General features: G+C 39.6%; 1 protein-coding gene and 1 pseudogene across 1 annotated transcript; one reads left to right on the top strand and one right to left on the bottom strand.

Moving 5' to 3' along the window:
* Nucleotides 1-2,076: 2,076 nt before the first annotated feature.
* RRAS2 (RAS related 2) lies at nucleotides 2,077-100,446 on the bottom strand. Its single transcript, XM_036764825.1, has 6 exons — nucleotides 100,311-100,446; nucleotides 12,729-12,816; nucleotides 11,330-11,432; nucleotides 11,009-11,117; nucleotides 5,045-5,163; nucleotides 2,077-3,760 (listed from the first exon to the last, which is right to left on the bottom strand). The coding sequence occupies exons 1-6, from the start codon at nucleotides 100,416-100,418 to the stop codon at nucleotides 3,673-3,675; spliced, it is 615 nt and encodes a 204-aa protein (XP_036620720.1). The 5' UTR covers nucleotides 100,419-100,446; the 3' UTR covers nucleotides 2,077-3,672.
* On the top strand, nucleotides 86,645-87,383 carry LOC118854465 (annotated as a pseudogene).
* Nucleotides 100,447-121,896: the final 21,450 nt, after the last annotated feature.

Here is a 121,896-nt window from a genome sequence, read left to right as displayed (position 1 = left end):
ACAAATTAAAATTTAGGACCTTTTCTTCCTCCTCCTGCCTGGTCTGTCTGCTCATTAGTAGCAGTTTTCCTATTTGCAAAATGAAGGGGTCGGAGCAGATGACCCCTAAGGGGTTGAATTGGCTGCAGAATGTTCCTTTCAACCCATACCCCAAAATGAATTCCTGATGTAACATACCCAGCAAATGGCCATAGGACCCCTCTGCTTGGCAGGCTACACTTTAAGGAAAGGCAGTTTTCACCTTATGGTTCCAATGATTAGGTTTGTCCTAATATTAAGCCTAAATTTTGCCCTGTAACTTCTGCCTGGTTCTGCCTTCTGAGGGACAAACCAATCAAAACCTTTCTCTTCCACATGACATCTCTTCAAATACTTGAAGAGACTGATCATAACCCTCCCTAGCCTTTTTTTGAAGATAAACATTCCCATTTCCTCCAACCAATCCTCATACTGCATTGACTTGGAATTAAAACAGGTTTACCGACCTGTTTTGACTAACATTGGATTAAACAAAGACTGCTGGAAAAGGCTGAAGCTATATAAGCTTAGAAAACCTTGAATCACAGAATTTCAAACTCACCAAACTGATAAAATCCAAAAACTTTCATAGACTTGAAGTTCCAAAGTTAAGGAATCTTCAAGCAGGAATACATCCTTTTTCACTACAGCTTTATTTATACTGTAAATACTTGGAAGAGTAATGGGGAAAGGAGCATTTCTGGAATGAAAGTCTCTGAATTTGGAGTCAGAGAATCCTCTAGCTGGAAACTCCTAAAGATGAAAAAAAGTGAGGGGAATTCCAAAGTATATGACGTAATCCAATGGTGAAAGATGCTGGGAAGGGTCAACTATAGGATGTGGATGTGTTCTGGGAATGGCCCACTAAAACTCTCTTTCATGCAGCACTTTCAACTGCCTACAATTGGGCAATGTTTTACATTGGAAAGCCCTCGATTATATAATGAAGCCCACGGAAATACTGGACCTGTTTTACATTTCCCTTTGCTAGCACCTATCACCTATTCTGTAAAACAAGAGATTTCTTTCTAAATTGGCTAAGTCAGTTTTTGATTATCAAATGCTCTGACTTAAGATACCTCTGTGAAAGTTCTCCACTATTTCAACAAGTGGAAGGATCTAGGGTCCTTGAATGGTCCTCCTATGCCTAAAAGATTCTACCAAGTATGAAAAGGCTCACTATTTTCAAAGGGGCCCATATATGATTCCTTGGCCATATCAATCCATGAAATAGGTAAGAATCTACCCAGGAGGCATTTAAAGGCTTAAAGGAAGAATTCTAGAATGTTAGATAGACGATGTATAGAAGCATGAGAATATATGGATGGCCAGTGATCTGCATTACTGGAGGTGTTATCATTATCAATTAGAACACAGATTCCACAAAGTCCTGAAGTTAGCATGGCCAGTGAAGAAGTGGGCAGGAGAACTTGTGTAAAGGGATTTCATCAACCTTCTGACCAAAGAAAGGGCTGGTTATTAGTCTCTGCACAATGTTAAGTGACCTAAAGGCAGACATGGGGGGGGGGTGAATAAAGGTCCTGCAGAGAATTTATGAGAGGGTATGTATAAGTTATACACAAGATTGGGTGGAGATGTGTATCACTGCAGGAAGTATTCCCATCAATAAGATCATGGCTCCATGTTGATTTTCTATGTGGCAACAAGAAACCAAAATTTTAAATGACCTTAAAAAACAACCATTTTGACCTAAAAAACACAAAAACAAAGTAGCTGTTTTCTACAGTTTACAACAGTACTGAAAAAAGAAAGAGTAACTGATTGAATAACTAAATGTATAAGACCTCTCTCACTGCCAACCTCAGATGTTCTAAGGAACTTCTAGCTCTGACAACTGATGAATGCCTATGCCTATGCTTATGCCTATGCCTGAAGGATTTTTTTTTTTAAACAGCACTTTTTGGTAGTCAAGTGGAGAAAGCTTTTGGCTTCTTTAATGTGTGGCCACAATTCAGTAAATGAATTTAGGATGACTATTGCTCCATCCTTTGCATCCACCCTGCTCCCCAACCTCCAAATAAGATGGCGGCACAGCAGTCACCTTGTAATAACAGATTCTCTTTAATTCTAGCACCCAAAGCTATACAAGGGCATAGACTTTATCAACTTTGTGGGGCTGTTGTACACATTCGGTAGAGTGGTGATTGTGCAATACCACCACTTAGCATCTCAAAATCAGGGAGCATAGTCTTGAATTGTTTAAACACAATCCACAAAACTAAAAGAAAAATCAGAAGCCATCCACAGTTAAACAAAGAGTCAGTTAAAGAGTTGTACAGTTTAATACTTCATGTAAATGGTCAATCTCCAGTAAGGGCTACCGAAAGTGATTTTGAGATCCACATCCTGGGAGTTGTACCTGTGACAGTATCTTGGGCAGGGATGTGACTGGCCAAAAGTGGGGCCTGCAAAAGCCCAGAAAAATAAAGAGAAGTTTTACCACAGTTTCTGCAGCTTCTACATCTGCTTTTCTTTGTCAGTTAGAAGTGAACTGTGAGAATTAAATACTCATCTTTACATATACACAAGTTATGCTGTGAAAGCATATTGGCTTACAAACATATAAAAATACTTGTTAACTAGTCTGATAAGAAAATAATGTATAAAAGTATATAGCAAAAACATTAGTCATCTCTGACCCTGGAAAGATCAATTCCATTTTTTTTATATTACATCAAAACAAAAACAACTACAGTTTGTTTTCTTGAATCCCTTATCCAGAAATACTCAAAAAGGAAGATAGACACAAATGACTGTTTGACCCCTTCCCCCCTTCAAATAAATGGCTGAGAAAGATACCTAAGAAACTGAAATGCTTATGTCCAGAATGAGCCCAGGTATTTGGCCACAGAGAACACCACCATCATTAGCTGTACAGCAACAACAACGGCAGGAGGAGTAAAAGCCCTATAGCTGTTCTGGACACATAGAAAAAAATACAGTAGATGGGCGGGTGTTTCTGGCCACTGGAAACCAGAAGGTACGGCGATCCGTGAGGTCCGAAACACCTTGTTTTTGTTGACTCATTTCAGTGGGTTTAAGGCTAACTGAAGTTGAAATCAAATTTTATTCTCTTGGGCAAAAAAGACTAATTCACATTTTCTCCCAAAACAAAACAAACAAAAACCCACAACAAAAACTCCCTCGGTTTTGATTTAGGATGACAGTAGGCAATGTGATCTCAGAAGTTAAAAATGAATCATTTTGCACACAATGATTACAGCTTGGAAAACAACAGGGGGACTCAAGGCTAATTCATCCCCACTATAAGTGTAAGCCCTTAAAGAATCACTTTAATTGTGTGTGTGTGTGTGTGTGTGTGTGTGTGTGTGTGTGTACACATACAGATGTCTACCTTTATAAAAAAAAAAAGTAATTGGATGGTCTTAAAGAAGCAGCCTTAGTGTTTTCTTTAAGTCTGTCCTGATATGACCAATAAAATCATCAGCATCATCACCATCATCTTCCAGGCCAGGATTTAGCCGGCTTCTTGGACTAAGGCTAACATGGTGGCCATTTCAAGGACATGCTTGCATAAGGCTAAAGAGGTACCCAACAGGATGTAAACTGGAGGGAAGAAAGGAGCAGATGAGGGCTTTTTCTGGCAGTCGGCAGCTAAGATTCAGGGGATTCTTAAAAAATGACACAATGGCAGCCTTTCTTGTCTTTCTCTTTCCTTGCTGGTTCTGGGGAAGGAGGACACTCTTGCTCTTGAAATTTCCTGTAAGATAAAAAAAGGTTGTTTTTTTTTAAAATTTAGGGTTTTCAAATGTGTGATATTTTGGCACAAGTCAAAACAGGAAAGAAAGGACACTGGACACCAGAAACTTTGAGAGTGGCAAACCAAAGAAGCATAACCCCCAGACAGAACAAAAGGCCTGATCTTCATACTTCTAGAGAGACTCACAGTGGTCAGCTTCTGAGGTGGTGGGTAAGATGAAGTATCCAGAAGGCAGCATAGAACCAGGGTATTCTAGCTGGAAATCACTTGTAGCGATCATTTAGACCCACCCTCTGTGGCATGTCTAGACTAGTACCCAGGTCTTCTGTAACCTCTATGTGAAGACAGTAAATTTAAAATGGCCGAAGGTCTTCTAATAGTGGTGAAAATTAACTAAGCAAAATGTATTATTTCTTTCCAAATATAAGGATTGACAGAGACCTCAGGTGTCTAGAGGAACTGACAAGTTGAGACAAAGTCATTCTCAAACCTTTAACAACTTTCCCATGTCTTATCCAACCCAATTCCTTCAAAATTCCCTGAAATATATATTGACAGAACTTCTTTTAATATGTTCCTTTTAAAAGAAAAGTAGACTAACAATAGGAAAAAAAATACAATGATAACTGTTACCATTTCTCAAAGCCCTGCAATCTTCACTAGCTTGATTTTAGTACTTTCTGGGACGGTATATACAGGACTGACCATTTCATCTACTAGGTAAATAGACACACATCTCTGTACTCTCTGAATCACATACAGACCCAGTATGTCAGACCCTGAGAGAAAATAACATTAAAGCAAAAATTTCTGGTGTCTGACTTGCAATCATGCCCACCCAACAAATTCCCAGAGATCTGCATCACCTTTACAGTGTACCTGGGAGCCAAGAAACCTGGCTCCTAACTGGCTAATCTAATAATCAGCATCCTTGATCTAAGGGCCAATCATTTCCCCTCTGTAGGCCTTAGTTTCTTCATTTATAAAATGATGTGACTGGAATTAAATGATCCCAAAGTTTTTTTCCAGGTCTAACATTCTGTTTCTCTGGGTTCTAGTCATCCCCTACAATCCAAAGCTTAACCTGCATAATTACAAGAAGTATTAAAAATGGCAAATCTGAATTCTGTTTATTAGGAATATTTACTGCTCAGCAAAAGGATGCTGGGTACAAACTACTCTTACTTTCTTTTGGTAATAAGTAATCATCTTTTCAACTAAAAAAACCATAAAACAGAAATATGATTCAAGTAGCAAAGCCCTATGAAAAGGCTCTGGACTGACCTGATAACCCGGACAAGTTCATGGAAAGCCTGATCTACATTCATTCTAATTTTTGCAGAGGCCTCCATATATGTCACCTTGAGCTGTCGTGCAAGTTGCTGTCCTTCTTCTTGCGTTACCTGAAATGAGGAGTGACGTTCAGAGGGATGTTTGAGGAAAAGTACAAACTTTAAGTTTTGCTTTATTCCAGCCCATTGACCATAGGCTGTTAGGCACAAGTCAGAGGAGACAGTAATGCTCAGATCCATCTCACAACTGGAAACCCCTTTAGAATCCATTCCTAGGGAGGAAATTACCCATTTTTCATTACAAGAGAGAAGGAAAAGTCTAGGTGGGATGTTTTCACTGAGAAGGAGAATACCAGATTACCAATGTGTAATCACAGACTTTAGAGCTAGGTTCAACCTCAGAAACCATCTAATTTAATCTAACCCTCTTATTTCACAGATTAAGGAAAATGAAGCCCAAATAAGGTAAAGACTGGCTCAGATTAGCAAGTACAGCACCACTGTTGCTCATATTGGTCTGTTAATTGAAGTTCTGGGTTTATGAACCAGGAAATATGTAGATAATTATAGAATCACAGATTTAGAAGGACCTCAAAGGTTATCTGGTCTACTCTTATTTTGCACATCAAGAAAATCATGATAATAAATGACAGAACTATGATTTTAACCCAGTTCCCCTAGGTTTTAAACATATCTTGCCTTAAAATACAACTTAAAAGCAAACAAAAAAAAAAACCTTAGGTGCCAAACTATACCCTAATAAGACATTGAAGGAAGAACACATCAATACAAAAGTAATAACTGTTCATTCTAATTTCACCCCAATTTTATTTTGTTCCATCTCTAGGGCAAAGGATTTTAAGCCTCCAAGTACCATATTGTTTGGCTTTTGTGGTTTTGTTCCTTTGTCTGTGCTTGTGTGAAAGTTGGAGAAAAGGAAAACGGAAGAGTTCAAATCTGACCTTTCCTGTAGAAAAGCAGGGGGAAAAAATACAATTGCTTCTGACCCACAGTTCTGGTTGACAAAGCACCTATTAATCCACAGGGGCAAAAGTTTATCACTAGCTGTTTCAATCATACAATTGGAAGAGGCACATTAATAGATCTTTCCCCTAGCCACACACTTGATTTCTTGCTGATATGGCTAACCCTAAAGTATATTACTGCTTAGCTATTCTGTTCTGACCAAACACAACTGAAACCAATGACCAAATATGGTAAGCAAAAAGCACCATCTGTATCAGAAAATGTCAAGTGGCATGGAGAGACAAGTAGCTGGATAGAATGTTTGGAGCTTTCTGGATATAGCTGAGAATCTCTTATATTTTTAACCCTAAATTAGAATTCTGATGGTTAGAGGCAGATGGATTTTTTCTATTAATAAACAGAATGATGAACTAGAAAGCAACCTGAAATTACATAAAGAAATGACTTAAAATATTTACATCTTTGGGCCCACTGCCAGAAATATACCTCCAGGGTATCAATGATAACAAGAAAGGCCCAATAAACATCAAAATATCTATACCAGCACTTTTTATAATAGTAAAGAATTTTTAATGAAGCAGATGCCCATCCACACGTCATGGTACATGACAGAATATTACTGTGCCATAAGAAGTGGTGAACATTATGAACACAGAGAACCATAAAAACTTACATGAATTAGTGCAGAATGGGGTAAACAGAAACAGGAGAGTGACATACTATAATGACTGCAACAATCACAACAAAGCCAACTGGAAGTGAATGCAAAATTATAGTAGCCAAGCTTGGTCCAAATAAAAAATACAGAAGTCACCCCCCCTTCTTCTTTGCAGAAGTAGGGGACTATGGGTATAGAACACTGGATAATGTCAGACTTGTTCTATATGTTGGCTAGTTTTGCTGAATTTTTTTTTCTTTTTTATTCCTTGGCTATACAAGGTATCCCAAAATTCTTACTGTAGTTTTAAGCTTCATTTACTTCATAAATGCCACAAACTCACAATAAAAATTCATTATATTTTAATTATTTCAAATTATTTTACATTTACTTAGTTTTCAAAATTCTGAACAATGATTTTTTAACTTTGATAAGACAAGGCACCCTATCAGCATGAATTGCATATGCAAAGGTTTTTGGATGACATTTTCTCAAACCTATTGGTTAGTAGATATTCATGGAGGATCTCGTGTGCCCACCTCAATCACTTGGTCTATTTTCATTAGATGTTTCCTTGTGAGGTTACACCAAAACCTCAGTCTTTGGAATGAGGCTTAGGATTAAAAATGCAAGGTTAGGATTACAAATGAAATCGTTTTTGTTTTTTAAACAAAGTTCAAAATTTGACTAGAGTGATATATAGCAGAAAGTAGTTACATACTGAATTTTTAATAAGAAACATCAATATTAAATTAACCTTTTAAAAGTTTTTAATAAGTTCCTATTTGTTCTAATTGTTCATCTTAAGTTATTAAAGCTTAAAACCACACTGAGACTTTTCAGACACTATATAAGGGATGGTTCCATGGCAAAGGGAACAGAAAGGATACACTGGGGATGTAGGTAATGTGAAAACATAAGCTATTAAACAACAATGCAACTGTAAAAAAAAAGACAACAGCAACAAAAAACCATTTTGAAAGGCTTAAGAACTATAATCAGCATAATGACCAGCCACAACCTGAGAGGACAGAGCACACTCCCCAGTTCCTGACAGAGGTTGAGAGACCAAAATGCCAAGAAACATAACTTTCAGACATGATCAACATGTGGCCTCTGGTTATGTGTCATAAAGGCTTTTTTCTTCTTTTCAATACGGAAAGGTATTTAAGGAGGAGAGATAACTAGGAGTGATAGTGCCAAAAAGAAAAAAAGAGACGCCACTGGAGCATTTAAAAGAAAATGGAAAATAGAAAAATTAATGAAGTTCAGAAGGGGATAAGGACAACAGTTTTGGAAGCAATATGCTGAATACACACACACACACACACACACACAAAATTGTTTTTTAGGAAAGCAAGCTAAATGTAATAAATTTCTATATTCGTATAGTTATCTTTTATGGGCTACTATGTGTGAAATTTTTTTTTGTTGTTAAATGAATAAATTTTTTAAACAATAATAACAAAAAAACCCCACAATAAAAATTTTAATTGGATGATGAAATCACAATCTCCAAAAGAAAAAAAAAGAATATCAGCAGTGGAATTTAGTCCTGATCAAAGATTCAAGGGAACTTAAAAGTTATATAATCTAATCTTTTCATTTTGTAGATGAGGAAATTGAGGACGAGAGAAGGAAGGTGACTTGCTTAAAGTTACACAGCTGGTAAATGACCGAGTTCAACCCTGCCATTAATCTTAAGAGTCAAAAGACCCAAGTTCAAATTTCAACTTGAACACTTACTAGATATGTGATTCCTGCGCAAGTCACTCACCCTTTCTGAGACTTGTTTCTCATCTGTAAAACAGGACACTCATCGCTCCTCACACAGGTCTCAGATTCTCTCTCAGCATCAGAGACCTCTGAGGCTAGTAAGCAGAGCTACATTAAGGACTCTACAATTAACAACTTAAGTCTACACACATTACCTTGCTTTGATGGCTACATTATTTTCTGAGCCTGGTTACTGCTTCCACCCATGCAGAATCTAACCCTTCCACAAGCTTCTTATTCATCCTAATTCTTGCTTGCGTATTCCCATAAAAATTCAGTGGACTTTATATCTGCTGTCTCTCCCTGTCCTTACATGACAGCATCTCCATCTTTTCTGCTCATACATAATATCTCTCATGACATTTTTTTGCATGAGCTGCTGTTCTATAGATTGTTTACATCTAACTATGCTTCCTTCCATTGTCCTCTGGGTTATTTGTCAGGTTTAACTATGAACTTATAGTGTTGCATGACTGATAGGAACAGTGCCTCACTGAGAATACTGATACTAAAGAGACGAGCTTTTCCAGTGCCAGGCAGTTTGGCATCATTGAAAGCCCTGTGCTGTCTTTTTCCTCCTCCTCCATTCTGGGCCCAGCTCATTCATTATGCATCTGTAGAACCTGTCCAAAATACACATATGGAAAGACTAATTCAATGGGCTGCCATCCAAGAGCAGACCATCATCTGGGCAATATGCATTTTTATTCACTTTGTTTTTCCGGTGTAAATGATTAAACCAATATCTTTCACATTACTGCAGATTTCGTTGAAGGAAGCTTTGTGGTGCTCCAGAGCTTGATGAAATAAATATCACAACACCTGCAAATAAGAGAATTTGGAGAACTACGGCATCAATGGGAAATCTTAATGTGGGTTTAAACAGGATGCCTAGGAGGAAGCCCAGTCAGTGGGAAAAGTGTGACTCTGGAACTAGAGGTCCTGATGACTCTGGGCAAATCACTTGACTTTCTTAGGCCTCAGTGTCCTGACTGTAACATTAAGGGGCTTAGGGCTCCTTTCCTTGTTTTCACAAAGAATATCCCTGATACTCACAGAGACTACTAGCATAACGATTTATAGGAGGTAAGAATTAAATCTGCATGGGAATGTCATCTTGGTTCTCCTTCTGTTAACTGTCTGACCTGTTTCGTTCTTTGAAAGTTCTTAAGAAGGCAGGATGCATCTATACGTTTTTATGTTAAGTGCGTATGAAGACTAGCTGTCTGTTCTGACTTCACCTTCTATCACCTCAAAGGATGCACTGAAAAAGGGAGTTGCAGAGTGTAATGGTTCCTTTTTTATTGCCAATGAGAGTGAACCAATAGAAGGGAGATTGGCAGATTTGTTCCATTTTGCATGTCTGCTGTGCTCCTTTTGATTTTTAGCTATAAATGATGCTGGGATCATCAAGCTCACATTTATATCACTGTCCTAGTAACAACCCCCTAAAGTAGCAGTACCAGTATTACCACCCCCAATTTACAGATGAGGAATTAAAGCCTCAAAGAAGCTGAGTAACCAGGGCTTCAGGAAAGCTCCTATGTGTGGGTTGGGATTTGAACCCAGGTCTCTCCTCACTTCATTTCAGATGTTTTCTACCACACTGCGCTGCTTCCTCTGGTAGCTTCATGGCAAGTTTATCCATCTATACCAGGGGTTCATGATCTTTTTTGTATCACAGTCTCCTTTGACAGGATCCTCAGAATCATGTTTATAATGCATACAATTACAAAGGAATCCAATTATATTGAAATACAGTTATTAAAAAATATTTTTAAAACACTAAACAAGTTCACAGACCCAAGTTCAGAATCCCTGCTTCATCCTCCTCGTAAAGCCTGAGCAGGGAGTTGGCCCAGTGTTCAGATGCGCTATGAAAGCAACTATTTCCTTTCCTCTATTCTCCTGTCTCAGGCTGGAGAGCCTACAAACCATCTTTTCCATCTAAAATGAATCTTCTGGTGACATCTCTATGAGAAAGTCACTACAATAATAATCAAAGTTCATACTGATTTACAAAGATTTTCAATAGGATTTTCACTATATGTTGCTTAGATGTGTAGCTCCCTAAGCTATAGGCCTAAAAGGAATCAACACACACAAAATCAGAGAACAACCATTTTTAACAAAACCCACAAAGGCAGAAACTGCAATTAAGTCAATCCTGCTGTAGTGGGCAAAGGACTGGACTCCCAATGAGAGAGTACTGCCTCGCTTCTCAGGGCCTCAGTGACCAGGAGGCGGGATTATGATTGTAGGGGAAAGAAAAACAAGATGACAGGAAGTAGCACAACTCCTCATTCAGTCAATGTTCCAACTGTATGCTACAATTTAATGAAATGAATGACAATGAAAGATGATAAATTTTCTGAAAGTCGGTTTTCTTTTTCTCATTTGATGTATATATCTTTTATGAGGTTATCAAACTCAGTATTTTCAAAATGTGTAGTACAAACCTTTGAAATACACATACCTGAGTTTATCTTCACTATTACATGACATGGAATAGTAATTAATAGTCATGAAACTTACCTGTCTTTGATGGTCAAGATCTGCTTTGTTACCAACTAAAATCATTGGAAATTCATCGCGGTCCTTTACTCTGAGAATCTGTCTTTGAAATTTATAGATTTCTTCAAAGCTAAAACCAAAAATACAAATGAAACTGTTGGGTAACTCGTCATCAGATCATATGTTAAACAATATCATTCATAGTAATTCATAAATTCCATTTTCATGCTCAAAATTATCCTTCATTCTTTAAAAAAAAAAGAAACAGAAAATACAAATATGATTCAAAAGAGGAGGTTTGGACCCATCTTGTTGGTCTAACACTATAACACTTATACATACCTTCCTCTATCAGTGACTGAAAAAACCAGCAAAAAGCCCTCTCCAGTCCTCATATATTGTTCTCTCATTGCCCCAAACTCTTCTTGACCTGCAGTGTCGAGAACTAGACAGAAATAAAATGGAGACACAGTTGTATATGCACTTTTAAAGATGATTCCCCCACCCACCCACCCCAGCCTTACCAAAGGCTTCCCAATTAAAAAGACATTACAACTAAATCACTGTAATACATATAAACAGTGATTTCAGGTTTACAAAGTGCTTTCTTCACAACTCCAAACTACGTGATGCAGTATTTTATAGATTTTACAGATGAAAACTGAGGCCTGGAGAAGAAGCAATATATTCATGGTCATAAAGCCAATAAGGATTATAGTCATTCAATCAGCTTTTATTACATGTCTATGTTCCAAGCACTGTGCAAAGCCCTGGGGATACAAAGAAGTACAAAAACAGACCCTGGCCTTAAGGAGCTCACACTCTAAAGAGGAGGGCAACATGTCAGGATGTCATCACAGGTCTCCTGGCTCCAAGTCCATCTCTTTTTCACTAAGCCACGGTGCTTCTTTATGAAACTAGATCTGACAGAGCTTAATAAGTCACAAAAGTACTGGTACAATAGAGCCTGAGCACTAGAAATTCTAATCCACTGTAACATATAAAATTAATGTTCTAATCATATAGAGTTCATTTCAGCTTTTAAGGTTGAGAACAGTTTTTAAAAGTGAGTTATAATCATGCATTCCCTCACCCCATGGGGGAAAAAAACTTCACTTTAATGACAGAAAGAGCTTTTTTAGAACCTAGAATCAATGGTACAATTATTATGTTTGGTATTGAGGATCATATTACACTTCAGACAGAGATCATGATGTTGAAGCTAGTTAAGACACAGGGAGGGAGTAGCAGAGCCAAGACAGGTTATAGAAAGGTAGCTGTCTTGAAATATTTAAGGAGTTATCACGCAGGATAAGTAGATTTGTTCTAACAGAACTATTCAAAAAAGAAATTCATTGCCTTGAGAAGTACTGAGTTTCCTATTTTCAAGCAGGAACTGGGTAGATGACCACTGGTCAGTGGCAGTCATGATTTGGGCAGGAGCTGGACCTTTCCAACTCTGTAACTGATTCCTTAATCTAAACTACGACAGTTCAGAATTTCAAGAGTACCACCAAAATGGACCACAGCCCTCCTATAGTCTGCATGCCATGGTGGCTGAGTCTCTCCGAATTTAGCTAAGATGGTTCTTGGTCAAAAGATGCAGTCTGTCGTCGAGTCCTTTCAAGCCCTTCTAGAGCTTAGAGTCACCTTCATACCATGAGAAAAAATACTGCAAGAAGGCTGTAGGAGAAGCTTTTATATACTTGAATGGAATGAAAAGTGACATGGAATGACTTACTGTCCAGGCGCGCTGCTCTGTCATCTATCACGCACTGTTTAGTATATGAATCTTCAATTGTTGGATCATAATCGGTAACAAAATAGGACTGAAAAAAAAAATCAATTTAGAATTAATTTTTTTGTTATACATACATAGGCACTAGGCATCACTCAAGTACAGTACAATTTTGTTTAACAACTCCTATCCAACATCCCACATGTCATAAAATCCATCTGTCTCCTGTTCCTGTGAAAAGGAGATTTTTCTATCTTTTCCATTTTGGGAAAATGATTATCACCTTGTATATATGAACGAGAACACCCACTGTTTCAATTTACAGAACAACATGTCTACCCAGCCTTCGTGTTCCTGCTGTGTATGTATATGTGTACACACACACACACACACACACACACACACACCATCCCAAAGACATCTCAAGGTAAACATGTCCCAAATGAAAGTTATCATCCTTCCCCTGAAACCTGCCCCTCTTCCTCTTCCCTATTTCTGTTCAAAGCTCTCCCATACACCCTCCTAGTCACCAGTTTGAGCCAGTTGCACAACACCTACTACACACCTACCCATCTCACCTCTCGCCTGGACTTGCTATCATCTACTCGTGTGTCTCCTTCCCCCCAGTTATTCTCCCCTCCTATCCATTCTCCACAGATGCCAAATTCACCTTCCTAAAACACATCTCACCATGTCATTCTTCCCTCCTCAAACTCCTCAAGCCTTCAGTGGCTCCCAATAACCCCTAGGATAAAAGGCAAATTCTTCAGCCTGACATTTAGGGCCCCCCAAAATCTAACTTCAACCTTCTTTTCCCACCTTTTATTCCCTCCTCCTTCCAGCCAAACTGGACTATTAGATATATTCCTGGAACTCTGGGGGAAGTTAATATATGAAGGGGCAAACCCATGGAGAAGGGATGAAGAACACAAGTAGAGAAGATGGTGTCGGTAAGGATAAGGGCCACAAATAGCAAACACTGAGCCTGGAGCAAATAGGGGAGAGAACTCTGAGCTGATGTGAATTGTGAGCTTCACCCCAAGAACAAATTATGAAGAATGAGTGTCTATACATGGTTTATTACTGTAATCAACTTATAAATGTTAATTTGACATGTTTAATAATATGCATAATTAGTACTGTATTGCACAATTCATTATAAATGATAAGTGATTTACGTAAATGACTATCATTAATGTTACTTTTATGGAGTCAAACCAAATTCTTAGTTTTTCTCCTCTTGTTCTGTTCATTCCTAGCAGTGATGATAAATAACAACATCAATAACTTTTCCTGATCTCCAATATACAGGCATTAAAAGACAATAGTCTTGAATTAAGCTCCCCCACAGCTGGAAAGCATTGGGAACACGTGGGAGAAGTAAGGCAGAGGTTAGGGTGGGCACTCCTGCAGAAGCAAGCAACTGGACTTCCCTGAAGACAGAAGCAGCACAGCATCTGGCAACAGAGGGCTCAGGGGTGGATTTTATCTCCATCTTCCTGGTTGCGTCCCTTAACTTTCCCAGAGCCCCTTTCCTTCAACGGAAAATGGGCTCTTACTCTCCCAGTGTTGTAAGATTCAAGGGCTAATGCACAGAGTATGCTTTGTAAATCATAAAGCACTATCAGTTAGCATTAGCATCCATTTTTTCTGCTACTTATTAGCTATGTGACCTAAGGCCAGACCTTCTTTTCAGAAGCCTCAGGTCCCTCATCTGTAAAATGAGTCAACTGACTAGATGATCTCTAAGATCCTTTCTGAGCTCTGAATCTTAGGAACAGGCAGTTTTCTAAGGCAGAAATCCAAGCTATCAAGCTATGTACTAAAAAAAAGCTCAAATCATTAATAATTAGAGAAGTGCAAAATGATCTAACTCTGATGTTCCCCCTCATACCTAGGAGACAGGCAAAGCAGACAAAAGAGGGAAATGAAAAATGGTGGAGGGGCTGAGGGAAAACAGAGCTGTGAAACTGGTACCTGTAATGTATCAAACATCCTTCCTATAATACAACGGTACGTACACACCACCCTTAGATACACCCTAACATGTAGTGTCCTCATCTAAGCACAAAGGTGAGGAGTTTTCTAAGGCTATGTAGTTTGGTAGGTGCTACCACAGGCTGGAAAGACATCAAAGATACGGGCTTGGCACTAATATGTACGTCTGCTTAGTTAACTCTGGTAAGCTTGGAGGCAGCTATGCGGCTCAGTGGATTGAACACCAAGACTGGAGTCAGGAAAACCTGAGTTTAAATCCAGCCTCAGATACTTACCAGCTGTATGACCCTGGGCAAGTCACTTAACCTGTTTGCTACAATCCACTGGAGTAGGAAAAGGTAAACCACTCCAGTATCTTTGCCAAGAAAACCTCACAGACAGTATTAGCGTGCTATCGACCACGGGGTCACAAAGAGTCAGACAGCCGGAACAACAACAAAAGCTCATCACAAGAAGGTTAACTACCAGGGAATGAAATTTTTTCTTCCACGAAACTATTATTAGCAATCTCTAAAGTATTTAAATATGTAACTATACATATAATTATATAGTATATTATTATATAAGTAACCAATTCAAAACTAGTTTCACAGAATTTAAGGGCAACCCAGTGGGAAAATCCACATCCTAGTCCTGGTTTTACCTCTTGCTGGTCCTATGACCCAGAGCTGCTGACTTATTCCAGGGTTCTTTATTAAATAAATAGGAAGTCCCTTGCAATTTTGTCAGGAAAGAGAAATAGTTTTTCCCAAAGGCTAAAAGAGTTGTGGAGCACAGGAAAAAAAAAAAAAGGCCACACGGCAGTGGGGAGCATGGAGAGAATGTGGGCGGCGCTGCTCCCTTAAGAGCAGGGAAAGAAGGAAAACAGATGCTTCCTGTACAATGGAGAACGCCCTGCTCTGACACAGGACAATGCTGCAAGAGCCAACGTCCTTTACAGCCTAATTTTACACAGACAGGGAAATTTAAAACCGAGAAGCCATGTGAAGCAGTGAGGAGAGCGCTGCCTTTGGAATGAGAGGGCCTGGGTTCAAATGGCAGGTCCACTGTTTTCTAACTGCTTCTAAGTAAGTCACTTCTGCACTACAGACCTCAGTTTCCTTATCTGTAAAAGCACAGGGGTGGACAAGACTGTCTCTAAGATACCTTCCAACTACAAACCCTATGGCTAAGGTGATGAGACTAAGTGTAAAATGAGAGGGGTTACTCAGGGGTATTTCCCTTTAGTGACTGCCCTGGGAATACTTACTGGCTCTCTATTAAGACATTCTCAGCTCACCAAGTCCAGAGTTTACCAGGGAAATCCCTTAGGAGAGATGCCAGCTCAGTATACTTCTATTCTAGGAGACTTTGCCAATGGGAAGAAGGTGATGTTACTTCTGCATTCCTGGGTGTTGAGCAGAGCCACCATTTCCCCACCCTGCCGCACAACCACTGACTTCCCCCATCCAAGAGGAGAGGTGCAGTAACTAGGCATGGCCACAAGATGGTGCAATGACTACACATTACCTATCATTTGTGAGAAACTATCTTTAGGGAGTCTGTGGGAGATTTGGGTTGAATAAGGAGGTGAAGATGGAAGAGCCTTCTCAGAGGTCATTTAACCCAATCCTATCATTTTAGAGAGGAATGCTTAGGGAGCTAGGCTTTGTGATTTGGCCTACCACAGCTAGTAAGCAATAGAGCCAGCACTTCTGACTCCAAGTCTCCTTTACCGTGCTGCCCAAAATTGAAGGATGGTAGGAAAGAGATGGGGGTGGCAAAGATGCTATTTAAGCCAGGGGTCTATGAACTTTTAAAAATCGATGATAACCACATTTTAATATAATTGGTTTCCTTTGTACTGCCATATATTTTATTTAATGCATTTAAAAACATGATTCTGAGAAGAGCTCACTGGCTTTCAACAGACGGTCAGGAGTCCAGGACACAAAAAAGGTTTAGAACCGCTGGATTGAAGTTATTCCAAGACTAGTAGTTTCCCCTTTCTGAGCTGGATTACAAATCTTAGAAGAAAAACTTCAGCTGTGAAGAATACTGGTATATGACACTGAAAAACCCAAGGAAAACCAAGAAAAGTTCATGATTCTGGACTTTTACTCCAACAGCCTACTTTCAGGCTGGATGAACTTAAAGCCTAGAAACATTTCCTAGTCTAACAAAATGTTTCCCAGGCCTACTGTATATAATTTAAGTCAGATGTGACCACCTAGAAAACAGACTTTTGCTACATAATTAAGCAGAGAAATCCCCAAATAATGGTAAACTTAATTTCTACAATCAAAATGATTCTATGACTCACTATATCAAACTTACTTATAACTTCTTAGTAAAACATCCCTGAGTTGCAGTCAGAGATCATTAGTGCTGGAAGGAACCCTAGAGATTATTCAGTTCAATATCCTGATTTTACAAGTAGGGAAACTAAGACCTCTAGGATGCGTATTAGAATAAGGAGTCTTCCATTTCCAAAAAGAAGTGTCCAACCCAACACTGTTTGGGCAAGTTGGATGGTACAAATGCTCATGAACTGTCATGTTCTGATCATTTTTGTCCTTTAATTTTAGTAACCCTAGGGGAAAATAAACCACAGATCACCCACCTCATCCACTCCTCAACCACCACCTCGAAACACAAGAACCAGAGTCATGGGACCTCAGAGGCTGGCTGGTTCACGGCTAGTACCCTTTCTCCTCACTATACCATTCTCAAATCTATGCTAAAAAAAAAAAAGTGGGCAATAGCATACAAAGAATGAGAGCACAAGTAGAGCCCATAACCCTATTTCATTGCTAAATTCAAATCAGACAAAAAATACAAACAGGTACTGTGAAAACATTGCCAAGCAGATGCTAGGGTCATTCATCACCATTCAATGATGCACTGATGAACGGTAATATTAAGGATTCAGAATGACTGGATTGTGGCACAGTGGACAGAAACCTGGCCCTGGAGACAGGCAGAAGAGTTGGGGTCATGCTGCACCTCAGCCATCTGTGGCTGTGATCTGAGACTAGTCACTTAACTTCTCAGTGTCTCAGGCAGTTCTCTAAGACTCTGAGCTGCTGAAGAGGTGCCAACCTGAGCTCCCTACACCAATGAAATCATAGGTCCAGTAACAAAATAAAATAAAATAAACTGTGACAGGAACACTGATCAACTCAACAAATTCAGACACTATATATACAACTAGGAATGTATGATAAGTTCTCCTAATGTCCTTCTGACATGCATCCCTGAGTATTTTTTAAAAGTTTGAGACAGACAAAGGGTTAAGTCAGCTCTTAAGAGTTCAGCCTATCAGAGTGGTGCCAGAGGTGTGCCAGAGTGTCGGGTCACAGCAACAAAGGTGTGCAAACTTCTCGCTAAGCTAGATAGCAAAACTGACTTTCTACGAAGAATGGCTGGCAACTCCACAAGGCCAGTGGATAAACATTTGTAGCACCTTTACTTCTACCAAGCCCTCATCATAGCCGATCGGAGGTTCAAGGGACTAAGACAACTAGAACAATCTAGACCTAGAGAGGAATACCCCTCTAAATATTCCAAACAAGTGGTCATCCAGCCTCCACTTGAAGATCTCCAGAAACAAGTAAAGTCACTATAACCATACCAATAGTGATCATTCATCTAATGATTTAAAGTTTTCAAAATCTATGCTGTCTCATTTAACCCTCGCAACAACTCTATAAAGGCCAGTGCCATGCTTACCTATGTTGCCATTTCAGAGATGAGAAAACAAAGGGTCATTACTACCTCCAGAGGCAGTATACTCCACTTCTGGAAAGCTCTAAATTGTCAAGTAATTTTCTGTACTTCATGCTTAAATTTGTCTCCTAATAACTTTGATCCATTGCTCTTAAGTTTTTGACCCGCCGAGGTCAAGTGGAATCCATTTAATCTCTCCACATAGCAGATAATTCCAATACTCAGCAACCACATCCTCCTCAAGTCTCATCTTCTCCAAGCTAAACAAACTCAGCACTTTGAATTGATCCTCACAGAACAGCGTCCCCAGTACACTTCACCATTCCAATCACCTCCTTCTGTGTGTTTGTCAATATACTTTCTAAAATAAATGTAGCAGCCAAGACAGGCTCCAAACTAGCAGTCCGAACCAGTTGGGTTTTAATTGTTTCTGCTGGACAATCACCATGTGACTAGACCTATTACAGTGACTCCAGCTAACTCTCTTAACATTAGAAGACAAGAAATTACACAGCAAGTGCTGACCTGCAGGAAAGGGCTTTCCTTCACCAGGAGTTCTCTACTCCAATGAAATCCTAAGTCCAGTCCAAATGAAAATAAGATAGAGTACCTAGACTTGGACACTGTTTCTTCCACATGGACTTTGACCAGAACAGCTCAGTATTATCCTGTCTCCTGCCTCTATTTCCATTCATGTGAACTCCACCATCTCAATGTCTAAAACAAAATGCACTATCTCCCCCTCCAAGTGGCTCTTGCTTCTCAGCTTCCTAATTTTAGTTATCCAATTCTCCCTGTCACCCAGGCTTGAAACCTCAATCATATTATCTCTTATTCCCCGAACCCAGGGCCTAAGTACTGCTGATTCAATCCAATTGAACAAATGATTCACTTAGCACCTATGTGCAAACTGTACTCCTTCGAAAGGTTTCCAGTACATTCCTTATTTTCTATTTCCACCATCCTAAAGCAGTGGCTCATTAGCTCACCCCTGGACCATCATAAAAGACCCAGAAGGAACCTCAAAAGTCATCTAGTCTAACTCTTCATTTTATAGATGGAGAAATGAAGAGAGGCATATAGCTCTAATGACTTGCTAACTGGTAAGAGTGCTGGGCCTAGTGTCCAAAATTCCTCATTCCCAGATGTACCATCCTGCCTTCAAAATAAAGTATGGCCTTCTGGACCTTAAACACTTTGGCCCCAATCATTTACGATTACTACTACCCTTCTACTTCTCTCCTTTGATGGAAGCCATCTGCTCCACCCAAAAGGGTCCATTTCCAGTCCCCAATAGGCCTTGAACACCTTTGCCTATATGATCTTCTCTCTCTGGGATGGTTTCTACTTCCCTCTTATCTAGATAACCCAATTCTTCCCACCCTTCAAGATATGGCCCAAATAATACCTTTTTTGGGAAGCTTCCTTGTCCAATTCAACCTGAAGTGAATCTCTCCCTGCTCTGAGCTCCTAAAGCCCTTATCCCACTCATTTCTCATTTGTCTTTGTCCTTGTCACTTAGCTCCTCTGAGCCTCAAGTTTCCTCTAAAATGAGGAGCTGGAATGCATAATCTGGAGTGTCCAGGCCAGCTCCATACCCATCATCAGAGCTTTCCTCTCTAAATAAATTGTAAAATCCTAGGCTTTCACCCATATTCACTGCTCACCAGCCTAGCTTACACAGCACAATAACCTGCAAAGAGCACAAAGGCCTAGGCTCAAGTCTTATTTCTGCAACTTACTAGCAACATACCTTGGACAAGTCAAATCATCTCATAGTCCCCAAGCATCAGTTTCATCATCTGTAAAATGGGAATAAAAACCTATTTACAAGACTAGGGTCTCTAAGGGCTGAAGCACTCTTGTTTATTTTTGTATCTCTCTCACATCATCACAAGAGGCAGTGCAGCACAGCATAAGAGACCCGGGACCATGGCCCTTATTGGCCATGTGACTTTGGAAAAATCTGAAGCCTCTCTTTCTTGATTTGTAAAAAGGGTGGTGGAGGCGAGATAGAAGAGGAGGCGAATTAGATGTTTCCCCTTCTACCTCTTATCTTCTATGATTCTATGAAATACTTAAATTAACTGTGTGCTAGAAGACCATTCATTGCACCAGAAATCATGGCAAATTCCTCTCCTGGCAGCTGTGCAGCAACTAAAGTCAGGCTCCTCCTTATGTCACTTTTGAAAAGCAGCTGCCAGGTCACAGAGACCCTTTGTTCCCTACAATCTCATATCAAATGTTTGCTAGCCAAACTAAGATTCTTGGGGTTTCACATTCTAACAGACTGGTAGAGCTGCTTGAATTATGCCTTGGCAGTGTTTTCTTTTCATGCACAGAAAAGAATGAAAGGCAGGGACTTACAAACCTTCCTTCTTTAGTCTCCCTCTCTGCTGAAACACCAAAAAGGTCCAAAAGGATGCAGGCCACCGGGGATACATCTGAAGACAACTTGTGTCTCATGAACTCTGCACAATTTAAACTAGACTGACACACCTGAGGAACTACATTTGAGACCACCGTAGCACACTGATATATAGGGTGTCCCAAAAATCTTTTTTTCCCTCATCTTTTTATTTTTTATTTTTAGTTTACAACACACGGTTCTACATAATTTTGAGTTCCAGATTTTCTTCCCTCCCTCCCCCGCCTCTCCCCAAGACGGCATGGAATCCCATATAACTTCCATGTATAACTTCGAATTGAATTAATTTACACACTAGTCAAGTTGTGGAGAAGAATTATGACCAATAGAATGAATCATGAGAAAGAAGAAACAGAACAAAAAAAAAAAAAAACAACCCAAAACAAAAACAAAAGAGAGAAAAAAAAACGGGGGAAAAATGGCAAACATGAAGTGTGCCTCAATCTGCATTCATACTTCATAGTTCTTTCTCTGGATGTAGATAGCATTCTCCATCGTGAGTCCTTTGGAGTTGTCTTTGCACATTGTGTTGCTGAGAAGAGCGAAGTCTGTCAGGGTTAGTCCTCACAGAATCCATATATCTGTGGTTGTGTATAATGTTCTCCTGGCTCTGCTCCGCTCACTCAGCATTATGTCGTGTAGGTTTTTCCAGGTTGTTACGAAGTCTGTATCATCCCTATTTCTTATAGCACAATAGTATTCCATTACCTTTAAATACCACAGCTTGTTCAACCAACTGATGGGCATCCCCTTGATTTCCAATTCTTTGCTACCACAAAGAGAGCCGCTATAAATACTTTTGTACATATGGGTCCTTTTCCCACTTGTGTGATCTCTTTGGGATACAACCCCAGAAGTGGTACTGCTGGGTCAAAGGGTATGAACATTTTTATAGCCCTTTGGGCATAGTTCCAAATTGTTCTCCAGAATGGCTGGATCAGTTCACAACTCCACCAGCAATGTAACAATGTTCCAATTTTCCCACATCCTCTCCAGCATTTATCATTTTCCTGTTTTGTTATTTTAGCCAATCTGACAGGAGAGATGTGGTATCTAAGAGTTGTTTTGATTTGCATTTCTCTAATCAGTAGTGATTTCAAGCATTTTTTCACATGCCTATAGATATCTTTAATTTCTTCCTCTGAAAACTGTCTGTTCATATCGTTTGACCATTTCTCAATTGGGGAATGACTTGTATTCCTATATATTTGGCTCAGTTCCCTGTATATTTTAGAAATGAGGCCTTTATCAGTGACACTAGCTGTAAAGATTTTCTCCCAATTTTCTGCTTCCCTCCTAATCTTTGTTGCATTGGCTTTTTTTGTACAAAAACATTTCAATTTAACATAATCAAAATTATCCATTTTGCATTTTGTAATGCTCTCTCTCTCTTGTTGGGTCATGAATGTGTTTCTTTTTCATAAATCTGATAGGTTAACTATTCTTTGCTCTCCCAGACTGCTTATAGTTTCAGCCTTTATTCCTAAATCATGAACCCATTTTGACTTTATTTTGGTATATGGTGTAAGATATTGGTCTATGCCCACTTTCTGCCCTACCTTTTTCCAATTTTCCCAACAGTTTTTGTGAAATAGTGAATTCTTAGCCCAGAAGCTGGGACTCTTTGGGTTTATCAAAGAGTAGATTGCTATAGTCGTTGACTTCTCCATCTTGTGTAGCTATTCTATTCCACTGATCCACAACTCTTGTTTCTTAGCCAGTACCAGGTAGTTTTGATGACTGCTGCTCTATAGTACAGTTTAATATCTGGTATGGCTAGGCCACCTTCTCTAGCATTTCTTTTCATTAATACCCTAGATATTCTAGACCTCTTGTTTTTCCAGATGAATTTTGTTACTATTTTATCCAGCTCTGTAAAATAATTTTTGGTAGTTCAATTGGTATAGCACTGAACAGATAGATTAATCTAGGTAAAATTGTCATTTTTATTATATTAGCTCAGCCTAACCATGAGCAACTGATATTTTTCCATTTATTTAGATCTGACTTTATTCGCATGAAAAGTGTTTCATAATTATGTTCATACAGGCCCTGGGTTTGTCTTGGCAGGTAGACTCCCAAATATTTTATAGTGTCTACAGTAACTTTGAATGGAATTTCTTTCTTTCTCTCGCTGTTGGGCTTTGTTAGAAATGTATAGGAATGCAGAGGATTTATGTGGGTTTATTTTATATCCTGCAACTTTGCTAAAGTTGTTTATTATTTCAAGCAGTTTTTTACTTGATTCTCTAGGATTCTCTAAGTAAACCATCATATCATCTGCAAAAAGTGCTAACTTAGCTTCTTCTTTGCCTATTCTAATTCCTTCAATTTCTTTTTCTTCTCTTATTGCTACAGCTAACATTTCTAGTACCAAACTGAATAATAGGGGTGATAATGGACATCCTTGTTTCACCCCTGATCTTACTGGGAATGCATCTAGCTTATCCCCATTACAAATAATGCTCGTTGATGGTTTTAGGTAGATGCTATTTATAATTTTAAGGAAGGCTCCGTTTATTCCTATGCTTTCTAGTGTTTTTAATAGGAATGGGTGTTGTATTTTGTCAAAGGCTTTTTCTGCATCTATTGAGATGATCATATGGTTTCTGCTAGTTTTGTTGTTCATATGGTCAATTATGCTAATCATTTTCCTAATATTGAACCAGCCCCACATTCCTGGAATACATCCTACCTGGTCATAGTGTATTATTCTGGTGATAAGTTGCTGCAGTCTTTTTGCTAATATTTTATTTAAAATTTTTGCAACAATATTCATTAGGGAAATTGGTCTATAATTTTCTTTCTCTGTTTTGACTCTACCTGGTTTGGGTATTAGTACCATATTTGTGTCATAAAAAGAATTTGGTAGGACTCCTTCTTCACCTATTTTCCCAAATAGTCTACAAAGTATAGGAGTTAATTGTTCTTTAAATGTTTGATAGAATTCACATGTAAAACCATCTGGCTCTGGAGATTTTTTCCTAGGGAGTTCACTGATGGCTTGCTCAATTTCTTTTTCTGAGATGGGATTATTTAGAAATTTTACTTCCTTTTCTGTTAACCTGGGCAGTTTATGTTTTTGTAGATATTCATCCATATCGCTAAGGTTGTCAAATTTATGGGCATACAACTGGGCAAAATAATTCCTAATTATTGTTTTGATTTCCTCTTCATTAGAGGTGAACTCACTCTTTTCATTTTTGATACTGGTAATTTGATTTTCTTCTTTTTTTAAATCAAATTGACCAAAGGTTTATCAATTTTATTGGTTTTTTTTTTTCATAAAACCAGCTCTTTGTTTTATTTATTAATTCAATAGTTTTCTTGGTTTCAATTTTATTAATCTCTCCTTTGATTTTCAGTATTTCTAATTTGGTATTTAATTGGGGATTTTCAATTTGTTCTTTTTCTAGCTTTTTCAGCTGTGTGCCCAAATCATTGATCTCCTTTTTCTCTATTTTATTCATGTAAGCATTTAGAGATATAAAACTTCCCCTACGAACTGCTTTTGCTGTATCCCATAAATTTTGGTATGTTGTCTCATTACTGTCATTCTCTTGAATGAAGTTTTTAATTGTTTCTCTGATTTGTTCTTTGGCCCACTCATTCGTTAGAATTAGATTATTTAGTTTCCAGTTAATTTTTAGCTTATTTTTCCATGGTTCTTTGTTACAAATAATTTTTACTGCATGATGATCTGAAAAGTATGCTTTGACTACTTCTGCCTTTCTGCACTGCATTGTGAGGTTTTTATTCCTTAGTACATGGTCAACTTTTGAGTATGTGCCATGTACCACTGAGAAGAAAGTATATTCCTTTTTATCCCCATTCAGTTTTCTCCAGAGGTCTACCATATCTGCCTTTTCTAAAATTCTGTTCACTTCCTAAACTTTTTTCTTATTTATTTTGAGGTTAGATTTATCAAGTTCAGAAAGGGGAAGGTTGAAGTCTCCCAATGTTACAGTTTTGCTGTCTATTTCTTCCTGTAACTCCCTTAACCTCTCCTCTAAGAATCTGTATGCCATACCCTTGGTGCATATATGTTAAACAAAGATATTGCTTCATTGTTTATGGTGCCTTTTAGCAGAATGTAGTGTCCTTCCTTATCTCTTAATTAAATCTACCTTTACTTCTGCTTTGTCTGAGATTAGGATTGCCAGACCTACTTTTTTTACTTTAGCTGAGGCACAATATATTTTACTCCAGCCTTTTATCTTTACCCTGTGTGTATCCCCCTGTTTCAAATGTGTTTCCTGTAAACAGCATATTGAAGGATTATGGTTTTTAATCCATTCTCCTATCTGCTTCCGTTTTATGGGAGAGTTCATCCCATTTACATTCACAGTTATGATTTCTATCTATGTCTTTTTCTCCATCCTATTCCCCATCCCTTCTGACCACTCCCCTCCCTTTTTCCCCCTTTCCCCTCCTACTTCCTGTAGGACGAGTTAGATTTCTATACTTATCAGGGTATGTTATGCCCTTCTTGAACCAGATCAGATGACAGTAAAGATCAAATACTGCTCTTCTCCTGACCTTCTTTCCCTCTACTAAAATGTGTTTTTGTGCCTTCTCATTTGGTGTAATTTACCCTTTTCTACTACCTCCTTACCTCTTCTCTCAAAGCCCTCCCTTTACATCTCTTAATTATATTTTTTATCCTTATATCAGTTATTTTATACAGACATTCACAGTCTATGTGTATCCCTTTCAATTGTCATAATACCTGTACTATTCTCAAGGTTGACATATATATGTATATATATATAAAACATACATAAGACAATATAATTCTATATAAAGATGCAAATGATTTGCCCTTATTGATTAGTAAGGCTTGTGGGGGGTTTTCCCCTTGTTTACCTTTTTATGTCTCTCTTGAGTTTTGTATTTGGAGATCAAATTTTCCATTGAGTTCTGGCCTTTTCATCAGGAAGGTCTGGAATTCCCTTATTTCGTTGAATATCCGTCTCCTTGCCTGAAAAATTATGCTTAATTTTGCTGGATAGTTGATCCTTGGTTGTAGGCCCAGCTCCTTTGCCCTTTGGAATATCATATTCCAATTTCTCCTGTCTTTTAATGCAGACGCTGAGAGATCCTGCGTCATCCTGACTGTAGTTCCACGATATTTGAATTGTTTCTTTTTGGCTGCTTGCAGCATTTTCTCCTCTTCTGAAATTTTGTTATAATATTTCTTGGTGTTTTCAGTTTGGGATCTCTTTCAGGGGGTGATTGGTGAATTCTTTCAATAACTATTTTGCCCTCTGGTTCTAGGACCTCTGGGCAGTTATCTTTGATAATTTCTTCAAAGATACTGTCAAGGCTCTTCTTTTCATCGTGGATTTCTGGTAGACCAATAACTCTTAAATTGTCTCTCCTGGATCTATTTTCCAGGTCAGTTGTTTTCCCAATCAGATATTTCACATTTTTTACTATTTTTTCATTCTTTACGTTTTGTTTTACTACTTCTTGATGCCTCATGGAGTCTTTAGCTTCCACTTGCTCTACTCCAATTTTTAATGAGTTACTGTCTTCATTTTGCTTTTGAGACTCCTTTTCCAATTGGTTGATTTTACCTCTCAGGGTGTCATTTTCTCTATTTAGATTCTGAATCTCCGTAGCCATTTTGCCAATCTTATTCTTTAGGGACTTGATTTCGTCAGTGGATTTTTTTCCCCATTTTTTCCATTTTTTTTTCCATTTTTTCTTTAACCTCTCTAATTTGGTTTTTAAAATCCTCCTTTAGCTCTTCCAGTAATGCTTTTTGGCCTTGAGACCAGTTCACACTACCTTTTGAGGTATCAGATGTGGGTATAGTGTCATTGCTATCTTCTTCCAAGTTGGTATTTTGATCACGCCTATCTCCATAAAAAGAATCAATGGTCCTCAGTTTTTTTGTGTTCTTCATGCTGGTTAGCCTTTTCCTGGCTTTACAATAAATTTCTGCTTTTGGGGCTCAGGGCTCTCTGTCCCAGCTTTCTTATTCTGGGGATTGTGAGTCTAGTTGTTGGCTTTGTGAATTATAGCCTTCAGTATCCTCAGGTGTGGGGGAGGGGTCTGGCTGCCTGAGGTGTCTTCCCCAGGGGTTGTTCTCCAGCACTGTTGCTCTTCAGCAATGGTCTCAGCTCTTTGTTGTTTGAGCTGGTGTCTGGCACTTCCCCTGGGGGAGCAAGAGAATATCTGGATTCCTGGTGTTGACCCATGCTGGCTCTGCCCCTCTGGGACTCAGGAACTCCCTGTACTCGGCCACTGAAGCCCCACTTCTGTCTCTTCTATTTCAGCATTTTTTTCCCGAGGAATTCTCTGGGTGGGGAGGGGAGGGATTAGAGCTGTTTACCTGGCCATTATGTCTACGGGAAATTCAAGAAGCCGCATTTCATACCTTTGGGCTGCAAGCCTCAGGACTTGATGTCTTGCAGCAGGTGGCTTTGCGCTGCCTCTCCTCGCTTCCATAGACTTCCTGTGTTGGGAGGCCTAGGGATCTCCACCGGTTTCGGGCGCCCAGCTTCCTCCCAGCCTGTCTCCCACGTGGGTTTTCCTGGCCGCTTCCACTTTGGTGCTCTCTGGAGCAGCTCTGCACGCAGAGCACTCTCCAAGCCTACAGATTCGTTCCTTCGGCCTTTCAGACTCTCCTGGCTTGGAAATTTGCCCCACTCAAGACTGCTTGCAGTTTCTAACTCTCTCAAATCTGCTCAAATTCAGTTTTTTATAGGAATCTGACAGAACTTGTGAGCGAGCTCCGGTAAGAAGCTGTTTTCATGTGGCTATCTTGGCTCCACCCCTGTCCCAAAAATCTTAATGCAGCTTTTAATAAGTTCAAACTACGCTGAGACTTTAGGGACAAATGATGCTTTTCAGAATTACAAAATCTGAGTCAAAAGGGACTGCAACAACTATCTAGTCCAACCCACAAAAACCTATTTGTACAGGTAATTATTAAACACAGACACTTATTAAGCACTGACTATGAACAAATTCAGTCAGTAAAAGCAAAGTATAAAGAATACAGGCACCTCTCAATTTATTCAATTCATAAATTTACTCTTATTCCAAAAGTCTGTGATCTTGCTAGAGCTGGGAATTTATTCCCTCATAGAAAAACTGAAATTAACAGTAGTTAATTTCCCAGACCTTCCCACAAAAATCTATTTAACATATAAATGAAGCTAAACTGTATAGTACTAGTAGTATTAAGCTAGTTTGAGGGGCCCTGGGGACAGGACCAGTTGAATGAGGTCTTATCTACTTTACTACTGAGCAGAATTCAATATTAGGGTAAGTAATGGACTTCATTATAAGACACCTTGTAGCACGGACCCCAGGAGCGGCAGTATTACAAGACTTTAATATTTCAGTAGATAGTGATTAAGCAAGTATTTACTATGTTCTAATCACTGAAATCAGAGATCAAGTCCAGCCCATTCATATTATAGTTGAAACAAGCACCTAAGACCACCCCCCGCCCCAAGTGAAATGATTTGTCCAAGCTCACCTACACAGTCTCTAGGTTCAAGTCCTATTTCTGCAACTTACTAGTAACATAACCCTGGACAAGTCAAATCATCTCACAGTCCCTGAGTATCAGTTTCATCATCTGTAAAATGGGAATAAAAATCTATTTACAAGACTAGGGTCTTGTAATTAGTCTAGCAGGATCCCAATTTATAATAACTACATAATTATTGCTAATGTAGAAGAGAATAGCCTAACAGAGATATATAAAGTGCTATGCTATATAATGTCTAAGGAAAGATTTCCAACTTTAGGGAGTGGAGGAGAAATCACATAAAGTTTCATGGAACGGCTAGCATCTGGGCTAGGTCTTGAAAAATGATTAATATTTCAAAGATGATTAATTCTCCACATAGTTAATTCCAATCTATTTGTGCTAATAAAGAAAGGGGAGCAACAGAGATAACTGAAATTCATTGGTAATTCAAATTCCCAAAACTTGATCATAGCTGATATGAGAAGGAAAAGTGATTAATTTGGCTTTGTATCCTTTCCCCAACTCCTGTCATCCTCCCCCCACTGCACCATGGTACAAAGTTTAATGAAATAGAGCAAAGGCTTAACCATCAACAAAGAGGAAAGATAATCAATTACCCTGAATAGCCAAGTAGCAATCAAGAAAACATTTATCCACCATCACTCTTCTCCTTACTTTTTGAATGGCTTAACTGATAATAGTACCCTAAATTTTTTCCTCCACCTATATCTTAAACATAGAAATGTGAATTGCACAAATGAATTTGGGTAACTTGGCAACTAATGAATATTCATACTTTCCAATTAAAATGACTCATTTTTATCCTATTTATATACATTTAAATCTGTCATATTAATAAGCATCTAGAACAATGAATGTGCTTCAGCAATTGAATGCATGTAATTCTTCACTACAAATTAGTCATCTGTCTTCACAAACTAAAAACTGCCCCATCCAAATTGAATTAATGAATAAAGTAAGTCAGACTACAGTGATAGATTCATAACTTCATCTCTGAAGAGAAACTAAATGAGTCTTCCTGGTCCACCACTCTACAGCAACCACCTAGCTGCCCCATCAAGGCTGATTCATAGAAAACAGACGCAGTCCACTGCCAGGCTTCACAGGTTTTTGTTGCTTGGAAGAAGCTGGCAGAGCCTGCACTAAACTGGCATAGACCTTGAGGACCTGGAGTTATCTCCAACACAAGATGAAGTATTAAGAGGGGCCTTTACTGGATAATCAATGATATTCATAATGACAGGGGCACTCCAAGACCTAGGCAGAAATTTATTAACAATATTCTTTATTTACTAAAAAACAGAAAAGGTGGGCAAAACATGCTAAAAAGTTTTAACAGAGTTCAAACAAGGCTTTGTGGATCTTAGGGATTCAATTACCCAGGAGAATCCATTTACCAAAACATTCTATTCCAAAGACAATACCATAAATCTCACAGTTACCATATTTGACTCTTCTTGTTAAAGGGGTGACGGTATATACCCAGCTAGTAATCACCTTGTGGTTTTCTACTTTAAAAAAAGAGAAACCAAAAAAGCCCACACACTGCATGTGAAAGATTACAACTATCATGTGTAATATAACTATACTCCAAAAGGTTGATTGAGCTTTTTTTTACCTTTTAATTAGGAGAACCTAATTAGAACCTAAGCAACTTTTCTGCCCTCCTTCCCCTCCCAACTCAAAGCGATTTCTCTGAAGGTATTATTCATTAAAACTGAAACACGAAGAAGGACCTATGAGGCATACAAAATAAATTAGGTTAAAAAAATTTTGACATAATACTTAGAATATTTAAAGAAAGAAGCTAAGAACTTATTTTCTTTATGCTATTGATTTTGTTCAGTTACTTTCATCTCCAACAATAAGGGTGAAATATCAACATACGAGGGATCATTTGTGATTAGTCCTGTCTAGTTTTACTTTTCAATAATTACCCAATCCCCTTTTCATGAATGGATTTTCTTCCACTAAAGATACCCAAGAAGCCTCACAACCCCTTGTACAATGCAGAAAATGACAGATGCTCACTAGCAAATTCATTCACAAAATACAAGTTCAACATGTGGGTTGGATTAAATGCTCTCTAAGATCCCTTGCAACTCAAATTCTCTAAGACACTGATGGCCAACATTCAAATGTCTCTCATGGCCTGCTACATGCAAGGTACCATCCTTAGGAAAATGAGATAAATATGAAACAGTCCCTGTTCTCAAAGAGTTTTACAGCCTGTTACTTTTGAGAGAAATAGTATGATTGAAAAAAAAAAGCAAGGGGGCATTTCATAGAATAGAGGAGCATGAATAGATGTGTAAGATTAGAGAATCAGGGAGGGTCATAAAAAAGGAAAATAAAAACATTCCATCACAATTATCCAAGTTTAGCTTTAGACACTATGAGTTCGAAGAGTTGGGAAACATCTAAGTGGAGATGAAAATCTCAAATTTTGACCATAGTAGAAGATCTAGACTTGGGAACTTATCTATGTAGACATAATAGCTGAAACTAAAGGACTGAATGACATGGTCAAGAGAGAGTAGAAAGGAAGACTGAGACGAGAGTGCTAAACAGCAGCTTAAGGTGTTGGGAAGAGGAAGAAGAAACAGAAAAGGAACACAGTTAAGAGCAAGACAAGGAGAGAGTGACATTTCAGAAATTAAGGAAGGGAAGGATCAAATATACAGAAGGCCAGGCTAGATAGGTTTTGTTTTGTTTTGTTTTGAAGGCCATTCGATTTGACACTGAGAAGGTCATTATTGAAAGAAAGTTTTGAAAAATTATTAGTGTGTTCTTAGAATGGCAATGCCACACTTACTAATGACAAAAAAATTCTATCAATAAACTCCTTGTATTAGCCAATACAGTAGTATTATCCAATTTTATCACTTTTTGAGAGCCAGGTAATATACTATACATGACGGAAGAAATTTCCACCACTGAATGAATGAAACTAGGTCTCTAAGGAGGTGTTTCTTTTAGTCTAAAGGGGACTTTTCACTATCCTAAACTTAAAAAAATTTAAAAGGTACATTATAACACAAAAACTCAAATATTCTCTTGCCACACGGGAATACTCCTTGTCCCCAATTCCAAACACATCATTTTTAAAATGCAGAAGCTAACTGTAATTGAATATATTTGCACAAACCTAGTTTTCTGACTAGGTATGATAAGTAGGTATATGCCTCAATTCTCTATATCAAGTGTGGTTGAATAATACAATGTTCTGATTAATCTCCATGACAATTTGTCAGGAATGTTGCAGAGACTGATACTTTCAGGATGGGCTGGATCAGATCACCTCTAAATTTCCATGTCTGTGATCAAAATGATTCTGTGATCAAATATTCTGGCTAATAAAGCAGCCATACCCAAATTCAGGCAGACACACACAATTCATAGTGAGACAATATGGTCTATAGTGCGCAGAGTCCTGGACTTAGAGCCAGGAAGACCTGTTCAAATCTTTTCTCTCATCTTTGCAAGCCACTTGACCTCTCTAAGGGAATAATACTGTAATGCCCACTTCACAGGATTGTTATGAGATTCAAATGAGATGATGATGATAACATTATTTATTTAGCATTTTGAAGTTTGCAAGGCAATTAACAACTATTCACTTATTGTATGCATACAACACCATTTTACAGAAGAGGAAACTGGAGCTGATAGAAGTTATGTGACTTGTCCAGAGTCACACAGTTAGTGTCTGAGGCTGGACTGAACTCAGATCTTCTTGACTCCAGGTCCATACTTTTATTCACCATAAGTCTATAAACTACCACCCACCAACCAAATCCAACTCACTGCCTGTTTTTGTATGGGCTGTGAGCGAAGGACAGTTTTTAGATTTTTTAAAATAAAGTTTTATTTGTATTTTAAAATGTCAAAACCTTTCTTAGCTTGCCAAATGCCAGAACGGAACCCCTACACTAAAATCAACTAGCTAACCAAATGCATGGGAAAGCATCTTCGAAACCTCCCGGTGCTTGTGTCGGGGAATTATTATAGGGGAAAATCAATCTTCAGAGATTTAGGCTAAGGTTCTATGCAATATCACTTGACCTCTTATGATTCACAGGGTTTTGAAATGTTTGAACTGGCTCACAGATGTCATCACTCTAAGAGGATCGCAGAATTTGGGAGCTGGAAGTGACCACAGAAATTATCTGGCCACATTCTGATGTAGTAGGAAAAGCACTAGCTAGATGGAGTTCAAAGAGCTGGGATCCAATTCTGGCTCTGCCGCTCACTGCTTGTGTGACCATTAGAGAATCACTTAACCCCTCTGGGTTCCATTTTCTCATTTGTAAAATGACAAGTTGGACCAGATGTTTTCTAAAGCCTCATTCAGGAAAGTGAGAACCCGAGTTTTAAATGACTTGTCCAAGGCCACACAAGTGATAAGAACAATGCCAGGATTGTGAGAACTCTCTCCAGGCCCAGTGCCCTTTCTACTCCCAATACAGAGCACCTAATAATAATTCCTATTATGCTTAAAAGTTTACTAAGCACTTTAAATACACTTTAAATTTCAACTGGTAAGGCAGAGCTAGCAATACTCTATGTAGAAAGCTTAACTAGAAATTACTATATATTTACTTGAAGAGGACGAGTAATTTCAGGGATTCGTGCCAAGATCGGGTTCCCTCCAATGAGTTTTAAGAATCCTTTTTGAGGACTATTTACCCAGTCAGTCTTCATGGTCCTGAGGAACAGAATGCCACTATTCAGTTTAAGAATCATTTTCTGCCTATAAAAACATGCTTCAACCTCGTCCCACCCCCATCCAGTGGTTTCTCTAATACCCTCCTCTGCTACACATACAACTCCCTTCCACCAATCCCTACATACACCTTCTAAAGATTGGGTCAGTGGATAAATTTAAACTTCATAAGTAGAGAGTGACATGCTTAGCATCAAAGGCACCATACCCATATACTCATTTCAACCCAACACCCAAAAATGTAGGTTAAGGAATGAAGTTAAAAAGCATCTGTGTTTTCAATATTTAAAGTCTTGCTCACACCATTTCAATCCTCAAATTATAGGCTATCATTATATGAGTAAGTCTAACTGCACAGTAAATGAATTGCCACATCAATTGTAAGCCACATAAAGAAAAAAGCAAACATACAACTAAATTACATATATATATAGATGTATATCTATATCTATATTTAAACACATGCTTATTTTATGCATATAACATAATAGCCTACAAACTAAAACTAAGGTATTTGGCTTAGCAAAATACTGCTTCATTTGGTAAATGTGAATTCATTCAAAGCACCAAATATGCATTCAGAAAGCTTACTCTCCTAAAAAATCTGGTTCCTGGTTCTGTTGTAAGACAGGGAAAATGGGGTACCTTGAGCCATCAAGGCATAGGTGGGAGCAGGTAGTGCTTCACACAAAGTAGAAAAGGTCACCACCATAGACTGCAAGATAATTAGGGGATTATAGGATAATTATGGAAGGCAGATAGTGGGAATGTTATTGTACTAGAAAGAGCACTAGATCGGGAGTTATGTGTGAGCCTGGACAAGGTTAGCTCACTCTGGTGGGCTATATTTCCTCACTTGCAAAAACATAGATATTGAAGTAGCTGATATCTAAGGTACTTTTCCTTTGAATTCATTATGATCCCCTGAGGTGGAGCTGATCTTATGAACTAATCCAACGGGTATTTAGTCATAGCGGTGAGAATAGATCAGTGGCATGAATGAAAGAAGAGAATCCAACTGTATCCACCAGTTTTGGAGGCTGAGTCTATTTCATGTAGCAAGCATGATGTGAGCAAATTTCTTAACTGGTTAAGCATTAAGCTCATACTGTTCCAAAGTCTTATACATATCCTGCATCACAAATGGAAGAATAAGCAATGATGAAGCTATATTTTACATACAGCCTACTACAGTTATCTCAATTCTCTGGAGATTTGTTACTTCCTGATAGACTAATCTTAGATCCTTGCTTTATCCATGCAGTTATAAACTCAGAAAGTAGAGGTTAAGGAACCTGGTAGCAGGAATTGTTTAACTCTGCACTCTCACAACTCAAATGAAGTCATTTATCCAGTACGGATGTCTAGCCCATTTGCTTATTTATTAGCCTTTAAGAAGAACTTGCTTCTACCAGCCCTCCTCCAACCTACCATTATGACACAAAAGTGGCCAGAGGTTCTCAAATGGCATGCAACAAAGCACATGGTCTGGCAGGTCCTACACCAAGCTGAAAAAATTGAAGTACATCCTGTACTTGAAGAACTGTCTGTCTATTGGTGGAAGACCAGCCTTAAGCTAAGTTCAAGTTTAGAGAGCACACTGGCAAGAGAAGGATAAATTTTTTTGGTGACAGCAACAGATGAAGACTATATACTAAGGAACAGGGCTTTCATCCATACTGACAGTAGAAATAATCATTAATAATAACAATAACAACAATAGCTAGCATTCTATAGGGCTTTAAGGTTTGCAAAGTGCTTTACATATGGTAAATCATTTGATCTTCACAACAACCCTGTAAGGGAGGTGCTATTATTATCCCCATTTTACAGATGAGGAAATGGTCACAAAGCTTGTATTTGAGGTATCTGAAGTCAGTATTTGAACACAAGACTTCCTGACTCCAAATCTATGCTCTATCCACTGCATCACACACAAAACATGTGAGAATAGCCTAAATGTTCTAAAAATATCTGAAAAAACTGAACATTAAAGCATACTCTTTATAAAAGTTAGTCTTCCTAACTAAAAGCTGCTGTTACACTTTTTATAAAATCGAGAAAATGTTCTACACTTATCTGGTTCAACAGAAATCACTGTTTGTTTGTTTATTTGTTTAATAGGTATGTTGTTTACAGTCAGGTTGTCTATCTACCAAAAAAAGGGTTTACAATGGAAACTGTGATCTAATTTTAGCATGAGCCACATCATTGAAATATACAAATGGGAAATACAGGGAGAGGTTGATTGTCATGGGGGTTTCCAACAAGGTGCTTTCCCCTGATCATTTTTGGGTCCTAATCTGTTCTGGTCTCTAACCATAATTTACATACCAACTGAGGTCCCAAATTTAGAAGAAAGATTTTAAAACAAAGAAATGTAACAGACCAAGATCTTAATGTTTTTACTCAGGGATATGTATACAATGTTGATGGGCAGAGAGGACTCTCAGACTAACAAATTTTCCTCATTCATACTTTGTTATAGCATACACACACACACACACACACACACACTCTCTCTAGAAGACTAGCAAGCACAAAAAAGAACCCCAGCAACTGAGACAAATGAAATTCCTAATCTCTAACAACCTCCAAACATAAGCCTTTCTGGAACTCCTCTCCCCCACCAAAATGCCCCCACTTTCTCTCACTAAGTAGCTGGCTCCCTCCACAAATTATTAAGCAGTCGCTTAGATGTTTCCCTGTTCCCTTAAAGGCAAAACTATTTCTCCTTCAGCTTCTGTCTGGTCCAACACCTAAGCAAGCACCTTGCACACACTGCACGTTTTGTTTGGGATCGAATCCAACTCCCTCTTTTAAAGAGCAGGACCCTGAAGCCAGGCTAGGACTCCTGGGCCTTGGCCCAGGGCCCTCCTCCTTCCACCAGGTTTGTGGCCAGTGGACAAGTCAATCTTTTAAACCTAGCACAAGTTTTCACCTCTGACTTGCCACAACTTGGGGACTTGGGGAAAACCTTTTCAAGAGACAAAAACCTACCCCCTAGCATTCAGGGGAGTAGCTTAACTCCAGTAACTTTACTCACACAGCCTTCTTTAGAGCTCCAGTGATACCTCAATGCCCTCAGGCCCTCACTGCAGTTTAAGACTACAAATTACAGATTCTACACTGGCAAAGTGTTTCCTTTAGAAAAAGCTGTCAACAACAACAACAAAAAAAAAAACAGTTGTCTACACCTATGAAGTTAGAGGTCTAGAAATAAAAATGCAACAAAACTTCATCTTAAAAACCTAGTAAGTGTCACTATTCTCTGGGGGGCTGTATGGTTATGAACTACAGAACACCATGATTGGTGTGGTCCAGTAAAAGGTGCTGAATTTGGAGTCACAGGCTCTGGGGTCCACTTCTGACTCTCCCACTTCACTACCTCAATATCTTTGGGCTTCAAGTTTCCTTATGGTTAAAATGAGAGTTTGGGAAAATCTGAAGATCCCCACTCTGATCCGTGCAAGCTCCTTTACCTTTCTGACATTCAGTTTTCTCCCTTGTAAAACGGGGCTCATAATACCATGTACCACAGGACTATGAGGATCAAATGAGATAACGCAGGTCAAGTATTTAGTAGCTTCTATTATTGCAATCTACCTCTAAGCAAAGTTAGAAAAGTAAACATCTCCATCATCACTATTATTACTACAAGCAAGAGAAAAGGGGCTGAGAGATCAAGAAGAAGAAAAGACTTGGTCAGTCAGTTGCTGAAGAGTTAACACTAAAGCCCCCCCTATTCTAGCTTTTCCAAGTACTGAGGAAGGACAGAGGAATCATCGTGTTGCAATGCATTTGCAAGGCAGGTTAAAGGTCACTGCAAAGCATATTTCAATTTGTTTAATTGGGTGTAGCATCTGCTTACTAAAAAACTCATTTGAGGTTATATTTTACTTTCTGCCATTTCCTCCTTGGTAAGTTTGCAAAGTTCTGATGCAAACTGAAAGCATTCATCGAACAGAAAGCAACTGAGAGAAACACACAAACAACCAAATCTGCCCGCACCCTACAAAACCACACGAGACCACATTCATCTCTTCCCCTCATGTCCAAAGAAAAACATTTTATACAAATCTTTCAAATGCTCTATGCCCTAAGCTTGCCTGCCTGGCGAGAGTGAGTGAACTGTGCCCCACCTAAAGGCTCAGCCTGACTTGACAAGGCAGCTGAAAACAAATCTCAGCAGCAAGATTTCAAATAAGCAACTCCTATTTATCTTTTGTCTGATTTTGCCAACTTCGTTCTAGAAACAAAATAAACAGGCTACAGCCCCATAGCTTTTCTATGGGAATTCCCTGAGACTTAAAGTTTAGTTAACCAAACAAAATTGCTTCAACCAAATTCCTAATGCTTTCAGAAAATGTGAAAACTTCCACAGGCTTAACATCTGCATAAAAAAGTTTCTTAAGTGTGTCCATATTTCAATGGGGTTCAATATTCCATAGAGGTAAATATTAAGTAAATGTCATTTTATTAAAAATAGCCTGGAGTCTGAACTGGTTCCAAACCTCCTATTCTGTTCTTAGAGGCCAAGTGGAAAACTAACTGCTGTGATTCCAGAACCCAAGGTATAAGGACCTCCTCCAGCAAGAACTTTCAGCAGGGGACTAGGTTAGATGACCTTTAAGGTTACTCCCAACTCTAATATTCTAAGATTTAACTAAAATATCAGTAAAATCCAATTCAATCTGTTCAGTCATGTCTGACTCTTCGTGACCGCATTTGGGGTTTTCATGGTAAAGATACCTAGTGGTTTGCCATTTCCTTCTCTAGTTCATTTTACATATGAAGAAACTGAGGCAAACAGGGTAAAATGACTTACCCAGAGTCACACAGTTAAGTGTCTGAGCCTGGATTTGAACTCAGGAAGATGAATCTTCCTAACTACAGGTCCAGGGCTCCATCCTCTGTTGACCTCTCCTCTACTCCCCCTTGGGAGGCTCCTACAATTTATCTGCTCCTTTGCCACTTAAGGATGATGGGGGCCACTACCAATTTAAGCTTTTAGAGGGGCTTTCACTCCTTCTGAGCAATCCTTTAAAGTGATGTGAGAACTCCTTCCAACAAGTCTACAGGATTTATGCCTCACTCCAGGAGGTCAGCACAAGATTGAATAGCTAGCTGGTAAACGTCAGATATATTCAACATACTGCCTGCCTCCTTTTACTCATCTCCTAGTCTCACATTTCCCAAACCTTCCCTCTTTTCTCCTTGATTTGAGCCCATCCCTCTTCCCTTACTCTTGGCAAATACACCACTTTAATCTTGTGACCAAGGACATCTAAAGCTATCCTATATGATCTCTCCCAATTCTTATCTTTTAAGACTTGAGGGAAAGGACGTAGCTTCCCTTCTCAAATGCAGTTTGGTAAACTGAGGCAGGGTTAGAATAGATAGCCTCCATGTTCTTTTCTAGCTCTAGATCTATAGTTACACTCTTGATCTAGCACCTTTCTGTAGCCTCTGGAATCTCGATCATTAGTAATATCCTCTCCCACACAACTCATTTCAGTGAAATGCACATGCTTTTAACACATGAGCTCCCATCTGTTTTATGCATGGCAGCAGAAAGGGCAACTGAGCAATGAAGTATAATGAAAGGGACCACCACTAGAAGATCTGAGGAGCTCTGGTCTGGGCTCTGCCACTATCTCATTATGGAAGTTTGGGTAAGTCACTTCCCCTTTGGGGGCATCAGTTTCCTTACCTGTAAAATGAGTGGACTAGAACAAAGAGTCTACTTTTGATGTACTAATGAAAGCAGTGTGACAGTATAAGGAATATTGCAGCTGGAGTCAAATGACCTAGGTTTGAATCTCACCTTCAGAGGCTTATTACTACAAGTAGGGTCAAGTCCATTAATTTTTCTGATCCTCAGTTTCCTGATCTGTAAAATGGGGAACTGCCACATATAGATTTACACCACCACAGGGCTGCAGTGAAGAAAGTGCTATATAAATGCTGACTTATTCTTACAACACACAAGAAAGTGAGATGTCCACAATGTGTGCTCTAGTGGCAGTAATCGGTCCTCCTAAGCTGGTGCATGAATTTCACAACTGCTTTAGTATGACTTACATATCACAACCAGGAATTTTCCAATACCTCCCACCATGCTGGATACATGCTTACTAAGTATCTGTTGGATCATTCTAGCTTTTGAATAAAATTTAGTCATGGTTTGACATGAAAGAAAAAAAGCATACAACTCTAAACTTTATATTAAGTTTAATTTAAGTGATCAGAATGATAAAGTTAATAATTAAGTAAAATAACTGTTGGAGGGGCTGCAAAAAAAAAAAAAAACAACAACAGAAACCCAGGCACACTGTTGGTAGAGCTGTGAATGAGGAAGAGTTGCTAAGCCCACTGAAGGCCAACACCTTTGAATATCTGAGAAGCATTTTGTCACGGGTAAGGGTAAAAATGTTCCTTAAGACCTTCTATTTATGACACGTCAAGTGTTTCACAACTATTAAATCATTAATCCTTTCTAGACCCCGGGAGGCAAGCAGGTAGCAATAATTAACAACTATTTTGTGAGAAAGAAACTCTGCAAGAGAATTTTAGCAAATAGCAGTTATTTGTATTTGTAAAATTCAGCAACCAAGCCACGAAAATTCAAGTTTCCTAACCCTCCTTTCCATTCTGATAATTCATATCATAAGGGGAGGGAACAATTAACAAAATAAATTCTGGAGTTTTTCTTTCATATAGTCCATTTCCTAACCAAATATCCTATTAGAGATAAAATTAGTATCCTAAACAGCAGGAATAAGATACATTTACATCATAAGAAAATGTTCTTGGTAAATCCCCATTCCTGTGTGTCTCCTAAACAGGCCATATGCTAAAGCCTCCATTAACCCAATCTTCTACTTGTGATCTCTCCACAAAGTCCAAAATAGTACCACCACCAGCCACAGCAGCTTACAGTTTTTGGTTAATCAACTAAAAAGCCTAGCTTTCAAATATTCAACCAAAAAAAAATCTATATTCAGCAGTTACACATGCTACAAGTTCCCTCACAGTTAAGACCTAGTTTTTCATTAACATACTAAATCGGATAAATGTCCCTAGTCTGATATATATACCCTTAAATCAGACTAAAAAAAGCCAATCTGTGATATCTAAACCATGACACCAATACAAATAACTGCTAACATTTATATAGAGTTTAACTATGTATCAGTAGGCACTGTACTAAGTACTTTACAAATAACTCATCTGATTCTCACAACAACCCTGGGAGGAAGGTGTTATTATTCTCACTTTACAGGTGAGGAAACAGAGGCAAAAAGGGGTGAAGTGACTTGCCCGGGTCACAGAGCTAGTACACCTCTAGGCTAGATTTGAACTCAGGTCTTTCTGACTCCCAGTCCAGCACTATTAGAAAAATGTTACAACTGCTGGTAGGATATTCTACTTTCAACATTAAAATTGAAAAGTAAAGTCATAAAAGAAATGCATCTATCAAGCAATTTTGAGACCTGACAGAGAATCAAGCACTGATCTTCAAAGTGGGTGCCATGGTATGACTGCCCAAACAGCATGTCATCAACCAACCTAGCTAGCATAAAACCCTTTAAGATTTGCAAAGCACCTTGCATGTTGCTATTATTCCCATAGAGATGAGGAAATTAAGGCTGACAGAGATCAGATGACTCATCCAAAATTACACAGCCGAACCAAGTGTCTAAGAAAGGATTCAAACCTAGGTCTTCCTAATTCTAGCATTCTATCCACTATCCCACCCTTGCCATCAGAGTCCATCCATCTTTCTGCTTGTCTCCAATACAACCTTCAGTCATTCCCTCTGTTATGCAAGCTCCCCATCTCTCCACTTCTAAGCAAAGTAGGTCACACCTCCAGCACCTACAGTAGTAATGCTGTAGGTGCCATTGGGGAAATGTCTCCCCTTCCTCAGTATGTCCACTCCTTGGCCTCAAACTACCTTGTGGCTGAGGCTACTAACTGCTCCTCCCAACCGGGACAGAGAGGACAATGACCCTCTGCAAGAGCCCTGCCCCTTTTGTCTTAGGGTTGAACAGGGTGAGTCACACAGAATGAGGAGGTATAGATAAAGTGAGATATACTTGAAAGACCTCTTTAAATTATCTTTTCCCCAAAACTTGCCCTCTTCCCTAACTTTTCTATTACTGCTAAGGGTACTACCATTCTTCTAGTCACCTAGGTTTGCAACCTCGGTGTCATCTTTGATCCCTCACTCTCCCTGACCTCTCACTAGCCAACCAAGTACAAAATCTTTCCATTTCTCTCACCACATCTTCTGCATCTGCCATCTTCTCTACTCACATAGCTGCCACCTTAGTTCAGAAACTCATCACTTGGCCTACTGCAATATCTTACTAATCAGTCTCCCTGCTTCATTTCTTTCCCTCCTCCAGTTCACACTGCTGCATAAGTAAAATCTCCCAGAGCCCAGGACTGAATGTCAGCCCCTCCCCAAATAAAACTCTATGGCTCTGCAGATACTCAAAGACTAAATATTATTTCATTTTTATCTCTGCCTTTTAGTTTCTATGTTTGTGTTTTATAATGGATATAATTATTAGTTCAGTTGAACATGTGTGTAATTTACAAAACAAGAACAAATACACTGGTATATATGTGTGTATACATATACATATATACATTTACACATATAGTACATACATATACAAATATACTATATACATACAAACACACACACACACACACACACACACACACACACACACACACATACCGACACAGTGCAAACTCAAAAGAGCTGAGAACACCAAACTAGACCAGCAGTTCAGCGTGGTCCAGGGAGTGGTCCTCAAGACCTTTTCAGGGAATCCCTGCAAGATCAAAACCATTTTCATAATAATGCTGACTGTTTTAATTTATAAAATGGCAAATACTAATTAGTTATAAACCAAAGTTCTTTGAGAGTCCTCAATAATTTTTAAGAGTACAATGGAGGTCTTCAGACTAAAAAGTTTGACAACTGTTAATCTAGATTGAGTAATAGCAAGTCAGCATACAGTTATTTGTATTTTTAGCTTTCCTTGTTTAGCACAATAGCTCACATTTTTGCAAGACTTCAATGTTTTTTAAAGCACTTGCCTTACAAGAACCCTGTGGAGATAGAAATACAAATAGTATTCTCATTTTTAGAGATGAAGAAACTAAAGCGCAGAGATGGAAAGTGATTTTGTCCAATGTCACAAAGCAAGATTAGAACCCAAATCCAAATCCAATGATCTTTCCATCAAAACCTACTGCCTCCTCTCCTTTCAAAAAGATCTCTATGAATCAGGTTTTAACAAATAGCTAAAATGTTCCACGACTGCTTTAAGGAAATATAAGAAAGATTCTTATCGCTGGTTTAACTGTATCACTTATCAATACCCAACTGGATCTATGATCTCATAAGTTTGGAAGTACCCTCTAATAATTCAGATGCCCTCCACCCCAGTCAGGCCTACTGATCCTGTTTGACTCTCATCCATCCATACCCTTCCATAAGGTGGCTACAGAAGGTTCATCAAGGGGCAGCTAGGTGGCACAGTGAGTAGAGCACCGGCCCTGGAGTCAGAAGGACCCGAGTTCAAATCCGGCCTTAGACACTTGACACACTTACTAGCTGTGTGACCTCGGGCAAGTCACTTAACCCCAATTGCCCTGCCTTCTCTGCTCCAAAAAAAAAAAAAAAAAAAAAAAAAAAAGGTCCATCCAACATGTGGGAAGGGCTCCACAATGTCTTCTGACAGAGTGGAGTTCTCAGTCTGTACGGTAGTGATCCCTCAACCTTTACCATATGACCAGCCCATCTTAAGTTTACATTTAAACTTAATAACCACCAACACACATTTAAATTTTAAAATTTTTTTTTAAAAAGAGGCTCATACAAGAATCAAATTTGTATTTGGTACAGTTTAAGAAGCATATATTAAATTTTACAGGGTAATAACCAAGCTGCTCTATTTGTCATCCTCTTCTGTACTTTACTTTCTTTTGTGCATGTCAAAGAAATGTTTTACTGAGGCTCTGTTTTGGTTTTTTTCAGTATATCTATCATTGTCTGATGAAATATTCTTGTACCCAGTCTCCCTGAGTAGCCCTCTTTTTTTAACAAATGTGTTCACTCCAGCAAAATAAAACATTAGCCTTGTCTGAAAATGTACAATTCTTCCTAACATAGAATTCCTTTTGTTCTTGCAGGTGAATTTCATTATTATTTTTTCTAACTGTATGAAGTAATCCTTCAGACTAGTAGTATGATTAGTGTATAACTGAATAAGTGAATGAATTTAAGTAGTAATGTCATTTTTACTATGCTGGAATAATCTATCTAGAAGTTATGAATATTCTCCAATTACTTAGGTCTATTTCTGTCAAGTGTTTTATAGTTGCATTCATATAGTTCCCCTATATTATCTCTGTAGATACATAGACTCCCAAATGTTTTATACTTCTAGTGCTTCTTGCTGGGTTTTCTTGGTAACATGAAGAAATGCTGATGACTTCCAAGGTTTTATTTGATATCCTGCAATTTTGCTGAACTTGTCTCAATTTTTTAGCTGCCCCTTTAGGGTTCTCTAATTAGACCATCATTTCATCTACAAAAAGCCATCATTTTTCCTCTTTGCCTATATTTATTTGGGGGCAGGAGGGTTACTTTATTGCTATAACTAGCATTCCTAGTCTATCTTAATAGTGACAGCAATAATCAGCATTCTTGTTTTTCCACTGATCTAACTGATTTTTTAGGGTCTAATGAGTTTTTTCAAGCCAGAATTTTCTTTAGGCAGTCCATTTTCCCTTTGTGCAATATGGCTGGCAATTAGCACTTGTTCTTGCTTGGGTTCCCTTGGTGATTTTTTTTTCTCATGTTAAATCTGAATTCCTCTTTTATTTCCACGTCTGCTTGGCTTTTGATGTTGATCTACAGTTATAGATGACATCGTCATTTCTTCTGTACCATTTACTTCAGAAAAAAAAATTTTTAACGCAGCTATAATTTGCCAGTTTCTTTGTAAAGAGCCCCCTTGGCTGCTGAGGTGAGAATTTTTGCGGGGTTTGCTGGCTATACTAGTGCTTATTTCAGGCATTACTCTTTCTGTGTGCCTTAGTTTCTATTCACTTTTCTTTTAACACAAGCCTCAAGTGCATCTTGGGATCAAATAATCAGTGGGAAATACAAACACATTCCAGAAGTCTGGAAAGCTGTCTTAGATAAGGCTTTGGATCTTGTTAAGAAATTGTTGATAGTGGATCCAGAGAAACATTACTACAGCAGAAAAAGCCTTAGCCCATTGATGGTTGCAGGATGAAGATATGAAAAGCAAATTTCATGCTCTGTTTATGGAGGAAACTAAGTAAATGATCTACCTCAGAACCTAGTCCAGAAAACGTCCCTATGAAGACAGACATGAGCATGAAACTGGCCTGTTAAACTAACTGTCTATCACCTACCTCACTGCAGACAGCACTATTAGAAGAAAAAAAGTAAACTGATTTTTTTAAATTGCCTTTTGTTATCCATTTCTGGGTAATCTATTTTTAGAAAATGATTGTTAAAAATGGCAAAATTATTTATCACAGTTGCTAATCTACAAATACAAATTCATTTAAAAAAAACAACTGTAAGGGCTTTACATACAGTTTACAAAGTGCATACATTTCTCATTTAATACTTAAAATCACTCAGTGAGATAGGCAGCACAACTATAGTTATTCTCATTTTACAGATAAGAAAAATATATTCATATGATTTAACAGTCGATAAATGGCCAAAAGATATAATCAAGGTTTTCAAAGGAAAAAAATTACAGCTATTAACAGACATTAAAAAACGATCCAAATAAATAATTAGAAAAATGCAAATTAAAGCAACTCTGAGGTTTCACTTCACTCTCAGCAAACTGGTAAGAAAACTAAAATGGAAAATGATCATTGGTGGGGCTATGGGAAAACAAGTATATCAATGCACTGTTGGTGGAATTGGGAATTGGTCCAATTATTCTGAAGAGCAATTTGGAACTATGCCTAACGATGATGATGATGATGATTTTATTTAATATTCACAGGGGATCTTTCTTCAACTTCGACTCTGTACTGGATTATTTTCATAATGGTCTTATTACAAATACTTCTGATTACTACTGTGACAGATTATGACCAAATATCCCATGAAGTAAAATTTCTTGTTGCCTTGGGAGTCTGACGAAACCCATTTCACCAAATGCTTCCTTTGCCTCTCCAAAAGAGTTCCTTGAGTCAACCTCCATTTAGCTGCCAATTCCTTTTTTCTTCTGGTTTCATTTATAGCATTAATGTCAAGATCCATATGATTTATCCCTCTAGCAAAATATTTACTTGGTGTTCACTGGACAAGGATCTCACATTTAGAGCATAAATGCTGAGTTTTCTTTAAACATTTTAACTTATCACCAAGTCAATGAATGAATGAATTCAAATCCTGCGACTTTTGGCTTCAAATTTTGTCTTACATCCCTCTCTACTCCATCATCCCTTTCAGCCTCTTTTGATCTCTCTCTTGAACATATCATAGGCTCAAAATTCTCTGATATCTAGTTAACTGTTGAAATAAAAATTCAAGAAAATGAACATGAAAACTGACAACAAAGAAAAAAGGGTGAGAAATCTCAATAATCAGTGGATGCTCTGAAGGCTGACTCACAACAAATGCAGTGATGGAAAATAGAAAACTGAAAAATTGAAAAGCACACAAGACTTGTATAGATACAATTACAAAATGTTCAAAGTAATAAAAGATGATTTAAACATCTGGAAGAATATTCCACAATAACATAATAAAAATGACAATACTACTTGGTATAATACTACCAAAATGAATTTACAGATTTCATATGCCAAACTAAGAAGGGATACTTTGAAGAACTACTTACTACTTTGTCCTAAGAAAGCTGATCTGGAGAAGATACAATCGACGGGACTTGACAAAAGATTTAGATATGGGAGGTGACTGGGTGGATGGTAATGGTACCCTCAAACAGTAACAGGAAAGTCAGGAAGAGAAGAGGGTTTGGAGAAGAAGATCAATCCTGAATATGTTAAGTTGAAGATGTCTGTGGAGCATCCAAGGTGAACTGTCCAACAGGCAAATGGATATGCGAGACTGGAGGTCAGGAAAAAGATTTCATTGATCTCCCATTCAATCCTAGGGTCCTCACCACTCAGATTCAATGTGAGAGAAATACATTGCTTGAGTTTTCAACTATAACAGACTCAATTCACAGACAAGTTAGGAAACATAAACCAAGTAGCAAATAATTCAATTTTGCTAGGATGTTTCAATTAATAAGTTAAAAAAAAAAAAATATATATATATATATGCAGTAGGATTATTCTTGGTCTCCATCAACAAATTGTGCACCAGTGGAGAGTTAAAAAGTACTACTGTGATGGGGCAGATTACCACTGTGGCTATCCCTTGTAAAAGCACCACTTCTGCCAACATTGCTTCTCAAACGTTATCTCAGGCTTCTGATTGTTCTTGCCATCACTACTAGATCCAAATGTTATTTCTCTTAGTAACAATACATCTCAGCAACATCATATCTGTCACAGGTCGGTGTTCTCATCTATCTTAAAACCAAGGCATACATGATTAGAGACACACGGTATCTGTAAGGACTGCCTTTGAAAGATTTGGCTCCTCTCAAGGCAAGATTCAAGGACAGCTCCAAAAGACTCATGATGGAGAGGGCTATCTACATCCAGAGAAAGAACTGTGGAGTCTGAACGCAGATTTTTTTTTCCTTCTTTTTTGGTTTCATTTCTCCTTTCTCGTGATTCATCCATTGGTTATAATTCTTATTTACAACTGGACTATTATGTAAACAAGTTCATTGTGAAGGTATATGTAGAACCTACATCGGATTACATGCCATGTTGAGGGGGACGAGGGAGGAGAGGGAGGGAGAAAAAATTTGGAATCCCAAAACTTGTGGAACTGAGTGTTGTAAACTGAAAATAAAAAATAAACTTATAATTTAAAAAAGAAAAAGAAGGCGCTATAATATCCCCTTCTCAAGCTCTTTTCAAAGAAAGACACACACACACCCTCCTTCCCCCTCAGAGCTTATTCCTAACTGGGTTAAAGCAAGTGATTCTCTTTCTTCTCTTTCCTGACTCAGGAGGCACAGCAGCACAATTCAACCTAAAGTCCTGGAGTTGGGGATAAACACCCCTTTTTTTTCATCTTTTAACTCCAACCATAAACTCTATCAGTACCTTTCCAGAAAAATTGTCTCTAAGCTTTGCCTACAGGTTTAAATTAGAAAGGCACCAGAAAAGAAAAAAAAAAAAGACACATACTGGTAGCCAGTAATGTTATGGCAAAAATCTGCCCCATCTTATACAAAGGTTAACTGAAAAGATAAAAAGGCTGATGAATTGGGTGGATATGGTTTCAACTCTGCCAAAGTAATTATTATCTCAATTTTTAGCCGACTCTTTAGTACTGTAATTAAGCCATCACTCAAGTCAACTGCAAAAAAAAAAAAAAAAAAACACCACCTTTTCCCCTCTGTTTAGGCTTAATTCCCCCAGCATTTTTTGTGGGGAGGGGCACGGGCTTATTACCATAGCTGGCACTTTTAGCACTCTCTCAAACAGTACTGGTGATCACGGACATCATTACTTTACCCCCGATCTTAATAAAAAGGTCTCTCACTTATATTATTTCTAACATTGGTTCTTGGTTTTAAGACTTACTATTTACCATATTAAAAAATAGTCCATTTATCCATATGGTTTTTTAGCGATTAATAAAAATGATTGTTGCGAAGATGGCAGCTGGAAAGCAGGGACTTGCATGAGCTTCCCTCCAGGTCCCTCCAAAAACCTATAAAAAATGGCTCTGAAAAAATTCTACAACTACATAACCCACAAAATAGCAGAGGGAAGCAGGGATCCAGCCCAGGACAGCCTGGAAGGTTGCTGGATGAGATATATCGCACACGGAGCTGGGAGTGGAGCTCAGCATGGGTGGAGGCAGGAGCAACCAGACAGGGAGCCAGGCAGAACAAGCCCTAGCGCCCTGAGTCAGTGAGCTATGGCAGTTACCAGACTTCTCAACCCATAAACACCAAAGACAACAGAGAAGGTTAGTGGGAAAAGCCTCGGGGGACAAACTTCTTGGTTTGGCCATCACCCCAGGGGCAGCGGGGGTGGTGCAGCTACAGAACTACAGCAGCAGTTGCTTCAGGCCCCAGGCCCATCTCCTGGGAGGAATTAAGTAGCGGATCAGAGCAGGAGTGCAGAGCCTGCTTAAGATTTGCGTCAGGTGCGGGTTGGTGGTTCTTGGGGAAGGAGGAACGCTGGTGTGGCAGAGCTGGCTGTATAGAAATAGCTCTGAAATCAACAGCGCATCCCCTCAAGCTTGGAACAAAGTACTCTTTGCTCTACAAGCAGTCATACCCTGCTGAAAAACTCCAGGGTCAAGTAAGTTGGCTGGGAACATGGCCAGGCAGCAAAAATGCACTCAGATTCAGTCTCAGATTTTGGAATCTTTCTTTGGTGACAAAGAAGACCAAAACATATCGCCAGAAGAAGTCAACAAAGTCAAAAAGCCTACACCAAAAGCCTCCAAGAAAAACATGAACTGGTCTCAGGCCATGGAAGAGCTCAAAAAAGAGTTGGAAAAGCAAGTTAGAGAAGTAGAGGAAAAATTGGGAAGAGAAATGAGAAGGATGCAAGAAAACCATGAAAAACAAGTCAATGACTTGCTAAAGGAGACCCAAAAAAATACTGAAAAATACACTGAAGAAAACAACACCTTAAAAAACAGACTAACTCAAATGGCAAAAGAGCTCCAAAAAGCCAATGAGGAGAAGAATGCCTTGAAAGGCAGAATTAGCCAAATGGAAAAGGAGGTCCAAAAGACCACTGAAGAAAATACTACCTTAAAAATTAGACTGGAGCAAGTGGAAGCTAGTGACTTTATGAGAAATCAAGATATTATAAAACAGAACCAAAGGAATGAAAAAATGGAAGACAATGTCAAATATCTCACTGGAAAAACCACTGACCTGGAAAACAGATCCAGGAGAGATAATTTAAAAATTATTGGACTACCTGAAAGCCATGATCAAAAAAAGAGCCTAGATATCATCTTTCAAGAAATTATCAAGATGAACTGCCCTGATATCCTAGAGCCAGAGGGTAAAAGAGAAATTGAAAGAATCCACAGATCACCTCCTCAAAAAGATCCCAAAAAGAAAACTCCTAGGAATGAACATTGTCGCCAAATTCCAGAGCTCCCAGGTCAAGGAAAAAGTACTGCAAGCAGCCAGAAAGAAACAATTAGAGTATTGTGGAAAAACAATAAGGATAACACAGGATCTAGCAGCTTCTACATTAAGAGATCGAAGGGCTTGGAATACAATATTCCGGAGGTCAATGGAGCTAGGATTAAAACCAAGAATCACCTACCCAGCAAAACTGATCATCATGCTCCAAGGCAAAATATGGACTTTCAATAAAGTAGAGGACTGTCAAGCTTTCTCAGTCAAAAGACCAGAGCTGAATAGAAAATTTGACTTTCAAATACAACCATCAAGAGAAGCATGAAAAGGTAAACAAGAAAGAGAAATCATAAGGTACTTCCTAAAGTTGAACTGTTTTGTTTACATTCCTACATGGAAAGATGACGTGTATGATTCATGAGACCTCAATATCATAGCAGCTGAAAGGAATACGCATATATATATATACATATATATATATGGGGAGAGAGAGAGAGAGAGAGAGAGAGAGAGAGAGAGAGGGCGGGCACAGGGTAAGTTGAATGTGAAGGGATGATATCTAAAAAAATAAAATCAAATTAAGGGATGAGAGAGGAATATACTGAGAGAGGAAGAAAGGGAGAGATAGAATGGGGTAAATTATCTCGCATAAAAGTGGCAAGAAAAAACAATTCTGTAGGAAGGAAAGAGGGGGCAGGTGAGGGGGAATGAGTGAATCTTGTTCTCATCAGATTTGACCTGAGGAGGGAATACCATACACACTCAATTGGGTATCTTACCCCACAGGAAAGGAGGAGGAAGAAGATAAAAAAGGGGGGATGACAGAAAGGAGGACAGATAGGGGGAGGAGGTAATCAAAAGCAAACACATTCAAAAAGGGACAGGGTCAAGGGAGAAAATTCAGTAACGGGGGATAAGTTAGGGAGGAACAAAATATAGTTAGTCTTTCACAACATGAGTATTGTGGAAGGGTTTTACATAGTGATATGCATGTGGCCTATGTTGAATTGCTTGCCTTCTTAGGGAGGGTGGGTGGGGAGGGAAGAGGGGAGAGAATTCGGAACTCAAAGTTTTAAAAACAGACACTCAAAAACAACAGCAAAAAAAAGTTTTTGCATGCAACTAGGAAATAAGATACACAGGCAATGGGGCGTAGAAATTTATTTTGCCCTACAACAGAAGAAGGGAAAGGGGGATGGGAGGGGAGTGAGGTGACAGACGGGAGGGCTGACTGGGGAACGGGACGACCAGAATATACGCCATCTTGGAGTGGGCGGGAGGGCAGAAATGGGGAGAAAATTTGTAATTCAAACTCTTGTGAAAATCAATGCTGAAAACTAAATAAATATATTAAATAAATTAAATAAAAAAAAACAAAGCCAAAACAAAAGAAAAAGATTGTTGCATTTCATCAAAAGCCTTTTCTAAATCTGACATAATGTTTTTTATTCTTGTTATCAATAAGTTGTATTTTGTTTATAATTCTATTATTGAACTAACTTGATATAATCATATTTTTTATTCTTGTTATCAATATGTTGTATTATGTTTATAATTCTATTACTGAACTAACTTACATTCCTGATATAAACACAAAGTAGCAAAAATAGTAGAAAATGAGGAAAAAAAGGTTGTCAGGGATGTAAAAAAATAGCCATGTCAATTCACTGCTGGTAAGGCTGGGAACTATTTCAAACATTTTGACAATAGAAAAAAAAAATTACAAAACCGTTTATATCCAAAGGAGGTCACTGAAAATAAAAATCTATCTATATGGAAATACACTCAACAGTGTTATTTGCAACTTGACAACAAGTTCGGACTAAACTAATTGTCCAATGACTGAAGAATGACTGAATAAACGGGAACATATGAACGTAATGAGATATTTCTCTTATAAAGAACAATGAATGAAAAAAATGTAAAGACCTGAAATGATATAGAAGGAACACATAGAAACCAAAGAATATACAAAATTGCTAAAACTACATAAATGAAGATAATCTTAAAAGGCAACAAAGCTCAGATAAAAAACATTAGGCTATGTTGTTGTTAACTTTAAAAGTACACTTCTGTCATCAGTCTTTTAACAGTAAACCATGACAAAATAGAAGACTGAATGCATTAGTCATGATCACTCTTCTGCTGTTTTTTGGGAATACAGATTATGAGAGGATTCAATTATGAGCGTCTTGAGATTGTGTATAACGTCTGAAAACAAAATTATCAATTAGAAAAAGAAAGTGAAGCTCTAACCATTCAGTAATGTTAATGAACTTTCAGGTGAAACTCACGTGCAACATATTTTTATTACAAGTTTTACAGACGCCAAGATCTGTTTAGTAAGGATTCTGAAAAAGTAAACAACTGTGAAAGAACAAATAATTTACTTCAAGGGGTAAATGTTCCTTACTCAAATGTACCCCTTACTTATGCTGACGTAGCAAAATCCCAAGCACTCCATTTGAAGAGCTTAGGAAAAACTGTTAGTTGCCACTGAGTAGGTCTTTTCAGAAAAAACAGTAATTTTAAAAATGTGAGAAGCAGCTCGGTATAAAATAGACTTGGGTTCTCCTTTCACTTAGGAGGGTACTTTTGTTGTCATTTAGTCGTTTTTCAGTCACACCCCAATCTTCTTGATCCCATTGGGGTTTTCTTGACAAGGATACTGGAATGGCTTGCCATTTCCAGCTCCAGCCCATTTTACAGAGGAAACTGAGACAAACAGGGTTAAGTGACTTGCCCAGGGTCACACAGCTAGTAGAGTATCTGAGGCCACATTTAAACTCAGGAAAATGTCTTCCTGATGCCAGTCCTGGCATTCTATCCACTACACCAACTAGCTGCCTCAGTTAAGAAATCTGTGTTCAAATCCTAGCTCAAAGCTTACTTTGTTACTCCAGCTATGTCACTTCCCCTCCACACATCTCAGTTTCCTTGTCTGAAAAAATAAATAAACAGACGACCAAGTGAATAAACAAAGAAACAAATGAATGAATTTTTTTAAAATTGGGCTAATAAAATGTTTCAAAAGGTAGTTGTGACACAAGCACTTTATAAATCTTAAAGTCCTATAGAAGAAGTATTAAGAATAGTACTACAGGGGCAGGTAGGTGGCACAGTAGATAGAGCACCAGCCCTAGAGTCAGGAGGACCTGAGTTCAAATATGGCCTCAGACACTTTACTACTAGCTGTGTGACCTTGGGCAAGTCACTTAACCCAACTGCCTCCAAAAAAAAGATAGTACTATACTCCTGGCAGTCATTTGTAAAACCAGGACGACTCTACAAACAAAACTAGAAAGAGTTTTTTTAGCGTTCTTGTTGTTTAGTCATTTCAGTCAAGTCTGATTCTGTGACTGCATTTAGGGTTTTCTTGGCAAAGATACTAGAGTGGTTTGCCATTCCCTTCTCCAGCTCATTTTATAGATAAAGAACTGAATCAAACAGGGTTAAGTGACTTGCCCAGGGTCAAACAGCTAATAAGTATCTGACGCCAGATTTGAACTCAAGAAGATTATGTCTTTCTGACTCCAACCCTAACACTCTATTCACTAACATCAGTTTAAAGAAATCTTGGAGACTCAATGTAAAGTCATCTCAAGGGCATTTAATAATGAAAATGGACAGAGGACAATATAGGCAAGAGGTGAAAAAGATCCAAAAGATTTCTTTTTTAAAATTCATCAAGGAGAGTGGAGCTAGCACACTGGGACTCTTATCACAGCCCCAAAAACACTTCTTGAGGAGGGAGAAAAGACACTCAGGAAAACAAGGGAAAAGCAGTTGGACTAGGCCAAGCACATCTAAAGGAGGCCCATGACAGAGGCCACATAATTCTGAGGACACTCAGGTAGCTGAAAGAGAAGAAGACACCAAAGGCTTGGAAAATATCTAGAACCCAAAAAGGCCAAAAAAGAATAGTAATGACTTCCAGCCAATATGTTTCAGTAAGACTCATCATCCTAAGTACCGAAGGCATCCTTGATGAAGTAATACCGCAAGGCAACTAGCAAACAACATTATCTGTTTCATCATACATTGACTAAAAGATGTAGACAACACACGGTTCTCTATTCTATTCTCTACTATAGCTGTTCCAAATCTTCTCTGCTCATGCCTTCCACAGCTTCCCTTTCCCACACTCTCCGGGGGGCCCTCCCGCCAGCACCCCATCCTCACAGCTGAGGTCCTTGTCTCACACTTCATCAGCTAAAGTCGGTCAGTCACCAAGAGCTCCCTCTTCTCTTTCCGTCTCACAACTCCTTAACATCATCTTCCACTACTTCCTCCTTTATCCAGTCTCTGGTGGCCCTTCTCCTTGCCAGGGTTCAATCCCTCTCCATGTCCCCTTGATCCCATCCCATTCCGTCTTCTCCAGCAGACTGACTCCACTATCATCCCCCCTCTAATCTCTTCCTTTCTACTGGTTCCTTCCCTGCTGCTTTCAAACATGCTCAAATCTCTCCAACCCTTGAAAAACCTTTACTGGGCCCCAGCATTCCCTCAAGCTGTGAGCCTACATATTTATCTCCTTCTGTTCTCAGCCAAATTCTCTGAAAAAAGCCATCTAAACTCTGCACCTCCTCTTCCTCTCCTTTCATTCTCTTCTAAATCCTCTTCAATCTGGCTTCCAACCTCATGACACAAATGAAACTTCTCTCAACAATTACAATGATCTCTTAATTGCCAAATCTGATGATCTTATCATTCCTGATCTTTATACAACAAGCCATAATTGAGCTCTTGGATGCTCTCTATCCACTAAGTTTTTGTGATCCTACTTAACTCTGCCCTAGTTCTCCTCCTACCTGTCTGACCACCCTTCTCAGCCTCCTCTGCTGGTTCATCATCTATATCCCAGCCCCTAATTGTGGGTGTACCACACCAAAGGTCTGCCCTGACCCCTCTTTTCTTTCTATCCTCTCTCACGTGGTGACCTCTTCAGTTCCCATGACCTTAATTATCATCTCTACTCAGGTGACTTCTAGATCTATAATATATCCAGCCTCAGCAGCACTCTATTAGATATTTGGATGTACAACAGATGGCTCCACTATCTTTCTTCCCAAACCCCACTTCTTCAGACCTCCCCATTTCTGTTACAACTACTACCATCCTCCCAGGCTCCAAGGTCTACAACCTCAGTGTTATCCTCAATGCTAGAATTCTAAAGGAAAGGACACTGGGTCTAAAGTGAGAGAAACCGGGTTAAAATTCCACCAATTTTTGTGCCCTTGGTCAATTTGATTAGCCTCTGCGAACCCTAGCTTGAACGGTAAAATGAAGGGTTCGAGTACGTCAGATCCCTTCCTCTCTTCACCCCTGTCAAATCTTTCCGTTTCTACCTTTACAAACTTTTTTGTATTGATCTCCTTATTACTCAGACAGCCACCACTTTAATTCAATCACCTAGTTCAATGACCTCCTAAACTGGTCTCCCTGTCTCATCTTCCCCACCTCCATTTCATCGACCACGCTACCATGCTTTTTCTCAAGCACAGGTGTGATCATATCTCCTACTCCATAAACCCCAGGGTTTCCCCATGTCTTTGAGATCCAATCTAAACTCCTCTTGTGAGGTTTTACAGCCCTTCACAACCTGGCCCCAACCTACCTTTCCAGCCACATTCTTTCTCTATTACTCTGGTCTAATCAAACAGGTCCCCCCTCCGTTCTTCACACAAGATACTTCATCTCCCAAGTCAAGCTAGGCCTTTGTACCGGCCATGTCCCAGGTCTAGAATGCTTTCCCTCACTTCACAACTTCATAAAATCCTTTATATCCTTCAAGACTCAGCTCAAGCACTACCTTCAACACAAATGTGTTTCCTGGTACATCTTCAACTGCTTGTACTCTACCTCTAGAGACTGACTTCTATTTGTTCTGTGCATATTTATATAGAGATGTGTCTCCCCCAATATAATGCAAGTGAATCAAGAGCTGGGGCTGTTTCATTTTTGTATCCCTTGCTCCTAGCACAGGCCCTCCACTAGGGGCCTTCCTTCTGAGACAACTTTTCATCTAGTCTCCTGTATCTGGCACATAGCTGCCTGCATGTTGTAAGCATCTTAGAGACAAGGACTACTTGTGCATTTGCCTTCTTGGTATGCCCATCACTTCACCCAGTGCTTAGCATGAGGCAGGTACTTTATTTATAAATACTTGCTGAATGAATGAAAAAAAATATCATCTGCATATTCTGAAGTCTCCTGGTATACAGGGTAGGAATAAGAGTAAGCCAGAAACTGATGTCCTTGAAAAATGAGAATGGCCTAGGGTTTGGTGGATAACTTCCCACGGGACTTGGACTGGGTGGTGTACCAGGATAGAGTGGACCTCTACGGAAGAGAAGGGACTGAGTGATCATGGTTTAGAGGGAGGGTCTGGAAGTGACAACGTGGAAGAAAAATGTATGCCCACTCCCCTTCCAGGAATAGTGACAGGAGGTGAAACAAGCACCACCTTCAACCATAGTTGCTATCAGTGTTCTACAAGATTGTGATGACTGGGAATTAAATCTGTGAGTGAACACAATAGTATTACTACATTGAGTCCTTCTTTTGTTTATGCTATTCCATAACTACTTTATCAATAAAAGAGAAGAGGAAAGAATATACCAAGAAAGGGAAATAGCCATGTTATAACTACTAAGAAGAAGGCTGGCAGCCTGGACCATTATGTTCCCTGCCAGGATTCAGTGGTGATCAGCAAGTCCCTTTAAAGGAGTCTCTAAAGGCTTGACAAGAATAATTGTAGTGCTACGAAAAGTGGTTAATCACTCTATTTACTTTTGGCAAACACATGTTAATTAACTTATTCCACATATTCCTTAAATCTTCACAGGTTCATTGCTTAGTACTGATAATCACACAACAGGAGACAAATTTTAAGACAGAAAAAAACTTTTATTTGCCTCTCAAATTTAGAGGATGTGAGTAAAGACAGAAGTGGGTAAAGATGGTATTAAAGGTATATTTGCATGTACCTTTTAGTTTACTTAAACTGGCAACATGTCCCAAGCCCTCTGGACCTCAGTTTTCTCATCTGCAGAACTGTGACAGAACTGTGATGTAGTGCCAAGAACAATGTCAGAAGCCCTACATTTGAATCCCAATTCTATTACTTACTAGCTGTGTGACAGTGAACAAGTCGCGTTTTAAAATCTCTTTCTGTCCTCAATCTCTAAGCACTATGAGTTTATACCTAATTTGAATAAATGTTTGAGAACACCAAAGATAAACTCGCATTACTACTGTTATCAGCATCTTTGGATAATTTTGTCACTGAAAACACTATTATGATAGATTAATATCCACACTGTAATAACATTTCATAAACTTAAAATAAACGTTAAAAATTCTTTTTATGCAATTAGAAAAAAAGAAATAAAAAAATTCACAAGTATGACTACAATCACTAGAATGCTTATTAGTAAGCATTTGAACTCACTGGAGTTTACATCATCACAGGGACAAGGGAGTAATTAGCAACAGAACTAAATACGTTCATATATTAAATCATATATCACTTGTTCAAAGTAAAGCAGAGGACAAAAGAATAGGCACTAATATGCTCCAGAAATAGAACTCCATTATAATGCTGGTGACTGGAAGAGAAATTACACATACATACATACACACACACACACACACACACACACACACACACACACACATTCACTACTGGCTATTTTACTGAGATAAATGTATTTATATCATTAACATATGGGCATAATATGATGTCTAATTAGTAACAGGGCCTAGTGATTAGCTGACTGAAAGAAACCAGTTATGAAGCACATAATCCACTTACTGATTCATTTTCTACAAGACAAAACTTTTCTAAATTAAAAGTACATATTGACGGAGGGGGCGGAGCCAAGATGGCAGCTGGTAAGCAGGGACTAGAGTGAGCTCCGTACCGAGTCCCTCCAAAAACCTATAAAAAATGGCTCTGAACCAATTCTAGAACGGCAGAACCCACAAAACAGCAGAGGGAAGCAGGGCTCCAGCCCAGGAAAGCCTGGATGGTCTCTGGGTGAGGTCTATCCCACACGGAGCTGGGAGCTGGGAACGGAGTGGAGCAGAGTCCAGCGTGGGGGGGGGTGGGGGGTGGGGGGGGGGGGCGGCGTGGACGATCCAGACCAGAAGCCGGGCGGAGGGGGCCCTGGTGCCCTGAATCAGTGAGCTGCGGCAGTTACCAGACTCCTTAACCCACAAACACCAAAGACTGCGGAGGTGGTTAGTGGGAAAAGCTGTGGGAGTAGAAAGAGTTCGCGGTTCGGCTTCCAGCCCCGGGGGCAGCGGAGGTGGGGCAGCTACAGCTGTTGTTACTTCCGGCTCCTGCCCCACCTGGTGGGAGGAATTAAGTGGCGGATCAGAGCAGGAGTGCACAGCCTGCACAGATCTTCAGATCTAAGCCCAGTCTGGGTTGGGGGTTGGGGAAGGAGCAGTGCTGGTGTGGCAGAGCTGGCACCTCCCCCCCAAACGTGGAACATACAACTCTCTAGTCTACAAGCAGTCATACCCTGCTGAAAAACTCAAAGGTCAAGTTAGTTGGCTGGGAATATGGCCAGGCAGCGAAAACGCACCGATAGTCAGTCTCAGACTTTGCATTCTTTCTTTGCTGACAAAGAAGACCAAAACATACAGCCTAAAGAAGTCAATAAAGTGCAAGAGCCTACACCAAAAGCCTCCAAGAAAAACATGAACTGGTCCCAGGCCATGGAAGAGCTCAAAAAGGATTTGGAAAAGCAAGTTAGAGAAGTAGAGGAAAAACTGGGAAGAGAAATGAGAAGGATGCAAGAAAACCATGAAAAATAAGTCAATGACTTGCTAAAGGAGACCCAAAAAAATACTGAAAAATACACTGAAGAAAACAACACCTTAAAAAACAGACTAACTCAAATGGCAAAAGAGCTCCAAAAAGCCAATGAGGAGAAGAATGCCTTGAAAGGCAGAATTAGCCAAATGGAAAAGGAGGTCCAACGAACCACTGAAGAAAATACTACTTTAAAAATTAGACTGGAGCAAGTGGAAGCTAGTGATTTTATGAGAAATCAAGATATTATAAAACAGAACCAAAGGAATGAAAAAATGGAAGATAATGTGAAATATCTCATTGGAAAAACCACTGACCTGGAAAATAGATCCAGGAGAGATAATTTAAAAATTATTGGACTACCTGAAAGCCATGATCAAAAAAAGAGCCTAGATATCATCTTCCAAGAAATTATCAAGGAGAACTGCCCTGATATTCTAGAGCCACAGGGCAAAATAGAAATTGAAAGAATCCATCGATCGCCTCCTCAAGTAGATCCCAAAAAGAAATCTCCCAGGAATATTGTCGCCAAATTCCAGAGCTCCCAGATCAAGGAGAAAATACTGCAAGCAGCCAGAAAGAAACAATTTGAGTATTGTGGAAACCCAATCAGAATAACCCAAGATCTGGCAGCCTCGAAGAGATCGAAGGGCTTGGAATACGATATTCCGGAGGTCAATGGAGCTAGGATTAAAACCTAGAATCACCTACCCAGCAAAACTGAGTATCATGCTCCAAGGCAAAATATGGACTTTCAATAAAATAGAGGACTTTCAAGCTTTCTCAGTGAAAAGACCAGAACTGAACAGAAAATCTGACTTTCAAACACAAGAATCAAGAGAAGCATGAAAAGGTAATCAAGAAAAAGAACAAGAAAAAGAAAGTGCAAGGGACTTACTAAAGGTGAACTGTTTTGTTGACATTCCTACATGGAAAGATGATGTGTATGATTCATGAGACCTCAGTATTAGGGTAGATGAATGGGAATATGCATACATATATGTTTATGTATATATATGGGTGAATGTGTATGTATGTATATATCTATGTTTGTATGTGTGTGTGTGTATATATATATATATATATATATATATATATAGAGAGAGAGAGAGAGAGAGAGAGAGAGAGAGAGAGGGAGAGAGGGAGAGAGCAGACACAGGGTGAGTTGAAGATGAAGGGAAGATATCTAAAAGAAATAAAATCAAATTAAGGGATGAGAGAGGAACATACTGAGAGAGGGAGATAAGGAGAGATAGAATGGGATGGATTATCTCCCATAAAGGTGGCAAGAGGAAGCAGTTCTGTGGGAGGTGGGGAGAGGGCGGATGAGGGGGGAATGAGTGAACATTGCTCTCATCAGATTTGGCCTAAGCAGGGAATACCATACATGCCCAATTGGGAATCTTACCCCACAGGAAAGAAGAGAGAAGAAGATAAAAAAAAAAAAATGGGGGGTATGATGGAGGGGAGGGCAGATGGGGGTGGAGGTAGTCAAAAACAAACATTTTCGAAAGGGGACAGGGTCAAGGGAGAAAATTCAATAAAGGGGGATGGGTTGGGAAGGAGCAAAATATAGTTAGTCTTTCACAACATGAGTAGTGTGGAAGGGTTATACATAATGATACACATGTGGCCTATGTTGAATTGCTTGACTTCTTAGGGAGGGTGGGTGGGAAGGGAAGAGGGGAGAGAATTTGGAACTCAAAGTTTTAAAAACAGATGTTCAAAAACAAACAAAAATGTTTTTGCATGCAACAAGAAAATAAGATACACAGGCAATGGGGCGTAAAAATTTATCTTGCCCTACAAGAAAGGAAGGGAAAAGGGGATGGGAGGGGAGTGGGGTGACAGAGGGGAGCGCTGACTGGGGAACAGGGCAACCAGAATATATACCATCTTGGAGTGGGGGGGAGGGTAGAAATGGGGAGAAAATTTGTAATCCAAACTCTTGTGAAAATCAATGCTGAAAACTAAATATGTTAAATAAATTAAAAAAAAACTAAAAAAAATTTAAAAAAGTACATATTGACTAATCACACACACACACACACACACACACACACACACACACACACACCTCCCACTACCACCTCAAACATGTACAAAGCCAAGTTTAGTCTTTCCCCCAAAACACCTATTATTCCTCATGACTACAAGATTTCTGTCAATAGTTTACCATAATTCACATAAAATTCATAATTTCTGGACTATCTTTGATTCTTCTGTCTTCTTCCCCTCTCATATCCATACTGTCACCAATAACTGCCAATTCTACCTCCAAAATATCTCTTGTATCCATGCCACTGTCCTATTTATAACACCTTCATCACCACACATTGCCAGACCAAATCTTCCATGTATAGGTCAAATCACGTCACTCCGGCACTCAAAAGGTTAGTAGCCTCCTATTATTTACCAAGCAAAGTTCAAATTTCTTTGCCTGTCATTCAAAGCCCTACATCATCTATGACCATCCTACCTTTTCATTTTTGTGATCAGTCAGTAGGCACTTGTTATAAGCACTTAATGCAGCCTCGGGGTATGGAGCCAAGATGGCAGCAGGAAAGCAGGGACTTGCTTAAGCTCCCTGCCAAATTCCTCCAAACACCTGTAAAAAATGGCTCTGAACAAATTCTAGAGCTGTGGAACCCACGAAATAGCAGAGGGAAACAGATCTCCAGCCCAGGAGAGCCTGAATTCAGGTCTCCAGGAAGGGTCTACCACACGGTGCTGAGAGCAGAGGGTGGCCCAGCGTGGGCCCTGCCTGGTTAGACCAGACCCATAGTCAGCCATCCGGAAGAGGCCTTGGGGCCATGAAATAGTAAGCTATGGCAGTTACCAGACTTCTCAACCCACAAACACCAAAGAGCAGGTTAGGGGGAACTGCAGGATTGAGTTCAGAACAGTCCAGCTGCCAGCTCTGGGGGTGGAGGAGGTCAGGCAGCAGTGGTGGTAGCAGCAGCAGGAAGCTCCTGAGGCTGCCTCCAGAGCGCCGGCGTCAGCGGCTTCCTGAGTCCCTGGCTCACATGGTGGGAGGAATCTAGCAGCAGATCAGAGCGGGAATGTAAGGAGTGCTTTGTGGACACAAAGGTAGATTCTCTTGCTGTGCCCTGCTTGGATCTGAATTGCAGTCCTGGTTGGTGGTTCTTGAGGGAGGAGGACAGCTGTGACAGAGCCTGAGGTGACGATGGAGTAGAAGTAGCTCTGAAAACAGCAGTGCTTGGACCCTAAAGCTTGGGACACAGTGCTCTCTACTCTACAGGCAGTCATATCCTGACAAAAAGCTCAAGGGTCAAGTAGTTAGCTGGGAACAAGAACAGGTAGGAAAAACAAATTCAGACTCAAACTCAAACTCTAGATTCCTTGTTTGGTGACAAGATCAAATCATACAGCCAGAAGAAGTCAACAAAGTCAAAGAGCCTATGTCAAAAGCCTCCAAAAAGATATCAATTGGGCTCAGGCCATGGAAGAGCTCAAAAAGCATTTGGAATAGCATGCAAAGAGAAGTAGAGGAAAAATTGGAAAGAGAAATGAGAGTGATGCAAGAAAACCACGAAAAACAAGTCAACGACTTGCTAAAGAAGACCCAAAAAATACTGAAGAAAATAACACCTTAAAGAATAGACTAACTCAAATGGCAAGAGAGCTCCAAAAAGCCAATGAGAAGAATGCCTTGAAAGGCAGAATTAGCCAAATGGAAAAGGAGGTCCAAAAGACCGCTGAAGAAAATACCACCTTAAAATTAGATGGGAGCAAGTGGAAGCTAGTGACTTTATGAGAAACCAACATATTATAAAACAGAACCAAAGGAATACATGCAGGCTCTGTGCTTGTCTCCTATTATTTACCTTTATAGAATTTGATTTGGCCAAACTGAACTTTATTGTCTCAAATTCTTTGCATCTGCAGTTCCCCATCCCTGGAACGTCCTCCCCTCAACCTGCTGAATTCCTATCCATTCTTTAAGTGATTTGTCCAGGGCCATACAGCTAGTGTCAAGTGTCTGAGGCCATATTTGAACTCAGGTCCTCCTGACTCCTAGGCCCATGCTCTATCCACTCTGCCACCTAAGTGCCCCTCTATCCATTCTTTAAAGCCCAACTCAAATTCAGATGTCTTTCCTGACTCCTTCCAATGGCAATCACCTTACAAGACAGACTTCATCTAGCACTTTGACCCTCTCCTCTCAATTGTACAGTACTTACAGAATACCTATCCAGCAGGATTCTCACCATGGAAGATGTAAGCCTCTGGCCCTGCAGACCCTGATGGTCAGCTCCTCTGGAATCTCCATTTTAAGGAAGGTAAAAGGCCAGCCAAGTTTCCGCTTTCATTTCTCTCAAGGCCCTACTCCAGACTCTCAGGACTTCACTTTCCATTCAACCATAACCCTCCATTTGTGTTGTGTTCTCCCATTAGAATGCAAGTTCCATGAGGGCAGCTACAAGGTTGTTGGGTTGGGGTTTTTGCAGGTTTTTTGGCTTTTATTTGTATTCCCAGGGCTTAGTAAGTGCTTAATAAATGCTTGTTGATCTGATAATATTGTATATTAGGTACCTTTGCTTATGTCTCCCTAAAAATAGCCTAACAAAGGCTGTGCTTGGTCCATTAGCTCTGAATTATCTTCCCTAGTGTGGAGTAAGGGCACAACTGTATTTACAACACTGTTCTTTCTACGTAATGGCTAGGCTGCAGAGCAGTTAGAATGCTAAACACAGAATCAGGAAGGCTGGAGTTCAAATTCTCCCTCAGACACACTTACAACCTGTGTAACCCTGAGCAAGTCATTTAACCCCTCTCAGCCTCAGTTTCTCATCTATGAAATGGAGATGATAATAACATCACCTCCCTCAAGACCACTGTGAGGATCACAAGGTGATATATGTAAATCATTCTGTAAACCTTAAAGCACCACATAGCTATTATTATTATTCACCAATTAAGTGTGTAGCACGGTGGAAAACAATCCTGGAGTTGGTGAAACTCACTTAAAGATCACCCCTCAGCCTACTAGCTGACTTGTAATCATATTCACCCTCATCACCTCCAGTTCTAGGGTATTTCAGGGGCATATGTGGATATCTCACTAATTACCAAAACTGCAATGTTTTTCATTAATCAACTAGCTTGGAGCCTCCATCCCAACTTATAAACACAGTAACCAATAATAGCAGATAAATTAGCAGTCCCCTTTGACCAGCACTACAATTGACAATTACTGACTTCTCAGTTACTTGTCTTACCACATCTCTTCAAGAATTATCTTCATCTTCCTTATAAAAGATTAAAACTGTTCTTTAAAGAAAGTTCTCTTTGTTCTTTGTACTTTCCTCAGCCTCCTTCCAATGATGAAAAGTCTCTTCTACTTCTCAAGACAGTCTCAGTCTCTGTCTGTCTCTCTTTCTCCCCATCCCACCTCACTTCTCATAATATTTTCTTTGTTTTTTCATAAAATAGCAGTTAAGATAAACATAGAGATATTTCTCCTTACCCTTTCTGTTTTCTCTGTGGCTTTTCTCAAAAATCACTATAGATCAAAATTAAACTCAATCTATTATACCTGACAATTCAATTACAATTCTTTTACCTTCTCTCTTAAAGTAGTCTCAGTAGGAGAGGCTTTTGAAACATTCCAAGTGGTCCATTTTACAAACTAGCTTTGACAGCATATGCTTCTTCTTTTCACATGCTTATGGAAAGTAGCCAATCCTTTCCCCCAGCCTGAACCTCCAACATTCTAAAATCCACCTGAACACAACAGAAATGTCATTATTAACAGAGGTTCCTTCATATTGCCTAAAAAATAAGAAAAAGGGGTAAAAGGTTATATATATATAGGATGAGAGACATTGAAAGGATCAAATACAAAGGAAATTAACACAAAATAACTATATCGCCCATTTTCAGGCAACAAAATCAACCCAACTCCATTAAGCAGTATAAACCTACAGTATAAACCTGCTATAAACCTACATGAGATGAATTAAATATTGTCAGTCATGAATCAGATGAGTCAGCCAGTTCCCTACTCTCTATAACTAACCTTTGAATTGGATCCTAAAGTCTAGTTATCCCTTTCCAATTCCTGAAAGACACTGTTTTCACACACATACTTTTATCCCCTTTGCCTCTTGCCTGTCCAGGTTCTCAGTTGACTGGCTCCTTTACTCTTCAATCTACAAACACACATCCTTCCCTACTTAGCAAAAGCTTTGCTGTTTCTCCTCTTATTCATTCATCTTCTAATGACTTCTAGAACTGCTTTCACTTCCCATTCCTTCCTTAGCCTCCTAAAATTTAGTTTCAATTCCTACTACTCTATAAACTTTGCTTTTTCCATGACACTCCCCACTCAGGACACCCTTTACTTCAATCCATTTCTTCTGTCACAATATGACTAATGTGGAAATTTTTTTTAAATAACTTTGAAAAATATAAGATCTCTAATCATGACTAACCATGATTCCATAGGATTTATGACAAGCATGCTACTCAACTACTGGTAGAGAGAGCCATGACAGACTCAAAAGTGAAGAATGAGACATCCATTTTTGGACATGGCCAATGGGAGAATGTTTTCTTGAGTATGTGTATTACAAGTATTGCTTTTTTGTTTTTGCTTGGGGATGGGGGGAGAGGAGAAATGAAAAAAGAAAGAAAATCCTTGAAACAATTTTTTTAAATGCACAAAAGAGAACAGAAGGAAGGTCAGAAGGAAATGCAGATGTGTCCTGTTTATGAAGGACACCTTTGAAAGTAAGATGTAAATTTTATTATATACTTTTAAAAACTAAGCTGTACAAAATAAAGATTCTAGTGTTCATATGTGGAAAAAATATACATGTATGTATATACACACATGAATGTGTATATATGTGTGTATTGTATTACACACACACACACACACACACATACACATACATACACACAGAGTGTCTGTTCACCCCAAGATTATAAACATAAGAGCAGAAAAAGCCACTGTTCTTTTAGGGAACGAAAGTGCCAACAAGTCAACAGAGCTGTATTCTAATCCAACTCTGCTATTCATTCGCAGTGCAACCTTGGGCAAATCATTTAAATTTTCTGGACCTGATTTTATTGAACTGTATTAATGAAGAGCTCAAAAGAGAATCCCCAAGATCCCTTTCAATAAATAACAAAATATTAAGTTGAATACTTTTGCATCTCCCCCAATAACTGGTATAGTAAATGATATCTATTCAATAGTTATTGATTAATTTCTAGCAATAATAGAAATTCCTTAAGGGAAAGGTAAGAATGTGGGGGCTGGGGGGCAGAGGAGAGGAAGAAGGCATAAAAGAATGAAGATCTCAATAAAAGAAAAGTGTTACAGAGATGTCCACTATTCCAACATATAATATGTCTTAAGCCTTAATCACCAGCTTGACCCATTTCCTTGATAAAAATGTTTTCAATTTAGTCAATGGGGGTTGAGGGAAGGAGGTGCTGAAGAAGTAGAAACTAGTTCTTTCAAGGAAAATGTTTTATTTTTTAATTTTAATTTTATTTTCAATTCCAAACTCTCTCCTCCCCCCACCCATTCAGAAGGCCAGAAAAACAAAATCCACTACTAATCTGTATAGTCAAGCAAAATAAATTCCCAAATTAGCTTTGTCCAGAAACAAAAGAAAAAGTAAGAAAAATTATGCTTCTATATGCTCTCTATCTAGATGTGGATTGCGTGTTTCATCATGAGTCCTTTGGAACTGTGGTCAATGGTTGTATTGACTAGAGTTGTTAGGTCTTTCAAAGATGTTTATCATTTTACAATATTGATGTTATATAAATTTTTCTTCTGGTTCTTCTCATTTCACTTTTTATCAGTTCATACAAATCATCTCAAGTTTTTTCTGAAATCATTCCCTTCAGCCTCATTTCTTACAGCATAATAGTAGTCCAGCACATACACAGACCATCAAATACTTATACTGTAATGCATTTAGCTTTTCCTGAGATTCTAATTCTTTGCCACCACAAAAAGAGCTGCTATAAATATTTTTGCACATGTGATCCTTTTCCTCTTTTTTTGATCTCTTTGGAGAACAGAACTGGTAGTGGTGTCACTGGTTCAAATGATATGTAGAGTTTAATAGCTTTTTAGGCATAGTTCCAAATTGTTTTCTATAATGGCTGGATAAATTCCCAGCCCTGCCAATACTGCATTAAAGTACCTGTTTTCCCAAAGCTCCTCCAGCATTTTTCATTTTCCTTTTTGTCAACTTTGTCAACTGATGGGTGTGAGGGGGCACACCTCAGTCGTTTTCATTTGTGTTTCTGTAATTATTAGTGATTTTGAGCATTTTTTCATATGACTATTAATAATTTGGGTTTCGGGGGCAGCTAGGTGGCGCAGTGAGTAGAGCGCCAGCCCTGGAGTCAAGAGGACCTGAGTTCAAATCTGGCCTCAGACACTTGACACACTTACTAGCTGTGTGACCTTGGGCAAGTCACTTAACCCCAATTGCCCTGACAAAAAAATAATAATTTGGGTTTCTTCCTCTGAAAATTGCCTATTCACACCCACTGACTTTATCAACTGGAAGAATGGTTCTTATTCTTATAAATTTTACATAGCTAAGAAATACTTTCTCCCAGTTTCCTACTTCCCTTTTAAATTCAGCTGCATTGGTTTTGTTTGTGCAAATGTTTTTTTAAAAATTTATGAAATCAAAATTTTCCATTTTACCTCCTGTGAACCTTTCTATCTCTTGTCTGGTCATGAACTCTTCCCCTATCTCTAGGTCAGACAGGTAATTTTCTTCATTTCTCCTCTAATTTGCTTATGGATGTCACCCTTGATATCTAGATCATTTGCCAATTTGGAGCTCATTTTGGTATACAGTGTGAGATGTTGATCAATACCTAGTTTCTGCCATGCTACTTTCCAATTTTCCCAATAGATTTTGTCAAATAATCCCAATAGCTGGGATCTTTGGGTTTATTAAATATTCAGTTACTGTGCTCATTTGTTTCTGTAATATTATATACCTAATCTGTTCCACTGATCAACCTTTCTATTTCTTAACCAGCCCAAAATTGTTTTTTACAATTAGAGCTTTGTAGAATACTTTGATATCTGATATTACTAGCACCCTCTCCCCCAGTTCCTCCACGTTTTTTTTATTAATTCCTTTGATATGTTTGATCTTATGTTCCTCCATACGAATTTTGTTGTCATTTTTTTCTAGATCTTTAACATACTCCTTTGATAGTTTGATTAGTATGGTACTAAATAAGTAAATTCATTTAGATAGCATCATAATTTTTATCATATTGTCACAGCCTACCCAGAAGCAATTAATATTTTTCCAATTATTTAAATGTTTTTATTTGCATAAAGAGTGTTTTTGTAACTGTGTTCACCTATCTGAAATGTCTTAACTCCACAATGGAATTCAATAATCAAACACTTAAAAATAGAGTTTCGTTAAAGCCAGAACACTGGACACAAGGTTATAAGAAAAATTACTACACTGAATTAAAATCTCAACTGTCTAAATCACAAAAATCATAAAATTTCAAAGACCACCTAATTCAACTCATTCAACAAAATTCAACAATTTAATTCAAACAAACAAACAAAAAATGGGCTTCCTATGTGCAAGGCACCATTATTACTAGCACCAACAAAAACAATAAAAAGATTGAAATAGTTTTGTACTTTTCTGGAAGAATAACACTACTCATACCTGAAAAGAAAATTACTCTATAACACAGCCAAAAAGCAGCCCTAGGTTCTTTCCATGAAAGCCTCCAAGGAGAAGAAACTCACCACCTCCTTCCTGATGCAGCCAAGTCCTCATTCTGGCTAGAAGTTTGCCCTTACACCAAAGCCTAAAGCTTCCTCTCCACAATTTCCTTATATTGCTCAGATGCCCCACTAGGGCCAAGCAAAAATAATTTTTTTTAACATATATACATATGTGTGTGTGTGTGTGTACTCTAATATATAAAATATATTTGAGTATACATTCTAATATGTGAAATATATTTGTGTATAGATATTCTAATATATAAATATATATGCATCTATATATATTCTAATCTATTGAATATATACATACATATTCAAATCTTTCTTAAAGGTGGTAGCTAGTGCATCTTCCCCAAGTCTTCTGCAAGTTAAACATCCCCATTTCCTTTACCTGATCTTTACACAGCAAGATCTCAAGTCTCTTCATCATTCTCATAGTCCTCCTATGTACACTCTCCAGCTTAGCAATTCCTTCCCAAATTGTGTCACTTAGAACAATATTCCAGCCATGATCTGACCAAGGCAGAGAGTACTGGACACTGGTACTGGACACTCTCTTAATGTAGCCTAAGTTCAAATTAGTTTTTTTTGGCTGCCAACTCAGATTGCTGACCAGAATGATTTTTACAAGCATATTTCAGTATTTATACTACCTTTGGGAAACTTCCTAAAATCCTATTTCAAAAGTACAACCATTGCTATCATTTTTAAATGGAATAAATCTTAGTAGTTTTACACCTATCAAGATTTCCTTATACTGTTAAAGTGTAAGAAAGCCCTTAATCCATGGACTTGGAGCACTAACTTTGGAAGTGCTTTCCTTATCTCTTTAAATTTCATGGTATGATTCACAGCATGATGTATCAGAAATACTCAATGGAAGGGAATGAGGCATGTGATTTCACTAAAACATCAGGATGTTCCAGAAAAAAATGTTTCATAAGATTGATGGTCTCTGACCATTTTACTGCTCTTTCAATTTAATCTCAATAATTTACTGTAAAAATCTAATAATTTAGTCTACACTAAATCAGAATAGTTACTACAACAGAAGCAAGGCTGAAATTTATTTTTGTTTATTGTGACAATTAATGAAGGATACCAGAGATGTGAACAATTAAAAATGGAGAGAACAAGCCAAACCAAATGTATTTTACTTCTGCACTTCAAACAATCTGATTTCTTCAGTATTGGTATTCCCTCCTGCCACAAAAAATGGAATCCTTCCATATCTTAGAGCAGGGCTGTTCAAAATACGGCCTGCAGTGTGATTTTATGCAGCCTGCCTGTGGGTTTTAATTTTCGTGAGCAAAAAAATAAAATAATTATCTGCATGGAATGTGTATTAGATTTTTTAATTCCATCACTAATATGTAATCTCATTGTTAATTTTCTTTGGGGTTTTCAATCAGTACTATGGACAAAATATATTGCACGGAATTTTCAATCGATCTGTGGGGATGCATTCCATCTGTACGATGCAGACTAGTCAGTATGCACCTACCTGTATACTGTTGTGTTGTCACTTTGTTGTTTTGTGTTTGCTTTTGTGCTTCACACCTTCTCCCATACTGATGATGCGCATTCCCCCACTTTCTATTACTATACTGTATTTTTTATTCTGGGTGTGGCCCTCAAATAATTATTTTATTTTAATGCAGCCCTAAGATAACTTAAGGTTGGACAGCCCTGTCTTAGAGGATTCATGAGTTTGTGTGTCCAAAACACTGATGACATTTGATGATGTTCATCTAACAATGAACTTCCCCTGAACATTGCTAAGCTATTTCCTAGGAGGTGTACATAGTCTTCCCTGTGCCCACACTCTAAAAAAGGCTTTCCAGTGTAAGCTCCAATGGAATGGCCTTTGAGAACCCAAGTTCACTTCCACACACTATCAAGGTACCGGCATAAGATTTTATTAGAAAATGTTATGTGTACATTTGACTATAAGTGAACGAATAGCAAATTTAAAGAAAGTGTGAAAACAAATTGTGAAGACTGCTCACGGGCTCACTGAGCACCTAGTACATGCCATCCACTTGGGATTTGGGGTTTGGGAATTAGAACAGGCAATCTCTACCTTTTGCCATCTAGTGGCTAAATGATACACCCATTCCTTACTTGTCTCCACCTTTGCCCATTCACTGGGAGCTTTCCAAATAGAGGAAGGTATGCCTAGTCAGGATACTGTTTTATGCCTATATTGCTAAAGCTCTTTTTAAAAAGCTTATTACTGCATGATTTTGCACAGCTCGACTTATATGTCAACAGAATGTGAAGCAGGTCCTATGGAAGTGAATGAGAGGTGAATGAGAGGTGAGAGGGACCTAACAGCACTTTCTGGTTCCTGGCAATATGGTTCCTGCCTGATACTAAGCAGCTGTTCTAGTAGCCTCGAACAAACTCTGACTGTAGGAAGGGTCAGCCTTTATTTTTTAAAATGATTTACAGTGTGAGAAACAAACTTTTATTAAGACCCTACAAATTCTGAGGGCAGCTTTAAAGTTAAGTAAATGATTGTGAAGGCCTCTGCTTTCCTACAGGAAAATCTGAAAAGGTAAAAAAAAAAGCCCTAAGTTCAAACTCCCTGCAAAGTGAGAGATAGAGACAGACAGAAAGAGGGACAGAGACAGTGTGTGTGTGTTCTTCCCTCCCTTGACCCGTTCTAATGAGAGCAAAGTTCAAGTGTCAGATGTTCCCCTCAGCTCCGCCCTCCTGGTCTGTACTAATTACATGTGATAATTTTTTTTTAACCTTCCTTTCCCTCCCTTCCTCTCCTCCCCCACCAGGGTATTTCTCTTACCCTCTCTTTCCATCCTTGTTTTAAGACCATTAAGAGATAAAAAAAACCATTCCTTGGCCCCCTAATAGGCCTCCCTCTATGACCTCTGATGATGAAGTTCAAGTGGGGACACAAATATCATCTCCCCATATAGGAATGTAAACAGTGCATCCTTGTTTAATCTCTTCTAATTATTAACTCAAATTTATGTTTTTCTTAACTCCTATGTTTGTATTTCAAAGTTTCTCCACAGCTCTGGTGTTTTCAGGCTAACTTGGAAGTCCTCTACTTCATTTAAGATCCATTTTTCCTCTCTATGACATTATACTAAATTTTGCTGGGTGAGTTATTCTTGGCTGTAAACTCAGATCCTCTGTCTTCTGGAATATCATATTCCAAGCTCTCTGCTCCTTTTGGGGGCTGGCCACTAATTTGTGTGATCCTAACTGTGACTCGTTGGCACTTGAATTCTTTCTCTCTGGCTGCTTGTAGTATTTTTTTTCACCTAGAGGCTCTGAATTTTTACTATAATGTTCCTGGGAGTTCATTTGAGGGTTTCTTTCAGAAGGTTATTGGTGAATTCCTTCTATTTCTACTTTCCCTTTGGCTCTAAGAAATCTGGGCGGTTTTCTTGTAAGATTTCTTGAAATATGTTAACCAGAATCTTGTTTCAGTCATGGTGTTCAAGTAGTCGGATGATCTTTAAATTTTTTCTTCCTCTTCTGCTTTCCAGGTCAGTTAATTTTGCTATAAAATATCTTACTTTTCTTCTTTTTTTTTTTAATCTTTTGACTTTGTTTTAATATTACTTGTTGTCTCATGGAGTCCTTGGCCTCTATTTGATTTATCCTAATCTTCAGAGAGTTTGTTCCCTAGGAAAAGTTCTATACTTTTTTGCCAAGTTGTTAACTTCCTTTTCAATTCTTTCTTCTGTAGTTCTCATTTCTTTTCCAGTTTTTTCCTTTGGTGTTCTCATTTTATTGATGAAAATTCTTAACTTTATTTTTAAAACTCTTGTTTCATCTCTACCAGGAATTCTAGCTGAATTTGTTCTCCAGCTATGTCCTCCTCTGAGACTTTACTTGTAGATATTTTGAAGTCATTCTTTTCTTCTAGATTTGTATCTTGAGTGTCCATTTCGCTCTTTATGATGGGGTGTTTTTTTGTTTGCTCATTCTTTCAGTCTATTTCCTGACTTTGGACTCGATGTTAGGGCTAGGCTCTGTGTACTTCTTTCTGGAGGGAAGTTCTGAGATGGTCCAGCTTTCTTGTGGTGTCCAGTTTTATGTTGTTAAAGACTCTCAGGGACAGCTCAGGCTGGGGACCTGCAAGCTTTCAGAGTTCCCAAAGTAGTCTGATCCAAGGCAAAGTCTGATCATTGTCCCCTTAGACTGAGATATGCAAGTTCCTGACCTGAGTTTGGTTCTAAGCCCAAGAGTAGACTGCTGCTAGACTCAGCCGCTATTAGCCAGAAGGAAGCTCTGCTGGTTCCTTAACAGAACTACAAGCTCCAGTTTGCTCTAGAATTCCTGCTAAGTTATCCATCTGTAGGCTTCAAACTGGGCTAGATGCTGTAACTGGGACCCCACTTTGCTGCTGCTATCTGAGTCACCCGCAAGCTGCTTACTTCTGAACCTGCTCTTCTCTCAGTACACAGCCCAGGACCCGCATTAGAGTGGGGGAGGAGAGGTTCAGTTTCTTACATTTTTGAGATCTGTCTAGAAGAATCGAGAGGACAGGCAGGGAGGAAGCTTGCTCAACCTACTGCTCCCTGCTACTTCACCATCTTGGCTCTGTCTACCCACAAAACTTTTTAAAGAGATATGAGTTATCTAAATGACACCTCACCTCCCCAACAAAAAATGCCTTTCTAAACGTTAAGGCTGCAAACACAATACAGCTAATATCTATTATTACTGAGCAGACCTTTTTGGTGTCAAAATTTATGATCCAGGTACATTTTTACGCACTATATGTACACAACAGAAGTTGTGGCAAACAATGTCACAAAAATACATATATTTTGTCAATTCATACATACTAATAGCATAATTAGTATTATATGGAGGTCAGTGAAATTTTTTTACATTAAAAATGCACCTCCTTTACTTTTTAAAAATTCTTTGTTACAAGGTATGACACTGTGGGCAGGGGAAGAGGACAGAACATATTTGGGAAAGAGAAAGGAAAGCAATAATTATTTACAAAATGCCTACTATGTGCCAGGCTCTGTGCTAAGAGTTTTATGAATATTATTTCACTTTACCCTCACAAAAACCCTGCAAGTTAGGTGCTATCATTATCCCTGTCTCACAGTCAAGAAAACTAAGGCAAACGGGTTAAATGACTTGCCCAGGATAACACAGCTAGTGAAATCAAAATGACAAAAAAAAAACTGTAGTAAAGTTTTTTTAAAGGCCAATGTAGGGGGCAGTCTCTACAGCTGAAAAGGCTAAGAACTATTATGCTGGGCAACATAGGCTATCTATCTATAGGAGGACAAAGAGGGTAAAGGATTATGGAAAAAGAACTTGAGTTAAACACTGATCTGACTAGAAACACTGGAAGGCTATTTAATAATCTTACTTAATCATTTGTCTTTCAGGACATTTACCCCTACCCTAATGTGCTCAACTCTACTTGTTATCTACTCCAGGCAGAATTCAGACTAACTGATGGAAACTAGAGAAGAATGGTTTCTACTGAACATAAGGAAGGACTTCTGTAGTAGCTATTAGATTTGAAGATCTTTCCCATCCATTAATAGGCCATGTGACCTACTGTCACAGGAAGCCTAAGGTACATGTGGTGGGAGGAGCTTCCTGACAGGAAAAGGAAGTTATGTCACAAGAAATGCTGAGAGAGAGAGATGTTATGGCTGCTAATGGCCGCCCTCGTGATTGTTAGAACTGAACAGGCTGACTTAGCTGTACTGTGAGTTTGTTTTGGGGAAGACCCAAGCAGGGGGTCTGAGAGGTTTTGGGATGGCAAGGCTCCAAGTTGTTATCTTGTGTATTGAATGTTTTGGGTTCCTTGCTGTTATGATGAAGTGAACTGACTGGATAAATGGCTTGTGGGATATGGTTCTCTGGTGTCTGAATAAATGGTTTACTTCTACCTTCTATTTGGAGAGTCTCGTATATTTTGCAATACAGAACTACATAGGCATTTTGACAATTATCATCTACCTTGTTATTACTGCCTTACTGTTAAAACTTCCCATACAATTAGAACCATCAAAAAACAAAAAACAGGCTGACTTCACTCATAGTTTTCAAGCAGAGGTTGAATGACCACTTGTCAGGACAGAAGGAATTCATGCTTCATTCAGGTAGAGTTTGGCCACTCACTAGAACTCATTCCAGCTCTATAATTTTATAATTATACTAGGCTCTGAATTAAGCTTGATTTCCTAGACTAAAGAAGAGCATCAACTAGTTTCATTATTCCAGAGAACATTTGAGGGAGGAAAGATGTTTGAATTTGCAGTATTCTAGCAAGGTAGATTATCTTGTCCTATGAACAAAATAAATAGTTAAGAACATAATAGTCAAAACCTAAAAACAAGACATACTTTAAAAAAGCCCAGATGCCAAGTATGAGGAAGTGACTGTAGAAATATAATAGAGGTTTTTATAAGGGTACAGCATCTCCCTCATTGCTCCTACTTCTGCCCTCTCAAACTCAAATCTAACTGCTCTTCAAATACTCCTAGACAGCTATCATGTACCACAGCTTCACAAGGATGATGTCCATTTTTCTTGGCCAGGTGACAAATCCATCAATGGCAGCTACACGTTCTCCGACTACCCACCTTTTTATCCTGGGCATCAAATCCCTCCTAGCCGTCTTTCTGTCCTTTTCATGATACTGAAAATAGAGCAGGCCTGCATTCTCTCTGTCATGAGTTACCACTGTCCCATCTAGGCAGTGAAGAGCCTTTATCACTTTTTGGATTCTTCTCTTTTCCTTCTAGAACTTTCTTTTTGTAGTCCTTACTCCTTCTATCCAGCCCCAGAAATGCTCAAATTTAGAATTCTTACAGTATCTTCTGTCAGGCTTGTTCACTTCCCTTCTAAGCATGCTTTCGATGGTGATTTCTTCCTCTTGATAGCATCTACTTCTCCTTGGGTCTTCAGAATTTCAAAGCTGAGAACATCCCATCCTTCCTACACTGACTTTCTCAGTAGAATTTTAGTTCATAAGTTCTCTCTTGGTATTCCTCTGAACCCTTTGTAATTGTACTCCCAAAGTTTAGGGTACCTGTTAAATTATTCCTGGCTCTCCTCCAAGATTCTTATACCTTTTCTAACTTCCCCAGTGGTTCCTAGTTGGTAAAAATGAGATCCAGAATTTCCCCTTGTTGGCTCCTCCATCTTTTGGAGGATAAATGTTTGATTATGAATCTACCAATACTCTGTTTCAAAAAATCTTAAACTTTAAAAAAAAAAATCTCTCCTCTTTCGAGAAGCATTGTCCAGTAGAAAGAACACTTGTCTAAAAGCCAAAAGATCTGAATTAAAATCTCAATTCTGCCATTTACTAGCTGTGTAGCCCCTGGCAACTAATCTATAGGCAATCAATCATTGCCAAGCATTAAGACCCTGCTGTGTGCCAAGTACTATGTTCAAGGTACTGAGATACAAATACATAGAATAAGATAATCCCCACTCATAAGGAGTTTACATTCTATCAAAGTAGAAAAGGGTACTCATTAAGTACAGCTTTAAATATATACAGAATAAATACAAACTCCAGAGGAAAACCTTCCTCCTAGAACCCTAATTGCCAGGAGTCTCTCCCTTCTCATCATCTGACACTATGTAACTACTCCTCTCTTCTCTCACATACCTGCTCAAGCATGTAAAGATGGTTTTTCACGTTGTCTTTGTACACAGTAGGCACTTATTACTTACTGAATCAATGAATTCCAGAAGCAAAAAGTACAGAAGACAGGGAAAGAAGGTGTGAAATACTCTAGAGGTGAGCCTTGAAACAACCACTAGGAAGATCCATGAAGACCAATAGTGGGCCCTTTGAGAAGAAAGTCTCCAGCAACCTCTCCTAGGCAGAGGTGACTGGTGAAGAACTAAATTTAAGCCTCAAAAAAAAGTATGTGAAGCCACAAAAGATCTCAATTCCCTGGCTCCCAAATGAATTTGATCCCATATTTTCTTTTAGAAAGAACAGGATTCTACTTTTACCCTCATTAGGGAAATCACAGATCAGTTTGCCTTTCTTCCCTACACTATTTCCCTCCTACACTACCTAAACAGCCCTTATCTAAATTTCTACCATCAATCCTAACAATGATACAGCAAGTTCAGAAAGATCTCCCATATTGGTCTAAAAACAGCTTATCCCCAAATATAAGTAGGTCAGACCCAAAAAAATGAGAGTTCCCAGAAAGGAAAAGAAGATAGCGCATACACTGAAAAACACCCCTATTATAGACAACGGAAACCAGATTTGGGGGGGAAATATGAGCTACTGCTCACTTGTTCTCACTTATTACTACAGCATTTATTCCTTCAATTTATAACAAAAGAACCCTTTCTAAAAATTAAACTTTGGATCACAGGATTTAGAGCTGGAAGGCACATTAAGAGATCCTTTAGTTGGTCAACTCATTTTACAGAAACAGCCACAGACAAGTAAAATGATTTGCCCAAGGTCCCAGGCAATAAAGTGCTTAACAGAGCCCAGGACTCTTTGGCTACTTTGAACCTTTGTTTTCATAAACAGCCATCAATAATGGTATACACTTTTGTGTGTATATGTACAGACACACTCAGAAGAGGTGGGAAAAGATCCTGGAAGCCTGTTTTATAGCTACGACATGGAAGGTAAAGTATGTCAGTACTACCTAGACGAGTACAACTTCTTAGGATGACAGATTTATGGACAGAGCAAGTTTAACCCTCTCATTTTCCAAGGCCCGGGAAAGAGAAATAGGTTGCCTAAGGTCACACAGGCAGTGGATAACTCAAGCAGGTCTCAAACCTGACTCCCAATAAAGTAGTCTTGCCATTAAACCTCAGGCTCTCACCCTTTTAAATTTTCCATCACACATCCAACTAAACCCCATATTTAGGTTATCCATTCTATACTCCTACTACACAATTTGGTGCAAGGGGAAAGCTGAAGGTGACACTTCTTCAAACAGAAAGCTCAAAGCAAAATTAATCCTCAGTTCCAGGAACTCTCCAGATGAAGTCAGATACCATTCTTGGAGAAAAAGCCCAAACTAACATAACTCAAAGGGCAAATCACAACACTGAAAATGCTCATCTAATAGGGAACTCCAAGGGAAAACCTTTAACATAAAGTCACTAATCTCTAACAATAACTGGGAAAATGCACTTTTGTTTGTTTTTGTTCTTTAAGTACACAGAAAGGAAACAGACTCCCACCCAGAAGGGAAACTCCAAATAGAAGAGTTGTGTTGTTAGTCAATATCACAATGCCTTTAACCCTGGCTGAGAACCTCATAACTTTGTCTATTTTGTTTGTAATTATAAACTTACACTACCCATCAGAGTGGCTTCTCTTTTTCAATTACTACAGTATCTTTAGCTCCAGCTTCTCACAAAGCCTTTTTCAAGCTGACATTTAAAGTAAGGATACCATTACCTTTCTTTGGCACTAATCCTGGTTTCATCAATGGTCACCATTAGCACAGTTACAACAGGAAGGCAAAGTATTAAATCTGAACCCTTTCTATCATTCACTGAAAGAAAACCTAAAAGAAAAACCAACCTATTCAAAACAAAATTTTGTAAACATTAGTATTCTAGATCCTCCATTTAGGACAGTAATATATCTGCTCTCAAAATTTAGTGCAAGACATTAAAGAAATTCAAGGGAAAACTGACTTTTTTAAAGTTAATATGACTTCCAATTAAAAGCTTTACAACTTCCACTAACCTGGCATTTGTGACACAGAAACTAAGAACTATGTTAACTCCATTTAAATTAGAACTTGATCCTTTCATAGAGTATTGCCATAAACAAGGCATGCCAGAATGAACTGAGGAGTCTGCTTTTAGATAAATAAGGCAAGTTCTAATTCCACATTTCTTTGTAATTGAAAAGAAAATTAAGAGTTCTACTGAGTTGTACTAATTTGCCTTCATTAATGAAATCCTTTAAAACTCTTCTTATTTGCCTCTCAGAATGGAATCATTTTTGGAAGCAAACAACAACTCTTAACCACATCTCCCAAACTGGCAAAACCTAGACATTCAGCATGATGTGGATAGCAGCTCCAAAAAAGAATTTTAATGCTAGGAAGATTTTTCTCTCCAAAAGAGTCTATATGAAATCACCTAAGTATCATACTATTATAGTGTAGTGGGCAAGAATATCAAACACTCAAGTGGCTTGAGTTCAAATCCTAACTGCCTCATATTAGCTAAGAAATTATCAATCAATAAACATTTATTAACTATCTGGAGATACAAAAACAGTCCCTGCCCTCAATGAACTTACAATCTAGTAAGGCAGACAACATGCAAACAAACATATACAAAACAAGCTATATTCAGGACAAGTAGGAAATAATTAACACAGGGAAGTCATTAGAATTAAGAGGGCTTGGGGAAGGCTTCCAATAAAAGATGGGATTTTACTAAAGGACACCAGGGAGGTCAGTAGTCAAAGTGGAGGAGGGAGAAGGTTCCAGTCAAAGAAAATGCCTAGAGCCAAGGGTGGAGTGTCTTGTTCAGGGAACAGCAAGAAAGGCCAGTGTCACTGAAGCAAAGAGTATCTGTCAGGAAGTAACGAGCATGAAGTACTGGGGGGGGACGGACGACAATGTACCTGACCTGACCTGACCTTCACTTTAGGAAAATCACTTTTGCTGAATGGAGGATGGAACAGAGTGGAGAGAGACTTGAGGCAGGCAGACCACTAGGAGGCTATTACAATCAAAGGTTTGAATTACAGTGGCGGCAGTATCAGAGGAGAGAAGAGGGAGAGACAGAGAGAAAGAGACAGAAACACAGAGGCAGAGAGAAGAGTCCAAGATGACTACAAGGTTGCAAGCCTGAGGGACTGGAAGGATAGTGTCGCCCTCTACAAAAATAAGGACAGGAGGAGGGAGGGAGGAAGGAAGGGTTTAGGGGAAAAGATTATAAGTTCAGTTTGGGACATACTGAGTTTAACATTTCTCCTGGACATCCAGTTCAAAATGTCTGAAAGAGAGTTGGAAGGTCGGCAGACAATTTAGGCTTAGAATATCATTACCTAAGAAATAATGGACAGCAATAATTATAGCTGACATTTATACAGAGCTTTAAGATCTGTACAATATTTTCTGTACATCAAATTTCATTTGAGTCTCATGAAAACCCTAAGAGGTAGCTACAGGTACTATATTCATCCCCTTTTTACAGATGAGGAAATTATCTGAGAGGATAAGCACAAGTTGAAAACCCAAGTCTCTCCTGATTGCAAATTCACTGTTCTTTTTACTGTGCCATACTGCCTCCTTAAATCACTTAACCTCTCTGGGCTTCACCTATAAAATGAAAGGGTTAGTACCAATCGATCACTAAGACTCCTACTATCTCCCAGGTACCCCTTGACGGGCATTTATGGGCTCCAACAATATATTAGAGGTCCCAAAGTGCTCCATGGTCAAACTGGTACCTCTAGCATTAAATATAAACTCCTCTATTTGGGCTTTAAAGCCCTTCACAACCTGGTTCCAACCTACACTTCCAGCCTTCTTAGACATTTTTCCTGACATTCTGAAAGTCTCCCATCTCCAGCCTCTGTGCCTTTGCACTGGCCAGTACCCATTCCTGGAATGCCTGCCCTCCTCACTATCACTTCAATGAGTCAGTCACTAGTTTCCCCCAAGGCTCCCTTCTTCCTACATGAAAATTAACTCTCCTTCCTTCCCTCAGAGCATCTTATAAGATAACTATATATGGTCCTGTTCTCTCCCCATTCCCATCCCCCTCCCACTAGACTGTGAGCCAATCAGGGGCAAGAACTTTCACTTTTGTTATCGTAACCTTAGCACCTAGCCCACTGCTTGAAATGGGAGGCACTTAATAGATATTTGTTAATTAACTGAAATGCTGCTCTTTGGAATAAGAAAGCTTATTCCTTGATACTGGAATGATTTTGCATTCCGAAGAAGGAAGAGGAATATAACATCATTCTTCCAGCTTGAGAAGAATCGCTTCGTGAGAAAATCACTTCCCTTGTGAAAGTAAACACAGTTATTACAAGACCTTTGTGCATTGTACCCAGCAGACACTGACAATTCATAAGGTTAAAAATTTCTTCACACAATTTAATGAATAAATAAAACAATTCCTTTTACTGTAGGATGGAAATAGGTGTGGCCTACTCCTGCACAAATAACTTAAAAGGAGTAATAGCATGGAAACTACATAAGTATCCTATTATTATAGTGTAGTGGGCAAGAATAGTCAAGTGGCTTGGGTTCAAATTCTAACTGCCTCATATTAGCTAATAAATAATCAATCAATAAACATTTATTAAATATCTACTATGTGCCAGGCACTGTGCTAAGTGCTAGGGATACAAAAACTACCACTGGAGACAGCAAAATTTTGAGGGGAAAAATCAAATCCTCAAATAATTAAGCAATTAAACTCTATGTGAAAATAAAAACATGAAAAATCAAAGCATAAACAAAATTTACGCTCTGCTGTACAGCCTGGGATTTTTAAGGTAGAAGGGACTTTAAAAATTATTTAGTTCAACTCCCTCCTTTTCCACAAACTGCAGTCCAAGAAGTTGAGTAAATTAGGGAGATATCATAGTCTGGACTGGGAAATCAGGAGAAGCTGTATAGATATCAAGTTGTATGTCTAGGATCGGAACAAATTCAGTAGTCAGTCTATTATACCTTTACAAAAGCTTAATAAAGGTCAAGACCTCAGCTTTTTAGTTTTTTAAGTCAGAGCTATAAAACTAAAAAAAAGTTTTATTCAGTGATTACAAAGTTTATTATTATTTAAGAATCCATTATGTTACTTTTTTAAAAAGCATCAATTTTTAATCATCATCGACCAACCCCTACAGAAATTCAATAAAACTCCAAAATGGAATTTTACATGTATCTTACAGACTGCTAAGAGGTTAGAAAGGATGATTTAATTTTTTTTCAGATCTTATGATAGCTCTGTCAGTTTAAAAAAAAATTCCTAAATATATAACCATAGGGTGGAGCCAAGATGGCAGAGAAAAGATATCAACCCACTTGAATTTTCCCAAAAACATAATGCCATACAACAATGCCTGGAGTGGCAGGACCCACAAAAGGACAGGGTGAAATAATTTTCCTGCCAAAGTCAACTTAAGAACATCAGCAGGTAAGGTTGCACCAGAGTGAGAGAGGAGTCCAGGCCAGCACAGGCTGAGCCCGCGTAGCCCTGGCCACCTGAAAAGCAGGAGCAGGCCTTTGGACAACTGAATTACTGGCAGCAGTGAAGGTTTCCAGACCTCTCAATCCACAGACACCAAAAACAATTTAGAAGGGTCAGTAGAAAAGGTCTGTCACACCTGGGTGAGAGTGTAGTGTAGTCAAATATAGGCCGCACCAGCACAGACTCAGTCCCAGGAAACCAGAAGTAGTGGGAATGACTGAATCAGCAGCTCCAGCAGCTACTTCTAGAGTTCTCAGCCCACAGATGTTAAGGGGGTCAAACAACTGGTCAGAAGAAGATTACAGTGCTCTTTTTGCTAGCACTGAGACAGGACTCTGTTGCTTTGCCCATACTTGGATCTGGGTCACAGTACTGAGTGGCAATCCCAGGGTGAAGAAGAGCACTAGCACACCAAAGCCTGGGCCACAGTGGACCAGTGAGCCTCCTCACAGTTCCAGGGCAGAAAAGAGTGCTTGTGGTCACTCACAGACCACAGCATGGGCCAGGGAGTAGTAAACACCTCTCCTTAGACCATACCACCTTGGGAGAACTGAAAACTTACAGGTCCCTAGAAGTTTATCTGAAAATAGCTGCACAAAACCCCTGAAGTTTGGGACAATGCACCCTCCACAATGGAAGCAGAGCCCCACTTTAGTAAAGAGTTAAAAGTCAAGAAATAAGACTGGAAAAATGAGCAAACAGAAAAAAATTCTGACCATATAAAGTTACTATGATGACAGGGAAGATCAAAACACATACTCGGAGCAGAAGATAACAAAGTCAAAGCTCCTATATCCAAAGCCTCCAATAAAAATATGAATTGGTTGCAGGCCATGGAAGAGCTCAAAAAGGATTTTTAAAATCAAGAGAGGTAGAGGAAAAATTGGGAAGAGAAATGAGTGATGCAAGAAAATCACGAAAAAAGTCAATAACTTGGTAAAGGAGACACAAAAAATACTGAAGAAAATAACACCTTAAAAAACAGACTAGGCCAAATGGCAAAAGTAGTACAAAAAACCAATGAGGAGAAGAATGCCTTGAAAAGAAGAACTGGCTAAATGGAATGAGGTACAAAAGACCACTGAAGAAAATACCACCTTAAAAATTAGAATTGAGCAAATGGAAGCTAATGACTTTATGAGAAATCAAGAAACATTCAAACAAAACCAAAAGAATGAAAAAATAGAAGACAATGTAAAATATCTCATTGGAAAAACAACTGACCTGGAAAATAGATCCAGGAAATATCATTTTAAAATTATTGGACTATCCAAAAGCCATGATTAAAAAAAGGGCCTAGACATCATCTTTCAAGAAATTATCAAGGAAAACTGCCCTGATATTCTAGAATCAGAGGGTAAAAGAGAAATTAAAAGAATCCACCAATCCTGAATCCTGAAAGAGATGCCAAAATGAAAACTCCCAGGAATATTACAGCCAAATTCCAGAGTACCCAAGTCAAGGAGAAAATATTGCAAGCAGCCAGAAAGAAACAATTCAATATCATGGAGCCACAGCCAGAATAACACAAGATTTAGCAGCTTCTACATTAAAGAATCATAGGACTTGGAATGATATTCCAGGGATCAAAGAAGTGAGGATTACAACCAAGAATCACCTACCCAGCAAAACTGAGTATAATCCTTCAGGGGGAAAAACTGATATTCAATGAAATAGAAGACTTTCCAGCATTCTTGATGAAAAGACCAGAGCTGAATAGAAAATCTGACCTTCAAATACAAGACTCAAGAGAAACACAAAAAGGTAAACAGGGAAAGGAACTCATAAGGGACTTACACTGTTTACATTCCTACATGGTAAAATGATACTTTTAACTCATAAGAACTTTCTCATCATTAGGGCAATTAGAAGGAGTATATATAGACAGAGAGCATGGGTGTGAGATGAATTATGGATATCTAAAAAAAAAAATTAAGGGGTAAGAAAGATGAATGCACTGGGAGAAAGGGAAAAGGAGGGGTAGAATGAGATAAATACTCTCACATAAAAAAGGCAAGAAAAAGTTTTTACAATGAAGAGGAAAATGATGGATGTGGGGGTGGGGAAGAATGTGAAGCTTACAGGAGAATTGGCTCAAAGAGGGAATAACATATGTACTCAATTGGGTATAGAAATCTGCCTTACCCTATAGGAAAGTAGGAGGGGAAGGGGATAAGAGAAGGTGGTGGGGTGATAGAAGGGAGGACAGACTGCGGGAGGTGACAGAAACAAGGTACTTTTGAGGAAGGACAGAGTGTGAGGAGAGAATAGAATAAATTGGGGGGAGCAGTAGGATGGAGGGAAATAATTAGCAATAGTAACTGTGAAAAAAAATTTTGAAGCAAGTTTCTCTGATAAATGCCTCATTTCTCAAACATATAGAGAACTGAGTCAAACTTATAAAAATAAGAGCTATTCCCCAATTGATAAGTGATAAAAAGATATGAACAGTTTTCAGATAAGGTAATCAAAGCTATCTATAGCCATATGAAAAAAAACTCCAAATCACCACTGATTGGAGAAATGCAAATTAAAACAATTCTGAGTTACTACCTCATACCTATATGATTGGCTAACAGAACAGAAAAGAAAAATTACAAATGTTGGAGAGAATGTGGGAAAAATGAAATATTAATGCACTACTGGTGGAGTTATGAAGTGATTCAATCATTCCATAAAGCAATTTGGAACTGTGTCCAAAAGGCTATAAAACCATGCATACCCTTTGACCAGCAATATTACTAGGTCTATACCCAAAAAGAAATTTAAAAAAAAAAAAAAGACCTATATGTACAAAAATATTTATAGCAGGTCTTTTCTGATGACAAAGAATTGGAAATTGAGGGGATGCCCATCAATTGGTGAATGGTTGAACAAACTGTACTATATAATTTTAATGGAGTGCTATTGTGCTATAAGAAATGATGAACAGGGTGCTCTCAGAAAAACTTTGAAAGACTTACATGAGCTGATGCAAAATGAAATATACTGTGTACAAAGTAACAGCAATATTTTAAGATGATAAGCTATGAATGACTTAGCTATCCTCAGCAATACCCAAGCCAACTCTGCAGGACTTATGATGAAAAATGCTATCCGTCCCCAGAGAAAAAACTGATGGTGTCTGAATACAGACTTAAACATACTTTTAAAATTCTTTATTTTTCTTGAGTTTTTTTTTGGGGGGGGGGCATCTATGTTTTCTTTCACAACATGCCTAATACAGAAATATGTTTTGCATGACTACACATGTATAACCTATATCAAATTGCTTTGGAGAAGGAGGAAGAGAATTTGGAATTCAAAGTTTAAAAAATGAATGTTAAAAATTGTTTTCACATGTAAATACTATATATATATAAACAATACCCAGAACAACGAATAGAACCTCAACTATTTTTACCATTCCAATTTTAAGCCCATTGAAACTTACACACTGGACTACCACACATAATCCAATCCAAACAATCATGGGGAAAACATTTACTTAAAAGAGTTCTAGACCAGTAGTGTTTTATATACATACATACACATCATACACACACACACACACACACACACACGCACATCATTCTATTTACACAAGTTATTATTTTAATGGGCTTATTTTGACAGTTTACCTGTGATTTTACTGTATTAGTCCAAATTTATTATAGGTACCCCTGTAATTTAAAACAGTTATTAGCACAATTTATCAGGTTAAACCAGTTTACTCAAAAAAAAACCCTTAGAAGTAGTATGTATTACTATCACCATTTCCGGTAAGGAAATTAAGGATCAGAAGTGACATATTCACAAACACCAAGAAGCAAGAATTCAAAACCAGGTCCTCTGACTAAATCCAGTCCTCTTAATATAATAACAATACCTCCCTAAGAATGAAAATAAGAAGCAAATTGGAATTAACAATGATCAGCTATATGCTGAGAAGCATGACATAGTAGGAACGGTACAGCAGGACCCAAAAAACTTGGTAACTGATAACTAATCAAGTCTATAATCTATCTATATATAACCCTGGACAATCATTTCACTGAGATATTTTTTACTCATTCCTCAATCCTTTGCAATCTGATTTCCAACCCCACCACTTAAGTTAAAGTGCCTTTCTCTGAAGTCATGAATGATCTCGTATTTATTAAATCTTTTCTCAGTCCTAATCATTCTTGACCTATCTGCTACACCTGACACTGTCGGTTGACTCCGCTCTCCTTCAAGAAGCTGCTAGGCGTCTATGGATAGAAGGCTGGACTTTCAGGAAGGAAGACCTGAGTTCAAATCCCTTCTCAGGCACTTACGAGCTGTGTGACCCTGGGCAAGTCACTTTAAGCTGTTTGCTTTAGTTTCTTCATCTGTAAAATGGGATAATTAATAGCACCCACCTGACAAGGTTGCAGTAATGATCAAATGAGATAACATGTAAAGCATTTTGCATAATTTTAAAGTGCCATACAGATGCTATCTACTATAAATAATCCTCTCTGGGTTTTCATGGCACTATTATTCTCTCCGAGTTCTCCTCTTACCTGTCTGACCATTCCTTCTCAGTCCCCCCTGCTAACTCATCAGCCACATCATATTCCCCAAGGTTCTATTCTGAATCCTTTTTCCTTCTTCCTTTTTATTCCCTCCCTTGGTGACCTCATCAGCTCCCATATGTTTTAACCATAACTTCTATATAGATGACTCCCAGGTTTATATATCCAGCCCCAGCTTCTCCCAAGATCATCAATTGGCTACTGAACATTAAAAAGCTAGATATTCTGGAGACATCTTAAATACACATCTAGAACAGAACTCATTATCTTGCCCCTAAAGTCTGTTTTCTCTTACAACTTCACTATTTCTGAGGAAGGCACCAGCATCTTTCCAGTGTTTCAGGTTCATAGCTCAGATTATACTGTCTTATCTCCCAGTGTCTCTCACATATCAGATCCCTCCCCTCCACCTTCATACAGTTATGACCTTAGTTCAGATCCTTACCACCTTGCCTAGATTACTGTAATAGCATTTCTAACTAGTATTCTTGCTTCAAGTCTCTCCCTGCCCTAGTCTATTCTATACACACTGCAGCCAAAGGACTTTTCCTTAAGCGAAAATCTGGTTCCCAACTGCTTCCTAGGATAGCCTATAAACTCCTCTGTTCAGCTTTTAATGCCCTTCAAACCCAGTCCCGACCTATCTTTCCAACTTCAAGGGTCAGCACTCTCCCTCCACTCACTCTCTGATCAGGCTGTACTATCCTCCTTGCAGTTCCTCAAATACAATACTCCATCTCCCATCACCCTGCCTTCTCGCCAGCCTTCCTCCAAACTGGAATGCATGCCCTCCTCAATTCCAACTCAAGGTATTTCCCTCTCTTTCTTTAAAAAGAGGCTCAAAAAAAATAAAATAAAAATAAAAAGCAGCTCAAGGAGACTTCTTCCAGCCCACACCCCATTTGTTATTGGGAGCTAATGTCATGGACATGAAGAACTATGGCATGGTTACTTCCAAAAGAATTGTCTTATCTGTCAGCATAAAATTAAGGACAATGCTGAAGATTGGCACAATTTATTAATGAAATGGGAGATTCTCAATAATATGGGGTTTTCTGTTGCAAACAAAATTGTTGTTTGTTTAGTCATTTTTCAGTAATGTCCAACTCCTTGTGACCCCTTTTGGGGTTTTCTTGGTAAAGATAGTGGAGTGATTTGCTATTTCCTTCTCCATCTCATTTTACAGATGAGGAAACAGGCAAACAGGGTTAAGTGACTTGCTCAGGGTCACACAGATAGTAAGTGAGGCCAGGTTTGAACTCAGAGAGGAGTCTTCCTGACTCTACGCCCAGCTCTCTACTGCACTGCCTAGCTGCAAACAAAACAGGAAACACCAAAATCGGTACAGTGACTGAAGACAAGATGGAACTACAATGCAAGAGCATTGCTTCTGGCTTTCATTCTCAAAAGGTACACCCAAATATGAGGAACTTGAGATGTTGTTCAATGAACTTCATGATACTCTGGAAAATGATGATGAAGTTTTCCACAAGCTTTCAGAATCATACAACTCAAACACACCATGGTTGAAGACCTCACCCATGCCATAAACCAGGAACTTATATTAAGTTACAATCTATATGATTGTACTAGCCCTATATTGGGAACAGTAGGCTTGACATGGAAAACAAGCTACTTGAAACTAGATATCAAGCAATATAATTTTTTGAAAACCATTTCATTTTTAAGCCCAAACTCCCAGTATCAGAATAAACCTCTCTAAATACTTCAGATATTCTTTTTTTTTTAATACTTTAGCTATTCTATTCTATGTTTATTGTTGCCTCAAACATTTTCCACCAATGTCACAGTTCTACTTCTTTCCTCACAGAATGAATTGCTTCAATTCCACCTTATGAATCTCTTAACACCACTCTATTATTAACTTTTTAACTTGATACTGGTCATCTGTTCAGTACCTTCTGTTAAAACTCTGACCCTCCTTATTTGACAAAAACTATTAAGAAAACTGGTTATGTGTCTGGCAGAAAATGTTTAGGTAAGCACTTACGCATTTCCACAACAAGTTCTGATTGGATATTTAACCTAAATATAAAAATAACATTTTTTTGAAATAACACACACACACAGTGGGGTGAGATTAGGAGAATGGAAGGAGATGCCTTTCAAGTATAACTAGAAGAATTATAAACTAAAGGATTGAGGTATTCATACAAATAAAATAAACCAACTGAATTACTTAAAATTAAAAAGCATTTGCACAAAAACATGAGAAACTAGATGGAGAAAAATAGTTTAATCTAGTAATTGAGAATAAAATCTGCTATAGAGGACTGATACGAAAATGTGAGACCGAGAAATTCCTAATATGAACAAATGATCTTCCGAATTAGGAAATGAACAAAAAGTTACAGGAAATCACTGACATGAGAAATGAAAATTATAACAATATTGGCTTTACCTCACATTAAACCGGTAATGTCGAATGAGCTATGGGAAGGCAGGAATACTAATATACTGGTGGTAAAACTTTACACTGATCCAACCATTCCAACAATTGGGAAATTTTCAAGGAAAATCACTATACTACCCAAACCCTTTGATCCAGTCAGCCATCTACTATCAGGCTTATAACAAAATGAGGTCAAAGACCCGTAGAGGGGAAAGCCCCCTGTTACTAGCAGTGCTTTTTGTGGTAGAAGCAACAAAGTTGAAAAATTCAGAGAAACTGGGGAAGACTGGTATGAATTTATACAGAGTGGAAAAAAAACAGAATCAAGAGAAATATTTTATAGAAAAAATATTATAAGAGATAAAAATTCAGATTAAAATAAATAACCAATGCTGATTCCAGAAGACCAATGAAACCTGTTTTGTTTTTTATCTCAGTAGAAGGTTAAGGGATTATGAGTATGGAAGAATATGTCAATAGTGCTTCAGTTTCACTTAACTGTTTGTTTTCCTAACAATACAAAAACATTTGGTAAATGCTATTTGTTTTTTAAAAAAAAGTCAAAAAGCTTCAATAAATATTTTAAAATATCAGGGGAAAAGAAAAAGGAACAGCCCAGGTAACATCTTCTGCATGAAACTTTTCCTGATCCCTCAAACACTACTTCCCTCCCTCCCAAACTACTTTGTATTTAACTACTTTCTGTGTGTATAAGTGGTTATTGACTATATTCTCTATCTAGATATTTTTTCTATGTACTCTTCTTATCCTCCATTAGCTATTAATCTCATTTTGAGTAGAAATTCTTTCATTCTTTGTACTTGTATCCCCAGCACCTCACTTACAGATTAAGCCCTTAATACTTGTTGATTGCAGATAAAGTGCTTTAAGACTATAAAATGTAAAATTTAATTTCTTATTAATCACAAAAGTCTTCATCATAATTAGAAGTTTCTCTTTACCAAGCTCTATAGTGATTACTTCATACATCACAATTTCAATTTTAATTTAAAACAAGATAATGGCATAACCATAAGAAAGATATAAGCCTGATTTTATATAGTACAGCATTCTCAAACTAATTTAGATAGAGAAAACTTTGGGCCTGGCAAAATACTGATAAAACCTAAAAATAGAGATGGGATAATGAAAGGAGGTAAGAGTGAGGAGGAGTATCTGAGATAACTAGGATAACCTCCTAAAAGCAAGGGTTGAGGAAATGTCAAAGCAAAATAGAGCCTTTTTAATGTTATACCTAATAAGTCTTTCTGATCCAAACAATTTCATACTTAATATTTTAAGAGAGAAAGCTACAGCCACCATCAAAAATCTCACCAAACCCCAATTATCCGACACACAGAACCAGAATTCGAAAGGCTGACCTATTCAGCCTCAGAAAGTCAACTCAAGTTGGCAACTGATCGGCAGAAGTGAAGAAAGGTTATTAAACTAATCGGTGTGTTCCATTTCTTTGAGTAATAAAGTATAGAATGTTAAGCAAGGGTTCAGTAAAAAGGGAATGTGGGGTATTTTGTGACAGGCCAGTGCATGACAGCTGGAGAAAAGCTGTTGGAACAACAGCTGTGCAGCATGTACTGTTCATTTCAAACCACAAACTAAAGTTGCCCATGTCAGACTACTTTATTAACTGATTTGACCAGGACTGCTTTCTGAAGCTATGGGCCTGCTTACAACAGAAATATGAACCAAAGTCAAATATGCCATATTGTGGGGAAGAAAGGATATAAATCCCTTCTTCAATATCTCTACAGGCCTGCAAAGTGAAGTTACAGATAGAGTCTCACAATTGAATACTATAAATGCAACTTCCTGTAACATAGCAGCAGCAACAGCTCCTAGAAGTGTGAGCACAGCTGTTTAAAAACACCACACTTAGGATGGAAGGAGGACAACCAACAGGACTCAATGTGAATTACTACATTCAACCCATCCTCCCCACCCCCAACTTTCAACTCATTAAAAAGTAGATTTGTAAGCTTAACAAGAGATAGAATAACCATTCCACTTATAAAAGTCACCTGTTTATAAAACAGTTTGAAACTTCGTGTTAGCCTAATCATCCTATGCATCTAGTCTGTTTAAAATGGCTAACACATATAGTGTCCCCCTAAGAGGGAACCCTCTTGTCATGGTTCAAGGGCTATTCCAGAATCTCTGAGATTCCCTAAACACACATATTCTCTCCACTTCCTTTGCTCATTCTAAGTCCTCTCATGTCAGAGCCAGATGGCATCAATGGTGGGGGAAGGTGGAGGGAGAAGGATTTTTTTTAGGCAAAAATGTCCCACTTCAGAGCTACCATCAATCTCTTTCAGCTCTGCCTTTAATTCAGAAGCCAGAGCAGAAAAGATGTTTTCTATATGCTCTCTTCTACAGCTTATATTACTGCTAAATGCAGTGCTTAGCAGAGTAAATGGTGCATAGTAGGCACTTAATGTTTATTGTATGATTATTTTTTTTTAATCACAAACCCTCCTTTTGTAGTGCTGGCTTGAAGGTTTTCTATTCCTTTCCTTTCACTTCACAAATTGCTACATGTTGTAATCTCAACCCTATATATCATGTAACCATGTAATCATGTAAGGCACTGGGAGAAAATCCACTAAAATCCACTAAAAAATGTACAAATTCGTAAATCTTTAAGACCACATTCTGAAACTGTTCAAAGTCTCCCAAGTCAGAACTTCCAAAGACAAATTAAATGAAGATGAAAACTTTTAAGACACTCCCATGTTCTGGATCAAACTGCTAAAATGTCAAGCTTCAAGTAAATCTATGATGTATTAAGCAGATCACTGCTGTTACTTATTTGCACTATATAACCCCTCGGCATTATAGAGATTCTTTAAAAAGAAATCGCAAAAACTACCTTAGCCTCTCACTAACTGTTGCTGACCCAGAAGTAACACAAGATCTACCTTTCTTCTTCCTAAGACTTTTCTTTTCAATCATTTCTTTATGCCCTGTAAAGCACCAAATTCTATCATTAATAAACAGTATAGAACATGTTTGGTGTCAGAATCTAAATAAATTCCCTAAGAAGAACAGATGAAGTCAATCAATAAATATGTGCCAGGCACTGAGCTAAAACAATGGGGATTCAAAACAAGGCAGAAGGCAGCCCTTGCCCTGAAGGAGCTCACAACCTAACGGGAGACACAACATGTAAATATGTGCAAATAAGCTACATACAGTAAAGGATAAACAAGAAATAATTAAAAGGGGGAAGGCACCTATATGGGTAATTAAGGTGGGACTTTTTTCTGGTTTTCTCTTTTGGAGAACTTAATCAAGTGCCTTTGATGAGTCTGGCCTTTGTTTCTTTGATTAAATCAGGAGTCTTTGATGACCTACTTAGCTCAAGGTTAAGCCTCATTTACATGGATTTGAGTGCATGTTTGTGACAGCCTTTGACCCTGAAGAAGCTTTTAGGTCATGTGGATTTGAGTCACATGTTGTGATGCCCTTTGATGCTGAACAGGGTATATAAACTCAGAGGGTGACATTTTGCCTTCGGGGCTCTCACTCACCGCAAGTATTGGTGTGGAGACTCTGGGTAGCCGCTGGAGCTGCCCCCGTGCCCCCCACCCCCACACCCACACAGCCACCACCCCCCCCCTTTGAAGAAACCCAGATGTTGAAGCTTCCCTAGTAACTATATATTGCTATGGATAAATTGGTTTGTGTTGTTTGTTCTATTGATACTGTCTCCGTTTGTAATTTCTGTTTGTATTTGCTCTGAAGTTCAGGGTGCTAACTTTCTCCCCTAAACTAAGTGAATGATATATGTATGTTTGATTGAAGTGAGAGTTGCTTTCCTTAGAAAAGCAGATCAAAGAACCTGTGCTGGCAGCAGCTGTTGTTGCTGGTGTTGTTGGGTCTTACACCCCTACAGCAGCTGCTAGCCACATTGTTGTTACAGCACCATAGAAGATGGGATTTTAGATGGGGTTTGAAGAAAGTCAGGGATGCTAAGAGGTAGAGATAAAGAGGGAGAGCAATCCAGGCGTGGCGGACAGACGGTGAAAATGCCTAGAGCCAAGAAATGGAACATCTTGTTCATAGAACAAGATCAAAGAATACCTAACTGGGAGTACGATACGAGACTGAAAAGGTAGATAAAGCTAACTGGGATGAATCCATTCAGAGAGGATCCCAATATGGCAAATTAGGGAAATACATGGCAGAACCAAAGGATTTAGAACTAGAAGCCACTTTAAAGATCATCTGGTCCAAATCTCTTACTTTACAGAAGAACAACCTAAGCTTAGAGAGGCTAAGTGATTCAAACTCAGGTCTTCTGACTCCAAATCCACTATGCTCCACTGCCTTCCTACTGGAATCACTTTTGGTTCTAGATTTTGGGACTTCTGGAGTTAAGATAGGTTTCTGAGAAGCCAGGAGTTTTTTGGGAAGGACGCAAAAAGTGACTCAGCATTAGAAGAGGATGCTGAGGCCCAAGGAGGTGATGTAGTCAAAATCACACAGCTAAGTGTGTAGCACCCAAAAAGCCAGCACACCCCTTCCCAGGGCCCACAAGGAATACAGGAAGAGTGGGGTAGTCTCCATAGCTGTGGACCTTCCGTGAGGCATTGCGTCCAAAGAGAAAATGTCCCATTAAGCTTTCATTGATACCCCAAACTCATCATCAAAGGTCAAACCATTTCAGATTCAAGGCTGGAAACGCGGGTTAGTGCCACAGCAGGCTAGGACTCCAGATACTTGTGCAATATCAGACCTAGATCTGAGGTTTCATTTTAATTCTCTCACAGAAAGAACCACTAATTTTTTTCCATGGATCCTTTAACTAAAAAAACAAAGTACACAAAGTTAAAATTGGCCTTATAAAGCCTTTCAAAGAACTGAAAAAAGTCTAATAAGCTGAGGAAATTTACATAGGTTTGGTCTACATTTACTAACATCTTTCCCTCCCTAATAATCAATGCAACACAAGTATTTCACTGTCTATTTTGTGCCAAGCTTGTGCTCAGCATAGGGAATACAAAGACAGGACACAGTCCTTGCCTTTAAGGAACTGTATCACCTAATTTTCAGGGACTGAAGAGAAAGAAGAGAATCTGGGAAGGCTGCATGGACAGGGTGGAACCTGAGCTAGGACTTAAAGAATTCCAGTTTGCTACCTACACCCACCTCAGCGCTGGGATGCAGACATGAAATACCAACCTACAGAGTAAGAAGCAGACCCTCTACAATGAGGTCCCTTAGGAAGAGGCCTAGAAACAATGAGGAAAGTGAATGATGGCAATTAAAACTAGATACAGAGCCTACAATTCCAAGAAGGGTCCTTGGCCAAGGGAGGAGGGGTGGGAAGGACAGGTGCACAGAATGGCAGGGGTTTTTTTACATGCTGATCGGTTTTGATTTTTTCCCTCTTCTTCCTCTTTTGCTCTTTAAATTCTCTGTTTAAGAGGTGACTTTCCAGAAGGGGAAGGGATACCAGAGGAAAACCAGGCTATGTAAAAACAAAAAGTATCAATAAAAATCTATTTTTTAAACTAAAAAACCAAGCTTCCTCTAGAGCCACGCACCTTGATCTTCTAGGTCCTGACTCATTGTACAAGCCTGGCAAAAGCACTTCAGAGCTCTCTCTTTTACTTCAAAGAATTCCTGATGCCTCATCCTGACACTTTCCCCAACGCTGCTTCCTGAAGGTCTGACAGTTAAAGTTCCAATTTCCTCCTCCAGGATGGAATAACCCTAAGAGAGGCAACACGGACAGTGCTAACTCAAACATATAAAAACCCACAAATGCAATTTTCCTAAAAGGTAAACACAATTCATTAAATCAAGGATAGCAAGGAACCACCTCACAGTTCAAAGGGCATGCTGAGCATCAGCTTCACTCAACCTGGTTTAATGATTGTCTTCTGGGACAAAGAAGCACAACCCTGAACATAGTTTCATGCTACAAGGAAGTGGAATTTAAACACTAAAATCATTACAGAGGCAGCCAAGCCTCCCACTGGAGGAAGAATGAGGACCTGCTTCTTCCAAAATCCCAAAGAAACTGTACAAGAGAGAATGTGTAAATCTTAGTCTCAATCAAAAAGGTTTGAAACACATTCTTCTTTGGTTGTATGATCAGAAACTTTCCAAGGAAATCAAACTCAAGGACAAGCTAACATTTATATACTGTGCATAGATTTGCAAGCCCTTGACAAATATTCTTTCATTGATCTTCACAACAAGCCTGGTAGGTAGGTGCTATTACTATTCCCATTTTACAGAAGAAAAAAGTAAAACTGAGAAACATGTGACTTGCCCAGGGTCACACAGCTGATAATCTGAAGGAGGATTTGAACTCAGGTCTTCATGACTCCAAGTCCAACACCCCATTCTCTCAGCCACCCCGATAATTCACATAATGTCACTTATTCGAATGATCACTAACCTAAAGTGGCCAATAGATAAGGCCCTGGAGAAGAGTAGAATGAAAATATGTTGAGGAGGGCCCCATGGATTATCCTCACTTTACAGGTAAGGAAACTGAGGCCCAAGAAGGTTAAATGATTTGTCCAGGATAACAAAGTTAATAAATATCAGGTCCTCTTTAGTCTCCCAGATTTTTCTAGCTAATGATGTCATCTTTTCACTTTGCCATGCCTCTTTATTTCAAAGCTTGGGATACTGAAGGACTACTTCGGTTTAAAAAAAATAAAACATTAAAATCCTATCCTAGTGATCAACATTGGACATTCTAATGCTACTTTTTAGAAAAAGGGCTACTAAATATCCTTTTCTGTCTCTCAAGTGGACTCCCTAAAATAAACGATAAGATCCAATAAGGATGACTATTAGGTCAAGAAAACTTTAGGCTGGAATTTCCTTCTGCTTCTATTCTGACAAAGAAAACCACTCTCAAAAATGTTCCTCCAGCCACTGGAATTTGTATCTGGGAATTACCAGCAGGAACATTTCAACTAACTTGAGTTACCACAAAGAGATTGTTGCCACCTTGGAGAATGAGGAAGGAGGATGAGGGAGGGAAGGAAGGAGCATTGCCTTTAAAACCACAAAAAATTCATTTGGAAATTAGTTTGAAAATGGTTATTTTTTTAATCCTTAAATGGATTAAAAAGCTCTACAATATTTCCAATTCACTGGTGAAAGTAACTAAGTTATTTTGAATGTCCATGATTATAGAGGAAGAGATTACAATTCAGGAATCTCAGCCTGCTAAGTAAACTCTGGACTATCCAAGTCTACCAAACTTCCTCAACAACTCTGAGAGGTAAGGCATCCAAGAGTTATCCATTTTTACAAATTAGGAAACCAAGGTTCAGAGAAGTTAGGTGACTTGCCTACAATCACCCAGCTCGTTCAGTGTTCGTTCCAAGGACCTTAAGTTTTAGTTCCAAGTGGTGTTCCTTCCCCTGGCCCATGCTGTCTTCATACCTAAAAATTCACTTAACTATTTACAACTGACTGTCTGGGAGGGTGTCTCCATGAGTAAAAAGTATACAAACTGCCAGCAAACAACAAATGCCAAACTTTTCTGCATCAAGTCATGGTACACCGGAAAAGCACTGGTTCTAGGATCCAAAGATGCAGCTTCAAATACTGTCTTGGATGCTTACTGTGAATGAATCTGGGCAAGTCACTTAAATCTTCATATCCTTTTTCCTCTAGATCTAGAAGACTGTGGTCCTATGTTCTAAAGCACAGATCAGACCATGGCAATCCCCTACTGGAGAAGCTTCAGTAGCTCTCAATACCAGTAACTCTGGACTCCACTTCCACTACTCTTTTCTAAGCCCCTTTCCCTGTAAGGAAGCTTCTAACCTCATCATTCAGAACAAAGTGCTCTCTCTTAAGTTACCAATAACCTCCTTGACAAATCTACTGGGCTTTTCTCAACCCCTCTTCGTTGTGACCTCTCTGCAACCTCCAACACTGTAGATCCCCATCTCCTCCTGGGTACTCCAGCCTCTCTAGGTTTTCATCTCCTCCTACCTGTCTGACAACTCTTCTGATTCATTTACTGGATCTTCACTCCAAGGTATGTCCACTAACCCTAGTCACTCAAAGCTGTCTTCTCTTTTCCCCTCTAGGCACTTTCATTTGGTGATTTCATCAGCTGCCATGGGTTTAATTATCATACCTATGTAGATTATTCCAAAATCTAAACAACCAGCCCTAGTCTTTCTCCTGTCCCACAACATCAACTGCCCCTTCTACCCCTCAACAGATGTGTATAGTCATCTCAAATTCAACATATTCAATACTGAATTCAATTCACTAATTATCTTTCCCCCACCCCCACCCCTTCCTCTTCCCAACTTTCCTGTTACTGTAGCAGGCATGGAAAAGCTCTCCCTCCTCACCTTCCTGATTTCCTTCGAGACTCCCAAATTCTGCAATCACAGGATCAAGTATGTGTCATAAATGGGACTTAACCCAAGCCTGCCAGGTTCTCTAGATATTATGCTACATTTATTTATATGGTGACTAAAAATTATTCTCTAGACATTTGAATTAAATATGTCACCCTTCTTCAACTAGATTGCAAATTTCCAAGGGAAGGATCATGTCTCAACCTCCTTCGCATCAAGGAGTACCTAGCTTAATGCTCTCTATAAACTAGGCAGTCAATGCTTACAAAATAATGTTTATTACAAGATTTCCGAAAAGGCACTTGTATTTTAAATGACAGCTCCCATTTATAGAGTGTTTTTACTTTTACAAAACGCTTTTCTCGCAACCACAATGTAAAGTGGATAGTGCAAGTATGATCATCCCCATTTTACAACAAAGAAACACAAATTCAGAAAAGTAAATTTCCTTGCTGAAGATCATAGGGATATAAAGTGTCAGAGGTAAAGCTGGAACAGGGAGCTCCTGACTTCATGTCCAGTGTTGTGTCCAATACCTTGTGCCTTTCCTCCACAAGTTTCTCCTGCTATTCCTAATCTAATCATTATACTCATTTAGGATTCAAACAGTTGGATGCCAAACAAAGTTTTTAAACACTTGTGGTTTTGAATGTTTTAAGTAAAACAATTTATCAGTAGTGGAGCCAGGAAAAGAATCCATAATTCCTACCTCCCACCTCCCTCTTTGTTCTAACCATGAAACCATACTCCCTAGAGAAAAGCCTGCTATAAATTGCTTTGCTATCAGTTCCCTAACGTTACCCTAAGCCCTTGGGAAATAGCTACATGACAGCATCCTAGGTTCTATAGCCAAACCATACAGATCACTCTCTACTCTTACTCTTCGCATATTTTTAAAAGCTAATGTGCACCCAGAAAGGATAAGTCAGTGGTGGGATAACATAGGCATTCCTTTTTCTCATGTTGCTAGTCCCAATAATTTTTAGCAGCCCAAGTCCAAATTACTGATATTACTAAACACTGATAATACTGATAAATACTGATCTAAAATGCAGATCTGACCATTCCACTCCCAACTCAAACTGTTTGATGGGTCCTAATTGCTTCTGGTATAAAACACAAATTTTTCAGCCTGGAAACTATTTTTCCAGTGTTATTTAATAATATTCTCTTTGACACATTTTCCATTCCAATCACATTGGCCTTCAAGCTATTCCCCACACAGAGCATTCCATTGACCACCTTCAGGCCCTGGTCCAAATGATCCCCAGTGTTTAGAATGTATTGCCTCCATCTCTAGGTGGTAGAATACCTTGCTTCCCTCAAAGCCATCACTCAGGTGCAATCTCCTACACCAGCGATTTCAAGATCCCTGAGGTGGTCCATCCAAAAATGACTTTGCATTACTCTGTAAATACATTTCTATTTACATTTCAGAATGGATGCCACCCTCTCCAAACTCGTAGTCGACCAGAACTGGGTTTTTGTTGGGTTTTTGGTTTTTTTAATCTTGGTACCATAGCACCAGCCCAGGTATTTAACAAGTGTTTGTTAAACTGAAGTAAGGGCTTTTAGGTTGTTTGGTCCCTCCCCACACTATTGCAAACATCAACATGACAAGTGATGATGCCAACTTCTACATGTTACTGATATCTGTAGTTGTTAATATGCATTAAGTAAAAATGGAAGGTTAGGCTATTTAAGTATCCTGTTTAGGACAATGGACTGGAACAATGTAAAACCCAATACTACCAAAGCATTTCAATTATACGTATTACTATACTTTTCAGGGTCTGCCAACAAAACCAAGCAGTGAATGTGGATCAGTGCCTGCACCAAATGGCCACCTAATTTATATCTTAGGACTCAGGAACTGACAAAAGCAGTATTATAAAGGTTGTCAGTACACTACTACCTGATTTTTTTGACTGAAGAAATCATGAATTAAGAAGATCAGATTCCTGTTACTAGCTGCAAATTCTAAGAAATTAATTTTTTTAATCCTAAAAACTGTTCTCCATATCTGTAATGATTTCCCTCCACAGCTTCACCTATAGAAAACCTTTCCTTCTTTCAGGCCCAGTTCAGGCCACCTCCTCCATGAGGCCTTCCCTGATCTTCTCAGTAACCTTCCCCACCTTCTCCTATCTCACAATTTGACCTTTCACACACTTTCCTCATTCCAACTCATATTTATTTGTGTAGACGTCAATTCTCTACTAAATTCTAGGTTTTGTAGGGCAGGAGGGAATTCCATTTTCTGTCATTCCATGTATAGCTTAGTGCCTTGCAACAAAGGAAGGACTTAAAAACGATCTATTGAACTATATTTAAACAAAGTATTTCACCTCTGATCTTCCTCACCCACAGCCTAAGGGTGGCTGAGCCACAAAGAACAGGGTCTTGCACAAAGGAGGCACTTAATAAATGTTGTTGAATTGACAAGAAAATATTTTAGGGTGGGAAGGTAGAGTTGATGCACAAGTCAGATAAATCTAAAACAAAGGAAGGGTGGCCAAATAGAAAGAGCACTGGATTTGGAGTCAGAAGACTGATTTTGACCTAGCTCTATCACTTATTACCTATGTGATCTTGTTCATTCAACTGAGCCAAAGCATCCAAATGATTGCTAAGGTCCCTTCAAACTTTCCAAAATTTCACAGAGCAATGTGATACAGTGTAAAGAACTCTAGACTTGGGAGTCAGCAAAGGCCTGAGTTTCAACTAAGCCTCCTGCACTTACTAGCCGGGTAAACCTGAGGAAGTCACCTAAACCTCCGAGTCTGGGTTTGCTCATCGGTAAAACCGGAGATAAAAGCTACAGTAACTATTTGAGTAGGCACACTATCATGATGCTATGTGCATGCCAATCGAAGTGCCACCAAGTCAGAACAGCACAAGGCATTTGGAGCAATGAAGTGGTTTCTCTAGCTGTATTTGAATTTCTCCACAGGCACCATTTTTCCCATGTCTTTATAATCCCACCCAAACGAGGGATGGTTTTACACGTGCATAAAGGGCACAAAACAATTTCTTCTCTTTGTCTCACCACAAGTCAAATCCACGGAGATGTCCTTTAAACCAGCAGGAGACATCCCCAAGGTTGAACCCCTCCTAAAACGACCTCCTATTGATGGAAAAGTGTTAGAGGACACACTATCCCATCCTAGGGGCTCCAGAAATCATCAAACAGATTGGGGGGAGGGGGGGAAGCAGAGATCCCAAGGCCTGAAACCACTTAGTCTGGGGGGAAAAACGAAAAGAAACCCCCAGCCCTCTCCTCCCCAGGCTGGCCCCAGCTCGGGAGATAAGGTGGATTAAAATCTTCTCCGCCCTTCCCTTCCACATTCCAGAGCAGTCTGGCTCCCCCGGCACCGACAGTACGTAAAGCAGCCTAATAAAGCGCTAACCATCTAGGGGTGGGCGATGGGAGGCCAACACAGGCAACTTTCCGGGCCCGGGCTCTACCCGCACGGGGCAGCCTCGGCCCCCTCCCTTACGGGGGCTGCACCAGCCCCTCTTCCTCCTCCCCCCGGGGCACCTTAACTCCCCTTCCCCCGGGAGGCAGCCTCAGACAGCTCCTTCCCTCTCCCCACCCGGGCAGCCTCGGTCCCACTCCTCCCTCGGGGGGGGAGGGCAGCCTCAGCCCCCCTCCCTCCCCCCCACCGGGCAGCCCCAGCCCCCTCCCTCCCCCACGGGGGCAGTCTCAGCCCCCTCCCCCCTTGGGGGGGCGGCCTCAGCCCCCTCCCCTACGGCCCGCCCCCCGCGGTGCCCCCAGACCCAGAGCCCCGTCGCGGTCACCTGGATGAACTGGATGGTGAGCGCCGACTTGCCGACGCCGCCTCCTCCCACCACCACGAGCCGGTACTTCTCCTGCCCGGAGCCGTCCCGCCAGCCCGCCGTGGCCATGGGGGCGTCCGGCCCGGCCCGGCCCCTGCGGAGGCCCCGCTCCCCTGCCCACCCCTCCGGGGCCGAGCGCGGGCCGCGGCGGGCGGGCGGGCTGCAGGGCGGCCCGGGCCGGGCCGGGGGCGCCGCTGCGGGGGCTTCGGGGCAGGAGCCGGGGGCGCCGCGGCTCCCGAGGGGCGGCGGGGGGAGGGCGCGAGCGCGGAGCCGCCGAGGCGAGAGCGGCGGGGGCCCGACCGCGGGCCGGGGTCCGGATTCGCGCTCCTCAGCGTCCCTCCTCAGCGCCCAGGCAGCGAGCGCAGCCTCCCGAGCGGCGACAAATGGCGGGGAGGGGCGGGGCCCACGCTAATCTGGGACGGGATATTCATGAGGGGGCAGGGCTGGGGCGGGGCCTCCGCCGCCGGGAGGGAGGGGGGGGAGAAGGGAGGGAGCGAGCGAGGGAGGGAGGAGGCTTCCTGCAGAGGCCCCGCTCCCCCACCCGCCCTAACGTGGTGTGGTGGTGGGCGACCCTCCGCGTGCGTGCGTGCGTATGTGCGTGGGTGTGTGCATATATGCACGCGCGGGTAACAGAGTGTGTGTGACCACGTGTGTATCTGTGTGGGTGTGAGTGTATGACTGTATATGTGTGTGTGATGGGATGGGTGAGGGATTGTGTGACTACATGTGTGTCTGTGTGGGGGTGATTGTATGATTATGCGACTGTATATGTGTGTGTGACAGATTGTGTAACAGGGTGGGTGAGGGATTGTGTGACCACGTGTGTATCTGTGTGGGTGTGATTGGGGTGTGATTATGTGGCTGTATATGTGTGTATGTGACAGAGAGATTGTACCATTGGGTGAGTGAAGGATTGTGTGTCCTGGAAGAAGCCTCCATCATACTGCTGTCTCATATGCTCATATACATATACTCTCTCACATACTTTTGTCTTTGTCTTTTTTTCAGTAGACTATAAACTTCTTAAGGGCAGGAGCTATTTGAAAAAATTTTGTTATTGCCTTTGACTTTACATATAGTAGGTGTTTAATAAGTGCTTGTTCAATTGAAATCCTATATCATAGGATCATCAATTTAGAACTGGTAGGAACCTTAAAGCCCATAGAGTCCAAACCCCACATTTTATATTGTACAGACTCCCAGAGTGAGCCGGGCACAGGGGATTTCCCACCCTACCCTCCATGTACAGAGATGAAAAAATTAAGGCCCAAGAAATTAGCTGTCTCACCCAGGGTCACACAGCCAACATCTGAGGCAGGTTCTGACACCGACTCTTCCTGATCTCAAGTCCAGTGCTCTCTCTACTGCACCAGGTACCTCCTGTGCAAAGTACAATTTGCTTCCTCTGGAACTAATGAGTCTTCAAACACAGGCTGAATGACCATTTGTCCATTGTGTAGAGGTCTTTTTTTCAGGTCTCAGTTGAGCTAGTGGCCTCTGATATCCCATCAGACTCTTGAAGTTCTGTGATTCTGTAATGCAGTCTCAAAGAATGGGTGTGTCCTGTCTCTCCCCACCTCCCAAAATAAAGCCCTTACCCACCTCCTGATGGAGAAGTGATGGATTCAAAGTGCAGAATAAGAGATACATTCAAATGTGGAAATTTGTCTTACTTGACTAGACACATTTGTTGCAAAGATTTTGTTTTCTCCTTTTTTTCCCAATGAGGTAGAAGGAAGGAGGGGGAGGAGCCTAGGGGTAGGTTGCCAAGAGAAAAAGACAAAAAAAGAAGAGGATTTTTGAAGCATTTTTAGGACAGTACACAAAAGAATAGAAGAAAGGCAAAAAACAAGCAAGACAGTTTTGAATGCTACATGCTGACTTTATTGTATTCTTAAAAGGAAAAATAAGTAATCTCATCTCTTGGATTGTGAGCTCCTGGAAGTCAGGCACAGTCTTTTGCCTTTCTTTGTATCTCCAGCACTTGGTTAATACTGGTGCTTAATAAATGTCTGCTAAATGCTGAATGTTTCTCAAATGAATAAATGATGTAATACTCTCTGTGTGAGGGATCTAGATATGTGACATTGTATATTAGTAAGTATTGTGATAGGAAGTGTAGGTATATATGTGAAACCGATTGTGTATGTGATGATTGTAGGTGTGTAACAGGGATTGTGACTATGAAGGGCAGAGTTGTGACCATGACTGTGCTCTAGGGTTATAGGAAGAAGAAGGTAGTTGTATATGGGACACCATGACTGCACTTCCCAGAAATAGTGTCGTGTGTGTGTGTGTGTGTGTGTGTGTGTGTGTGTGTGTGAGAGAGAGAGAGAGAGAGAGAGAGAGAGAGAGAGAGAGAGAGACAAAGAAGACAGGCTGAGGAAGAGAAGAGAGACAGAGAAAGGATAAAGAGCTGCATATTGTGGGGAGTGGTAGAGAAAGGGCTGCCAGGCCTTGGATCCAGTGCCCCTCTGTGACTGCCTATCCCTGAAGAATAGCTCTTCAGAGACATAGTGATGGTTATTCAGTCTCCTTCTGTCCAGCTCCTCCTCTCCTAAACAATCCAAGCTCCTTCTGCCTGTGTCTGCAGGCCCAGAGAACAGGACAGGCTAACAAAGCCTACACCATAAAGATGCTTATATTGCAGGAGTCACATACTCTGGATGCATCATCCAAAAATAAATTAAAGTCAAGCCTAAAAGAAATCAAGTCATTGGTCTTCAATACTTGGGATTCCCTCATCTTTCTTGACCCATGAATTTCTGCAACTTTGGATTCTCTTTTCCAGCCCTCCTTCACTGTTTCCTTTGCTGTCTCCTTCTCCTTCTCCTCCTCCTTCTCCTCCTCTTCCTCCTTTCCTTCCCTCTCCCCCTCCTCCTCCTTCTCCTTCTCCTCCTCAAGTAGGTGTCCCTCCAAAGGTATGTTCTCAACTCTCCTCTCATACACTCTCTTCCTTGTTGATCCCGTTCACTACCAGGGCTCTAACTACCTGGGTAGAATGATATCATGGACAGAGGGGGCACTTGGGACTTGGGAATCAGGAGAATCAGGGGAGCCAGGGAATCAGGAGACCCAGCTTCAAATCCCAACTCTAACATCTGCTACCTGCGTAACAAGTGAGAAGTGACATCCAATGGGGACTCAGTTTCCTCCTTGGTAATATGAGAAAAATAAGAGAGTTGAACTAAGTCACTTCCAGCTGTAAATTTCATGCCACGGATTCCTCTTGGCCCCTTGAGTTTCCCTCAGCTCCCACAGCCAATCCACTGCCAGGCCCTACTCTTTCCACCTCTATAGTTTCTGTCCCATCTGCATCCCTAGGACAACCCTCGTTCAAGCCCTCATTGCTTCTTCTCTAGAATATTGTCATAGCCTCAAAACTGGTCTTCCTGTCTATCACCACTCCAAAATCATTTTTTAAAAAATCATAGTTCGAGGGACCAGAAGAAGTCCAGGCCAAAGACCATATAGTACAACCTCTACCTGAGCAAGGATCCATTCTACAATACACCTGAAAAGTGTTTATCCTTCATTAACTGGAAGACCTCTAATGACGGGGAACCCACTGATTCCTGAGGGGAAATATGTTTCACTCTTAAGTAATTCTAATAGGGGTTGGTTTTTTTCTGACTCTTCCTGTTCTCTGAGGCCAAGCTCCCCCCAAAATGAATCCCTCTTTGTCATTTATTGTTCAGTCGTGTCAGTTGTGTTTGAGTCTACATTACCCCACTGGGGTTTTCTTGGCAAAGGTGCTGGAGTGGTTTGCCATTTCCTTCTCCAGCTCATTTTATAGATGAGGAAACTGAGGCAAACAGGGTGAAGTGACTTGCCCAGGGTCACACAGCTAGTAAGTGTCTGAGATGGGATTTGAACTCCAGAAGAGACTTTCTGACTCAGGCCCTGCACGCTATCCACTGTACTACCTAACTGTTGAATCCCTCTTTAATTCCATTCAATTCAATAAGCATTTGTTTAGCACTTACTGTTTGTAGGGCTCTTGCTGTGTGATAGGGTTCAGTTTCTGTCTTCATTGGTTGGGGGAGGGAGAATTGGAGGAAAATATCAGGAAAACTGGAAAATAAGTATGGCAGATACTAGGCATAGACCAACATCTTATACCCTATACCAAGATAAAGTCAAAATGAGTACATAATTTAGATGTAAAGGCTGATGCTATAAGCAACCTAAGAGAGCAAGGAATAATTTACCTGTTAAATTTATGGAGAACAGAAGAATTTATGACCAAACAAGAGATATACAACATTATGAAATGCAAAATGGGTAATTTTGATTACATTAAATTGAAAAGTTTTTGCACAAACAAAGCTAATGCAACCAAGATTAGAAGGGAAGCAGAAAACTGGGAAACAATTTTTACAACCAGTGTCTCTGATAAAGGCCTCATTTCTAAAATATATGAAGAACTGAGTCAAATTTATAAGAATACAAGTCATCCTCAATTGATAAATGGTCAAAGGATATAAATAGGCAGTTTTCAGGTCAAGAAATTAAAGCTTTCTATAGTCATATGAAAAAATGCCCTAAATCACTATTGATTAGAGAAATGCAAATCTTGAGGTACCACATCAAACCTATCAGATTGCTAACATTACAAAACAGGAAAATGACAAATTCTGGAGAAGATATGGGTAAATTGGAACACTAAGGCATTGTTGGTGGAATTTGAACTGATCCAACCATTCTGGAGAGCAATTTGGAACTATGCCCAAAGGGCTATAAAAATGTTCATACCCTTTGACCCAGCAATACCACTTCTAGGTGTGTATCCCAAAGAGATCATAAAAATGGGAAAAGGGGGACAGAGCCAAGATGGTGGCTGGAAAACAGGGACTTGCCTAAAGCTCTCCCCCAGGTCCCTCCAAACACCTATAAAAAATGGCTCTGAACAAATTCTAGAACTGCAGAACCCACAGAATAGCAGAGGGAAGCAGGACTCCATCCCAGAACAGCCTAGATGGTTGCTGGGTAAGGTCTATCTCACGGAGCTGGGAGCAGAGTGCAGCACAGCCCAGCGTGGGCTGAGCCAGAACCAACCAGACCGGGAGCCGGGCAGAACAGGCCCTAGCACTCTGAATCAGTGAGCTGTGGCAGTTACCAGATTTTTAACCCACAAATGCCAAAGACAACAGAGCAGGTTAGTGGGAAAAAGCTGCTGGGACAGAGTGAAAGGAGTTTGCATTGGGCCACCACCTTGGGGGGTGGTGGAGGTGGTGCAGCTCTGAGGCTGCTTCCAGAGCTACAGCTGCAGTTGCTTCCAGCCCCAGGCCCACCTGGTGGGAGAAATTAAGTGGCAGATCAGAGCGGGAGTGCAGAGCCTGCTTAAGATCTGAGTCAGGTCCTGGTTGGTCGTTCTTGAGGGAGGAGGAACGCTGGTGTGGCAGAGCTTCCTGTGTAGAAATAGCTTCGAAAACAGCAGCACAGCCCCTCAAGCTTGGGACAAAGTACTCTCTACTCTACAAGCAGTCATACCCCAATGAAAAGCTCAAGGTTCAACTAGTTGGCTGGGAACATGTACAGGCAGTGAAAATGAACTCAGACTCAAACTCAGACTTTGGAATTTTTCTTTGGTGACAAAGAAGATCAAATCACACAGCCAGAAGAAGTCAACAAAGTCAAAGAGCCTACATCAAAAGCCTCCAAGAAAAACATGAATTGGTCTCAGGCCATGGAAGAGCTCAAAAAGGATTTGGAAAAGCAAGTAAGAGAAGTAGAGGAAAAATTGGAAAAAGAAATGAGACTAATGTGATAAAATCATGAAAAACAAATCAATGACTTGCTAAAAGGAGACTCAAAAAAATACTGAACAAAATAACACCTTTAAAAATAGACTAACTCAAATGGCAAAAGAACTCCAAAAAGCCAATGAGGAGAAGAATGCCTTGAAAGGAAGAATTACCCAAATGGAAAAGGAGGTCCAAAAGACCACTGAAGAAAATACTACCTTAAAAATTAAAATGGAGCAAGTGGAAGCTAGTGACTTTATGAGAAATCAAGATATTATAAAACAGAGCCAAAGGAATTAAAAAATGGAAGACAATGTAAAATATCTCATTGGAAAAACCAATGACCTGGAAAATAGATCCATGAGAGATAATTTAAAAATTATTGGACTACCTGAAAGCCATGATCAAAAAAAGAGCCTAGATATCATCTTTCAAGAAATTATCAAGGAAAACTACCCTGATATTCTAGAGCCAGAGGGTAAAATAGAAATTGAAAGAATCCACCAATCACCTCCTCAAAAAAATCCCAAAAAGAAAACTGCTAGGAATATTGTTGCCAAATTCTAGAGTTCCCAGGTCAAGGAGAAAATATTGCAAGCAGCCAGAAAGAAACAATTTGAGTATTGTGGAAACACAATCAGGATAACACAAGATCTAGCAGCTTCTACATTAAGGGATCGAAGGGCTTGGAATATGATATTCTGGAGGTCAATGGAGATAGGATTAAAACCAAGAATCACCTACCCAGCAAAACTGAGTATTATGCTCCAAGGCAAAATATGGATTTTCAATAAAATAGAGGACTTTCAAGCTTTCTCAGTGAAAAGACCAGAGCTGAATAGAAAATTTGACTTTCAAACACAAGAATCAAGAGAATCATGAAAAGGTAAACAAGAAAGAGAAATCATAAGGGACTTACTAAAGTTGAACTGTTTTGTTTACATTCCGACATGGAAAGATGACGTGTATAATTCATGAGACCTCAGTATTAGGGTAGCTGAAGGGAATATACATACATATATATGCATATCTTGCTAGAGACAAGAAATACGGTAGCTGGAAATAAACTAGATTAAGACACAGAAGATAACTGGATAAGGAGTTTGAGGGAGAGGGAGAAGTCGAGGTTGACTCTAAAGTTGTAAACTTGAATGATTTGAAAAACCCTTCAGATACAAGGAGGCAGCTGTCAAGCTCCCCCTGAGGCCTCTTTTCTCCCACTTCCTTCAGGGAGTCCACATATGGCATGAATTTGAGGCCCTCCACAATTCTGGTTGCCCTCCTTTGACATCATCTCTGATGATGATGATGATGATGATGATGATCATAATTAGCATTCATATAGTGCCTACTGTGTGCAAGGCACTGTGCTAAGTAATTTACAGATATAATCACATTTGATCCTCTCAACAGCCCTGTGAGGCAGGTGCTATTATTATCTTCATTTTGTGACTGAAGAAATTGAGACAAATACGTTCACCCAGCTATTTATTGTCGGAGGTTGGATTTGAACTCAGGTCTTCCTGATTCCAGGTCCAAGGCTCCATCCACTACATCACTTTGCTGCTTATCAATGTCCTTCCTAAAATGGCAAGCTGCTAGGTTGGAACAGTGGGTGGGGCATTGGGTACATATTAAGAGCTGAATAAATGTTTGACTAACTGACTGACTGACGAAACTCCATTCTGGTCTCCATGCCTTCGAAATGGCTATCCCCCAGCCTCAAATGCTTAAAAACAGGGATAATAATAGCACCTGCTTTCTGCCTTTTGTGAAGATGGAATGAGGTGATATTTGTAAACCTTAAAGCTCTATATAAATGCTAACTATTATTTGTGTTGGTATTGTTATTATGTACTCCAAATCTGGTCTGGTCAAAGCGAAGTGACATCAACTCCCTAACCCTAGATGCTATATTACCCTCAATTCAACCCAATAGCAAATTAGGGGGTTTAGGGGGGCTGCCATATTATGTTGTTGGCTCATACTGAAATTGAAGTCTGCTAAAAACCCTAGATCTTTTTTTTAAACAAACTATTATCTAGTCCCACCTTTTACATCTTGTACTTGTAAAGTTAATTCCTTTGCACTAAAATGTAAAAATATTAAATTTCCCTATTAAATTTCATTGTATTAGATTCAGCCCAGCTATCTACTTTGTTAAGATCTTTGAGGATCCTAACACTGGATTTCAATATATTGGTTGTCTTTTGTTGCTCTGTCCTCTGCAGCCTGACCCATTCCCCTCTGTCCTCTACTAGGTGCTGCAGTGATTTTTTCAAAAGGGCAGGTCTGATCATGTCACCCCTTCCCAATCCTCCCCCAATGAAAGTCAGTGACTCCCTATTGCCTCCAGGATCAAATAGGAAATCCTCTATTTGACATTTGAAGCTCTTCCTAATCTGGTCCCATCCTGCTTTTCCAGCCTTCTTTTACACTTTTCTCCTCTCCTGGCATTCTAAAAGCTGGAAACACTGGCCTTGTGGTTCCTCAAACACTACCCTCCATTGACACTCCAGACCATACCACCATGCCTCATCTACCTCCTCATGCCACTTCTGAAGGCCCCTTCCCCATTACTGAGTCCTTCCTAGAACATCTATCTTGGAAAAGGGACCAGTAGCAATGGATCCCTCATTTTCTAGTCTTCACCTCCATGCATCCCGATGGATACCGACTTCCTCCCTTTTCTCCTCCCCCACCCCCTTCAGTTTCATTTTTATGTATTATCTTCTCTTATTAGAACATAAATCTTTTTCAGGGCAGGGACTGTTTCTTTTTTCTTGAATTTGTATCCTTAACACTTAGCACACTTAGCATATATGTTTGATGACTAGTATGCTCCACCCTCTCCCTCTCACCTTTCCCTGGCTTCCTTCAGAACTTATCTCAAATCTCACCTTCAGCAGAAAGCTTTTTCTGGTCCCTCCAGGGGCTAACACCTTCCCCTTTCTAATTATCTTATCTACTCTGGATATACTTACCTAGTTATTTATGTAAGTGACTTATCTGGACATGCCTAGATCTCCTAAGGTGGAAGCTCTCTGAGTCTCCACACACGTGGGTGGAGATAGCCTCTTTCCATTGGCTGTATAACCAACCAGAACAGGCAGCATCTTTACAGCTGGCCAGACTGAGACAGTCACTCTCTTTCTAGCACACTCTCATTCCACAAGCTCCTTTGTTCCTGAAGGGATAAAGCCCCACAGATTAGTAAGTTTGTATATTTATGATTATATCTTTAAAATAAATATTCCATTGTAAAAGCTAATCCAACTGTTACTTGGATAAATGGAACTGGGGTGCAGGGGAGTCACCACTAAATTTAGAAAGAACACCACCAGTGGAGCCTGGAGCTATCGGCAGAGAGCCCAGGTAACCGCAAACCCCATTAACAGTGCAGGATAACCCTGGGGGAGTGGTGCAGCATAACACACCTGGCCTTCAAGGGGTGAGGCCCAGGGTAGTCAGTGTAACATGGACAGGCCATGCTCCCAATTAGAATTACGCTTCGTGAGTGGAGGAACAGTTTTTGCCTTTCTTTGTATCCCCAGCACTTAGCACAATAAAGGCATAGATCAGTCAACAAGCATTTATTAAACACCTACTATAGGTATTCACTATAGTCAAGGTTGACAGACTTAAACACCTATAGTGAATACCTATAGCAGGTGTTTAATAAATGCTTGTTGACTGACTGATCTATGCCATTATTCAAGTAATTGATAAAATATACTAGAGGGCAAAAGGATAAATGCAAGTGCCTTGGCCACTATCCTAGAGACCTCCTTCCAGACGGACTTCGAATCATTAATGACTATTCTTTTGGTCCCTCTACTCAACTGGTTGCAAATACTCACTCACCTGTACAATCATCTAGCCCGTTTCTTTCCATCTTGTCCCACCAGAACAACGTGAAAGATTTTGTCATGTGCTTTGCAAAAATTTAGGTAAACTTTTATCAACATCATTCCTCTGATTGGCCAATCTGATAACACCATCACCAAAGGAAATGAGGTTAGTGAGCCATGAACTGTACTTGATGCACTGCTGTTTCCTTTTTTTAGTTGTTTTCCAACCATCATTTTAATAATGCATTGTAGAACAACATTAGTAGGAAGAACAGGCACAAAACAATCAGAAGTGATTGTTGCAAAATTACTGAGAACAATCATGGTCCCAAAGAAAAGATAAAAAGAATAATAACTTTCACCTTGCACCTTTGCAGAGGTGGGAGGTCCACAGGTGTGGAAGACTGCATATATTTTCATTTTGTTGATGGATTTTGATTAATTTTGCTGATTTTTTCCTCTTCTTTTTTTTCTTCAAAAAATATTTTTTATTATATAAGATGACCCTTTGCGGGGAGGAGGGAAGAGATACTGGGAGAAATTTGGTGATAAAAAGAGATAACAACAAAAATTTATTTTAAAAAGTTTAATGTAATTTAATTTAAAAAAGAATATATTATAGAATTTTGCCAGAAGCCTAAGTCAAACACACTAGCTTAAAGTGTATAGATTCAGATGTCCTACTATTTTTTAAAATTGTGAAAGTATTTGTCTTTCTCCAGACCTATGACTACTCTCCCTTTCTCCATGATCTTTGGAAGATGGTTGACATTACTTCAGCAATCCCGTTCAACAATTCTTTCCTACTCATATTTCATGTAGACCAGATGACCTGAATTCCTTAAGGATATCTAGGTGTTCTCCCCTACTTATATCCTTCTGGACTTCCTTTCCCAACCTTATGCACTATAACAGGTTGGGTTCCCAGGGCTAGGCTGGCTGCATCTCCCACTTTGAGTCCTAGGGGTACGCCTGAGGGTCGGCGGGGGATGTTTCCTCCCTAAAGCTATTGGTTCAAGCTTCCATTCTTGTGTGTTCTCTAGTGTGTTTTAACCAGTGGTTAACACCCAAGTTCCACTTAACCAATTAAAATCAAATAGCTTTTACAAAATTATATTTACTGAGAAGATCTAATATGAGAAGTTAAAACATTTAAATGTGTGGCCTATAGAAATCCTTTAGTTTGCCCATTTCTGTTTGAGTTTGACTCCACTACTGTAGACAACTCCCCCTTTTCCTCTTTGCTCCAATTATTTTAGGACCATAAGAATTTCGTTTTTGAGAACTCCTCATCCTGCCTGGGTTGAATTCTCTTGCACCCTCTCTCTAAACCAGGGTTGGAAAACCTGCAGCCTCTTCAAGTTTGGATTCAAAGGGGCACACTTGAGGACCTAGAGGGCCACATGTGGCCTCAAAGCCACAGGTTCCCCACCCCTGCAGTCTAAACCCTTAGCAATCTATTTTCCAAAAAACCAGGATATGTGTCAGATTGTACTCAGATTTCTTCTTTCTATCTTCCTCTACCCCACCTACTCAGACTTTCCTATTGAATTTTAACCACTGAGTCTCATCTAACTTTGACTTGAACCCTTTGGGATTTATTCTCCAAAAATTTCCGGTGTGTGTGTGTGTGTGTCAGATGATGCTTGCTTTCTTTTTCTTCCTTATCACAAATTCTAAGATGGAGTTATCCCTTTCCCAAAGTGGGCCCATCATTTCTACCAGTACCCAGTTTTACCTTTTGGCAAGAACTAGCTTCAGAAGAGTTAGCCAGCCAGTCAATAAGCATTCATTGAGTGTCTACTATTCCTCCCATGCTCCAGACACTGTGCTTAAGCGTTGCTTATTCTAACTTTAGAAAGATAAAATTATTCTAAAGGTAATCAAGAACTGACTCACTGTTCTACTTTTGTCAGAGAGCGAACTCCAGCCTGGGTCTGAATAATTGAAGTTCTCCACCGCCAGTCTAGACTCCATTCCAGTCTTGAGATCTGTTTCCCAACCTCCCTACCTATTTAAACTTTTGGGGCTTAAGTTCCCTCGTGTCTTGATTGTGTCTAAGGCTCCTCTCACCTCAAACTGGGTTTTCTACTGAGGACACTATATTCTTTGCTGCATGTCCAGAAATAGCACCGATTATCTTTTCCCCAAACCCTCCTCTTTTCCAAACTTCCCTATTTCTATCAAGGACACCATCATCCTCCCAAGCTGGAACCCTGAGTGCCAACCTCAACTCCTCTAGCAGTCACCCCACATATCCAATCTGTTGCTGACATCGCATACACATACACATATATACATACATATATATATACATATACAGGCATGTATGCGCGTATGTGTGTATATCTGCATTGCGTGCATGTGTGTGTACATGTACACTGTGTATATGGGGGTGTGCTATGTGGGTATATAACTATAGGTGCATACACATATGTTTACTCATGTATATTTATATATATACCCACAACCCCTTTTTTCCCAACTCACAGCCTTGTCACCTCTCACATGGACTATAGTAAAAGATTTTCAATTCATCTCCCTCTCAACCCTCTACGCACTCCAGCTTGTCTCCCATTCAATTGCCAAAGTGCTTTTTCTAAAATATAGGTCCTCTGTTTTAGCAATGAAGGGATCATACCAATGGAAGGATGATACCAGCTTTGGAGACAGAATTTAGTTGAATGGTAAAATCAGAAGCCATACTGAATGGGGTTGAGAAATAACTGGAAGGAGAGGAAATAGAGGCAATGAGTGTAAATGGTTTTGTTTTATAGTTCGACTATAAAAAGGGAGAAGATACAGATGGAGGGGACAGTAGAGTCAAATGAAAATTTTTGAGGATTCTGGAGACCTGGGTATATTTCTAGGTAACAAGAAAGAACCGGGTGTATTAGGAAAAATCAAAGATGAGAGAAGGGATGATTGAAGGGTCAAGTTCTCAGGGATGATTGAAGGTTCAAGTAGGAAGAACCACTTCTTTGTCAGCAATATGAGCAAATGAGAAAATATCAGATGATGTGGAGGAGTTTTAGCAGATAAGATTGGGGCAAGAGGAAGTTTATTGGAGTCCTTAGCTTTGTGAGGAAATTAGGAGTCAAGGTCATCTGCTGAGAGGGAAAGGGAACAAAGTGGAAGTAGGAGGTTTGTGGGAAGAACGGCATTTGATTTCTACACTGAGTAGGAGAGAATGTCAGAAAATGGGGAGGAGTTTTAGCATATAGAGTTGGGGCAAGAGGAAGCTTATGTTGGATTCCTCGGCTTTCTCAGGAAACTAGGAGTCAAGGCCATCTGCTGAGAGGGAAAGGAAAGAAAGTGGGAGTAGGAGGCTTGTGGGAAGAACAGCATCAGATTTCCACCATGGGTAGAAAGTCATTCAGGAAAAAATAAAAGAATCGTAGTATAGCCCTGAGGTCCAGGTTGAGATTAGATAACATAAATCTTGGTAGACCCCAGCAGCAGAGTGGCGTGACTTCCTCTGCTGGTTTTCAATAGCATTGTGAGTAATAATGGAAAAGTTAGATAATGAGGATGACTAAGGTTGGGATTTAGCGAATCATGAGGGATGACAGGACAAGGGAGTGAGGGGTTCAAGGAGAGAGGACAAGGTATTGTTGAAATGGATCAATATAAGATCTAAAGAAAAAAAGAAAGAGCCAAGCAAGAAAGTAAGCACAGGAGAGCAGGGAGGAGCAGAGAGACCAGGGGTTGTGATGAGAAGAAAGCATCAGATCAGGAGGAATAGAAGAGATGTGGAAGCACAGGAGTCTGTGGTCAAAGGAGAACTTCAGAGTTCTAGATCAAGGAAGCCAGTTATGGGCTTTTGATGAGATCTAAGGTATGAGCACCCTTATGTGTGCCTGAGGTGAAATGAAAGTTCAGGTCATGGGAGTTGAGGAGGTTGATGAACCAGGAGGTCAGCTGTTTGAAGGGACATCCACATGCGTATTGTTGACTGCCAAATAAGAGGACAGGCATTTGGTTGGGGAGGAAGACTGCGAGTTGGAGGAACTGAGGAAAGAGGGAGAAGGAAGGGATGGGAGTGGGCATAGATAGCTAAAACCAGGGCTGAGGTGGACAATGGTGAGAGATCTGGGAGTTTTCTGAATCATGGGGATTTGGGGAGGAGGCAGAGGAGAAGGAGGCAGGGATAGAAAATGATGAGGAAGAGGACTGGGAATTGCCATTTGATTTGGGCTCTTACCTACAAGAGGCCTGTGAAAATGAAGAGAAGCATAAATATGTTCTTTCTCAAACACTAAGGAAAAAGGAAAGTGGATATAGTAAACGCCCAGTGACAGCAAATACAACTTAAACATAGAAGATTATACTGGAGAGATCAGACAAAGAGCTATAGGAAAGTTTGAGGTGGGAGGGGCAGCTAACACCTGGGGCTATTTGGAAGATGTGGGGCCCCTGCCACTGAGTCTTGGAGAGAGAGATGAGAATCCATTCCAAGCAGACCCATAACTAGGGCAAGACAACTGGAACTTTGCCTCTGGGTGAGGGTAGTAGACCTCAGAGCATGCTTCTTCTTCCCCACTTCTCCTTGAGGATCACAGTCCTGACACCTCCGAGTCCTCCCCTAGCCTTTATACCAATATATATGGGATACAGCTATTCCCTGGAGACCCCCCCTTGGAAGTGATGTGGTTAGCACTGGATTGGAGTTCAGCTTTCCAGGAAACTTGATACTCAGGGAATTACTGACTGATACCTGAATGCCTTGCCACCCCCAGTTCTTCTGCATTAGAGAGAGAAAATGCCGAGGATGCTGATATGATGCCGTTACCATGATGAAGACAGTCTTCATGGGACCTTGAAAGGTTGGGAGTCCTGATTAACTGGTACTTTTTTCATCCTTTTTTTTTAAAAACCAAATCTCTTATTTCGTTGGTATAGAGAACTCTGGCTGAGGAAATCCTCTCCATCAATACAGCTAAACAAATTGTTCTACATCTTAGAGTCTTCTAGAGTTGCCTCAACCAGTGGTCTCCAAATTTTTCTGATTAGGGTCATTTCTGGATCATTTCTAACCCTTATCAGTAAAAAAAAATTTTTCACATACTCCCTGATATGCATATACTTGCTTATTTTAAAATAATATATAAGTACTACTGTATTAATAATTATGTTCATTTTAAAATGCAAAAGTAGAAATTTCAAAAGAATAAGGTGAAGATGAACCAATATTTGATTTTACAGTCCATAGGGAGCCAATTTTAGAGTCTATAGGGAGCCGCCATTAGAGTTTATTGAATATCATACTAATTTGGTCGATGTTCTTTTGATTTGGAAAGATCATTTTGGCAACTGTGAGTAGGATGGGTCAGATGGAGAGAGGCAGGGGAGTCAATTAGGAAGTTCTTGCAGTAGACGAGGTGAGAGATGAGGGCCTGAACTACAGTCAGGGCTATACAAGAAGAGAGAAGAGCTGTTTGGAAGGTTACAACAACTCAAAGTTTGGTAACTGATTGGATAGGAGGGTGAGAGAGAGTGAGAAGTCAGCGTGGTTTATGTTAAATATTTATAACACCAAGGTTATAAATGTTTGGAGAAACAGGAGTGTTCTCAGCAGAAACAGAGACGTGTAGAAGAAGGGTGGATATGGGGAAAAGATAATGTAATGAAGGAGTTCTTAACCTATCATTGACTTGTTGTTTGGTTTTTTAAAAAATATTTTGATAATTGTATTTGAACATAGTTGGTTTCCTTTGTAATCCTATGGAGTTTATTTTGCACATTTAGAAACATTATTCTGAGGAGGGTGGATAGGCTTCACCAGAGTGCCAAAGGGGTCCATGAAGGAAAAAAGATTATGGTAAGTGGTAAATATTGCAGGCCATCCAGGCCTGCTCATCCTATGTTACTCACTCTGTCCCACCAAAAATAAAAAGGAGGGAGGTGGAACTCTTCCTCATGGGCCACAGAGCCTGGGAGCTCAGAGCCTGCAGATAAGAGCTGATCCATGGGAAAAGGGGTAAGTATTCTTGGGGCAGGAGAAGGGACAGTTTTTCAGATTACACCAGCACAATTTCAGTGAGGGTCAGTAGGTGGATTTGGGTTAAAACTGACTTGCAGGGTCAATGTCCCATGCAGAAGGAGGAGGTAGGAAATTTTCACAGTAGAGGGAGGAAGCTGGGTGAGAGAGTTCTGGGGAATAATGGTATGTGTGGTTGTGTTGGAAACAAGTCCCATAGCTGGCTATCAGGAAGTGAATGGGAAAGAACAGCTCTTCTCAGCCTCCTACTGGTTGATGACACACCCTTGGGGTCAGGCCGTTGTCCCCTAGTGTCCTGCGTTTTTGGAGATCACTAGCCTAAGGTACCAAGAGGTTAAATGACTTGTCCAGGAGAGGGATGTGTCAAGGGCCCAATCTGAACATTGGTCTGACTCTGAAAGCAGCTCTGTATCCATTTCTCGAACATTGCCATTATCTGATCCTATGACTAGCAAATTCCTACTTCCTGTTCACCTAAGCCCTGTGATCCTGAGTCCCCAGGTGCCAAGGTAAAAAAACAAAAACCAAAAACTTTCTCCCCACATTCTCATCCTCACATAGCCTAGCCCCACTAGTTCCTATGGTCTTCTGTACTTTCTGGAGCCCTGTGCTATTAACAAATTTCCTTACAACCTAGACCTTACTCTCATCTTTTTTCCATCTTCCTCAAAGAATCACCAGCCACAGTCTTCAATGGTAGTCGCTCTTTTTCTTGTGCTACTCAGCCTAAAGAGTCAGGAGGAAGAGTAGGCATATGCCTGGCTCCACTCTGCCCTTTCCAAACCCTTTCTCTGCCACTGTCACTTAGCAACCTTTCCTCCATTGAGATTTTCCCCTGGTCTCCATTCATGTTGCCATGATCTCCCTGCATCCAAGTGATTCTTCCCCCTTTCTCAAGAAGTTCAGTCTCTGGCCCTAGAGCCCATGCCCTCCTACTTGGGACTTCATTATATAGATTGATATCTTTTCAAAAACTCCGGTCTCCCAGTTTGCCATCCCCCCAACTCCCAGTCTACCTCCTCACCTTGTCCCAGATACTCATAGGGATTGTCACACCTTCAGTCTTAACTTCCGCCATTACTGAGCCAGTGCTTCCATACTCTTGAATTCCGAAATCCTCCTTTGACGTTAATTTTCTGCTCTTCCATTTCTTCTTCTTCCTCATTCTTCTTAAACCCATCATTTGTCCCAGCCATGACTTCAGTCCGTCTCTCTCTTCCTTTTCTAGCCTCACTTTCCTCCATGGAGGGACCAAGTCAATCCTACAAGGTGATGCAGTGGATAGTGCCCTGACACGGATAGTATGTCACTTTCCACTGTTATAATTTGCTGATTGTTAACAGAAAGGAAGGATGTGGGCTTTAACTTTGAAAGTATGCCACCAACATTGTCAATTGTCCTATATTTGGCCCAATTCTGTTATCTCTTAGTATTGCCTTTATTTACATTGTCATTGTACATACTGTTCTTTTGGCTCTAATTTCTTCCCTCTGCCTTCCTTCATCTACATCTTGCTATCTATCATTCCTTATGGTACAGGAATATTTAATTATATTCATATGCCATATGTTATTCAGTCATTCTCCATTTACTGAGTACATATTTTGTTTCTAAGCAATTTCTCTTGCATTTGTCCTGTTCTTTCTTTACATAATTGTTGTCACCATCCTAAAGGTGTTCATTACCTTTCCCTTTGTAGTCTTCCTGCTTCCAGTCTATTCCCTCTCCAATTCACCTTTCTCATGACTGCTGGAATAGTAATCTTCCTAACACACGATAGAGATCACCTCATTTCTACCCCAAAAAACCTTTTAGTGGCTCCCCATTGTCAATCTCCCCCTGCCTAAAGCATAATACTCTTCACCCAGTAGGTGAAAGTTTATTGAATGAATGAATGGGTACTTGGAAGATAAGAAGCAGACCCAATGAATCTCCATTAGAGACTGCTATAAAATAACAGATTCTCAGAGCTGCTGGAAGGGGCTTAGATCCCCTAGTCCAACCCCGCACTGTACAAGTGACAGCTAGATACTTTGAGTGGCTCATTTGTATATGAAAAGAGCAGGAAACTCAGTTGAGCAGCTAGAAGAAGCTGACTTTTCTCCTCTGTCTCTTGCCTTCACCCATTCACTTATATAAATGAACTGAGGAACTTCAAGCCCCAGAGCTGATTGGATATTACTGAGTAAATGGCCATTGCCTGATTTGTAGTTTAGCCTCTGGAAATAAACATCGGCAGTGTATTAAATAGTCACCATAAGCTCAAGTGGGGTCCTTAACCCAAAGGGGCCCAGCCCCATACGAGGAGGAATTCTCCAAAGAAAAGGCAAAGTCTAAAGGCATCAGCTTTCTGGGTTAACCTTGCTTCCTGCTTTGGAGATGGCAGACCTCAGAGCCCAGTCTTTGGGTAGTAGAACTAGGAAGTTGTCTGCTGGTCCTAGGGTAAGGGTTTCTGCTCTTTCTGAGAGATCACAGCACTACCCTAGCTTAGGATTTCATCTGAAGTTAGAGGCTGTGTATACTACATGGAGACTATAAGACCAAGGTCAGTAGGAGCAATAAAAGGACTTTAATACCCTTGCAGTTCTTAGGAGATATGTGTTTTCCTTCTTTACACTTGCTTTGGGAATACGTTCTTTACATTCGTGCCTTTCCACATATGTGTGCTGGCCATGCATGTTCCCTAAAACCTCTCTACTTGTGACGTCTATGCATTTCTACTCTTTGAGTTACTCTTGGGAGAGTGTACCCCATGTTTATGGGGGAGATATATTCATATTTTTTAACAATACTATTCTGGTTTGCCTTTGCTTTGAGCTAATTGTGTCCTATGGCTAATTATTGAAAAATAAATACATTGGTGGGGATTCATGAGCTATAGTTTTAGAAATTCATACTCACAGAGTATTTTAAATCTATTCTCTAGGGAGCAAGTAGCTATGGAACAAGTATGAAGGGGGAGGGAGGTGAGTCCAAAGGGGCGCTATACACAGATGAAAGTAAGCCCCAGAGAGTGGAAGGGCCTTGTTTCTTAATTCTCAGTCCTGGGCTTTTTATCCTATACTGTGCTAATGTTATGTCACAAAGCCATGGACTCTTGGGGGCTTGGAGAGAACCCCAGCCATCTAGTCCAACCTGTACCTATCCAAGGATCTCCAAAAATCCCCTCCATAATATGGACAGTTACATTTTGATCTGAGAACTCCAGTGAGCCATATCCCACTAGCTCCCAAGGCAGCCCACTGCACCTTTTCTGTAGCTCTAATTATCAAGATTTCCTTGCATCAAGTGTAAACTGGCTTCTCTACAACTGCTCCTAGTTCTTGTGGGGCCAAATAAAACAAGTCTAATCCTCCTTCCACACGATGGCTCTTGAATATTTGAAGGCAGCAATCATGTCCTTTCTCTTTTCTTTAGGCAAAACATCTCCATTTCTTTCAGCAGGTCTCACATAACACAAGCTCAAATCTTTTAGCCATTTTAGTCACGCTCTTTTTTAAAGCCTCTAATTTAACAATAGCCTTTCTAAAATATGACACAGCACTAAATCTAGCGCTCCAGTTGTGGTCTGACTAGGGCAGAGGACAAGGTGATTGTCACCTCCCTAGTCCTAGACACTACAATTCTAATGCAACCAAAAATTGCACTAGTTTTTAAGGCTACCACATCACACTTTAATTCATATAGCACTTGCAATCTGCTAAATCCCAAGATCTTTTATTTCAGACAAAGTCCCATATAGTTATCCTTCCCCCTCATACCTGTTTTTTTTTTTAAACCAAGTGTGAGACTTTGCACTTATTTCTATTAAATTTTGTCTTATCAGCTTTGGTTCAGGCCTGTTGAGATCTTTTTGAATCTAGATTATCATATATTATGGTACTTATTCCCGTTACCTTTGTGTCATCTGAAAATTGTATGAGCATGCAATTCATACCTCTATTCTAGTCATTGGCAAAAATGTTAACTAGAGTCAAGTAGAGACCACAGGAGCACTGCACTGGAGACCTCACTCCAAGCTGATAGCAAACCAAATTTTTGGTCCACCCATTCAGCCAGCTCCAAGTCCACTGAACTGTGTTATCATTTAACCCATATCTCTCCATCGTGTTCACACAAGAGATGTTGTCAAATGTTTTGCTGAACTCTAGGGACATTATGTCTACAGCATTCCTCTGATTTACTAGTCTAGAAACCACATCAAAATAGGAAAGTAGTTTTGTATCACATGGTCTGTTCTGCATGAATCTATGCTGGCAATTTGTTATCGTCACTTCCTTTTCTAGAATCCTACTACTAATCCTTTTAATAATAGATCTTGCATTTTTGCCAGGCATCAAGGTCCAGTTTCCTGGAAGAGATTCTATTCTTTCTTTAACAAAAATTCTCCACTTTTGGCTTTCATGAGTTGCTGTGGTCAGTGGCTAAACAAATCATGATATATGCATGTAATGGAGTATTTTTTTGCTGTAGAAACATTTGATATGATGAATATAGCCAAGCATGAAGAGATCTATGTAAACTGATGCAAAGCGAAGTAATCAGAGCCAAGAAAATAATATATGCAATGACTAGAACAATGTAAATAGAACAACCCCAAAACAATCAAAACTGAACATTGTGAAATTATAAAGAACAAACCAGGCCCTGAAAAAGAAATTAGAGAAAACGTCTCCCTCTGCTCATTTGAAGAGGTCAGGGTTCACAGGTAAGGAGCGGGGGAGATTTGTGGAGGATGTGGAAAGGCCACCTGTCATCAGGCCTATACCTATAGCTTTTCCAGCTTTCCAAACCTTGCTGGCATAACCTTGAGGAATCCCAGGTAACATCAGATTGGCTAACGTGACAAAACAGGAAAATGATAAATGCTGGAGAGGATGTGGGGAAACTGGAACATTGTTACATTGTTGGTGGAGTTGTGAACTGATCCAGCCATTCTAGAGAACAATTTGGAACTATGCCCAAAGAGCTATAAAAATGTGCATACCTTTTGATGCAACAATACCACTTCTAGGGCTGTATCCCAAAGAAAATACACAAGTGGGAAATGAACCACTATGTACAAAAATATTTATAGCAGCTCTTTTTGTGGTGGCAAAGAATTGGAAATCAAGGGGATGCCCATCAATTGGGGAATGGCTAAACAAATTTTGGTATATGAATGTAATGGAATACTTTTGTGCTATAAGAAATGAGGAGCAGACAGACTTCATCATAACCTGGAAAGACTTATATAAACATGCTGAGTGAGGGGAGCAGAAGCAGGAGATCATTATACATGATTACAAATATATGGTATCTGTAAGGACTAACTTTGATAGACTTGGCTCCTCTCATCAAGGCAAGGTTCAAAGACGGCTCCAAAAGACTCATGATGGGAAAAGCTATGCACATCCAGGGAAAGAATTTTGGAGTCTGAATGCAAATTGAGGCAAACTATTTGCTCTCTCTCTTTTTCCTTCTTTTTTGGTTTCGTTTCTTCTTTCTCATGATTCATTCCATTGGTTATAATTCTTATTTACAACTGGATTACTATATAAGTAAGTTCAATGTGAAGGTATATGTAGAAGCTACATTGGATTACATGCCATCTTGGTGGGGAGAGGGGACGAGAGGAAGAGAGAGAAAATTTGGAACCCCAAAACTTGTGGAACTAAGTGTTGTAAACTAAAAATAAACTTATAATTAAAAAAAGAAGAAATCCCAGGTAACTTCCCTGTCACAATGAGGCATCAGAAGAGGCAGAGTGACATCAGTTATGAAAGGTCATTACATCAAATGTACTTCTATAATTCAATGAATCTTGGGTATTCCCTCCAATGATTAAGCAGGCAACTCATCAGTCCTTGCCCTCTCATCTTGGGTTATTCTTGTCTATATCTTTCTATTAATCCTGCACAGGGAGTCCATACAGTATGCTTTAATTCTCTTTAGCATGGGTACCAGAG

The sequence above is a fragment of the Trichosurus vulpecula genome, chromosome 6, assembly GCF_011100635.1.
Source record: "Trichosurus vulpecula isolate mTriVul1 chromosome 6, mTriVul1.pri, whole genome shotgun sequence".
NCBI lineage: Eukaryota > Metazoa > Chordata > Mammalia > Diprotodontia > Phalangeridae > Trichosurus > Trichosurus vulpecula.
The sequence above is the reverse complement of the archived record's forward strand: the minus strand, read 5'-3'. Positions and strand labels throughout refer to the sequence as shown.

What these genes read in the sequence shown, in the direction of transcription:
- RRAS2 (XM_036764825.1), bottom strand. Translation starts at nt 100,418, where the DNA reads ATGGCCACGGCGGGCTGGCGGGACGGCTCCGGGCAGGAGAAGTACCGG. An exon ending in CAGAGCAGCGCGCCTGGACA is followed by an intron (nt 11,433 to 12,728) that starts GTAAGTCATTCC and finishes ATTTCTGTCTAG; the next exon opens with TTCTCGACACTGCAGGTCAA. An exon ending in TCAGTCACTGATAGAGGAAG is followed by an intron (nt 11,118 to 11,329) that starts GTATGTATAAGT and finishes TTTTGGTTTTAG; the next exon opens with CTTTGAAGAAATCTATAAAT.